This window comes from Netta rufina (assembly GCF_964035555.1).
Source record: "Netta rufina genome assembly, chromosome: 1".
In the NCBI taxonomy this organism is placed as follows: domain Eukaryota; kingdom Metazoa; phylum Chordata; class Aves; order Anseriformes; family Anatidae; genus Netta; species Netta rufina.
Window position 1 is genome coordinate 184,138,844 of NC_140123.1, and position 144,179 is coordinate 184,283,022.

Sequence of the window (144,179 nt, forward strand, 5' to 3'; positions counted from 1 at the left end):
TGACACTTCCAGTATTCCAGTACTCATTAACAAAATGAGTTATACTCCTTGCCTGAATATGTTACTGAGCTGCAGTAAGAAGGGATTAGTGTTGATCTTTCTAGCCCTCCTCAGGGTTCATATTCAACAGTTCATCAATGAAGAAGGCAAAGAGCAAATTACCAAAAATAGTTTGTGTTCTTTCATTTTAAACTATAATATGCTCAAATGCCTTACACTACACTCTTCTTCCTGATTTAGGCAAATGTAGTGTAGATAACTTTTTTCCTTGCTTTTGATAAACTGATCTGATGACACTGTCCTCTTATATCTCACTGAGTTTTGATGCGTATCACTTTGTCAAAAGTATTCAGAGATAAGTTATTTCTCTGATCCAGTATCATTGGGACTTTTTTTTCAGACAGACCAAAATCCCCTAATCAATGAAAGGTTTTTGTTGTTGAACTCAGTTGCTTATATGGCCAAACCAGACTCAGTGACAGTGAATAAATGTTGAAAACTTTGAAGTTGAAATACAAAAAGGAACTCAAATTTAATGATAATATTGGGTATTTCTTGTAATTACTGGTGTGATTCTGTATTTATTGAGGTCCTTTAGGAAAATTTATGATGACTCTTGGGTATAGATTGCTATTCATTTCTAGTTCCACATTTTAAATTATAATACTCTTCCTTTTAACCTCTCTCTTCCTCTGAAGTTTGAATTTTGTTTTAAAAGTTAAGCATCAGATGCTTATATCACATAGTCCAAATAGATTTACTTTTAAGGTTATTCTTGTTTTAAGACATGATTACCAGAAACTTTTCTGTTATTGTTAGCAATTGTTAGCAATAAAAAGACAAGTGATCTATATGGAAAACTAAAGCGTGATTGGTACTTGAATTACTGCTTTTCAGTTCTATTTTATTCAAATGACAGAACGACATACAGAATATCTAACAACATTCATTGTTGGAGACAGATGAAGTCAATACTTTTTTAAAGGTGAATTACTTGGAGAATAGGTTATATTTATATAATCTGAAGTCAGGGGAAAAGAATATCTATTAGTGGTGAATATCCTTGATAGACCACGAGGGTGAAACCACGAGTCGTGTCCATCTGCATCTAATCATTCTGTTTCAGGCTTTCATGTTTAGTGTCATCTCTTTTACCTGTGATCATCTTCACAAGTTTCTGTGCAAGAAGTATTCAAGCAGATAAAAGATCTGTAATCTACAGTACTAGAGGTGAGATGTGAAGACTTTTTTTTTTTTCTTTGCCTAGCTATGAAATTCAAATTCTTTTCAGAAAAAAACTCCTTTTTTAGAGTTTATTCAAGATTTCTGTTCTGCAATTGACAAAAGATGTAGAGAGGCGATAGAAGTCATATGAGTACAGGTTGAACCCTTATGGATTTTTTTATTTTTTATTTTTTTAAATAGTAGCTGGTGTCAGCTTTCAATATAGCTGATTTTCTACAATATCCACCATACTGAAATTCTTTTGATTATGGTATTCTAGAGAATTCATGGAAGTTTTTGCTTGTTTTGCTAGTTGCTTTATATAAAATTATTTTTCCTATTCTTTCCAGTCTTTTTGCTTTCCTTATACAGAAAAATGGCCATGGTTCTTCTCACTTTCTTGGTCTCCAAGTCTGAATATTTCAAATCCTTTGGATTGGAATCATAAGCCCTCAAAACCACAACCTGGTATTCATGTTTTCAAGTCACTCTGCCCTTGTGATACAGATCAGGAACATTACTCTGGTTAGTCACTATTTGAATTGGTTTATTATTTAATATAAATATGAAATTCAAAGGAAATTAAAAGTCATGAACTTTATGAACTCCTAGGCTGTGCTCCATAAATTAAAAAAAAAGAGATGAGAAGCCTTAATAAATATTTCAGAGCTGGTCTGGGAAACCCAATGGAAGAATGAAAGCTCCACCATTTCCAGTCAAGCTTGAAACTTCAAGGAAGGAGTACTTCATAGGCCCAAAAGGTTTTGGAAGCAGTGCTGTCCTTGGGATGGCCCAGATGACCCAGCATTTCTTCTACCACCATGTGCGTTCCAGCCCAAATGGTGGTAGCAGTGGTTATCTTTTTCATTAGCTATGTGTAGTAAAGAAGAGATGACACATTATTATCAAGCATGTGAAATCATTTTCCTCATTTTTTTTTCTTGTCTTCAGTGCATTTCACAGAGATCATTCTTCTGATGGCTCCCAATTTAGCAGTGATTGCATTAGCTAATTAGCAAGAGAGTGAGAAGAGAGAGAGAGAATGGGAAAAGAATTGTACAGTGTGAATTCAGGTTAGAGTAAGAGAAAAGGAGGCATGATAGGCAGTGTGCGTGTGGCAGTTGGTGGTGGGGTCAAGGAGTATGTATGTCTCAGGGTGGCAGAGGCAGTTGAATTACATCAATGTGTTGGCTTTGAACAGCCAGTACAGCTATAAAAAGAAATGAAGAAAGTGAGGGGAAGGGGAACAGGAGTCAAGAAGGCTCAGGAAAAAAACAAAAACAAAAACATCGTCATCAGTGAGGAAGAAGTAATTCTCTGGAGAGAATATGAAGAAAAGAAAGGCAGTTTAAGGAATAAAATGGAGCAGAAGGGCCTTCAGAGGTGTAGAAGCAACCTCAACCCTGGAGAGCATGGAGGAGACAATGTTGTTATCTTCCAGTGCTGTGGTCTTCTTCTCTCCCTCCCTTGTGGCCCTTGAGCTTTTTCTCAAGTTTGAAATGCTAAGATATATTTGATTATAAACACTTAAAACATTATATTTGCTCCATACATTAAGGGTTTTCTTCCTTCCTGTTGCACATAAGGCTACTAAATATGTAGCCCAAGCATACATTAGGATTTATGTCTAACAAAGTGCACTCCAAACCCTCATATGTATGTTGCCTTTCTTTCCTAAAGGTTGTTGTTTTGCCTATACAAGATATTTGGTTTTCTGTTGTGGGCTGTCCTTTCACTAATGCAGCAGCTTAGTAGCTTGATGCTGTCTTTTTTATTTATTTATTTTATTTATTTATTTTTATTTTTTTTTAACAAACTGAAGACCTCAGTTTGTTACTTTCTGCCTGTGATTTTTTGATTTTTTGATTTTTTTTTTTTTTTTTTGGCCAGTTTAGAGTTGCTCCAACTGTAGTTTCATCTGCACAAATCATTTACACATTATTTTTCTTTTCTTCCAGCTTTTTAATGAAGTTATTAGAACAAGAAACAACTTTATACCTTGCAGGAGACCCACTGCCTACCTCCCCACAATTTAGTGCAATCTACCACCCTTTCTCATCAGCCTGTGTTTGTGATCCTTCAACCTGTTTTCAATTTACATGACAGTGCTTATGTCCAAAGCAATTTGAATTCATTTTGGGAGATTTAGTGAGACACTGTATTAAATCCTTTATTAAAATCATGCTGTGTATCTTTCATCCAGGATTTCTGCAGTTCTATCAAAAAAGCAATCACGTTTCCTTGGCACGACATGTTCCTTATGAACCCATGCTGCTTATTGCTTATTGTTCCATTATCCTTTGAATGTTTAGTGAAGTGTTTTTTTGTTTTGTTTTGTTTTCTTTATTTTCTTTTTCCCCTCAGCACTTGTTCTGTTCTTTCGCATAACAGAATATACTTGAAATTAGACTCCTTGTTTAATAAACCACTCTTTCCTTTATTGATGTTTGAGGCTATACTTGCTATGCTATGTAACTTTTTAGAAATAATTTTCAAGGGCTTAGTATTTTCAGTGTGTACTCAGGGGCACCTTTAACCTAGGCTATTTGGCAAGATGTTACTGTTTTCCTTACTTCTGTGCTACTTATAGCATTTTTTATTATTATTACTGATTTTCTATCAAAACTTATGCTTTCAGTAAGGACAAATAATAAGTACAGGTATCTGAGAATTGTGAGTTTTGTTTGCCTCTCTCCTACCAAATCAGCCCTACTTTCAGACTACGTTTGCATTTATTTTATAAGTCTAAAAAAATGTGTAAGAATGTATTTACTTTCCATCACCAAAAACATTTGACTTTGAATGACGAAAAGTATTCCCAATGAATGATTCTTTGGGAATGACTCTTTGGGGATATTTATAGATCCGCGTTCAACATGAGATTTTATGCTTTGCTCATATGAATTCTCTTCTCCAGTTCTTCTTTTCCTGAATACCAGTCTACTCTGTATATTTTCTTTACTTTCTTCTTTATAAGTAAATACTTTGCCTTGGGGAGAAGAGTTATTTAAAACTCTGTGATAGATTTCATACACATTCTCCCTTTTGTGTCACCTTTGTTCAAATTACACACAGATCCAAAGTGTGCTAAAGTCAGAGAGATTATTCTTAAACACTGCAGTGAATTTGGATCAGGCCCTTAGTTGTCAAATCTTTTTTTTTTTTTTTTTTTTTTTTTTAGTTTGGTGTCCTCTTTTCTATTCATTTCTCTCTCTCTCTCTCTTTTTTTTTTTTTTTATTTTTTTTCTTCCTTACTCTCCTGCTTTTATATCCCACTGTAAATTGCTATCTTCTGAAGGTTTACAATTACTACTACAGATCTACTAAGTGCATCTCAGCAGCTGGAATGTTATTTTTAGTGAATTTTCATGTTTTTCCCTTATGAGGGACTATTACCTCTTTCAGATGTAGCTTGATTTTCTGTATTTGCATAATTTTCTGTATTTGTTTTACAGGCTGAAATTCTTGCCTTTTATAGCATTGTTCCAATTTCCCAGCATCTGTTAATGAGGACATAGTACAAAGCTACTTGTAATGTCAGAAGGTCGTTGAGGAGAAGAGGCTGTCAGGGACGCCAGCTCTTCTGTCACTGGTCTTATGAATCACAGATGTTCTGGACCACACAAGGCTTCTGAGAGCATTGGTAAATGCTGCTTGTGCTCATGTTATATTAAGCTGTGCTTTTTTTCTACCTAAATAACATCAGCACTATTTCTGCTTAGGTGGAAACCTCATCCTGCTGCATGGGCTAATATATTCTTCCCTTAAAATTGTCAGTGCTACCCTACTTTAAGCACACACTATCTCTGTCAAATGAAGTATAATCAGAAGGCACCTGTTACCCATGCCCATTAGTAGATTGCAGGATGCTTTTTTACAAGACAGGATATCTTCACATAGAGAGTGCTGTCATTCTCCATACCAGAAATATCTTCACTTAAGTGAATGACCAGTAAAATGGGCCAAATTTTTAACTGTGGCTGTTCTATGCTAATTAAGCCAAAGACACAGGGATGGAGTAAAAGCAATGTGCTTTTTAACTACTTTGATTCTAGAGCTTTTAAATTCAGCTTTTTGATTCAGGGATACTCACACAAGCGTGCTGTGTACTGGTATCTGCAGCCCTCTTTCCTCCTAGGGGGTGTCACACAGCCATCCTAAACAGTGTTTGGCAATCAGCAATTTTCTTAAATCAAGAAAGTCTCACTTGTCTTGTTTTATCTGCTTTTTAATATGTATTTCATGGCATAAAGGGACCAGGAAAACAAGGACAAAGATCTGGTTTGGTGGCTATAAAGAGCATTAGAAATGCATTATTGACCTCCCAAATACTTAATTCCATTGGAGCATGAAGAACAGAGGAAGCTATAGGTCTTCCAGAAGGAACATATATTACTGGCTGGAAGAAATGTTTAAAATTACCTTAAAAATTATAAGTCATAATCCATCAAATAATCTAGAATCCCTTTTATATGTGTACATATATATATATATAACTATGATTCAAAAGAAAGCTAGTAGCATTTATATTTATTTCTAGTTTTACTTGCAGGGTGTAAGTTAGGAATTACTTTAGTTTAATTTATGAAACTAATGTTATCTGTTGATATGCTCATTTTTTGCTCTTAGCAGCCACTGTCAAACTGTATTTCATTTGGGTGCTGGCAAAAAACAAACAAACAAAACAAACAAACAAACAAACAAAAAGGCAAAGGAGAACTAGCTTGCTGCAGAGTCAAACACATACGCATATGCATACATGCATCATATGTCTTCAGCCTGGTTGACTTGTACTTTACTGTGAGTGAAGATTTCTGTCTTGTCCCCTCTGACATTAGAAAAGTAATGGACATCAGGTCAGTGGTTTATGTGAAGAACTTTAAAGATATTTTTAATGAATATTTTAGACTGGCAAGGGCTATGCATTTGTGTTTGAGGATTCTGATGCTTTTTTTTTTTTTTTTTTTTTAATACAGCTTCATAGGTTAGCTCAAGCATTGCTTAACCCATTTGAGCATTGCTTAACCCACTTGAACATTGCTTAAAACAAGGGGTTGCTCTTTCTTAACCACTAGCAGGGAAGGCTTTAGCTGGAGCCAGGAAGCAGAGCACAACCCAAAATGCCAGCTTGTTAGCAGGAGGATCCTGCCTTCATTGAAGGCTTTGTATTAATGACTTCAGACAGACAGATGTGAGACTCTTAGGCATGTTTGGGGGAGAGGGGTTCTCTTTGGAGGGCCCTGGAGTGTTCTTGGTGGCAAGAAGAGTTTTATTCCCTGAAAAATGCAAAGCAGCAACAGAGCAGCTGTGAAGGGAGGCTGGCAAAATGGAAGGAAGAATATAAATATTGCAGATGTCTGTGTGGGGACGTAATGCACCACAGCTACTCTGAGTCCATCCAAAAACGCAGTGCTTTCTTTATGTTCACTGTATAAATTTTGAGCTAAAATGGGTTTCCAACATCTGCATACAGTAATGTTACAATGTATGGTTGTTAATGACAGTGATCCGAGTTTCCCACAAGCCATCACTCCAGGAGAATGGATATCCTTGGGGTAGAAAATTTTATAAAACACCAGATCTGTCACAGCAAATCTATCAAGATTATTTCCTGCACACTAGCTTTCCTGCTATGCTATCAAAAATAAATAATATAAAGTAAAATCTAAACATCTTCATCAAGTACTTATAAATTAGGGGATACCCTCCGGGGCACAAGTCACAGTATGTGCATTTCATAATAAAATATTTACATATTCTGGGACAGCTGTATAGTAGAAGACAGTATGATATTAAACAGCATTAGGAATGTAATTGTGCACATAGAAGAGCAAATATAAATGTTACAGAGTATTTCATAGTGTGGTTATAAAAATATTATGGGAATATAAAAATGCATAACACTAACATCCTGAAATCTAGTTATTGATTTTCTCTTTTACAGATTGCATAGTCCAATTTAATATTCATTTTATTTGTATAATAATATATGTTGTAAATACATGTATGTACACATACTGTTCTGCACAAACACATGCTAAACCATACATTTGCTAAAGTATATTTATCACACTTTTTATTTTGTGTTGTATATTACTATTAAAACCAAGTAAGTAGTCATATTTTCCCTCTAAATTCATAACTCCAGAAATGGATAAATGGGAACAGATGTGATGTAGAAGGAATTTTATTCTGGAAAACTGTCATAACAGTATTAAGCTCTCCAGCTGACTTCATATTCAATGGTAGAAACTTTGAACAGTGGGTGGTGTATGAGCACAGAGGCACACCAGTTTAGAGCTCAGCAAGTAGTTCTTAAATATAGCCAAAGTAAAGCCTAGTGGAAGATTTAGAAATAATAAGCAGCAGCTGATGAAAAAAAAAATAAATAAAATGCTGGCTGGACATAATGTGTCACAATAGCCCATCACATTGAGATAATGTACAGCTGCAATGACGTCAACTGCCCTATGAAGAGTCCTGTGATAGGGTCTTAGAATAATGAAACTGAATAAAAATAATAAAATAGGCTCTGTTAGCATATGCAGCATGGTGATAGGCTAGGATTTTTTAGTATCCTTTCAAGGTAGATGTCCTCTGCCAAGAGCATGGGTCTGCTCACGTTTTGGGGATGAATAACTGCTGATTCATTCAGTTAGCAGTATCTTTCAAAATTTCCCATAGAGCAAGCCCTGCATCTACAAGGCCAGAAAAGACACATCCTGCTTCATCAGCATAATGATGATTTTCCATCCTGTGTATAGTAATGATCTCACTCTCACTAAGAGATTTCGTATTTTAAGCATGAGAAATAGCAAAGAAAGAGAGCCTTGAAAGGTGCCACATCTTAAATTCTCTTACCCTGACACATAATTACCCAGAAAAGCCAGTTATCCACCCACTTTTTTTTAGACAGCTAGAAAAAGATGGTCTTGTGGGTAAGGCCTTGGGAGATACAAGCTCAGTAACTAGTTCCGACAAAACATTTTAGTGTGCCCTTGAGCAAATGCTTCAACTGGCCACTCTTCAGTACCCCTTACTGACAGATCACTGTTTCTGGTCTTCTAATTGGCGTGATATTTCTAGGTTCTTTGGGTTATTAGTTGGCTTCAGCAAAACACCTATAAAGTGTCAAATACTTGATGTTCCAATGTTATTTGGGCCTTTGTGCATTACTAAACTGCACATAACAAACAGTGAGTTAGGCCACTGGAGAACAGCTTTGGAAACACCAGCAATTTCCTCTGGCTACTAAAATGAAATATTATTAGTTAGAACTATTATTTATATTTAAAGTTCCAGCCAAATCAAAGAAATATTAAATTTTTCTAGGGACAACACAGGTGATGTCATCTGAAATTAACTTTGCCTTTAACTTTCATTAGAGTTTTTCATGTTTCTAGAAATTGGCCAATTGGGATTCAGCTTCAGGATGATTTTTTAGGCTGTTTTCTTAGAAAATTTATAGGTAGAGTAAGCAAATAATCTATTGTTTTGATCATTATGAACTGCTGACACCTATTTCTTTTGGAAGCTTTCAAGCAGAAGCTTGAAACACATTGAAGAAAGGCAGGGAAAGAGGAGGTCCCTTTCTATTTTTCCCCCAAGATGCTATTCCACTCAAGCTGTGTTTTATCTCTGTAAGATGCCTGGTGCATATCTTGTTTTCACTGCAGATGCTCCAGCACTCTGAACAAGCTATGAATGTGCCGGCACCGGTATTTGTGCATTGAACCTGAGTGAACACCATCAGAAAAGTTGGGAATGCAGGACTTTTGAAGATAACTAAACTAGAAGTGGAGGAACTGAGTAGAAGGGGACAGGAATGAGGATAAAGTTGAGAACATGACAACTCATGAGTCTGGAGAATGGGGACATGGGGTGGAAGACTGGGATCTGACGGAGAAAAGAGGGGATGTAGAAAAATGGAGGAAGACTGGGAAGAGACTGAGCAGAGGCTCCTAGGGTCTGGAGCAGAGCTCAGAAATCCTGAATCTCAGCAGCCCTTTGCCGTCCAAAATGTTGCCCTCAAACCCCCTTTTAACTGGAAAGCATTATGGGCGATAATGGCTTTCTGCTACTACTTCAAAGCCAGAGAACTGTGCCACAAGCACTATTATCTCCAGTCAAGGGTCTGTCAGGGGAATTCACCTTCCCCTATCTGAGCATTTTAGTCTCAGAAATATTGTGGATAGTATTCAGAGAATGTATAAGTCACATACTTAGAAAATATCTGAATGAAGGCTACTTGCTCACTCTTAACCACCTACAGCCTGTGAATTATTGAGCTGCTTAGTGTATTTACAGAGCAGAGAGTAAAACTAACCTGGTTTATTTTGCCAGCAGCCTTCTGCATTTCTTAAACTCTCGAAGCTATAGACTTGATAAGATTATTTCCAAATTGGGTGCACACCTACATGTAAGACCTAACTACCTAAATGATGACTATCCATCCATGGGTTTACCCAGCCATACATTCCAACAGTCCATTTTCTTATGGTATGTCATTTCTGGAGCTCTGAAGAGGCATCCTGACCTTTCTAAAAGATGTCCCACTTTGGATATGGGGCCAATTTATAGCACTCACATAGTATTGCTATTTGTGAGATTTCTGATCAGGAATTGCTGGGATCATAAGTTTTCAGACTTGCTTAAATCAAACCTGTTCAACTTCAGCTTTCCAGACTCTCTGTGAGACGGAGCATGCACAACAGAAGCCCCAAGGGAGCTTAGAGAGAGTTCTGAGCAATGCAGGTGACAAGCTTGAACAAAAGCCACCTGTCGCAGTTAACAAGAAAAATCATTACAACATACAGGGTATGGTGCAGCTCAAATGCAAAGTGAAGTGGAGAGGTGCACACACCTATGCTGAATGGCAATATGTTCAGGAGGAAGGAATGTTGCTGTAATTCATCACTTGCCACTCACAGACAGGGAAATCATCAGATGACGGCAAAGACGTGGGGCCTAGTTGTCACTTCTCAGTCCCCAGCCACACATTAGAAGGGAGATGGGACACCAGGCATAGAGAAGAAGAAAAAATAGAAAGAAAATTTAAAAATAATAATAATAATAATAAAAAAAGATCTGCTGCAGTCCTATGCAAAACTTATACCAAGCTACAAGGGACAAAGAGGAGCTTCTAAGCCTTAACTCATCCTTGTACCTATGTGGCGACTCTGTATCCTCTATCTCTAGTCAGCTCTATGAATTACACAAGAAAGGCACAATAATTTATGTTAGAAAGGTTCACACAAAACATGCTGCATTTAGAAATACTTCAGTCAGAAATATCATTTGTAGCCCTGCACAAACACAGTATTCCAGATGTGAGTGTCCTCTTATTTTGCATTATTTATCATAGCATCATAGGATGGTTTAGGCTGGGAAGGACCTTAAAGATCACTTCATTCCAACCCCCTGCGCTGGAACCATCAATGTGTCCATGGTGAAAGCCTGGTCCAGGTTTCTACTGCACATCAGGGATGAGAGGATCAGGAAGAGTTCTTGTCCTGAGACCTTTTGAGCTGCTACCATCTGCTGAAAGCAGCAACTCCCCTGCCCCCAGGAAGAGCTGGCTGCTGTCTCAGAATACCAACTAACCCTGAAGGGCCACAGCAGTGCTGAGGGTCCACTCTCATTAGAGCCATGCGTGCGCTGCAAAGGCAGCCTGGGCTCTTCTCTCTTGCTGGCGTAAGGGCCTTGAGGCACTGCAGGCTCCTCCTGGCAGGGCTGCGTTTGGAGTCCTCCCCTTGTGCACACAGACATGCACCCAGACACAGACACACACTGTCTTGGGCAACCTGTCTCTGATGTACCCTGTTGGGAAATTACATTGTATGTCTGCTGGTAGCAACAGCAAAAAACATCCATCATCAAATTTAGGGCAGGACTGTGAAGGCTTGATTAGTGGCTTCCCCCAAAGGACTGGCAGCTCTCTAACCCCGTGCCTGCTGCATACAGCAAATACACACCAAAGTGGCTTGTGAGCCATTGAAATGTGAGATCTTCCTCCTTCTAAGCAAAATGCCCTTCCATCTTGTCAATATACATTGCTAAAGATCTTTTTCTTCTGTGTCTCTGATTGGTATTCACAGGGAGAAAGAGGGGGGAGTGTCAGCATGAAGGAGAAACAGCAGGACCTTGGCAGCAGTGAGAGCTGGTTAAAAATCTGAGTGCTAACATCTCCTGCAGCCCCTCCATGGGGTGATTTGTCGGATAAAATACTGGGGGGCCTGCTGTTATTTTAGACACTAGCCTGTAAAATGAGTGGCCACCTTATCAATCTAATTCATTATTGTGTCTGAGCACCTCTTTTTGATATATTTCCATCCACATGTTCTAGAACGCCTTTTATATCAGACTGACATAGACTAATAGCTTGGTAGATTATCCGAGCAAGCAGACAACAACTGAGAAAATTATTGGTGCCTATTAATGTGAGAATGTTCACTATTATGCTAATTGTATATTCACAAAGGAGCCAGGGGGCAAATGCACTGTTACCTTCACTTTACAAAGAGTTTCAGCTGACGATATTACTGATTCAATTTGAATTCATACTTTTCAAAATACTTGTGCTTGACAGCAAATTTCTAAAAATATATTTGGTGATGCATCTTGGTACCAACTGTTTGTGGTCTGCAGTAATTTGTTATCCTGCAGAGTCACTGTCAAGTTGGATGACCCAGCTCAGTGTGGCAGGACTTTGAGGAATGGTAATGTCATTTCATTAACACGTGCTCTAGTGTTTTATTTTTAAGGACAATGTGTGTGACTACACACAAATACACACACACACACAAATACACACACACACACACACACACACACACAAATATGAATGCTGCATTGCCCCTGTAGAAATATGTCAATCATATTTCTGCAACTGGAACATTTTGTGTCACTCATGGGTGCTGGTACATAGCTCTGTATAACTGAGACACCAAGTTCCTAGTTTTTCTTGCTGCTTTTCCCTGCGGTATATAATCACAAGAAGGAGTGCCCTTTTTTATCTTGTTACTGGGGTATTTCTGTTTCTGATATCTTATCATATAGATAGTAAGATTAGAAAAAAAGTCTCGTCCTAAGTTGCCATGTTGGGATACCAGTGTAGCATCTTCTTCTCTAGAGCAGAGGGCTGGAGAAAGACCTTCAGAAAACTGCTAATTCATTCTCCAGCAATGAGGTGAGATAAATATTTGTTGTGTCCACTAGACACTTGTGTAGCTCATTTCTAAAGTTCTTCAGCAAAGATCCCCAGCCTGTGTGGGAGCAACCTCAGACAACACAGGATTTTTGTTTTATATTAATAAGTCAAAGGAACCTGTGCTGGATAGCTTGAAGATAAAGACCAAGTAAGGAGAGCAGTCCTGAGGCAAAATAATGTGCCTGCTGAAAATTCTTTCTACTTTAAGTGCATTTTTTTCTGAGGCTACAATAAGTTGGAAGGAGATGTGGTCACTCTCTTAACAAGCAACCAAGGGCTGTTGGAAGATGCTCCCACTTGCTGATCATTCTGCTAAATTTTCTACCTCATATGATTAGGTATGGCTGAAAAAAATAAGTAAAATAAAAGTCTGTCGTAAAATGACTATTAAAAAGGGAAAGGGTGGCAACACATTCTTCTCTTTTCCTGGGATCACTACAATTAATTCACAAGAGTTTTATAAATCCCTCAACAGCTTAGTCAGAATAAGAGTGAAATTTTTTAGCCATTTCTGCTGAGGTGTACTTTAAAAAGAGAAATGATGTTTCATGAGATACTTTGGCAGTTCTAAAAAAAATACACTCACCTCATTGTGAGATTGATGAAGTTGGAGTACCATTAGGAATAACCATCTCTGAATAGCATCTAAGGATGTTACTGTTATTATATTGAACACTCAGCAATCCTGCTGTAGCAGCATAAAAATAAACTGATGAGCAGCAACTTAAGTATTTAACAATAAGATATCTAGTGAACTATTCAAATATGTTGCAGTTTAGCAGTTCACAGCTGTAACTAACAGAGAATGCAACAATAAATATGAGAGAGATTAGTGAGAAGCATGCAGTGTGAATGCTGGGGAGGGCATAATAGACGGCAGAAGAACTGAAGCAGCAAAGATAGATAATTACAGAAGAGACAAGAGATTGTAGTAGCTCTGAAGTTGACAGGTAGTAAAGCATTGAATGTCTGGTCCAAAACCATTGAACTTGATGATACTGTATCCATAGCAGCCAATTTTCCTGTTATATTCTAACAGCTAAAGTGCTTGCCCAAAAAGATGACTGTCCTCAGTCCAGTGCATCTTTTTTCTTCCTCCTTGTAGTCAGGAATGTAGGAGTTACAGGCACAAAACAAAGGAAGAAAAGAGCAGCTCCAGAATTGAGAGCTTAGATGCTCAGCTTTTCCTTAACTGGTTAGGGCCAAGTACTTTCCACCAGGAAATAACAACCCTCATACTGTTCCCTCCAGAGTCTCTCAGACATCTATGCCTTATCCTAGGGCAAGGACTCACCTGGGAAGCAAACAGGCACAGACACCTCCTTCTGTGCTCCCCAGGGAATTTTTTCACATTGCGTTGCCCAATCACTAAGAAATAATCCTGAGCAGCCTGTGCTGTAGAAACCTGCTGGGAACTGAGCAGCACTTGAGCAGCTTGCTGCCCATCCATCCTTTAGCAGGATGAAGTGCCTTTTGAGCATAATTTGCAATAGGAATCTTTATGTGGGTGGAAAAGGAAAATTATTTGTGACAGAGCATATGAGATGCTTTAGAAGCTGCACCCCAGAATGTGGAGCTGCAATTCTGGCTTGAGGGCTCTGTTCAAAGATTAAGGTATTTGGTTTTGACTTGAGCTCAGTCCAGTACCTTTTCATTCTAAATGAAAGGAGCCAGAAAACAAACAAACAAGCAAACAACAACAACAACAACAAAACACCAGAAATAAGAAAAGCATCTGACTGATCAGATACTTGATCTGACACTTGTTGTCGATCCTATTTTTCATTGCCTCCAGGCTATTTTCCATGTTTTCACTCAGGGAAATAACTGTGAACAAAATCAAAATCAAGCTGTTCAAATTTAGCCAACAGGATGTTTTTTTGCCATCATATTTAATTACTTGTCCATCTTCTGGAACTCCCAGACTGATGTATGCATATGATTATGTATCATATTGCTTTGACTGACAGGAGGAATAAACAGAACTTCATACCAAGATCAAACAAAAAGGGCCCAGACATATGTATTGGATAGCTTTGAAGCTCCTCAAGCTCCTTTTCTCTTGGTCAGTAAAAATCACAACACAAAAGTAAAATGCAAAAAAAGTTTGTTATAGTGTATTTGTCATAAAAATGAATAAGTTATTGCAATATCGAAGAAAGCATACTATGTCATGAATGGCACATAAATATCACTTTTAAAATGCAAATATTGAACATGAATCTCTTTTATAAGACTAAATCACTTTTTTTTTTTTTTTTTTTTTTTTTAACTTGGGAAAGCCCTTAAATGCAATGCTATATCAAAAATGTTTGTATATAAGTAATCAATAGTTTTAGATGATTAATAACATTAGTTTCCTAGACAAGAGCAAAGGACAGCTATTTTTCTAGCCTGAAGATCCTCTCTGTGTAATAATGAACACAATTCTCATGTTTTTTCTCCAACATCAATGTGTTTGCTATAGACACAAATTGAGCCTAAAAGAGGATTTTGCAGATGATTTATACTGTAGCTGGTTTTCGCAGAAGAATTTGAACAGAAATAAAGTTAGGGAAATGGTTTAGTGGGGACTGTTAGCGTTAGGTCAGAGGTTGGACTCGATGATCTTGAGGTCTCTTCCAACCTAGAAAATTCTGTGATTCTGTGATTCTGTGAAAGTCTATTAACATTCACAAATACAATTGCCCAGGAGAGAAATAAACATTAAGAAGAGGAAGATGCCATTCAAAATGACGACAATCACTGTAAAAATTGTTCCTTCTCTGTTTTCTCTAACAACCATCAGTTGGTATGGAAGTGAATTGTCTTCTTTATTACAATTATTTTGATCTATTTTGTGTCCATGTTGGTTTGTTGAGGTAAATTGGTGGGCTTCTGCCACTTATATTTCCCCTTCAAAAAGGAAAAAAAAAAAAAAATTAAATTACATGAATGTTACAGAGAAAAAAAAAAAAGAGAGAGAGAGAGAACAGGGGAAGCTACCTTTCAGCCCTGCCAATTTCAGCAATGTTTTCCTGATTTGAAATTGCAGAGGTTCTATAAACTTCAGTCATGCTGAACTTTTTGCTTGACCTTTTGTATGAAGAGGCAGGTGAGAGGGAATAATCAGTCCCTATGAAAGTCTTAGACTAATGAACACAATCTTGGGAAGGGAAAGCAAGGGTGTGAAGGATGCTCTAAGAATTTGTTTCCATTCCCTTAACTCCCATCCAGAGGGTGTTCTGTGCTTTTTACGATGTTCAGCCAATGCAATCTATCCTATTGTGGTTTTCAATTTACAGTGCAAATGATTGACTCATGTTGCTAGTTAATGTAGTGAATATGTTTCCACATGTTTCATCTGTGTGGTTTAGGCTGTATTGAAATCCCATCAGCTTGCATTGCTGCTATACAGCATAAATAGAAGCTGCAAATAAATTTGAATTGGAAACTAAATGAAAGGGGGAAGAGATGATTTCAGCTGTCTATATCAATATTAACATGTTTATTTATTTATTTATTTATTTATTTTTAAGCATACGTCTCACATTTTAAGTGCTAGTTTGGGGCTACGTATGGATAAAAGAGGAAGCCATTTTTTGACTCAGATGTTGCTTCTCTGTACAAGCAGACAGACTGATGGAGACAGTCAATGCTCAACCAGCATTGCCCACTTTCTGACCTGCAAAGAAGGCATGTGCTGTCTGCCCTGACCAAAGAGTCATGTGCTACAGGTCCTACAGATGAAGACACTACCAATAACACAGACAACTTCTTCACCACTTTGTGACTCTCCAACTCATAGTTTAAGGGTCCCTAGTACATTCTCCTGTGGGGATTCACTGCTAACAGGACAAAAATCTGGGATGGAAACCTTTAACCAGATGCCAACAAATAGTGATGATTTGGTAGAAGAATTACATTTATTTCATTAACTACATTGCATTTCATCTGTATTGGCAGAAGTTTGTGGCATTACCACTATGCAGACAAATTTATCTATAAACAGTCTGGAAGGCTCAGCTGAATATTCATTCATGTCTCAGTAGATGAAGTAGGGATGTAGAGGCAAAGAGTGGTTGGAATATGCTGTTAGGCTGAAAATTTGCAGGAAAGACCATTTCCTCTGTTCTTATCATCTCAATTTTTCCGTTTTAATCTTGAAGGCAGAAAAAGACACATGTTTCATAAGTATCCCTAGCCTGCCCTGCATAGCTGCACTTGCTGTGTGGTTCTTTTTAGCACACTAAATGCTTTCACACATCCACATCTGAAAACATGTAGGGAATAGCTCCCTCCTCTGCAAAATAGAAGGCATTACTGCAAGCCAGAGAGAACTAAACTACTACCTATTCCTTAAGTGTTAAATGGAAAAACAAAACAAAACAAAAACAAACAAACAAAAAACAGGACCTGTTTAATTGGTCTACAGTGACAAACTGCACTTGCTGATCCATTTGTACTGTATTTCCTATGTTAATGGCATGTAATTATAGTCAGACATCTAGGCTGTAACTTCACTTACAAGTATAGTAGAGTATTTAAGATGTACAATAAAAAGAGCTCATTAAGGAAATTCTTCTCTAAGAAAAAACAAACATTTTGTCTCTTAGACTTCTCTGTTTGGAGGGCTGATATGTTTTTTCAATAAAAAGGAGATAAAATGAATATCTATTTCATAGTCTGCATGTAGAGAGAACAATGGTGTAAGAATACAAAATGTATAAGAACTGCATATGTTGGGTCAGTCCACCTATCATACAATATCTTGTCTCAAGAAGTATTTGATGTTCAGTGCTTCGAGAGCAGTGTAAGACCAGTGTATTCGGAGAGAGATCTTTTCCTAAAAGGCCCACTTCCCTGTAAGATCAGGGCTTGATATTTTAGAATTAATTTTGATGAATTCTAACACTTCAAGTTTTTGGAAGAATACATATGAAGTAATTTAACAGTTTATGCACCCTCTGTAAGAGGTATGTCCTGTGGTGTTTCCTAAGAAGTAAAATAATTAATTCATTCACCAAAGATGAGAAAAAGTATTTTAGAGATTATTTTCTGTTTACATTTGCTCAACCGGTGTTTGGAAATAGCCAAAGATATTGAGACCCCTGCAATACAAATAATAAATACAATGTGAGCATTGACCAAAGTCTCCCTTCCCCCCTAGTGTTAAGATTATAAGTATGAAACTATGAGAAACACTGGAATGTATTTCAAATAAATTAAAATAATAACTACAATAATAAACTCTATTGTTATCTGGCAGACTTATAAAGGTATTTTAATGTTCAGCAAATGGTGCCAAGGCAGGCTAAGACCAACAGCTGAGAGGAGGTTCTTATCAAAGTTATGATCTACATGACCTGGCAGTTCTTTTTTCTGTCCCATAGGTCACAACATATTTCAACATCTGTTCTTTTAAGGTGTATCTGATCTTGGACTGCTGCATATGTTCACAGGCATAGCATTCAGAGCCCATTTCTCCTCCCACAAGTGCTAAGTAGCCCACAGCTAAGTTCAGGTCCTCAGCACTCTGTCTGGGGTGGCCAAGAACAAGCTTGTGAGGTACTAGCAAACCACTTACCTGAAACCATTCTGTTCCAGTTGTTTTCTGCATCCAAGCTTAGTCTCTCATATCAGAGACCTTCCCAGAATTAGGAATTAAACCAGAAGTCTGTAATTTTGAACATACTCCACTGATATCTAGGGAAGTTTTGCCATTAACTTCAAATAATACCAGGATTAGATCCCAAACAACCAGAGCTTTGCTGTAAAAGGGCAGGTCCATCTGTGTGGCAGGCAAATCTGTTCACCTGAGAATCAAAATGCTTCCCTTCTGCTGCAGGGTGGGTAGAATGAGTGAGACACTCAGATTTTAAAACTGAACAAAAAAGTTTATATGTTAGCCTTGGTTAAAATTAAATTATATTAGTTTGCTTGATTCTATGCATTTCACCAGCCCACATTTGTAGAATAGACTATACCTTGTTGTATAGTACATACTAAAGGGTCCATTATTTTTATTCCCATTATGTTTCTTTTGAAATTGACAGTGTGATTGCAAAGGAGCATTTTCTTACCCTTAGAAATTTAAACACTGGTTCTCAATACATCCTCTCTGGAGTTATACAAATGGGAATTGAGTCTGCTTTATTGGAAACAGTTAATAAATGCCAATTTCAGACCCTTTTGCTTGATTTTCCAAAGCGAATCTTCATAATGTTTATACACATCATTCTCAACATATGCTTAATATAAATGAGCAATCCACTAGTACCAAAAAAGTAAATCCAGACATATGCTGTTTTAATAAGAAGCTATTAAATCTGTCTGACAAAAGTGAATGTCAATCATTTTCCAGCATCCGATTTGCAAGATACCAAGGCATGTTTATAGAAAAAGCACACTGCTAAGCTTCTTGGTTTCAACCATGATTTATGGCCCAAGACTAGTAAATCTTCACCCTTGCAATTAGTAAAGTTTATGAATTTCTGAAGAAGTTGGCAGGAAAAAAATGAAAAGAAAAAAAAAAAAAAAAAAAAAAACAGACAACCCAAACTATAAAATGTTGATGATGAACGGGTTTCATCTCTATTATCATTTTCCTGAGAACTGGACATTAGGCAGGGCGCAAGATATAAAGCAGTTTAGGTCTCCATCCGTCACTGCTGGTACATAATATTTGCTGATACTTCTCTTTGCTTCCCAAAGAACTTTTCCAGGTGAAAAAAAAAGCACCAGAAGTTAAGATCTGGCTAAGATCTTAACCATTAACCATCATTACCAAATTGTCACTGCCATAAGAGACGTACCCTTTCCTCTCCAATTCTAATGGCAGAATTAGTAACATGGAATTGTTGATGCACTTTTCTTTCTTCCCTTTTCTTTTTTCATCCAGCGAATATTTTAATTACTTTTTGGTGTCCTTGTACAACTGGTGGGTTGCACATCATATTTATGGAGTCTAACTTGTCAGCCGCAATAAGGGGTGTAGCCTTACTGAGACTGATTATGCTGTCTCAGTTTCTTTCAGATGATGAACTGGCTGAGGGCACAATGTATATGTATAGCTTCCAGTGCTGCATATCTGATTTTTCAGATATACCTCTTTAGCAAAACAAAACAATGAGAACAGTTATTGATACAAGAAGCCAAATCCATTTAATACAAAGGCAGGATTTATTAGGAAGATAGAAAAGATGGATGACCATTTGGGTAATTAATAGATGAATAAATATATTACGGTCTTGTAAAACAATTAGATAATGTCTTAAGAGTATTATCTTCTTTTGCATTATAAGACCCCATAGTAAACTAATGGTATATGTGGAGACATTGTAAGCAATGTGAGCTAAAATAACAGTTTGTTCAGTCATCACAAATTTCAAAGGGAATTTTAAATAGTATTTTCTTTATTTTTTTTTTAAGTCTTCCTCCAGATATAGCTTTGTCTCTTCCATCTGACGAAAGTTGAGGAGTATAAGAAACAGCAGTGATGAAAAATCTCATTTGATGTTCCTTAGTGGTCCTGTGCCAGAGAGTTCATATTTACAATTTGTCAAGAATAGCCTGAAAGTAGAAACTGCTAAGCAAGTTACTGTAGGCATAAATCCCACCAGGAGTGAAGCACAGGCAAACTTTTAGTGAAATCCAACACTGCTTGAAATTAATAGCAAAACATACCTCTTGATTTCAGCAGGTCCAGGATTGTGTTCACTGTATCATTCACCAGTTCATCAACCATTTTTTCCCTGATCTGTTGCTTTTTTTCATCCTGAATGTATCCACTATGAAGCTTGCTTCCCATTTCATGCTAGAAAGAGATGTGAACAGAGGCTGTTTCAATTCAAAAGAGCAAAATGTTAAGAGTTTCATCTGATGGCTTACAACCATGGTTTGATCTGTCTAGTGTTTCCTGTAGTGAAGTGGGGTGATTGCAGTGAGATAACACCAGTCTTGGCTGCAAAGCAACCTTCATTCCTTGTGGCCTTTGGAAATGAAAAATGTCAAAACCAAAAGCAACAGGGTGAACAATACACCTCTGGTGCACTGCTTGATAAATCCTTCTCAGTGACACTGAAAACTGAGGACCCTGTGCTGGGAATAGAAGGACTTGTATCATGACCACATTCAACTAAAAGTCGTATTTTAGTTTTCATTGATGACAACATCCAGAATATCTCTAAATGTTTAAAGGGAAATATGTTATAGATTTGCAGTCTTTACACTAGAAAGAGTTATGTGCAACATTAAACTTAAATTGATTTTTGGTGTTCGAGCACTAGCCTGGATAGTGGGCCTAAGTAGTATCTGCAATTACTTAAATAACAATATTAAATGTTATTCATGGGTTGTAACAGTTCCCATCTTCTTTTAGAATTATGTTTTGTGATGGAAACTCTTCTTGCACTTCTGAGAGATGAAATTACTTGGGAACTGCAAACATCCAAGAAAATTCACTTTTGTTGTTTAAGCTGTGGTAGTTTTGCCTGCATACCCAGCTTAGAAACAAGAGAGGAAAACAGAGGCTGAACCACAGAGAAATCCATTGCTGATAACCACTTCTAATAGGAACCTAAATCCTTGTTCATAAAGAGCTTAAACTTGTCATCATCTTCTGTTAATAAACCTGATCTTTGGTTGCCTTTTCCACTAGCTGTACACAAAACAGCCTGGAAACTAACCTAAACTGAAGCCCATCAGGAAATGCAAATCCACTACAGTCTAAATCACAACACCATTCTCCATCCTTTGTACAGAAAATATTTTGGGACAAAAAATTTGCTCAGAAGAAGCCTGGGAGGGCTATGGAAGAAATTTTCATGCAAGAAAACAGACCCACGTATTAAAACATCAGTCAAACCAGAGAAGAAAGGTGTCTGTCACCCTGGATAGCACTCCCTTGCTATCCTGAGAGTTGTTTGGTTAATACTTATGTTTAGGAAAAAATGTGCTTGGTTATTATATGCTTACTTCCTTTCAGAGTGAGGAAAAATAGACATAACTATGTGTGGCAGACTTCTCACCTAATCCTTCAGCTTCTGAGTACCTCAAATTCCCACTGAAGGCACACAAAACAGGATTAAAATCTCCTCAGACATGCATCTAAGGAAATATTCAGGGGTTGTGTGTTCAACAGAAGCAGCGACAGAATTTGGATAAGGGTGCATCACATTTTCCTTACACTGTTGTGGTAACATTTACTTTCTGAATGAGTCTCATTTAATTTTTTTTTTTTCTTTCCAAAAATCATTATGGATTTATAATAGTAGAAAAGGGTATAATTTCAGCCTCTGTGCTCTGACTGATGTTCCTCTAATTTGCAATCACTTGATTAAGGCCTGACATCGCTCAGCTATTCTTTATGCTTATGGTGGTTGGCCATCTGGGCTTCACTAATAAATAAGCACTTTAATGGCTGAACCACTTAATAAACTTTCAGTGAGAGAAGAGGGAAATTAAGTCAATTCTTTCATTATGAAAATATGCTATGCCATCTAATTGTTCAAAAGCAGATGTCACTCATATTCAATTAAGCTGTTTAATGACCTGGATGCTTATTACTAACTTGACTAAAGGTTTGACACAATTAAAGTAAATACAAATTCTTGGTAAGTGTTTAGTTGTTCATGTTTCTGATTTTTACTATTTCTCCAAACTAGCCGCTTCAATCTGTGGGTTTTTACATGACAAATTTGTAGTTTCTCATCTGAAATCAGGATTTGTGAAAATAGTTAGCAAATATATTTTTCTTATTTTAACTTCCAAATGCATGGTTTTAGTCTCACAAAGAATGTGTCAAATAATTAAAATGTGAGGCAATCAGCAATGCTGCTGGTTAGACAGAGAGAAAATTTCCTCAAGCAAAATATTTGTTTGTTTAGTAATTTAGCTTTTTTCATTAGTGACAGTTTGGAAGAGATATTAAGGCTGCTTTTTTTTTTTTTTTTTTTTTTTTTTTTTTTTTCTAAACAACTTCTTTTAATAGGCCAAGTTTTATAACATGTGAATGAAATCTACTTATATATATAAATTCCTCTTGATTAACTAGGAAAGAAAAAAAAAAAAAAGGAAGAAAAAAAAGACATGCAAGTCATGGAATATGCACTGATCATTAAAATACTATTCATCATACTATTTTTTTTTTTATAATGTGCTTCCCTCTGTCTTGTTCCCCTCATCCTTCTGACTTCTTTAATTAGCTAATTAGTACTTATTGTTTACACAAAATTCAGCATGGATTATCTCAATTATGAACTTAAATCAGAGTTGCAGATTTCATGGACATAAATGCATTGTGAAGTGGCTCTCACAGTGTTTCCTGACAGAAATAATGAAATTGTATTGATTAGCTGTAGGTGATCCTGGCTATGAAGTCGTACAGACTTTATGAATGAAAGAAACTATGAATGCTGTGCCTTCCACAACAATGTGTACATGATAATTACCATTATTCTGCATAACTTAACCTCACAGTATTCAGTGTCTAAATCCTTTTCTCAACCTTGCCACGGGCACTAAGGTCATTTATAGGTAGTCTAAACAAACATTTGTAGGAAAGGTCTAGACATAGTGTCGGCTGGTCCTGCCTGGGGTAGGAGAAGGACTAGGAGGCCTTTTAAAATCTGATTTGCCATTGGATTCAAAGTAGCCATTTATTTATTGTAAGCAAATTAAACTTTTCAGAGGTGCTGAAAATTTCAAAATTGTTACTTACAAAAAAGAAACATTGTATCCCTAATGCAGATGTCATGGGTGGAGGACTTCTTGATAAGGAGTGGGAAGCCAAGTCCTGAGACATTCATCGTCGGTGATCTCTTTATTTCCAGACTCCATGATGGGAAGCAGATAACCTGGGAGCCCTGGAGGCCCAGAGCCACCCACATGGTGATGCAGCCCTAGAGCTTTAAACCCTGAAAGCTCAGGCACTTCAGCATCTGGTACTACAGCCAGCTGGCAAGTCTCCAGCTGAATACTGTCTGTGCTCCAGCAGGCAGCCTTCAATGGCATGAGTTTCTGCAAAATATTTGTGTTTAGATATAATTGGCATTTTCATTTCACTAAGGAATTTTTAGCCTGCCCTTGCCACATCAGAGCCCATTTTTTGTACTGGGTCAACAGTCCACAGCAGCATTTCTTCTGCCCATTTCTCTGTCTCTGTGGGAGTGTGGGGCTGCCTGTAATGTGCTGCTCTAGCCTCTAGTTGTTAGATGTGTCTGTGTGTTTCAGAAATAGCCAAAGGTGCCCTTTGAGTAATGGCTTTGCCATATGGGTTTTTGAAACCACTACACTCATTTTTGGAACCATCTGAACAGTTTAGACTGGAACTTGCCTCACCTGTGCTCTTCCATGTTCAGAAGTCATCCAACTCTGTTAGGAAGTAGGCACATTTATTTTCCTATCCATCAATTAAAAATAAACTTGTAATTGTGAGGACTTAACAGTTCAGACAGGGCTAAAATTTGTGATGTAGAAAATGTTTTAAGTTGCTCTGGAGGAAAATACAGATATATTAATTCAGATACATATATGAAAGGACATAGCCAATCTTAACTCATTGGCTATTTTGGAAGCTGAAGCACAAACAAGTTGTATCCACTTGTAATGTTGTTCTCTTTTCTTCCATCTCCTCTCATTTCTCTATTGTGTACAACTTTCAGTGAGCTTCACTGAGGATTAGTCAATACAATCCTATTGGATTATTCTAGTGCACTTCTTAATGCTTCTTAAGAAAGTTGCTTTTCTTTCCTCCCTCATCAGGGACTCATCTGGGTGAAATCCCACTCTGCCTTCTTCAGCGTACAGTAAGTATAACAAGGGTCTTTTCACAGGGCAAAGGGCTACCCACATCTTTAAAAGGATGAAGCTCTCTGCACTAGGTGCTGAAACTACTCAGCAGAGGAATCAGTCTTTCACTGGGGTTGTTTCATAGGAAAAGGTAAGCTTGTCCTGCTAGCGCTCAATACTGAACATCCATGTTAGTGTGATCAGTACAGTTTAGGGCTTGGTTGGTATGGTGATTCACTGTGCTAACATAGTCCTGAAGCTTTTGTTCCACTCAGAGAATAGGTGGTATACAGCCTGTGAAGCATTGTAAAAAGCTGTTTTTTTAACCTGAAGGGAAGGACTGATATTATCTAAGAATATTATTTTTGAAAACCACTCTGAAATTAACAAAGACAATTTTGAAACTTAAGCAGATCTCCAAACTTCCTCTAATACAACAGATCTGAAGAACTAATCATGAGTTGAAACAGAAAGTACAAATATTTGTGGTACCTTATCCAAGGCTTGCTCTGCCCATTTGGTCTTTCTAGCCATGGCTACCTGTCACTATATGTTCATCAGTGAATCCAGTTTAAGAGGTGACCTCCACCATTTCCACCAGTTATTTATTCCTGTTACTCCTTCTTAGTCCTGGTAAAGCAATGTTTTGTGTGACTGTTCCCACAGCTGCACTTGTGGGAACACAGACTAAAGTGATCACATTTTATTTCTTTTTAAGGAAATTTTGTTTTAAGCTAAGCCTTTTTTATTTTATTTATTTATTTATTTATTTATTTATTTTTGAGAATAATCATGATCAAATCCAGAAGAGACAATTTTTTTGAGAGGGAATGTAGAGGAACACAGCGGGGTACAAACATAACTATGGAAGTGAATTTTCTGCCACAGAAATATCTTTTTGTGTGGAGAGAGGGTCGTTTCCCCCCCACACACATAGCAATCCACTGAAATTTAAAAATTGAAATATCGCACTTAAACTCTCTTTTTATCATTTTTTTCTTTTAATGGGCAAATTCTTAAAAATCAAAAAGAATTTGCAGAACAGGACAGAAAGTTAGAACTGTAGGGCACTTGGCTTCTGGAAGCAAGAAATAATCTACAAAGCTTATTTCTGAGTACATCAGGGAACTGGTCAGCCAGATCATGCAACACTACAGATACCAACATGACGGAGGGCTTGGGAACTTATGACCAAGGACTGATTGTGGTGACAGCATGGACTTCCTTGGGCTTAAATGATTTATGAAATTGCACCTTTAAAAAGAATTGTATCTGTGCAAAGCCTAATGCCTAGGCCTTCCAGGGAGGGTTTAGAGAGAGCATCAACTGCTTTTAGGGTCTAGTGATGACAATTCAGGATATCAGCAGTGATGTGAGCAGTGAGCACAGAAGCAAACTGGGTTCACAGAACCCAGAGGAAATTTGGAGCAGCTACCATCTAACACTAAGCATCAACTAAGCACTGTATGTGTGGGATCCTTGAACCTACTTCACAGACCAGGAAGTCTGCTACACTTCCACAAAATCAGTTCTCAGGGTAGGGCAGCATTTCAGAATGCAGTGAGATAAACAGAGGCAGCTCCACAGAGCTTAGCATCAAACTAGAGTTGTCATCTCCCCTTGCATTCAGGTGCACCAATTCCATCTACGTTCTTTGTTATAGATGAAGCAATTTCAAACAAATTTCGGGAGGAGCATTAAACCTATTAAAAATATATACACAAACACCTTTTTCCCAAAAAGGTAGAATGTAATGGATAGCTTATTTGCTAAGGGTAAAGTCTGGAAGAGGATTTAGAGGAATTCATTCCTGTGTACCAAACCAATGCACAATAAATTTGAGTTCGATATATAAAAATTGCTTTTCCATACTAGAAAGAACTGAGCTCTAGCCTCTTGCCAATTAAACAAGTTTGAAAGGTATTTTGTCTGTACTCACATAATATCCTTACTTGCTTTCCCATGATGGTTTTGGTGACTGTGACACTCTAAAAATATTAATATCATAATCATTCGAGTTTTTCTCTGTGTTCACAAGAAATTTTGTTGCTAAGGCCAAATGTCTAATCAACAATCATCTAGAACGTTCCGAAGCCAACACTAAATCTTCACTATTAAGTGCAATAGTTTTAAGTCTTCATTCTATTATATAGAAAGAGCCATACATGGTGAACTTATTCATGAGTTATATGACCTATCTGTTTCGCTTTGACCTAATTGCTTTGTAATCATCATAATTCTACAGGGGATGAATAAGGTCCATTGAGTTTTAAGAAGCAACAAGAAGTCTGATTTCTGTATTTCCAGAGATAAAATGCTCAAGACAGTGATCATTCATCAGGATTCAAAGAAGGGCTATGTCAATCTCAACTCGAATGCTATGAGTGCTGGCATAAAAACATCTTTATCTTGTTTGAAAATGAAGAACAGCACTGGAAACCTTAGGGAAACTTTCAAAAATTGATTCCTGCTTGACTTGGATGTACACAAAGCACGATCAAAAAGTTGTAAAAATTCAGTTCTTAGTTACTTTTCAAACCTAGAGAGCATTATGCACAATATCAAGGCTCTGGTATATAACCCCAGAACATAAGAGCTCAAGGATCACCTTCAGCTTCTAAGAAAGTCATAAGACTTTGCAGGTAGTGAGTTTATGTTACATTTTCTTATTAGATAATAGGCTAAGGTCTCAGACTAATGTATTCATATGATCATGTCAATGTAAAAGGTGATCACAGATAGCAGCTACACCAATACACTATTCATGATAGTTTGAGTCAGTGTGCTGAATTTGTATGTACCCAAAGCAGGGACTAACTTGTTGGGAAAGGGTTTGATAATGAAATTGGGCATTCAAATAGTAAATTGTTAGGCTGGAATAACAGTATTATTAATGGGGTACCCTCAGACCCTAAGAGCAAAGATATATTTGCCTTTGAGTGGAAAGACCCTGAAATGGGGCAGAAGCAGCAATACAGATGGACAATTTTACCTCAGTGGTTTACAGGGCCACCAATTTATTTGAGCAAGTTCTAGAACAAATTTTGGAGTAATTCCAACCTCCAAAGGGGGTGTTACTATTACAATATGTGGATGATCTTTTATTGTTAGGACAGGATAAAACAGCTGTGAAGGAAGCCACTAACAAGCTATTTGAATTTCTGGGAAAACAGGGCTTGAAATTATTGGAAAATAAATTAAAATTCGTAGACAGAGAAGTCAAATATTTAGGGCATCTAATGTCTGAGGGGGGAATTAAGAATAAATCCAGAGAGGATTCAGGGAACTCTTGAGCTACCCCTACCCAAAGCTAAAAAGAACTTAAAAGTTTTAAGAGAAATTGTTTTTTAAGGAATTAGGAGTCATGTAGTCCACAGGAAAATAGATACTCCCTGATGGGAGAGAAATGCTGAATAAAGTACTAATGAGGCAAATATTAACTGTTTTACATCAAGAGGGTCATTGGGGAATTCAAGCAACGTGTGACGCTGTGCTATGGAAATATGTATGTGTAGGAATATATATACTCATATATATACTCTAGCTGAACAAGTACGCAGGAGTTGTGTAGTATGTCAAAAGGTAAATAGTAAAATTATCATCAGTCAGCCCAAAGGAGCAAAAAAACAGAAATTCAACACTTCCAAAATGTACAGGTAGATTTTTCAGAACTCCTTAGAGTAGGTAGATTTAAATACTTATTAGTCTTAGTCAATCTTTTGTCAGGGTGAGTGGAGTCTTTCCCTTCAGTATCTGCTACTGCAAACATAGTAACTAAAGTAATTCTAGAACAAATAACTCTCAGGAATGGAATTGTTGAAAATATTGACTCTGATCAAAGAAATCACTTTATGCCAGAAATATTGCAAGGGCTAATGTGGACTCTAGAAAGTAAGTGGAAATTTCACACTCCTTGGCATCCTTCCTCTTCTGGAAGGGTGGAGAGGATCAGACAATAAGCAACAATTGACTAAAGTTCTGGAAACTCATCTTCCCCAAACAAAGTGCTTACATTTGGCACTTCTCCAAATTCAAACTGCACCAAGAAAAGATGTGGGAGTTTCACCATATGAAATATTATTTGGATTGCTGTACATGGACAAAGGGAATGAATTACCTCAGTTTGAGACAAAAGATGCTTTTCTTAAGAACTATATACTGAGGCTGTCATCCTCTTTGTCATCTCTCAGGACCCATAGACTGTTAGCTCAAACCCCACCCTTGGAAGTGTTGATCCATCCATTCCGAGAAGGAGATTGGGATCTGATGCAAACATGGAGAGAACTGAAACTACAACCTTAGTGGGACAGACTGTTCCATGTGCTCCTGACTACTGAGACAACAGTAAAAGCATCTGAAAAAAGGTGGACTCATACGTGGGTAAAACCTTCAGTTAACCCTGATACCAGAGAGACTGCATTAACATAGACTTTTAAGGTTAAAACTGTTAAAATTATCTATTGTAAACCTTTAACTTCTCCTTAGAAGAATTCTTAACAAATTAATGAGTAAAAGGGGATTGAATTACACAGAATTGGAGTGTTTCCAGGGAATGCTCTCTGGAAGTGGAAGAAAAAGAAAGGAGGGTATTCAATCCCCACTAGAAGAATCCTTATTTGTTTGTGATTTTTATTGTTTATCTTAATTATTATTTCTTAATTATTAGAGGGGTGTGTATATATACATAGAAATTATGTATTTTAAGTTTATTTTAGTAATACCTATTCTCAATGGATTAGTGATAGGATGGAGGGAAAATCAGCATTTCCAATTAATCCAGAACATCTCTTGAGTTCTATCTCGAAATAATTGTTGGATATGCACCCAGATGCCTAGAAAGACTGAAGAGGCCTGGTCCCCGATTGCTATTTCCAGCAGCATCTGTGTCTGGATTCTCTAGATTTCTAAAAATGATGGATCATACACAGTCCCAGGAAGGAATAGATTTTGAAGTTGAGTTCCCTACACATAATCCTGGCTACAACTTACTGTGTTATCAAAGGTGTCTTTTAAACAACATTGATAGAAAACTCAGGGGGCAATAGTACTGACTCTGGGTGTGGAAATATCCATGAAATAGGGAATAATCTATACTGTACTGAATATGGTAGCCACGGGAATGCTAATATACATAATGCACACCAGATACAACATGAGAATCCTGTAACCAGATGGCCTGTCCTGAATGGCAAGGAGTGGTACTGGCTATGTGGCAATAAATCCAGGAAGGTGTTGCCCCTAGGATGAAAGGGAGCTTGCACCCTGGAGGCAATAATTCCAAATGTAACTATTACTGAAGACCCACAAATCCAAAGCCCCCTTGAGACCACACGCAGAATTAAGTGGACTCCACATAATCCTTTAGTAAAATTCTCTTGCTTTTTAACAGTTTTACAAGGTGATTTTTACCTTGGTTAAGAGTGAGTGAATTAGAAAAAGTTCTTGTAAATATATTGAAGAACTAGAAAATAAGTTTGATAAGTTTGCAAAAATAGAACTCTAGAATCAAATAGTGTTAGATTTATTAACAACCTTATAAGGAGGAGTGTGCACTGTAATTAATACTAGTTGCTGTACATATGTAGATCAAATGGGATGAATTTGACTGATCTAAAAAAAAATATTCTGGAAAAACAAAAAAACAAAACACAAGATCCTACATAGAGTAGCTCAAGATGACACTTCCTGGGGATTTAGAAACATTTGTAAGAAACTAATTTTGTGATAACTTGAATAGAATTGGCTCAAACAACTATTTGTTGGTATTGTAATAATAATGATATTGAATATCTGTCATCCCCCATGACATCCAAAGACAAATATTGCCCTTTAATGTTGGAAAAAATCAAAAATGCGGTATGTGAAGAGCTGCAAAAACAACAATAGGAGTAAGAAAAGAAGAGGAGGCAATTGTGAGAAACAAAGTTGTGTTTTTGCAGTAGAGAACTAATTTTCTGTATTCAAAGGTAGTTGTGTAGTCATAACAAGGAGAAATGTTAAGTAGATAAGTGGACAGTAGAAGGTCTCACTGTTCCAAAATAAGGTAGAAGCTTGAGAAAAACAGGATGAGCAGTGTGAGAACAGTAAAACAAAGACCACAAGATCTCAAAACATAAGAAAGGCTAAATTAAAGTGCTGAAAAAAAATGAAAAAACTTACATATATTGTATAGAGCAGTGTCGAGTAGCTTGTGAACCTGTAGTACTCAGCCAATGAGGAAACAGAGGAGGTGATCAGGCATTGGGTAATAGGGAATAAAAGGTTATGATTTGTTTACTAAAATGCACTCCTGATTGACAGGATGCCCGCCATTGCAATCACGAATAAAATAGGTTCACAGAAGATCCTGTCTAAAGAAAATTATTTGAGATGTTTCTCACAGCCGCTACCTCCAATACACTATTCATGATAGTTTGAGTCAGTGTGCTGAATTTGTTGAACAGTAATATTTTTCCTGAATTTGAACAAATTCTGACAGAAGCACAATGTATCATATTCAGAAATCTGGATCCTTATAGGTATTAAGTGCATATGTATAGTTAATTGAACCCATGAATTGCAGTAACACCGAAGACTCAAGTACATATTCACACACATTTAAACAAACAAGCAGGAAGAAAAAAATAAAAAAAAGCCAGGAGAAAGACCTGCAGTGATTTATCTTCAGAAGCGTAAGTGCTGAGGTTAAACAGATTGTTAACATTTGTATACCACCTGCCATCTTAATAGACTTAGCCCAATAATAGGATGCAAGACTTAGTATAAATTGCTGTTGTATCTGATCCCTTAAAACTCAAATTTGTGTGGCACTCGGACATAAGCAATAAAAGCTTGATTCTTCAAGGTAAACAAAATCAATTTGACTCAGAAAAGAAAGAATATGCTTAACGTCTTTCTTGAACTAGGTCCGATGTCTGACTTTGTTAAATCTGAAGGCAACCACCTTTTGATGGAGTTATATGGAGTTATAAGGAGTTTTAAATCAACACATCTTTTTTATTATGTATTTTAACACTGCATTTTTTACATTGCATTTTTGCATAAGTATTACAGGGTAATTCTCATGCAAAAAGCTACCTAGTGCAAACTTAAAGCAGTATCTAGTAGCTTAACACAATTTGGAAATGTTTTGAAATTAAAAAGTATGTACATATAGTGTTTTTAAAATTATATTTAACATATGTCATAGCCATGAGTTTCTTCTATTTCTCTCAGAAGTGTAAAGTAATGAACATAAATTAGACTTGTTTTTCTCCACACACATGAGCTTTCCTGTTATAGTTTTAACACAACGGAAAGATCTATTTCATATGGTGTGTATGATGTCCCATTGCTTTGAGCCTGTTTTCTTAGAAAAAGGAATAACACAGTAATGCTTTGGAGTGCTGAATGAAAGCTTCAAAAAATTAATGACGCAACACCCTAGCCAGCTTTCCAGAAGACAAGCTGAGCAGCTCTCCAAAAAGTGCTTCAAGAATATAGTTCTTAAGTGGCAGATGAGCAATATTTGAAATCTTGACTATCTACCTTTAGCAAAACTAAGAACAGAAAACAGATCTCTTGCAGTCAGTGGACTTGGAATGCTGCCCCTTCAGGGAAAACGAGCACAGTGAGCTGGCCTGTAGCAATGCAAGTTTGTTAATTACACTGTTATCCTGACGTCCTTTCTTTCACATCCCTCCGTTTCATCTGTTTCATTTATGTGTTGCATCTGATCATAAACACGCACAATCTATGACAAGGATTGTCTCCATATGGCTGTCTGTGAAGGGCATAACACAAAGGATTCACAACTGTGGCTGTGGTCCCTGGCTTGACTGCCTTAAAAAATAATGTGTATTAGATGTTTTCTGTCCATGGTGATCAAATAGCAAATATTTCAGATGCACTTCTAACAAGATAAAATGATTGTTTAGGCTGACGTCTTACTCTTTTAAGTAAATTACAATGAAATATGTACTTATTGTTTAAAGGGGATTTTTATGACCAAGCCTTGATCCCTTACAGCTCGTTGAGTCAGAATTTATTTTTTTATTATTATTCTGTGTGTGATCTTCTCAGCTAAGTCTGAAGTATGAACCTGGTGAATTAAAGTGCTCTTCTATCACTGTGATGCTAGTAAAAACAAACCAAAAACAAACAAACAGCTGTGAATGCCTATTTCAGATATTAGCAATTTCTGCAGATACTGAAAAACAGTATCTGAAATCTGACCACTCATTTCTTTCATCTGTTCTAAACAAATATCTGAATTTACTGATACATCTTGAAGCTAAGCTCACTGGTTCACAAAGCTCTATCTCAAGTGGCTGCAAAAGATAATAACTAAATAAAAAGGACTGGACTGTCCAGATGTTAGACACTGCCTCAAGAAATATAGGTTTTGACTTTGGATTTTACCTCGGTGGACAGATGGTTAACCAAATGAATGAGCCTATGGCAACACTTAAAATATATGTTGTAGTCTTGTTGGATGATTACGCAGAAGAATTCCATGAAGTCTTACTGGTATCTATGTCTCTTCTTTTCACTTGAACTAATTTTCAGTCATCACCCTTCACTGGTGTATCTATTTTTAAAGTATGTTTCCCTTTGAAAACATCTTTATATGACCTGAACAACAAAGGTAAACAAGAAAAGCTTAAATATCCTGCAGATATTTGACAGAGAGATCCCCAGTGCAGAATAAAGGGAAGAGTCGAAGGCTCATGCTAGAGGGTTTGTCATGAAGATCTTACAAGAAAAGCACTTATTACATAATATCTGCAAATAATGATAAAATCCAGGTTAAGATAAAGCTGTGGAGACATTTCTAACGAATTCTTTAGTACATTTATAAAGGAAATATTTTATTTCAGTGAATATGTATACCTTTGGGGCTGTGACAGTTTCAGTACCACTAAAAGAAGAAATGTGATAATCATTTGCTCAATTATTTGAAGCCCTTTCCTTCCACTAGCATGTTGCCTAGTAGTAGATGAGTTAGCAGATAATAGTGCCACTGTGCAAAGTACAGCTGGGTAGAAGTGGCAACAGATTGTCTAATTTCTAAGGGCTTGATTTAGCCTTAAAAATATCACTCTGATTCTGCAGTGTACAAGACAGATGGGTTATTTGCACAATTAGGCCTTAAGTGTTAAGTTCTTCTCTTGATTAAAATGTCCAAGTCCTTCATTGCCAACTACCATTTAAGTTGTATGCATCTATTACAGGGAAGAATAAACTTTTAAGTATATAATAATGTGTTTTTCAGCTGATAAAAAAGAACAGGGTAGAAAATTGCGCATTTCTGTCCCACGTTATTTCTGCTCTTAATTTGAGAAATCAAGCCCTTTATGGATCATGACCAAATATATTTCTGTTTACTGAAACCTCACTTCTCGTTAAGAGTCTGGCTCTGCTCCATCAGTGAACAGACTAGAATTTTTGAATTAACAGCTTTCTAACATTATTTATTACACTGTTAGTTTTCATGCAGTCCTCTTTAACTAAAATCAGAACATCTGAGCCAGCAATAGCAAGATGTCAGTATCTTATCAGCTTGGGAGCCTGGGCTCTGCCTGTATCAAACCCTTTCTACACTGCCAGAGGTACAGAAGGGAACATATGGATGAAAAAGAAAATTACATCCATCAGCCTTTAATACCCTTGGTCACCTGCATCCCTAAGGATGAGTAAATAGGCTTCACAGTCTGCCTGTGAGCTTGCTCCTATGGCTACAGAGTTTAGACAGCATGCTGTGCTGTGTGCGTGTGCCCAGGTGCTGGCAGTGGGCTGCCAGGCTCGTCGGTGAGGATATACCTCCTCTCCTGCATATACCCTGTCCCCCAACTCTAGTCTGCAATGAAATAAAATGGGATACTGAGTATGCTTCTTGAAAGCAATTCTACTATCTTTGATCCCATCCATTACAGCACCTCGTTCTCTACTGTTGTCTAAAAAAATTAGCTTATTTACACTCAAACAGTGCCAGGTGGCAATTGTTTTCCTCTACTCCCTATGCAAAGATCAGAAATATAATTTTTAAATCAAGATATTTTTTTTTTGTTTTTATTTAACTCAGAATAAATTTATTTTACAATCGAATTAATTCCTGGAGCTAAGCACAAATCGTAAAGGAAGAGCTTAGGGGGCTATATTGCCACATTACCACCAGGCATTATGCATATTTGCCAATGCATGTTTTGGAACTGTGCAGAGACTGCTATTGTACACCAAGATTCAATATGCTGCCTTTATTTTGAACTTTTCAAGTGCTCTTTAGATCCTGACCAACAGTTGCATTTTTTTTTTTCTAATATTTCACCTTGATGAATGGATTTAAGGAAAAACAGAGAAGTACTGGTATGTTCTAAGAGCAATGGTGTTTTGCACCAAGGAAGTGCCACTGCTTTCAGGATCTCAGTAAGAAAGGCACCAACACTCAAAGCTGGATAGATGGTTTATTGATATAAGAATGGAAATTACAGAAATGATTACAGCAATCTGAAGTCCCTCCTGAAACTGGCAAGCCCAGAACTACAGAATCAGACAAGCCCCTCCTTGTGGACCATGGCATGCTTCAGAGATCGTGTCCTTGGCGAGGTTCATCAACTGTTCTTCAGTCTTGCTCACAAGATGCAGCTTGCTCTGTTCTTTTCCATAACGAATAGAATGAAATTACCTAAAAACAGTGTTAAAAATAAACCCAGGGCACAGGATGGGAAGTGCAAAGCAGTCCCTGTGGCTGAGGGGCAGCATTTCTCTCTGGCAAGACAAATGACCCAGGGGAGCCAGACCCAGAAAAGGGGCCCTCAGCCCTCCAACCCTCCTCCTTGTCCACGAGGGCATCTTCCAGGCTGCTCCCAACACAGCCACCTTTGGCCATGTGTGTGCCACCCTATCAGAGGCTTGCTGAGGTCACAGTGGCCACCATGGCCCCAGGATAAAACAGGCCCCCTGCAGCTGGCCCACCATTCGCTGAGCATCTAGGCCCTGTGACTGCCAGCTTGTGTGGCAGGAAGAAGACTGGGAGAGCAAGGGGAGAGGCAGGCCTCCTTGGTGTGTGAGGACAGTGATGCAGTCCAGTGAAGTATCAAGAAGGAATGCACATGACCAGAAGGAGATGTTGTGGGTGGAGGGATAGCGCCGGTGGCACAAGAGACACCAATGCCCGAGGGACCTCTGCCGCCCAGCCCACAGACAGATACAGGCAGCACCACTGGCACTGCAATGACGTGGGGAACAGGCTGGCCCCTCAAACACCTAGTAATAGGGGGTCTGGGCCTTACCATAGGAGCAACGGTGATGTGGGGCAAAGGCGGGAGCATCAGGCAGAAAGCTGCAGGGAGCAGAGGTGTGCCTATAGCCTGGGACACAGTGCAGGACCCAGTTATGGCCATAAACCAGATGTCAGCGTCAGACCCATGCATGAAAATCAAACCGACAGTGGCATGGGACCAAGGCATGGAACTGGATGACCCCCTGGTTCAGCACCCTGGCCTGAAAATATTCCTTATGGAAGCCATCCCATTTGGGCAGTCCTGGGCAAAGACCAGTAAAGGCATAGTTCCCAAACAGGTGCATATAGTATTTGAAGTACACAAGGCAATGCACGATACATACATTTATTGGATACCTACTGAGTACATGCAACCTGGTTACTTATGCATTGATAAAGCATACCCTGATTAATACTGTTGCACAGAGCAAGTTGCATGGCATCCATGGTACAGAAGCATACACCAGAGTAATCATGGATCACACTGCTGATAAGCACTCACAGGCTATTCAGGGTGCACCTACATACATGGGAAGGGAGCAAGCATGCATACATGTATCATTAACTCCTTGTACAACAGTCTTCCAACTGCATCACCACAGAGAGGAAAAACTGCATGGAGTAGTTGTTAATGAACATTGGTGGCTTTTCTTATCATCTGATGTGGTCAGAATCCCAAAGCGATCACAGTGTCCAGTTCCTTGCTGATACAGATAGCTAGACTTCAGTTCCTATAAAATAATCAGCTGTCAGCCTTGCTGGATAGACTAAGCTGGAAAATCCGAAGGTTGGTTTGACTGGATTGGGAACCTAAATAAACTGACTGCCAGAAGAAATGCCTGAAGAATGAAACACTCAGGGAAGACAAGTCAATTTTCAATAAGAAAACAGCAATTTCCAGTACAGTCTCTCTTGTGGGCTCTCTAATCTAAGTAGCTTCATTATGCTTTGTCATGGTGAATTTTTATTTATTATTTGGTTTAAGTTTCAGACCAGAATTCTCTACCAAAGCCGAATTACTGAAAGCAGAATATATCAGTGTCACATTTCCCTCTGCTTTAGTTTTCCTTGTGTCAGTTTCAATTGGAATTGATTTCCAATTCTGATTTGCTCTGCTGCATTTGCTCTTGACAGGAGTATTAGGTACAGCTCTATGCTTTCCTGACACATATTAGCCAATGACCTCTATTTAAAATGAGGTTATGAGTAGTTTTGCTGTAGCCACTAAGAAATGAGTTAAGAATTCCCTGCCCTATCACGTCAGATCAGCCACCTCTTTACACAGATTGAAAAGTAGGCCAAAGACATTCCCGTTTTTCCAGGTCTTAAAGAACAGATAAATGAGCTTTGAAAACTATTGCTATTTTTACAATGCTTTGGTAAGCTTGCTGTGACAAGGTACACTTTGTGAGGTATCACTGTGTAATTGCCAGAAAAAATAATCTGATTTGAGCGGGCCCCTGCACTTGGAGAAGTACAAGAATGTATCTAGTTAATAAGGGATATGGTATTTTTGCAAGATTTTTTCTCCCATTCATTTTTTAAAAGAAAAACACACTGATCTCTCCTGGGTCAAATAAAAACAATTTCCAGGAACTGGATCCAGAGGCATTGAACAAGTTTGCAAATAAGACAGTGAAATAGTAGTCTAGTTAATCACTTGCATGCAGATTGGAATAATAATCCAAAAGTTAATCATTACCAAAATCATAAAGCTCATGGCAGGCAACAGCTCTGCATCAAGGTTTTCAAGTTGCAGTATATATATATATATTTTAAGTGCATTATTAGATAATTAATGGACACTCCTTGATCTTAACTGTCCTTCAAGGTTTCACACACAACAGCTGACTTTTCCCACACCTTCAAACAAAACTTTTCAAGATTCCTTATTTATTTTTTTCCCAAGCAAGGGCCCAAGCAGCAGCACAATGCTAATAAATGAATGATCCTAGTGGAAAATCATGCTGCAGCCTTCTCCTTTACTTGTTTATCACTAGTTGGTGGGCAACCTTCTGTTGCCCACCTTGATAAAACACAGCACACAGTGGAAGAGTAATTGAAGCCAAACGCCTTACCTTTAAGACAACTGTAGCTTTATGAGCAGCATGACCTTAAGCACATCACTACACTTATGTGCTAGGGCGCCTGAGCACAGTGAGACCACAGGCAGCATGTCAAGATGATCTTTGACATCTCTTTAAGTTGTGCACTTATGTCAAACTCAATCACTGCAACTCCTCCAACTTTTTATGGGGTTTTGCACCTTTAGCACAGTAAATGTTGACAGAAGTTTCCTTCAAGATGGGGTATCATATTAACGTACAGCTATGCCAGGGTAATAGCACTAGATGCTGCTCCCTGGTGCGCACCCTTTATCCCTCCCTATTAAAAGCAATAACCCCCCCAACTAACACACATCCTGCCTGCGACTAATCAAGTTTGTCATTTGAAACTTTGATTCAGAGGGGCTCTGAGTTGCTTAAGGGGCCATTTGCAGAGAGAAGGAAGAAATAAAGACTGTACGTATGTCTGTTTAATCAGCAGATTTTATTGTTCATTTCTGCTGCTCTTCTAGCCACAAAACTCAAGCAACATTTCTAACCTGCTGTCGTTCAGAGAATTCATTTCAGTGAAGTAACACCATAATTCAGATTCATAACTCCATAATTCAAGTCTACCTGATAGTCTTCAAGCCAGTCTTCAGAAATGTGGACTGCATTGTGAAGATGTAGCTGGCGCCTCACAAAACTGTATTTTAATCAGTGGTAGTTCAGGTGCTATACACACACAGAAGGTATGGAACAGATTTCTGCTCAAAACTTTGCATATCTACTATAACAGTTATGAGATAAAATATCCCCCCCCCCCCCCCAAGTGTCTATTTCCATATTAACCATATTTCCCCCTAGTTTACTATGAAAAATGCAAATTAAAGCAACTACCTACTAGAGATTTCGAGACTTTCACTTTGCTGGGTTTATGCAGACAACTGCAGACAGGGCAGCAGTGTTATGGAATTACTATATATTGAAGTTGTATCAGAAAAAAAGGAAAAATACATTATGTCTTTCTGGGATGCAGGAAGTTCTGTATTCCAATCATGTCTTTGCTGTAGATAGGCTCGTTAATTATAACATAATTCTGCCCTACTTTTATAAAGCACTTAAGACCTGGTAATCCTTCATCAGGTGGATGTTTCCACAAACTGCATTTCTTTCTGGAGATTCCATATGTAAGAAATGATGTGAACAGGGTCTGTAGCAATCAGTCTCATAAAGCCTCCTTACCATTGCTTCTTGCCTTTGCTGCTGTCCTGTGAAACTATTTCCTTTTCTTCCCCATTGCTGCTGAATGTTTCCAATCCTTATATTTCCAATTTACTGTTCAGTACACTAGCAACAATGCTTATTTGAAGAAGATTTCAAGCAAGCATTAATTTCAATGCTCCTCCCATTCTACCTTGACCTAAACTTAAACATATTTTAAAAAATACACTTTTATTTAACTACTCTATGCTCCTTGTTGAAATATCACAGTTCATGCTGGCCTCACGTATTTTAACATGATAAATCTACTGTAATGTAGATTTATCTACATTACACACTGTGGTTCACTGAAGAGCTAAGCACTCATCTCTACTAAAACAAACTCTCTTCCTTCTGTTGCAAACCTAAGGCTCTTAGCTTCGGCTCCACTGCCTTTGTTTGTTGTTTTTTTTTTTTTTTTTCAATCCCACTTCCTGCTGCTCTGTAGCCAAAGGATTAGCATTAAGCAAGGCATTTCAAAGTCTTGTCTGTGAATCTCTGTATCCCATAGCAGCAGAAGCTGAGGAGAAAGTTCAATCACCACTGAGCAGCAGGATCAGTTTACCAGAAATGCCTTCTTCTTTCTGTAACGTATGTTGCTATTGTACATCCTTTTTAGTTGGAGTTTCAAAATTAACTAAATTGATTAAATTGAAGTGACTGGAAAGACTTCCAACCATAAGCGTTTAAACCACCTTAAAACAAGGACTTCAGAAGTCAAGCATATGGGAATCCCTGAAAAAACTGTTCCACGTGCTTTCTTGCTTTTTTTTTTCTCCTGAAATCTCTCTTTAATTGCAATTTTATCATTTCTACACACTTACCTGTGCAATTGGTGGTGGTGAGGGGTGATGAGTTTATGTTTCCTTAGTGTTTTTTTTTTTTTTTTTTTTTTTTTTTAAATTTGCTTCATACTTCCTCCAAAGACATTCTTTGCACTTCCCAGTGGTGATGTATCACATAGTTAAGAAATCGACCATGTGACTTTTACTTCTATTATAAAAGGTTGCTAATAACGGCTAACAGTAGCTGCTCTCTGAAATGCACAGTTTCCAGAAACCTCCCTCTGTTGAGGTCCAGGATACAGCAATCTCAAGATTTTCAACCATCATTCAGCCATTCACAGGTGATGAGAACAAGTAAATCAAAGGTCAGTGTCCCATCTCAATGACTTCCATTGCTCCATATAAAGGCTACCAATGAAACAAAGTATTTTCAACTCCGTGCATGAATTCCTTTTTCTATACAGTATTCCTTTTTCTATACAATGATCTCTAGTATTGTAAAACGCAATGTTTCACTACTAATTAAAATTATTTCTACAAATTATATTTGGAAAGAGAATTAAATGTGCATGTTTCCATCAACAAACTATATAAACACTCATTTGATGAATTTTGTTGGAGGAAGGCTATTCATGATTTAAGTTTTCACTGTCTTATGAACTAGGAATGAGAATTTGAATACAAAAGACACAGTATTTGGAAAAATCTTTAATAAACGTTTTAATACAATATTCAACAGCAGAAAAGTGCCACTTTTCTGACAGGCATCTCAGACAACAGGATGTGATGAAAAGACTTATTTACAATAAAATGTACAATATCAATATCTGTTATCAGTTGTTAAGAAAAACCTAAAAATCAAAATATCTTCAAAAGTTTTCATGCACTATATACAAGTAAAAAATATTGTCTTCAATTTAAATCGTAACTTCTGAAATCACTGGGACCCTGCCAGTGTCTAAAGTTTTATAATATCCTTTATAATTATTTTTTCTTCTTATATGTCTGTTCACAGACTTGGGCAATGTTTGATAAGTCAGTACTGCTCTTTAGTAAACTGCTAGCCCCATTCCAAACTTGAGTTTCTCCCTAGCTTTTAAAGTAAATATGTAATAACCGCCCTTTAATATTTGTTCTCCCCATACACTGATCAATAAAGAACACATTCTCCAGTTTTATGGCACATAAACTCACTATAAACTTTTAGAGTATCAGAAGTATCAGAAAATATGTAGATTAAATTTTAAATTGACAAATTGTATAGTCTAGTAAGCATCCCATAAAAATTAAAAAAGTGTCATCTACTATCAAAATAATAATCTACCTACAAGTATTGCATCTTGCTTCTTAACTCCCTTAAAAAACAGCTGTTGTAAATATTAAGTGATTTTTCTCTGATGGGAAGCATTTGATTTGACAGGGATTTCTACGTTAATTATCACTGGACAAATATGTCCTGAATTTGTCTTATATACTTCTGAATGCAACGTAATACCATCAAGTAATTTTCCTACTGGAGCAGTATTTTCAAGCCATGACATCACTATATTGGTTTGGCTTCTCTAAATTTAGTCATACTATCTGATTATGAAAGACAGAAGCAGATACGGGCAGTGTAATCTGACAGAAAGTTTACCCCACTATGTGAGAGCCTTTGAAAACACAGTCAGGTAATAAACATGATAACATATAAACAATATACATGATACAACAATACAATAAACATGATAACAACTTTGGTCTCCAACAGGGCCAAATAGTAATAATCATTACATGGTCATATTTTTACACCATCAAAACGCTTGCAGAAAATAGTTTTGAAGTTTACTGAACAGCTCCTTTTCCATATCTCTGACAATGCTTATTTTAATATATAAATGCAGCATCATTCTGACTGCATTTTCTAAGTAAAATTCACCAGTTTAAAGTAACCTCATCACTGTCTTTTTGAAGGATAGCAGGATACTAGATTGCTTCCATCAGACACTCAATTGCTTACCACCTCCAACTGTACTCAGATCACAAGGCTGTGTGCCAGGAATGTAGTAAATACATCAAATCAAAATTCCCATTATCTTTAACTCAATACAGAAACTAAAACTTAATGCACACAGACTCAATTCCTAAGAAAGGAACATAGGTTTTATTATATAGTCTCCTTTCCCACCCCCCACCCAAAAAAAGAAAAGAATTCTTACTGAATTACTTTCTACTAGTAACGCATTACTATACAACATCTTCAGCAACTGTAGTGTCAAAAATTTGGTAATAAACTTGCTGTTTATTCCCATCTGTGATGTTATAGGACTTGATGAAGCATTCCAGCCATGGCAAGTCATCTACAAATCAAAACCAAATTATGATTTAATATTCATTTCTAACTTTTATAGAAGTAGAACTTGAGCAGGATCTTAACTAGGATCTAAATATGTAAAATATTTAAAAAGAATAAAAATGAATTACTAATTTGAAATTAAAATTCGTAACTAGTATTCCGGTTTGTATGTTAAAATTTCCTGCACCATCTGACATGGTATTCATTGACAATCAGCCTCCCAGACCAGTCCCACCCCCACACCACTTGGTTGTAGTTGTACAACAGTGTAGCATGAAGACCTCCCAATAATAAAAACTCATCTCAGTGATACTAAGACTAATGAAATTGGTCTCAAATGGAATCTTTTACACCAGGGTTAATTTTTAAAAGTAAAGACTCTGGTATGGTTGTCATCGATATCCATGTACTTTGTGGAATATGCTCCTGTGGTTGGAGCTGTGGCTACCTTGGATGTGTGTGGTTTGGGCATAGATAATTTCTGCCATAGCAGAAATACTGTATGTAACTCTCTTTGAATGAATCTGGACTGAAGCTTTTTTGCTTTATTTCCACGGATGTTTCCTGTAGCATGGGATGCTCTAAATCAGTATGTGCATTCAGAAGAAGAATCTCACCTGCAGCATGAGCTACACACTGAATTCCCTTTCAGTTTACCCTAATGTGCTGTGACATTCAGTACAGTTCTGGCATACTTCTGTATGAATACAATCAACATGTTAGTGCCTACCTAAACACAACTGTACTCACACACCCCTGCATGCCACGTGAAGATTTACTGCATCATTACTTTTCTTTCTCAAAAGGGTCTTCTAGACCCTTTTATATAGAGTTATATAGAAGAAATACATCAAAGCATATTAATTGGAACTCTCCTTACAGACTCCCTGAATTTATTAGTTCTGTGTTTTGCCCATGCATAAGTTCAATTTTAAGACTTCGCATATGTAACAACAGACAAAAAGACCCTTTCCCTTCTCACCCCCCTTTAAAATAACATCAATCTAACCTAGTTTTCTTCCTGGAGGACAAAGTGTATTCATGGTCATCTGCATCTTTTGCTGAAGAAAATTATTACTTAAGATTTCAGAGGCGGGAATTTGGAAGAACTTCTCCTGAAAGAGAACAGAAAGCATAAAGTGTTGGAAGAAGGGTAAGAAACCATTAGCCTGTCCCTTTAAAGAACTTAAATTATCCAGAGAGTTAACAGAAGAAAAATATGATTTTTAACAGGAAGACAACAAACTGTCAGAAAGAACAGTAGCCTGTATTTCAGTATTCCTTAGTATTTAGGGACTACCGCCACCCAACTCTCTATATATTACTAATTCACCTGCATACATAAGTGTGTACATGCAATTGGCAAGTATTTCTCATAAATCTCCATTACGAGACAATGTTAAGGTGAGAGAGGACAGTCAGCCCTTTGAAAACAAGGGGGCACTGCAATTTGGTTTCATACTTTCACACTTTAAAGGGAGTTCAAGTGGAATTCTCTTTGAGTTCCACTTTTTGAAAGCTTAAAAACAATGGAGACGGGCTCATGATGCAGGATGCATTTCTGCATGGAAGAATAAAACACAAATGGAGCAAGGAAATGTTAGATAAACCTCTTTTTTTTTTTTTTTTTTTTTTAAACTATATACAGTAACATCACTGACAAAACTCCCATTTATTCTTTCCAAGCTTGTTACCTAATCTTGTATCTCTCAGGGCTATTCACCTTATAGCTTCCAAAGTGAGTTCAAATTTTTGATGGCAATTGCTCCTTTTAAAAAAAATAAACACAGAATAATCTACCTTTTGTGTATAAGACATTTAACAGAACTGATTGGTAGTTAGCAGGTAATCCTGTAGCAAAACTGACACACACAACTACTTTTTCCTCTCACTCCAAGTTCTTCTGACTATTCACCTTTTAAATATATTCCTTCAATGATTACATAAAGAAAGAAAAGAACTGAGAGCATTCCTATAAAAGTGTGGCTGGAAGCTGGTGTAAAGTAGCTCAGTTCCATCTCAGGTGATGCTAAAGGACCAGAGTTTGGGCTTGGTTGCCTTTGAAGTTACCACTAGCAGGAACGGCAGCTGGCACTTCAGAAAGAACTGTTGTTTCTTTTTCCTGCAGCTGAGCTGCAGTACTGAGCAATATCTGATAAGAATCCAGGCTACTCTGAATTAAAGATTTCTGGAATTCTGAATCAAGAGGTGGTTTAAAATCTTTTTCCCCCATTTTCCTTTTGCAGTTTAATTTCTTTACACAAAAAGACAACAGGCAGTAGAAGGAGAAGACGACTAGTTCAAATAAGGTTTGCAGTCTCTGACATCCTTTGCTGCTAATACACTGTGGTATTTAAGAAAATACATTTTTCCCCATTATTATTTTTACTTAGTCTTGAAATTAGACAAGGAAAATCATTCTTTTCAAAGTCACATTCAACGAAAGGGTTGTGAGGCACTGGAACAGGCTGCCCAGGGAAGTGGTGGAGTCACCATCTCTGGAAGTCTTCAAAAGACGTTTAGATGTAGAGCTTAGGGATATGGTTTAGTGGGGACTGCTAGCGTTAGGTCAGAGGTTGGACTCGATGATCTTGAGGTCTCTTCCAACCTAGAAATTCTGTGATTCTGTGATTGTTTAGTAAAACAATATATAAATATAGTACAATTGATATTTAATAGCATTAATAGTACTATGTATTACAGTGTATTACTGCAGGGAAAAAAATCCCACAAAATTGTTTCTCTGACACATTTTGAAGAAAATTGTAAGTCCTAAGTGCCACTATGCTGACTCATTTCCACTTGGGCAGATGTATTACTCCAGTAGTTTATTCTGAGATCCTAATATTCCCAGCTATGAATTACTGGAATAAGAAAACACACAGATGAACTTATATAAAGACAAAGTTACAATTTAATACCAAGTTCTTCTCACTTTTTTGATTGCTTTCCCCTTTCAAAATGGTCAATCTACCATCTGAAAATCTATGCCAATACCTAAAATGTGTGTGCATGCATATGTTTTAAAAAAAGTATAGAATGACACACATTTTTGTTGCACAGAACAATATATTTGAAGGAGCAAACTCACTAAGGCAGATAGCTAGACTAATATCATCTTCTGCCCTGGACTGGAGATGTAAGAAGCAATGACAATCTCTTTTCAGTCAGAAATCATTCACCTTCAGTTCTACAGAAAATTCTTCCTCAAACCATCTTCGTGCATCAAACTGGTAATCTAATAATAAAGCTTATGAATTAGAGTAAAAAGGAGAGCAACAACAAAAAAAAATCCTGAAGAGTAGTTATTGGCAGTTTACTGTCAAAATATGAGATCATCCGAGGTGGATTATGCAGTAGGCTGTCCTAAATCTGGTGCTTTTGAGGATTTTTCATGTGACATGCTTTATGGAATAACAAATACGTACACTATGTTTACAAGCAAAACAAAGCTGAGGGAACTGCAAGTATACAGGAGGGAAGAATAAAATTATTTTTTCATGAACTGGAAGGGCATTAAGACAGAAACAAACAAAACAACAACAAAAACACTTTCCACTAGATACTTATATAAAATAATGGATTTCAACAAGTCAAATCAACTTTGCACAAAGTCACTTTGCATCACTTTTTGCACAAAGAATGTAAAATAATTTCTTAAAGCTGAGGTTCTGCTCAGAAATTAAGGGATTATACCAAGCATGAATCAGGAAGCAAGAAATTCCATGATCACCATTATAGTTACGGACAGAAGCATTATCTGGCAATAACTTATGCTAGGGTACTGGGTTAGCACTTCAAGGAAAATGTGGGCCAGTTGAAAAGAACCCAGAACAACACTGAGAATGATCAGAGTTTACAAAGAACTCTGATACGGAAAAAAAAGATAAAAACTTTTATACGGTTGTGTTTTATATGTACATAATACTATCATATACGTTTTTTCAGTCTTCAGAAGGAAAACTCATTCAGTGTGTAGTGACAGGAAAAGTATGTGTTCTTCAGTGCCTTTGGTTGCTTCAGAGAAGACGGAAAGATTAATTAGGTTAGCAAAGGTTACCTAAGGTTAGCAGAGCAGTGGAATAAACTGCTTCAGGAATCAAAGACTAATCTGTCTGGCTATAGCTACAGCCTGGGATCAAGGGAAGCAAGGCCTCTTCTACTTCATATGGAAAAACCAACAAACCAGGAATTACTAAATGGACAACTAATATTAGATTCTGCTAGGAGTTAAAAAAAAAAAAAAAAAAAAAAAAAGCAGTCATGAGATTTTGAACTAACTGACAAGCTACCTGTGTAAATCTTTAAACTCATTCACACAGCTTTCAGGCTCCAGAATATAACACTGCCAAAAAAAGTGAAATTACACCATGTATAAAAGTCTATGGAAAGATAAAATTACCTACTAGCTTCAGCTTTGACATTATGCTTTGATATTCCATACTCTGATATTTTATTGAAAAATTACTAAAAGTCACATTCTGTGCATCTTCACTGATGCACAGTACCAATAACATTATAACACTTGTAGTGGTCACCATAAAACAATGCAGGTAACTTAGAACAAATACTTCTACATATACGCATTTGCTATTCTAGTAACAAATAAACTCCAAATGCACAGAATCCATATAGTCTGCCTTTACCAAGGTTTACTTACATAATCAAAAAGGTATGCATTTAGTGCTCCCGTTCCATCAACCAGTGTAAACTTCATAATAAAAACATACTGAAGTGGTTCAATACCTAAAACTGAAGAAAAAAATAGACTTGTTTTATGTAGTGAATACACAAGACCGTAACAACTGAAACTGACACTATCCCTCCTTTACTGGTAACTTACTTTGAATACTGTAATTAAAAGCATAAATCAGGCTCTCTGTTCATACTTTGAGAGCACATTGCAGTTTGCCTGGAAACACTTTAACAAGTGACGCTCTACAAATACAGAGACATTTTAGAATATTCTTACCCCAGTAAAAGAAAAGATAATATTTGCTTAGATCAGGGATACTATCTTTTGGTAGGGTCCTCCTACTCTTATTCTCTTATGGAAGTTAAAGAGACTTGCTCTTAATTCAGTGGTAAAACAGTATTCCACCTGAAAACATATCTTCTGAAGAAAACACTTTTTTTTTTATATGACATAGTAAAAGCTACCAGGTAAACCCTTACTCAGAAGAATTTTACTGGCAGTTCTGAAAATAATCCATTATAAGTGACTATATTCATTATCTCGCTGGTAACAGCAACCATTATCCTGCAAACATCTTAAACTTACAAAGTTACTGCAACTCAGCATCAATCTCTTCTGGGCAGATAATTGGCTAGCCATTTTATATTTTATCTGATATACTTCTTGGTTATCGTTTAATCTGAAAATACAGATGATGAAAGAATAATATACATAAAATAAATGCTGAAAAGCATTTAATTAACAATGCTTTCATTTTGAGGATTACATGTCAGTCATAGCTGCTGCAACACAGTTAGATATGTATTTACATTTACTTAACAGAATGACAATTTCATATAACCACTGTATTGCTCAAATACTTTTTTCTTTTATGAAATCTTTATCAAGCTTAGATATTACTAGACATTCCGACTTAATATATAAGAACATGAATTAATAAGCATGAAAACATGCTTTTATTTTTCCTTCACGTGTTATGAAGTTTTAAGCTCCATTTTCCCTCCACCATTTTTGTGTGTTGACTACATGAAGTAACAGAGGGAAAACACACAGCAAGAACACACAGATTATTGTATATTTCCTCTTATATAGTACTTCTTTCAGACTCTGCAATATGCTTAGCATGATATGGCTTGCAGATGAAAAGTTTAACTTCATTAATCATTAAATAAGACTTGCTTTAGTCAGGTCATAAAAACTGCATGTTCAAAAGGAAAAGCATTACTAATTTCTAATACTGCAAGCATGTACACAGCTCAAAAAAGACATCTGAACTGATGCAAACAAAGATTAATTACAGCAGTACTATGACAAGCTTTACTAGTGACGCCTATGGTAGAATAAACTATTCAACGTATAGGATATTTAATTCATACTAGGAAAAAAAAAGTAAATATTTAATTTCAGTTTGTAAAAGGTGAATAAATTTTACAGCTTTGTACTCAAAGGTAGCCACAATTTACATGCCATCTGTACAAAACTGCAACCTGCAAACCAAGCTATTTTGTATACACACTTAAGAATCAGAACACAAAACACTTTTAGGACAGTATCACATCAGCTGACCTTGTGCTATTTCGGTTGGTTCCCATGATGGTCGTGGTTCTGCTGCCAAGGAACTTAGATTCTTAATAGGCTTTGGAGTTGAACACTGCTTGCACCTAGCATTTAAAACAAGATTGTAAGACCAACCAAACACAGAAAGGTAATACTAGAGGCTTTCTGCACAGAAAATAAATCATTCAAATTTCCTTACTCAATGGGAGCATAAAAGTATTTCTATTGCTGTTTAAACAACTATTTCACTGGACACGCAGACTTTAGACTATAGCAAAATCCTTACTGCTGGTTTTGAGTCATCCCTGAGAAGAAATATCACCACTGAGTTATTCAACAATACAAACATCTTATTTTGTAATAGCAAGAATTAATCAGAACTTACAGCATTTCTAAAAACACAACAGGGTTAGAAGAGAAATTTGGCTTTACCCATGTTTAAACATTAATTGAGCTATTAAAGCTATTAATTCTTTTACTGCTGACATATTTACATATAATTATGAATTTGACACAGTGTGACATAGTACGTAAATGCTGCAAGTGGATGAAAATATTGAAAAATTTCTGAAGTTGTTCTCATTTTCCTCAAGAAGCAAAATAACAGAACAGCTATTTTTTCCAAATTAAGCTTCTGTGCTAGCATATTATAGTTAGTGCATGTTTAATTTGGTTTCTATCTATTTGAGCTACGAGTCAAAAGTCAACAGGCCTAATTCCATCCAAGGGATATGAAGCCAAGCTCAATGAAGTTAATTTTATTTATTTCAGAAAGTTGTGAACAGCCACATTTGGAAAGGTCAAAACAATATACAGTAAATGGCATCTGTATTCATTTTATCAGGCTCTTACGGGAGGGCACTAGGGTTCACATAAAACACGCAGTATTTCTGCATAGATTTTATTTATTTATTAATGCCTACAGGCCTGAAGTAGTGCAACACACTAGAGAGCTCTGCTTGAAGTTATTAGGACTGCCAAGAAGGAGGACTTAGTAGCTTGCATGAGGTAAACTGGTATTTGAGTTTTCTGACCTGCATGCTGCTGTGCAGTACTGGGAAAACATACTGCTGCTAGCACTCATTGAACAGGAAAAAAGTATTCCAAGTCACAGCACTGACAGCAGACCTAGATGAGCGTACCACATTCCACAGCTCTGGGAACTGTGGAATTCAGACACCTGTTGAAGATGTTCCTACAGCTACTGGCATCCAAAACAGGCAAGGTATTTTGCAGTGTTGTGGATCTCAATATACACCAAATGGTGAGAAAAGGTCGTCCAAAATCAGGCTTTCCCAACACTAGGAATTAGAGAGAGAACAAGACTTGGATCGATAGCCTGAATTCATTTTCTGGGGTCTGTGTTATCTATGTGGGAAAAAAAAAAAAAAGCTTACAATTTTAAAGCAACATACGTTTTGATCTTAGTCTACTTAGTAAGACCAGAAAATGGTATTTGACTGTCCAGAAAATAGGAGATTTGGACTCAAAAGGAAGGCATTCTGCAGCCTGAAGAGGCTCATATGCACATTTGTCTATGTAGCCAATGCTGTAAACACACACCAAAGGCAAGACTGAAGCTGGTTTGCTGTGTAATTAAAGGTGTATATTTTATACTGCAAGTGAGCAAGATACCCAACTACAGTTCAGTCAAAAGGATGCTTTTATACATCCTTTGTATCAAAGATTCTTTGGACACATTATTCCTTGATCGCTGTCGTTTGAATTAATGAAGGAAATTATCTCCGTTTAATATTGAAACTCTTTAAATATTAATAAATACCTTTAACCTACCCATAATATTTTACTTTTCCTTGTAAAAGAAAAGGAGCTGAAAGATCTAATAATTCAAGATCATTCTTTGTAGATCTCACAGGAATAACACATTTAAATCTTCTTGTAAGTTTCCAGATTTCTTTTGATGTTCCACCTATTAAAAACAGAAAAATGTTTTCTTAAACTGTAATCAAGCATAAATTGAACAAATTGTGTTTCTTGGCTGACTGGATGTTCATTTCAGGACTTCCACTAAAAACTGAAATCCATTATGGGAAAAAAAGGAAAAAAGGTCCATTACCTTCTCACTACCTCAACATCAAACTCAATTAAAGAAAAATCAAAGATGGAAATTTATTAGAGCAGATGTCTTAATATCTTCCTTAGAGTTATCATGCTAACCATGAAGCTCTATTTAGTTAAAATCACTTCCCTATAATTTCTACTATGATTTTACTAGCAATTGTCTTAAAAAAAAAAAAAAAAAAGAATAAAGAAAGTGTGCAACTTCATCTTAGTAACTGTTTTTCCAGCTTCTAAGTCGCAAAAATCTATTAATTTTCAATCATCAGTTTAAGAAAAAGTACCAATTTAAACACATCACATTTGACAGGAGGCCTGACCAGCACAGAACAGTGACAAACCCTTCCTCTGGCTAGCAATGCCATGCCTGATGCACCCCAGGGTATGGTTGGCCCTTTTGGCTGCCAGGGCATGCTGCTAGCTTACTTGTTGTCAACCAAAAACCCTAGATCTGTATCCGTGGAATCTAAGAAAGGGATCTCTCCAGCCTCTTGTGCCCCAGTCTGTGTTAAGACATTGTCAAGACTCCTCCACCCCAGGTGCAGAATCTAACACTCACTCTTTTTAAACTTAATTTGGTTGGTGACTGCCCAGCCCTCTAGTCTGTCAAGATCTCTTTGCAAGGCCTCTCTACACTTGAGGCAGTCAGCAGTTCCTCCTTATTTATCTGGAAATAGTAGTTCAACAAAAATATATTATCTATTTAACTAGTGAACAACACATAATAAAAAGTAAACAATCAAAATAAATATTTTCTACAACTATTGTTTATCACTAGTTATAATTAAGACCTTTCAAAGATTTCATGACACGCAATTATGGCACTGGGATGTAAAATATTTAATGTATATATTTGTAACTTGTATTGCAGATGTAACTAGAGAAGAAATCAATAAAGGTGTGTATCAATAAAGGTTCACTGGTGATACAAAAATGCACAATAACATGAAACATACTCAGTGAACATCTGATCAAAAAAGTTTAAGGAAAACACACAGATATATTTGAAATAGCTTCTCCAAAGGTCCTCCAAGTCCAGTGATGTAGTTAAAGACGCTCATATGCTGCCTAGCTTTCATCAAAGGAATAAATATACTGAAAAAGGAATAAATATACTGAATTCAAGGTATTTTTAACTATGGCTAAAAGGCCTCTAGACTTTCAACTTTGCTCTAATATGAAGTTGCATCAAGTGAACGTGTTCTGGCTCCTAAGAGACTAGCATAAAACATACAGAATTACCAGGGGTTATGTGAAATCACTGTGATTCATATCATTAGAAATAATGAGAATATGCAAGCAGCAATAATCTATGTGTTAACTAACATTTCACTCTTCAGTTCAACTGATCTGCACCAATGGTTATAGATTTCCCTCACTCCCTATGAAGGCTCACCTAAAAGTTCTGTCCATTATCCAACTATTTCCTCAATTCCAGTGCAATAGGTGCCAAACACAAGGCAAGAAGTTCTTGCTTCAGTATAATGATTGTATGGAAGAATAGAGTCTCATGTTAGACAAGAGAAATTTGTTTGTGTTTAACAAGCAAACAGAAACTTGACCGTGCCTGTCTATTAATTGTCATAATGCATTTGGCCTTGGAGTTTGGTTTATATTTGGAAAAGTATTAGGAAGATTTCTAGGGAGACTTCAAAACCTTAAGCTCCAAAAACTTGTAAGATGAAAGTGAAACTAGCATGTGGCTTGGAAAGGGTTCATGATCAATGTTCTGGGAAAAAAAGGAGCTAAAACACTATGCTCCAACATGAAGCACATATTTCCATATGCACAGATACTTAGTTGCTGGTATTTTAGTATCTGAAAAAGAAGAAGTTATGTTTTAATTATTTTAAAAGAACACATTAGAAATACTTTATTATTTCTTTTTTTCCCCCGCAAAGATACGGTTGGATTACACACACACACAAACCCGGTTTGGAACATGTCAGAGGCATAAGCCTGCTATCAGAACTAGTCAAACATAAAACACAACAGGAAACAGAAGTGGTTTACTATTGACCCCAATGCAAAGGACCACCTGACTCATGTTTACTTATTCACACCAATACTTTGACACAATTAAGGACTTTGTTTTGTACTGAGAATTTATTATTCTTATTCTATCAAAAAATATTCCTTATTTAGATTCTTGCTAAATTACTTTATTTTAACTTTAGTGGATATTTCTCTCCCCGAAGCAGATATGATTTAAAAAAAAGAAACATGCTGCGAGAAGCTCTATTTGTCTGAAACAACACTGACATCCAGAGGCTGACAAAGTTAAATGTAAGCTTGACTCATATGACTTCCAAACCTTTACAATATCAAGACTAAAAATTATTTTTAGAAGGCTCAACCAGACTTCAAATGTGAACCAAAAAACAGTAAGCACAGCTGGAAAAAAGCATAGAAAGATGTTAATTTCAGGAGAACCACCAATAAACTTACTAGTATAGCTTAAGATAGGTAGAAGAAGAACCTGACCAATCTTATGAGCCTTCAAAGATTACATTTTCCTCCATGTCTACAACATTAACAAAGTTCCAGCTGAGTTTTCCTTTTTTAAGGAAATGCCTTTACGATTATTACTATTTACACTGAATGTAAATTGAACATATCTTAACTTTGTTTAATTATTTATATATATATACACCCAGAGTGGACACTGTGCCATAAGAAGTGATATATTTGTATTTTATTTATCTTACCTTCTATCATAAGCAAGGTATCTTCAGGGTATAGAAGCATTTCATCGTGCTTTACAAAATGAATAGTTATTTTCCTTTGTTTCTGGTCTTGTGTAGTCCACGTTACAGATTCATACCAGGACGTACTGTGTAATTCTGGGTTTGAAGGAGTAACTGCACACTCTTGCAAAATTAAGTCAAAGGCATCTCCATTAGGAACTTCTTGCCTAAAACCATTTCCAAAATTAATATGTGAATGCTAAATCTAGCAGCAAGGAAGACAGAACTCTGAATAAATATTAAGTCACAAGACAAAGTTTATAAAGGAAAAAAAAATATATTTTTACATCAATTTAGACATTAGGAGCTATATAGCAAATTATATTAAGAAAAATCAATTCTATTTTAACAAATGTATGGAGTAATGTAAGTTTACCTATGAGCAAAGCCTAGGCAGCCTAGTGGCTTTGTTCACACATGTAAATCCATGGAAAAACAAATAAGAGATTTTAAGAGATTTCAGTTAGGCCTTAAAAAAGCCACACAATTGCATACTGCTTTAAAGGAATTAAAAGACTTTACAAGCTCATACAAATTCCAGTTTTATGCTCCAGCCTATTTTACTTTATGTATTTTGGAGAAAGAAGAAAAAAAAGTGCAAAAGAAGAATTGCTTCACATATGCATTGTAAGAGCAAAATCTGCAACTCTGCATCACAGATTTTTTTTTTTTTTTTTTTTGTATTAGAGCACTGTTCATACATTTCCAGTTGTCACCCACAGGGAAATAATGCAAGGAATTCAAATTTTAACAGCATTGCCAACAGGAAAAGAGACAACAGGTGGTACAGAAAGAAAAAAAAAAAACATTAGGATGTTTTTTCCTAAGCAAGACAGACCTGCCTGGGCAGGGCTTGGGCTATTTCATAAAATATTGGAAGAAAGTTGATAGCAATCTTCAGAGTAGAGTTAAAGAGAATATACCAACAACTCCTGCAGTTTACTTTGATGATTTATCTTTCAAACCCAAGAGCAGCTAGCTTTAACCAGTGAATAGAACTATTCCTGCCTATAAAGCCCAAACTTTGATATTCTTCTGCTATAAAATTGATACACAAAAGTCTTGTTGAACCTGAACTTTCATTTCATGAGCACACTGCTGCTGTTCATGTGAACTCTTTCCATTTGTGTTCCTGGATAACTATTTTAAATGGAAAAGTTAAACTTCTGGCCTCTACAGCCTGTAGATTTCCTGCACAGGCAGGAATGGAACAAATTGGTTTTCAGCAAAATAAAACCTGAGGGTTGTAATCTCTTTAGTGTGGATATACAAATAAAACTATTTCCATTTATATCAATAACAGAGAAAAGCAAATATTACTCCCATCTACAAAAAAGGGCAAGGAGGACATGGGGAACTAAAGGCTGTGCAGCCTCATCTCTGTCCCTGGGAAGAAGATGGAGCAGATAATCCCAGAAACCATTTCCAGCTACATGAAGGGCAAGAAAATCATCATTGGTAGTCAGCAGGGATTCACCAATGGGAAACCATGCTTGACCAACTTTGTAAGTTTCTATGATGAAATGAGCAGTCTGGTAGATGAGGGGAGAGACGCAGACATTGTCCACCTGAACTTTAGTAAGGCTTTTGACAATAGGTCCCATATCTTCAGAGACAAGCTGTTGATGAGTAGGCTGAATGGGCAGACAGTGAAGTGACTTGGAAACAGCTGGGCCCAGAGGATGGTGATTGTGGTGCAAACAGTGCAAAGTGTAACTGGAGGCCAGTAACTAGCCGAGTACCCCAGGGGTCAATTCGGGATCCAGTCCTGTTTAACACCTCCATTAATTATCTGAATGATAAGTGCAGCCCCAGCAAGTTTGCTGATGACTGGAGGGGGTGGAAGATACACCAAAGGGTCATACTGCTGTCCAAGAGAACCTCAACAGGCTAGAGAAATGGTCTGACAGGGAAGTTCACAGGGACCTTGGGGAAGTATAAAGTCTTGCACAGGGGGAAGAATAAACCCATGCACCAGTACATGCTGGGGACTACCCAGCTCAAAAGCAACTCTGCAGAAAAGCATCTGGGGGTCCCGGTGGTCACTAAGCTGAAAATGAGTCAGCAGTGCACCCTCATCACAAAGAGGGCTAATAGCAGCCTAGGCTGCATTAGGCAAAGTATCGCCAGCAGGTCAAGGGAAGTGATCCTTACCGTCTACTCTGTAGTGGTGAGGCCAGAGCTGGAATACCGTGTCCAGTTCTGGGCTCCCCAGTAAATGAGAAAGACTTGTACATAACATAGTCCAACAAAGGACCACAAAAATGATTAAGGGACTGGAGTATCTCTCTTATAAGGAAAGGCTGAGAGAGGTTTTTTTTGTTTGTTGTTTATCCTGGAGAAGAGAAGGCTCAGGGGAGATCTAATCAATGCATATAAGGGGCAGAGGGGACAAAGCCAGACTCTCTTCAGTGGTGTCCAGCAGCAGGACAAGAAGTAAAGCACTCAAACTGAAACACAATAGGTTCTGTCTGAACATCACAAAACACTTTGGTGGCTGAGTGATAGAACAGGTTGCCCAGAAAGGCTGCAGAGTCTCCCTCCCTTTCCTACAGAGTCTCCTTGGAAATATTCACAAGCCACATGGACATAGTCTAGGTGGTCATGCCTGAGCAGGGAGGTTGGACCAGATGACCTCCAGAAGATCCTTCCAATCTCAATCATTCTGAGAACATTTTGCTATTTAGAGGCAATCTTTCGAAGTCTGAAAAAACAAAAACACACCTCTCACAAGGGCTTTATGTGTGAAGAATTATAAGCATCTTACTGCAGAAAGTTAAAGGTTCAAACTCACATTGAACTTTGTTCAGTCAAGCTCTCTAGTATATGCCAAAAACAGGAAACAGGAAACAACTTCTTTGCCACAACAGAATATATAAGAATCACATTTCCTTCTCTGGCCTTTTAACTTATTAACTCAAGCTGCAGTATTACATTTCACTGATTCCTTTCACCTGACACACAATGTTGAGAACAGAGAAGCTAAATTTCTGGAAAATCACTGCAAGTAGTCTCATCACTGCTGCAGGATGGTAGCAGTAGCAGCAGTAAGAAATACTCTAACTGAAGAATCTTTCTGGTTGAAAGTCTGCCCTAATTGTAAGGCAAAAAGATGGCAGCAATACGTGAAACAGCAGGAGACTCGAACAGGAATGGAGAATCTAACAAGTCAAGAATTTATATAAAAGTCGAGAAAAATTGTAGGATAAGGATAAAGCTCAAAAGGAACAAACAAAATCCTACCAATTCTACAGGCTTATACAGAGTTGGCAAGTATATATAAAAAAGTGGCAGAGAGAGTTGGTAATTATGTCCTTTTTATACTTGGTAATAAAGATCAAGTACTTCTATGTTTTGAAGATGATGAAGCACTACTTCTTACATTAGCAACCAAGATAATGTTATAACAACATCTGACAAGAAATATTGTTAAAGGAGCAAGCATATTACTTTGTACCCAAAAGCACCAGGAAAAGCTAGTATGGGCATTTTCTTGTCTCAGTGACTTTCATTTGTAATAAATTTTGATTATACAAAAAAAATCCAAAAGTATAGGAGAATGCTAACGTGCCATCACTTAAAGAAGGCAATAGTTTACACCAGTTTAATATAAAGCTGTTTGCTCAGGACTGACGTGAGGCTAACCTACACACACAAAAAAAAGCGATACAGGATTCGGATGATCATGAATAGCACTAAAATGCATGTCACTTTATATTTTAATTGAAAATAGACTGTGTCAAACAAACTTTCCCCCATTTTGGAGAGATTACAGTAGAAATGTCTGTTTTTAGGTGAGATCATTTAATCAAACATTATTGATACAATGAGAAACCACATTACAAGGGAAATAACCATAAAATTGGTGAGCAAACTGACTCGAGTCAGAAAAAAGACAAAAATAGTGAGATGAATGTTATTTCCCTGGTATTTTTGGATCAAGAAAAGATGCCTCCTCTGGAAGATTCACTTCTTATCCAACGACATAATAATGCTGACCATAATTTAGAGACTATGATTCTATGACTATCACACCCTTTTGCACATCCTATTTTAAATCTGCAAGACAGAACCAAGTACTTAAATACAATGTCAGTGTAAGAAATGCTCACTGTCAAACGAACATAAAGAAAAATTGTTTTGAAAGTGCAAAAAGGATCCTGTAACTGCAATCCATCTGATGATTTCAAATTTTCTTATTACCAGTAAGCTTCAAATCTTTGCTCAAAATGAAATACATTTAAATTCAGCTCATTTTACACAAAAAGAAGATAAAAATACACTGAAAATTTAGACATCCTAAAACACATGGAACAATTTCTAAATTACTTTTACTGCGTAAAGCACTTACAAAGAATTGCATTTGGAACAATGAAGTTTAACAGATTGATAGAGCTTCTGGGGTTTAAAAGTTCTCAGCTTTGCTCTAATGCGATATTGTTGAGGAGCTCTGCTGTTCCGAATAGTTTTCAGTTCTGTGTTACTCAAATCCTGATGATCTGTCAATACTGCAAAACAACAAAAAAAAGGCCACACATACCTATTAAACAACATATTTGGAATATGCAGAACAGCCACTGCAAGTATGCATTTTCTCTTAATTCTCTCCTTCTCTTGCCCCTCAAAGTTGCAGCCTCAGTTTTATTAATACAACATGCTACTGCAGCCTTTAAGGTAAGGCTGTGGGACCACGGTGTAGAAACATAACATTTGGAAATAAGATACCTACATGTTGTATTCCTTTATAAATAAAAACAATTCATAAACTTAGAATCTTATAATAATTCTTACTGTAATATGTAATGGACATTACTTCAACATTTGAGCTGATGTCTCAAAAACAGTTCTTGTTCTTTAGTAGAAATGAATTTTATTTTATCATCAAAATGTTCCTTACCTGTAACAGATAATTGCTGACATCTCTGTGATTCAAGATCTGAAATCAGGAAAAATTTCCTAATTATTTTCCTTCCTTTTCTTTTTTACCATGTGGACATACAAAACCAGATAGACAGACAAAAACACAACAAAAAGTTGAACACAGGAAAATGGAAATCCTAATAACCTATGAAAACAATATAACAAAAACAAAGAAAAGCAAATGGGAGACAAATATTAGATGTCAAAACCTAGCATATTTGAGCAGAAATTAGCGTATATATTAAATAGCAATGCTCATTAAAATGAACTTTCTGATTTTTCATAGTGTATAACATGAATGACAACTGCTCATATAAACTGTATTTATCCCTCTGCAATCTTTCTGGACAAGAATCCAGACATTATTCTTAAAAAATGTATGGACTGCCTGGTCCCTCCTCTGAACAGCCTCTACTACACATACACAGTGCAGTAAATCTGTTCAAAATTCTTTCTAAGTATTGTACTGATGGCTAAGTAATGGAGGATTTTAAAAGCCAGAAGCAAAGATGCAGACTGTGTCCAACCAGCTTTAGAGATTAATTTAGTTATTTTTATTCTAAGATAAAAAAAACATTAAAAGAATTAACATAGAATCTGGAGAACATAAGATACTACTTTTCCATGGCACCATACTTTACAACTCTCCCACTAACACAACTTTTCCGCACAATGGATTTGAAAAGTCTCCTCAGCAAGCAGCTGTGTAGTGGCATTTCCAGTGTCTGTCTTTAACAAACCTTCCATTAGAGAGAGGGATTTATTATGACACTCAACTTTATGACCTAACATAGTATGAGTATGACCTAACACAATCTGCATTTAATAATTTATTCACTACCTTCTATGAAAATATTTTTCAATGTATGTGAAAAGCTTCTACTTTGAGATAGGACAGCGTAAGGTCAATTTTCAGTCTAATAAATCAAAAGAATTCTCTAACACTTTGTATGTGAAAGTAATATCACACATTTAGAGAAGCAATAACTGTAACCTTATCTTGATCACATATATATATTAGAAGAAGGAAATCAGTTTTCAATTATTCTTACCTGCAATACTGTTATAAGTGCTATCTAATTCCAGCGAAGACATGCTATCCATACTCTGACTGTCTGCCAGTTCCACAGATTCTAAGAATCTAAAAATAGATGGCTACATATATTATAATCTAATAGTTTTTCATGTGTATATATATATTGATATAGATAGAGATATACGAATGAGAGACTATATATATGAAATTTACTATTTATCAATACACAGGTATAATGTTCAGACATAAGTTCTCCAACAGAGATATAAAACTCAATTGAATCATAAATTGCAGGACTGCATATTAATGACGCAAGTGACACTCTTTTCCAAAGCACTTCTGGAACTTTAAACACAACATAGTGCCAAAAGAAATTCTATATTCCTGATAAAGCAACAGAGACTTAGCTTTTCCTTGTGTATAAACTTGGTTCAGAAAAGTTTTATATTACATGCTTCATTTTAAACATATTTTAAGACTCACTATTTGCAACTAACATATATGTATATGCTTAGCGTACTAAAGCCAGTTGCTTAACCGTGGCTTTTATCTCTAAAAAAATGTCACTATAAAACAGAGTAAGTATGTTAGAGTTACTGATTCATTACAGGACTATAAAATAGAAATCTTAATATTCCAGTTGAAAAAAAAAATTACCTTTCATTTACTTATCCTCCCAAATACCTATTCTTCAGGTATATGTGGATTATATTCACATATACCTGAATATAATATTATATATTCAGGAAAAATATAATATAATAATGTATTAATATTATATATTCAGGAATATGCCTTTAGCAGTGCTAAAGGCATATTCTGTTCCCGAGTTTCTGGTTCTTACATCCATTTACAATTCTAAACTGGTACAGTTGGAATGCCGTTTTCCAGAATCATCTAGGAAAAAAAAAGTAGAACTTACGTTTTTAGTTCTTTAACATCTGGGTGACTTTCTGGCAACACTCCTATTCCTCGACCGTAACAGGTGCCACCATGAAGATGGAATTCTACATGTGAAACATCTTCATTTTTATCACTTGCTTGTTTTGTATGAATACTGTAAATTCTCAGAAAACTTCCAATCTTTAAGAAAAAAAAAAAAAAAGATTTTGTAACACAAAGTTAGCTATTTACTTGGAAAAATTTAGGCCTCATAAAGCTCGCTTCCTGTTTTTAGAGAATCACAGAATAGCTATAAGCTCGGCAGGGACCTCTGGACATCGTCTCACCAGCCACCCTGCTCAAAGCAAAGCAGATTGCTCAGGGTCTTGCCCAGCTGAGTTTTGAATATTTTCAAAGATGGATACTTCAAAACCTCTTGAAGTGACCGGTGTGTTTTCCTTTAACAGCAAAGGCTACATTCAGAACAAGCATAAGTCTTCTTACAAAATCTGATTCTCAAGCAGTCTTAAGAATACAGATCAAGGGAGCCAACGTATTCCTTTCCCGAGGGCACAGTTTGTCTTCTATATTCTCTATGCAACCCTCAAGAGACTAACGTGCTGCAACTTTGCCATGTATGATCATCCTCAGCAATTCACATCATGTCCATCATGTCCAGCATGACATGTTATCTCTTTATGTATACAAATACATCTGCTTACACAGACTTCTCTGTATCTGTAACTGTATCTCTGTAACTGTATCTCACTTATACATTAGGTAACATTTTTTCTATACCAGAACAAAAGGAAATGCATTAGAAATTCAAAGATTTTGAGACATGGATTCCAAAGTCTCACAGATTTCCAGGGAGTACATGGAGTGTGTACTTCCTGTTTTGCTTATTTTGTGTTCTCTGAAGGTTTGGTCAAGTTACACAAACGGACTTACACAAGTCCCTATTCAGAAAGAAGTTAAAGAGTGGTGACCACTGAACATATATTTACAACCTTGTTTTTATTTCTGAATTTCACTCCCTTTATCCCTCTCTATCACCAACTCTGTCCAAAAAACCCCAAACCAGTGTTCTAGAGGTAGATAATCTGGAGACTTCATTATATTGTTAATTTCCCTATGATGTGTCTTAAAAGCCTTTGAATCAAATTTACTAGCACCTAAATAATTTTTTTAAAGTCTAACCTAAGATTCAGTTGATAGATGGTATGCTACATATATTCAATAACCTGGATTTATATTCACCGTAAGTATCTTTTAAATAGCACTATATAAATGATAAATTATTTTAAATGGAATTCCATTAACATTAATATTACAGCAGCCAGTCTGTTAAGACTTATTTCAGCTTTAGCTCTAATTTTAGATATACTAATAGCCAGTGACAGAATAACTTTAAACTGTAGAAACCCAAAAAATCACAGAATCACTTCTGTTGGAAGGGACCTTAGACCATCTAGATCTAATCCCCCTGCCATAAAAGCAAGGACACCTCCCAGTGTACCAGGTTGCTCAAAGCCCCATCTAACCTGGCCTTGAACACCTCCAGGGATGGGGCATCCACAGCTTCTCTGGGCAACCTGTGCCAGTGCCTCACCACCCTCTGAGTGAAGAATTTCCTCCTAATATCTAATCTACATCTCCTATCTTTTAGTTTAAAACCTTTCTCCTTTGTCCTTATCTGTATCTGCCCGTGTAAAGAAAGTGTACGTAGTAGACTGGATTGGCCAGGTCTTAAGACTATATGTAGATAAACACCTGGATGCACAAAAGGACACAGAGCAGCATGGAATCCTTCTGGAATCTGTATCAAGGAACAGCCTATGACTATATAATGCTGGTATCAAACTGCTTCTTTAAAAAACAATAATGTATGAAAAAGGCAGCATATTTTCAAATTCAGGCACTTGGGACATAAAGTTGCACTTCAGCCAGCACCTATTTTGCTTCTGCCATAGAGCTCCTACCAGAGTTTTAATTATCTGTATGTTAGGGGTCTGCTCATTTTGTCCATTGAAAGCATCTCACTCATTTTACACAACTTACCATACGTGGTTACTGGCAGTATCTTGTATCATCACTCTATATTTGCACAACCACTGAAATTACTTCTGATGGACTGTCAGTCACTAGCAGGCTAGAAATGAGGTGCTTCTGAAGGCCTCATGTTATCTCCCACTCGACAGACAAAAACAGCTAACATTCAGATTATAAAGCACGCAGCACAACATCAGTTTGCTGCACTTTTTTCATATGTTTCCTCTAAATGCTTCAAAAACATTACACCTAGGTTACATCGGTCTTCCCATCTTTACCTTCTATAAGAGATCGTTCACTTTTTAGATCTGGAAGGAGATAACCCCCCTTAAGGAGATCCACTCATCTGCTCTAAATCCATTTAAGAACCTTAAGTCCATAAGCATTCTGCAGCAAATAAAGTACTGGACATAACGTATATATGATACTGGATAATATGTATATATCATAGTATCACCACTTGCATTAACTGAATCCATATCTAACCATAAATTCACAGCAACAAAGTGCTTTCTGGAATATGATTCAGTTATGATAATGAACATCCTTTGCAGCTTTTTTTCCCCCCACCCCCAGAAGAGAAGCATTCCTTACAGCTTTATCAATACAGTAACGTACAGCATCTCTGTCTATATTCCAAAATGGAACTTTAGGAAAAATTCCTTGAATTTTTTGGGTCCTCCTTTCCTTTCTATTGCCCATCTCCAACAAAGCATGCAAGAAGGCCCACTGATATCAACAGGCCAACTTGCACGTTCAGATGGTGGTTAAGAGGCTAAACTGTAGCATTTTTATTTATGTATTTATTTATTCTCTTTTCAGATGCTAAATTTCAATTAAGTATGTTGAATAAACAAAAATGCAAGGGACAGACATTATAAAACTAAATATAACTATGACAAATGCTTTTGGACAAACAGCCTTTTAAGTTCTTAACTATGTTCTGCCTATCCAATAACCTTATGTCAACCTACTTTTTTTTTTTTCTCAAGAGCAATGAGCAGGAAAAATTCTATTAGAATTTAAGTGTTTTTTTTTTCTTTCAAAAACAGTGTGAAAAAAATAAGTATTTAATGTTGCTAACATGTGGTAGAGAAGAGCCAAGAAGGCAAGAATGTAAAATGTTGATTTTGCCTTCTAAAATTGTGTGCTGAAATTCATGCAAAAAGTCCAATGCATTACATGTTTTAGTGCAACACTCAACTTCCCCAAATTTATGATCACTACAAAAACATTGCTTTCTCCATATGCGTTTTCTTAGATCACTTCTGAAAATGTTATTATTTTTATGTATTTTAATATCACTCATAACTGTAATACAGAGATGCATTATAATCAGCATTGCCATATACTGAAAACGTCAGGAAGGTATACATGTCAACATAACAGATCTGACTGTGCAAGACAGACTTGCAATTTCCATAAATTCCTTTGGGAGGCAGCATTGCTTACTCTTTACAATGCTGAACAACTGCTGTGGGTGTTAAGGCTAAATATGCTACTGTATTTCTGCTGTTTACTGAATGCCTGCAGATCAAGTATATACATTATATACTTGACTGAGACAAAATTATAATCTACATTAAAGCAAAAAAAACCAACATGATTTACAGAGCCATTATTCAAATTTAGTACAAAAGCAACTCTTGACAGAATTTTATTTATGAACTAAGTACCTGCCTCATTCAAAGCAAATTTATTTAAAATGAAATTAAAACAATAACAACACATTTCTGGCAACACCTTAAAATACACTAACATCCTAATTGCAGTACAATTCAAATACGCCTATTTTAAAAACAGATAACAAAAACAAAGAAAATTTTAAGATGTCACAGTTTCCTGTAATTAGACAACTTCAAAATAAAACAACAACACCTTTTAGTATAGCAAATTCTTATAATTACTTCAAAACATAGAGGGTTGCATTCATATTTAATACACTGTCAAGGTAGTTAAATATTTATGTTTGGACACAAAGACAAGAGCTTGCCTTTATCTACAGGAATCACTTAACCAAACCAATCTATGTTGACTTTTATGCCTATTTTATGTCTGATGTTCAAAGTGATTTATTTGTGGTTATTTTCATATCAGCACTCAAATTTTACTAAGTAAATTCTGCACAACTTTTTGCAAATGACAAAAAGCATTTACACAGTATTTAGGTATGGTCCCAAGGACCTCGGGCTGCACAAGAAATAAAAAAAAGTGCAACGTAAATCCATTTAACAGGTTGGGGGATTTTTGGAGAGTTTGTTTTTTGTTCTTTTTAATTAATACAAGTGAAGAAAATATACACAGGTCAAAGGAATCCTGCATCTCAGCCTGAAAAGTATGAAACTAGATAATACAGCCAAGCAACTTGAAGTTACAGGTTAGAAACATGACTCAGACAGACACTAGTGCTATCAAAAAAAGACTTGAGATTGTGTACAGCTGAAGAACAGGAAATATTCAAATTTTGCACCTGAAGAAATATAACTATAGTAAACGTTGAGACACTAAAGACTAGGACCTTGAGCATGCTCAGGGTTAACTATTTTGATTATACTAACTAGAAAATACACAGTAAAAAAAACACATTATATTAACCCATGAGAGGAACGCACAGTACCACATACCCACTGAATAACTGTACATGAAGGAAATCTCTGACCAGATGTGGGCAGCTGGACTCCTACTGTACACTGATGGACCTGTGATGCTCATTGTGGCATTCAGCATCTAGCAAAATACCCCAGATGAATAAATCCATGTCACAAACCTTTTTATTTATTATGTATTTATTTTTTTGAGTTGTATGGCAAGGTTTGAATGAATCCTGAGAACCTCTGGGAAATCTAGAAGAAAGTCTGAATAACAACAAACTGCAACCTACAGGGAGCAACTGTACTCTGGAGAGCTAGCTGCAGGCTGGGGTTCCTACAAAAACAGGAAAGCCTCATGCACCAAGGGTAGTGACAGAAAGAGGGAAATTCTGCAAAAATGAAGTGAACACCATTGTCTGCTTAGTTGTACTTCTGTTTATGTTTTTATGCCTCAGGAAATAATCTATTTCAGAGATGAGATTTCTGAAAATTCTGTTTTCTGCTAAGGCAGCAAATGCTGAAAAGCCACAGTTTTTACCAGGGGAAGAAGGCCAGCAAATATAGGTTGCAAAAAGTCTACTTACAGTTATCAGCTGCAGCATACCTTTGAAATTACTAAGTTCTCTTCATAGAGATTTGTAAATATTATTTGACTGGTGAAAAGGGATAAAATGCTCGCATCTTCAATATTCTCTGGACATACAACACAAACAAGGAGCTTTTAACAAATGCCTGCAGCACAGGCTAGGATTTGCTATCAATTGACTGTAATAAGTCACCCAGTTTCTCTACACTGTGTAGTGGTTACTCAGAGCTTCCCTGTGTGACCATTTACCTATGGATAAATAAATAAAAAAAAACACAAAAAACACATTTTTAAAATAAGATTTAAGTCTGCCTTTCTTGGTATCAAGGCTGCATAAAGCAGATTGTTCCTACATAAAATATCATTTCAGAGTTGCAACTGTCACTGCAGATAATACATGACAACGTGGGAGTGTAACCTAACAGCTCCTCAACAATTTACAATAAAAAGGCAATTCCAAGCTCCTTTCAAATGTAGAAGAGATGGCTCAAAACCAGCGTGCTTTTATTGTTTCTGAAACCATAAACTGGCAGATCATTTAGTACACAGTTTGTCCACATTCTCCTGGTGTTTACGCTCAGGAAGGTGCACATGCATACACACTCAATTCCCTCCAGTTTAATACTTCCACATAAATGTTTTTTTTTTTTTTTTTAATATTTGCATAACAAGACCCTGTATGAAATAATAAAAATATGCAGATTAATAAGCAGTATTTTAATTAATTCTTAGTGTGATGTGACCTCCACTAGTATTTAAAAATAAACCTTTTATTAAAGCTTCAATTTTATAAGGAGTCCTAAAAATCTAATTATCTTTAGATTTTTCTGTGAAACAAAATTAATTGCACAAAATGCAATGTAAACTCAATAAATCTTTCTGAAGTCTAATTGGTAGGGTATCAGTATTTTTTCTTCAATAACTCTAAGACAATTCACTAAAAAAAGAGAGAGAAAAAAATAAAACTTCTACTGTTTACATGGCTGAAAGTATCACAACTTTGAACATAGCCAGAAGGAGAAAAACACAGCCTGTGATGCTTGGTAGGTCAAGACAGGTTTCTAAACAGTTTCCTTTGACATTAGAACCTCTGCTATGCAACACAGTATCCAACAAATGCACAGATGCTTTACAGTAAGTAAGAAAGGGCATACAGGAAGGAAAGAAATGGAAAGAACTGATGAAGACATCCCATGTAGCACATATTCAACAGGAATTCCTGAATATATATGGGATTCATGATTTTTTTAATTTCATCAATTTTAATGAATATTCATCATTTCCCTCCCTTAATTTTCAAAACATTAATGCTTCATTGGAACATCAGCATTTATGCTTATTGATAGATGAGACCAATTAGCAAAAGAAAAATTCTGGAAGATAACCTGTAAGTAATGAAATAATCCTGTAAGTTTTGTTATGAATTCTTACTTGAAGGAAAGTTACTTTGCTTTCTGTCATTTACTTATGACTGGGCACTATGCATTAAATTGATGTCATATCTGCTGATAGCTCCAGACAACAAATGTCTACCATTTGCATTTATTTTCTGGTAAGCACTACCTTAAAAACAATGCTTGGATACAGAAGACATAAGATGAAAGATGTAATTTTTGCTAATTTACTGTATTTAGAAGCAAGATGGCAGTATTGCTGAAGATCAAATGTTTAATTACGTTGTTTTCTCTACGCATAATCAACATTACTGACCCACTAAATGAAGATAGCATTGCAAATTGCAGAAGTTTATAGAACAGATAAAATCCTTTATTGACTTCAGAATTACAGGCCTTTAATGGGACTACAAGTTTAACCCCACTTTATATCATTTAAAAAATACTTCTGAAGCACAGAATACATTTTCTGAATGCATTATGTCCACAGGATAATATATGATACTACAATGTCCGTAAAGAACTGCTTAATTGGGAGATTTTTTTTCATGGAAATTTTAGGGTAATGAGGCTATTTTACACACGAAGGAATTTTGCATTCAAATCAAAGGTATGGGAAATACACTGAAAGATAAAGAATAATATTTGAAACTAATTTAGAGCAGAACAGAATTGATACATCCTCTGAAGTGAGTTTAAGAAGAAAATAGGCCACAAAATGACAGCTAGAAACACCAAACTACATTACCTTGAGTGATTTTGCCAGTTGTACGTGGTTGTCATAAGCTAGAATATCCACTGTTAGATTTCGCAGCCGATGAAGAAGAATTTTTTCTCCTTCCAGGTCTCTTGCTTCTACAGGTATCCTCCATGTTGGGTATGGACATTTTGTGCCATCCCATACCTGCAATGAAAGTCAACCATTTCAATATGCTCAAAAGACTTTAGATTGAGCATTTAAAATAATGTTTTACTTTTTTTTTTTCCTCTGTTGTCTGAATAAAAAGAGTCTAACAATATGAAATCTTAACTCGCGTGTATGTTCTAAAGTTCTTAAATGACTGAAATTAAATTTATAGGGACTTATTTTTTCCTTTACAAAGTATAAAATAACCTCCACACAGAACACAAATGTTAAAAACCTGGTTTTCGTAAAATTAAAAAAAAAAAGTGTTAGCAAAACCTCAACTGTTTATCCAGCAGATACAACCATTAGAATTTCCTGCATGCATAACTGCCTATATTTAATATTTTAATCATTGCTGGTTTTTTTTGAACACTCCAGCTCCAGAATGTGAAACCTCAGTACACAGCACATGCTCCATTAATTACTAATGATTTCCTACATCAGTCTACACTGCTAGTTATGCAGAACAGATCAAAAAAGCATCAGTATTTAACATATACTTAATAACTAGGATTCTAAAAATTGGTGCCCTAAAGCTATGTTTATGACAAACACTTAAGTAGTGAAGTATCAATACAATTATATTTGATCTACCAAAATTATGAAAAAGAAAGATTACCAACAAACAGGTAATAACAGACTTAGCACCTCGCAACCATTATCTTACTACCTAACATTAAACTTTGGGTGCTGGCTCCTTACAATATATTCTGTAAGCTATAGTTTACCAAGTTGGGAATTCCTAAAGATACACTCTTTAAGAATACAAAGATACAAAGGCAACAACAGAAATAATGTTCTGAAATATTAGTACAGAAAAAAAAATCTAGAAGCATTTGAGATTGAGAGACCAAAATGCATTTTGTAGGAACTCATGCATATTGGTCCAACAGAAGCTAATTTTAAGATAGTTCATGATACCACCTCTTTGGTATCATGAAAAAAGCACTGTGGGGGAGGAGGGGTAAAGTGAATACACCAAAGGTTAATTTTTAAAGGGTTTCTACCCCTTTCTGAATGCTTAACTTCTGTGGATCAAAGGACCCAAAGGAAAAGATCTAAGCAGCAGCAAAGCCATATGTAAACGCACTGAGAATAACTCATGGCTGAAACACTCATCCCAAATCAAGAGATAAAAGGAAAAACTGTTTACAGCAAAAATGACCCAGAACATCAAATTAACATTCTGAAATAAGAGTGTATTCTGAAGGACCCTGATAATGAGGTGGTACATGCTGCCGCAGATTTAAAAGGGAGGAAAAAAAAAAAAGCCTATTATTTTCTGATCCTGTACCATGAAATATTTAAAACCACCTTTGAATGAGATGCTACCCGTTGCTTGAATTAGGCAAGCTTTCCTAGAGCTGAGCTATAGAAATACAGATTTAGTGTTTATGAAATTTGGTATTTATATTTTGTATTTATGAAAATAATCACTTTGACAGAATGAAGAACTTTAAGTTTGTCAAATTTCCTATTATTTTTCATCTGGCTTTGACTTATTTGTCCTTCTACACTTAACAGATGGGATCTTACAAAATGATTGAAATAACTTCAATGCGCCTTGTCAAGTCCAAGGTCGACTTATTTAGTTTTAGTCCTTTGCAAGAGGAACTAATGCGGCTGGTGTCAGGGCATTTTTTGGAAGAATTTCTAAGCCTGTAGACTCTCTTGACAAAAAAAGTCCTTAGATAGGTATGTGGTTTTGTCTTTTTAATTACACAAATAAGAACACAGATACGTCAGGAGCTTACCAGCTTCACTCTACTTAAATTGTGGATGAAAATACAGTAGCTATGACTTCCTGTTAATTTCTCTGTATCTGCTAATGCCACAGTTATGAACAGCTATCCCTGTGCCTTCATTCTTTCCAACAATAATCAAATGAACTCTGGATAAGAAACAGCACATAGTTCCATTACTAGCCATTAACAGACTAGTATTACAGAATAGTTAGTGATGACCTCTGATCACCATACAAGATGCTGAAATAGGAGACACATAATGAAGCCTGCTGTCCTGATTCATTAAGTTTCCTCAGCAGAATATGCTAATTGTGTGACTTAGCTTAACACAGACAACTGGTAGACAGAAGGAAAGAATAATAGTAAAGCTCTTAAAAAAAATGTATAAATGACAGCAGCATTTCCAGAACGAGGTCTCCATTGGTTTGAAAACAAAATTCTCAGAAAGAGGTAAGCAACTCCTTCCTACCTTTGTAAATTAAGTTATTCAGTCTTCATGCTTCGTAAGACTGAGGTGATGTACTATGTCACTTACCAAGTGGAATATTAAAGGTTATGCTATGGGTGATGCACAAAATCACAGGAAGTCATTTTAGTTACGTTTGAAACAATACAACACTACTTACTACTTCGATGATTAAAATCCTCATTACGCTTCACTGTATTACCAACCACTAAAATAAGTGATAGACTTGGAATGATGTTGCAAATTTAAATCAGTTATAAAATCTAAGAACAGAAATTTAATAGTAAATAATATTTAATGATCAATCCACTTGAGCCAGTGGTGTTTTGTTTCTTTGTTTAGTGAATCAACAAAATAACCAGACTTCTGTCTACAAGTTTTATGAAAGGCTTCTCTTACATCGTGACCAACATTTGATATATAAGGAAAGGACTCTGGCCTGCTTGAAGGGAAGGGAGCAATAGCATATCAATGTTCATCTACTTCCGTTTTTGTAATGCACTTTAATGCAGATTTAAGTATTTAACATTTTCATGTGCTAAATAAAAACACACTGACAAGGAATCAGTATGAGAGAAATTGAACTAGTGCTATTGGATTTCATTAAGCTTTTACTGTCCTGTCTAGACAATCCCCAGCTCCCAAGTTATTCTCATTACTATACAAAATTGACAAAATAGACTTTAGAGCTTACAACACACAAAAGAGGGTAAATAAATATTAATAAGTTAAGAAAGCACTTGCCTCTATCCTTGCAAAGGGTCCTTCATTGCTGAATATATACTTATTAATGAATGACAATGAGTTCACAAAGTTCTGAAATTTTACTGAGTGTCATGACAACCATTTCATAAGAGACAGTTAAATGGAAATACTTTTAACAGCTGCAAAACATGTTATAGGATGACACAAGATTTCTTTCTTTGTAGTGATTTCATTGCTCTGCATGAGAAAAAACTTTCCTGCTTTGGTAAAAGAAAAATGCAATGCGCTGTTTCTAAAAATATTGTAGCAACATTTAATGCAGCAGTACCAAAAAATAATGTTATTTTCCATTTTATGACTTTGTAACAGGCTGTTCATCACTCACATTTTAACAATCAACTTAAAATACTGAGAAGAAATACAGAGGTGTTTCAGAATAACATCAGGCTGATGCATAGGGAGCTAAACCAGGAAAAATATGGAGATCTAGTTTATATTTAGCTGATGTTAAGGATCACTCCATGGAAGGTACTTTCTGGTTGTGTGGCATTTCAACATTTTGTACTTTCATTAGGCTCTGATCCCCAAAGCGCTTATACATAACTAAAAGAAGTTACCTAGAGCTCTAGAGAATGCTACATACTACATTAATTATATCCTGTAGACCTAGAAAAACAAACAATAATTGCTACTGAATAGAAACAGATTAAAAACTAACAATATTATTAAACTTTAAGAAATCCTGCAATATTTACTTACATGTTTGTGGAAACTACCATACATATTAATGCATCTTAAAACACTGTCTAAAGAAATAAATTTTATGAGCAACTTTAAAATGAACTGGGATTTCTGTTTTGTTTTTATAGAAATAGAAAAGTAAAGGATCATATATTTTTTTAGCCTCTACATATTTATCCACATAACATTATAACAAATTCAGGAAAATAAATTTACCTTTAGAAGAAAAGAAGATCCATCCACTTTTGCCTTCCCCACCAGCTGGCAAGTGAGATCAAAGAACAGCATTGGTCGAACACCAGACAGTTTTGCTGCTGGTCCAGAGATGGAAAGATTACTGGCTGCCCAAATACGTAATTCTTCTACTGTTTTTTCTTCTTCATCCATGAAAGTGTACGCTTTACTAGAGGTTCGAGGAACTACTGGTGTTCCTACAGTTCCATCAAATGTCAAGGATGCAAATCCTGAACTGGTAATTCCCTGCATCTGTCCATTGTATTCTCTGATCTAGAACAAAACAAAGAAAAAAAGGGTCATAATTCACTGCAATATTCTTATGTAACATTCTTATTCACATTTTATCATGTGTATAAAGATTAGTGATCATTTTTGTTCCTGATGCCAGTAAGAAGTTAAAATAAAAACAAAAAAGCAAATGAATACTAACAAGAAAACAGCGTATAAACCAAAAATAAAATCTAACAGTAATAATTCTTTAAGAGACAGACTAATACCTCTACCTGTAAATATAAAGCATCAGTGCAAAGTGTTTTATTCATAAATCTCAAAATCTGTGTGTAAGGAAAACATTAGTATTATTTTTACAGTCAGGGAAACTGAGGCATGAGAAAAAAATAATTTTTAAAGGCCTCATAGCAGAGCAATGGCAGAACAAAGGTGTTACAGATTCCTGTTTTCTGCCTCTCACAATAGATCCAGTTTCCTGATACTAAAAAATAGGCATATTTTTCCCAGTTCCAGAAGCTTTTTTTTTTTTTTAACGAAGTAAGCAGAGACCAGTTTTCATCCCTTTAATTACGGGTATAGCTTTCACAATTGCTCTGATGTATACTGCTTTGCACATGGCAGGTCTCTTGTATCCTGTTGATTTAGCTGTGTATCTGCTGCCATATAAAACACACCATTCAAAGTCTGAAGCATTTCTTTAAGGATCTAATCCAGTATTATTGTTCCCTGCACTTAAAAAAATATAAATATCTATTAAAAAATCTACATATCACAGCACTGCATGATTTAGTATTAAGAAATCTCAAACCATGATTTTCAACCAGCTGTTTTAACCCACCCTTTTTTAATTAAAATTAGCTGACAAAAAAAAAAGAATAAAAAACAGCAAGTTTTTTTTTTTAAATGTAGCTTTTATGAAACAAGCTACTTTGTCTCTACCACTCAATTTTCAAATGCTTGAAAAATCCTACAGATTTAAAAATGCAGAATGTGAAAGGTAACGAAAGTTCTAAATGCTGCCAATGATTTAAGACTAAATTTTATAACACACTGAGATTTAAAAAACATGCAAAGAAAACAAATATTGGGAATCCATAAGGAAAGAAGTTCAAGCTTGATAACAGGAACTCTAATCTCTGCTGCTTTGACCTAAACTCTGTCTAGAGGCATAAATGCATTAAGAATCTCAGGCCTGACCAATGGAGCACATCAATTCATAGCTTCTCCTTAACTGTAACTTTGTAAAGATTAGTCTTTTAACCTTTAGGCTTAAATACTGAAAATACAAGAAAGATCAGGAATTAGGACAGAAGTCAGGACAAATTAGGAAAGTACACAGTTTCATAACCAGTTCCTTTCAAGGAATTACCCAAGATCTGGAAAAAAAAAGTTCCACTATAACACAAAGACATTATCTGTGGCAAATTCATAGATCTACTTTAGTTGCAGCCACTGGCATTATATTCCATAGCTTCTCAAAATAGGTAATATCCAGAGGGGAAGAAAACTCTCTTTCATCAATTTTACTCATTCATCCGTTATCAAACAATACTTCAAGCATATCATTAAGTATCTTGTCTGACATGTCAAATGTTTCTCAAAGTGTTTTTATTTGCAATTTACCTACTTCATTAATTTATTTAATTTCATCATTAATTCATTTCAGTCATCATAAAAATATCTTGACTTTTTTTCTTTGAAAAAATTCTGCCCTGGACCACTAGCCTATACATTTATGAAGGTTCTCAACCTTCCAGGAAAACAGCTCAAGAAACTACTTTGTCTCCCTTGGCTTCCATACTACTTTACATACACTGTTTTCCCCATTTTCCAAATCTTTTAGCTCATATTTTAAGCATTGCTGGGGCTGTGTTTGCACATATCGTACTTCTGGTATCTCCCAGTGCCTTCATTTAATGGCTTTGATATCAGCTGTAATGTTAAGGAAGTTATAAAACAAGAAAGGAAATAAAATATTTAAGAAGGCAAACGTGAAGTGCCACAATGAGAAAATTACCAATGATTTAAAGCAAAACCAAATGTACTTAGGTATGTGTACATGGAGAAGCCACTGAGTGGCCTCAAAGATAAAGAGCATTCAACAACATTACTTAGTGAACAACAGAAAAAACAAAAAAGTAAACGTCAAATGTGTTAGAAAGTACTTCAAAGCTAGCACGTTGTCAGACCCATAGAACAGTTGATTGTCAACAGAAATTCTCTGAACTTGTCCTTTAAAAATTAATCATTGTGAAAGTGAGGAGAAATCACTGGAGTGCAGATGAACAAAATTCATAGACAAAGATTGATTCATTATGGCACCCCAAGTAAATTTCAGATTAAGTTAAGCAGTGATACTGTTAATAAGTTATATTTTCCACACACAATTTTCAAGCAAATTTAACTTAGGGAACAGAAATAATCTGAGACTTTTGTATAAAATGACAACCTCCCCCTCACCCCCAGTAGGTACTGTGTCATTTCTAGAGGCCTTTAGAATTTGTTTTATTTTTTCAAAGATGGGATGGAGCAGAAAGATATCACTCAAAAAATTCCATGAGATTGATGGCAGCAATAAATAAAGTTTGCTAATCAAAAGTGTCTTCTGAGACAGTAACAGAGCTGATACAGGTTATAAACATCCCTGTCAAATACATATCTCCTCTCAGCTGCACAATCAGTTTATATGAGATCCTAGTGAAAGTGAGCAACGTCACCTATGCATAATATACCTGCAAGAATTACATTGCTGTGGTGAGCAACTTATTGCCCTCAGTTAAACACATGTTTATACGCACATGCCATTCTGTGATGCAAGCAGGAGCCTGCTGACGTATAAGGAAGATAACTTACACAAGTAAGTGCTGACAAGAGAAAATATGACACCTTCTCAGAGTCAAATCACAAATCTTCAGCAGCAAAAGCTTTATGAAGGTCTAGACAGGACTACAGGTGGCTGTACTAAAAAGACCACAGATACTGTGCAAGTACACTCCAGTCACAGAAACAGAAATTTTGGTTGGAAAGGACCTCAGGAGGTCAAGTCCCACCTTTTTCCCAGGTCAAGACCATTGTCAGCACTGTGTTGAGTCAGGATTTGGCTAATTGAGTCTTGAAAAATTTCAGGTATGGAGATTCCACAGCCTCCCTAGGACACCTAGACCTCCCTAGATCACTCTTTTAGTCAGCAATCATCTGTCAAAACACTCCCTTTGCCATCCTAGGACTTGACAAGTCAAGATCTGTAAAGTTTCCTAGTATGGATTATGATATATTTTGACTGTATTGAATGTTAAAAAAAGATCTGTAGGAATTTGGGAAAAAACACCTGCACATGAATTACATTTCAAGTGAAACTCCACACAAAAAAAAAGAAAGATGGGACCTTGACATATGTACACAAGGAGAACCACAAAGTCACGATTTGCTCTTAATAAATGATGGCTATGAAAAAGGATTTGTTGCTAGACATGGATACAAATTTTACCTTATGCCAGGTACTGAAGGTGCCAAGCCCCAAATGGATGACACACTTCAATTCTCCCCATCCACTCAACACTTTATATAAAGTTTGAGATCACTGCACTGAAACTCGAAAAATGGTTTAGAATAGCTGGAACAGAGACTTGATGGAAAAGCAAACAAGAAAAATATATAGCTTCCATTGTGTCACAACAAAAAAGTTATTCCACTTACGTATTTAGCCTATTTATAGAATTATAGAATAACTCAGGTTGGAAAAGATCATCCAATGCAGCCTTTAACCCAGTACTGAAGTGTACCACTAAACCATGCTACTAACTTTCAAATTTACACCTTTCTTGAAGGCCTCCAGGGATGGTGACTCAACCACTTCCCTGGGAAGCCTACTCCAATGCTGCATAACCCTTTCAGTGAAGAAATTTCTCCCAATTCCCAACCTAAACCTCTCCTGATGTAACTTGAGGCCATTTGCCCTCATCTTATCACTTGGTGCTTGGGAGAAAAGCCCAAGACCTGTTTGAATTCAACTACAGAGTTCACCCAATGAGTACTGCTTCCTGGGTGACCAGTGATGGGTTATAAACAAAGGTTGCTTTCTCCTGTTAAATGTTATTATCTTACCTGTAGTACTAAATCCCAAAAGAATTTTCTTAAAGTCTTTTAGGGTATGAAAAGCCTCAACAATTTAATTCCAAAATTGGCTTTCTATTAAATCTATTAAAACTGGGAGTTACTCCCTTGTACTATAGACTTCTTAGACAAAAATCAAAGTCTTATATCTATGATGATCTGTCAGTCTCAGGACTGTTACCACAGAGTACAGGACATCATATGTCCAGCATCACCTACAAGGATATTGATAACTAATCCCATCACTTTGTTCCTGTTCTAAAACTTATGAAATTTTTGAGCTTTATTAGGAATTGCAAAGGGCAAGAAGAGTCTAAAAATTTAGCATATGACCTTTGGACATGTTCCCAAGTCTGAAGTAGGCTAGTGAGAAACATCAGAATGACTTCAGTCCTACAATTTTTAAAACTAATCTGTAAACTTAAGCTTAAAGCATGGAAGCATGAAACATCTGCTTTCCATTCTGAGACTCATACAGTGCATAACAATGGGATGGGATGGAGTAGGAAGAACAAGAGCACACCCATGGAAGACATACTTCCAAGCTCCAATAAAGTTGCTGATCGAGCATTTGAATGATATATAAATCCCACACTGGAACATGCAAATAGGCATGTACTACAAAACCAAAAAAATAACAATTCCTTAAACTTGTTACTAATTTAATAAACTTATTACTCAAGACTATACTAGACAACTGAACCTGCATCTTAACACCAAATCAGATCCAGACATTAATTTCTTCATAAAAATTTTCAAGTTGTTACTGATTCCATTTATACGAAAAACCGTGTCCTGTCAGAGAGGCACCCAAGTGAATTTTGAGTATTTCCTTAAAGTTTGTAATGGTTTTCTCACATTAAGCGTAGTCATCACAGTCTAAACAAGTTTGGATAATATGGTGTGTTGATTACATTTTCTCATATTTTAATAACGTAACTCTAGTACACATGTACCTCCAGTTGTATTGAGAGAGAGGTAGCAATAGAACAGAAACAATTTGAAATAACTCAATAAATAATCTGTATGCTCATTTAAATTAAACCAGCTTGAACATGTTTAAATATAACAACAAGAAAATGAGTTACAAAAACTGCAGGCACCATTCTATGAGAAGTAAGGGAAGTCCTAAGGAAGCAAAATAAATTTTAATGAAGATACATAATTATAATCCTAATCTCCTAATTATATAAATATAATTATCTTCTCCCGTTCCAGAGAACTCATGTGCTCAAAATATGATTATCAGAAATTTCTGCAGTAACGAAACACAAATTAAAGAAAACAATTAACAATACTTTGTGTTTCATTTACCGTTTCACACGTACACATAATAATTTTTGTGAACAAAAATTGTATACACAAATAATAAATTAAATATTTAAACTAGCTGAAATATTTTCTGTTTTGATAATCACTTTAAAAAACAGCAGGCATTGTGATACTGCTTTAGAAATATTCCTCAGAGAAGGTGGCACAGCATATTTGAGAAAACTCTGGTAAAGCAATAAATTAATGTATTTTGGAAATTTTCCAACATACTTAATATATGATTAGGTAACTTGAAAAAATTTTAGAAAACATGCAAAATTCTAAGACAGCTAATTGTTGAAGAACTCTATCACTGTCTACAGTTAATACTTCTTGATGTTACTTACTATAGGACAAATACTTGTTTTTTAATTTAACCTTCAACAAAACTTCAAAGTGAATTGAATGCATTACATAATTTTTGAAACGAAGCCAAAAGCAAGAATAATACTGATATTTCCAAGAAAATGTTCATTTTCCAGCATTAAAAATGAATTCACAATCGCTTACTAAAAATTTAAATTATTTCCACTCCTCAGAGCAAGAATTTGATACCTGGATGTCAATGTCTCAAGCAATATGTTCTTTAACACATCCATTTTAGCAAAAAGTCTCATTTGTCAAAATTGCTGTATTTGAACAGTATTTCCTCAGAAGGCATTAAGAGTCTGGCAGCAAAATTCTCCCTAAGTTTCACATAGTTTCAGATTTTCCCCTCTATCACTACACTTATCAACCTGGCAGCTATGGCCAGAGCCATCTAGGAACAAGGAGCAAACCGTGCCCCTCTGTCAGTGCTTTCCATATTGTACCAGACAGCAAGAGAAAGAACCAACTTTAATGGGGCAAACGCAATTAAACTAAAGGAAGGAGTGCTTTGAGACATGGAAACCTCTAGCTCAGCGCAGAGGTAAGACTGCTCCTGGAAATAATGGCAGACTGGTTTAAAAAACAGGGCAAATAACAGAGACAGGACAGAACCAGTAGGGGTGATGATACCACATTCTGTTAGCCTATTTTTTTATAGAACATTTTCCTATGCAGTGCATGACTTGATAGGTACAGTGGTGACGAATTAGTGCTGTGTAATGAAGAAGCTGCCATCCTTAAGAATCCTGCTTCGTTTGTTGCAGCAACTGGAGCCTAAGTACAAAACAAGCCAAGGAATTAAAGTAAAGGAAGATAGTAGTAGTAATATTATGACAAAAAGTGGAGAATAGAGACTTTGTTCCTTGTCATTGCATTATGCTAAGGAAGTCACATAAGCAAAGTTTATAATGAAAGGTCACTTGTTTGGTGTTCATCTTCCAAGCTTTCAACTTGAATCACACAGACTCTGAGTAGTAGAAGCACTGTGCACTGATTGCTGAATTAGATGTCAATGAATATAATATTTTGAAAACGTGAAGTGCTCGACAATGGTCTGTATTCTGGAAAGAGTCAGCAGAACACATCCCAGACAGCAACTCCGTAGGACAACTGAAGCACAGCAAACTGAACAAGATGAACACCTAAACGAGAGTGTGCTTCATTTCAATCTCACTTTTGTCCAATCCACAAACATTAAATTAGAAGTAAAGTATCAATTCACTTCACTCGGAGTGTGGAAATAAATTCTTATTTGAGAATCACTCAGAGGTAATAAACAATACTAGAGAACAGTCAAAGAGGAAATGAACACTTCTATCATCATGGCAGGGTTTGTCTAACACAGAGAAGGCAGAACACAAGCCAAAACTGCAAGTCAAGTGAAGATAAATAAAATATTGCAGATTTTGTCAGTTAACAGCTGGATGCCTCTTCCCTCTAACAACTTAAGTATTAGGTATTAAGTCTAAAATATTAAAAGCATCCATAGTGAACCAGAAAAAAAAAAAAGAAAGAAATCCACTTGAGACAATTCCTTCCTTGCCAAAAATTAAAGAGGAACTAGACAATTAGTTCACAGGCTTCAGTTTTATGGTAGATGGCAAAAGAAATCCCCAGACTGTCATCTCTGCAGAGCATTGACTGTGGTTGAAGGCCGGCCCAAATACAGTACTGTAATTCAGTAAGTATTACAATTCACGAGACATCATCGTAAGAGGTCTTAAAAATGCATTTCAAGAAATATTAACAGAAATGTAATTAAAACTGGAGAATTAATCCTGTTACCAAGACACTTTAAAATTTTCATTGTATGGAACAAATACCGAGCAAATAAAATGACTCTAACCACTCTTACCACAATAATCCTAACAGAATATTCTCCTTTAAGTTATTATTAGCTCTGAACCATAGGACCTTGCCAACACCTGCGTTACTATGAAAAGAAGTTATTCATTAGCAGCTGAGAGTGTAGCAGGGAGCAGTCATTTATAAAACGTGTTTGCTATCCATGTCAACTGCTTGGGAGTCTCTCAAAGCATATCTGGGACACGGAAATGAGAATACACACTGTAAGGACTATATATATATATATATATATATATATATATATATATATATGTATATATTTCTTATATATATGTGTGTGTGTATATATTATATGTATATCTGTCCTCACTGGTAAGCACAGTTCTGACAGGCTATGGCCTCTGGTACCCCCGATTGCTTTTCTTTCAGCAAACTAAGAGAGGGTGATAAGGCTTGAAGACAAATGGAGAAGAGAGTGAATGAGGAATTGCAGACATTGTACTTAGAGGTCTAATTAGAGTTAATTTTTTTTTTTTAATTGAAAACTGTGTTGCACAGTAATCACACATCCAGTTACATTAACCTCTTCCACTTCACTCCCAACACCAGGCACCAAGCTTCTGCACCAGCTTTTTATCTGCTCAGATCAGGTAACAGAACTTGCAAAGTAACTCTTTGTTAGGCTGGTGTAGTCAACCCCCTCCAGAAAAAGACACCTATTTAAACTAAGTGACTGTTGATTAAGATCATTTTAAGTTAGAAAGTAGTCAGACAATCTGTTAGCTTACACATCTGAGGGGATATAGATTGTAGGCAGCTGGAAGTGTTAGGGCTGGAAATCACTTAAACATCTCAGCTACAATGGAAAAGAAATGCAGGGGGAACATTAACTGACCTTGGAACATATCTTTAAATACTAAAACAGTCTTGAACAATGATGAAGTACAAGTTTAGAAGCATTTTAGAATGATCCTCAAAAATTTGCTCCTGAATCAGGTAAACAGTGAAGCTCTCTCTTACGTCTGCTTTATCAATAGCTTGTATTAGCAAGTTTACATGAAAGATAAATAGCGGAACTGAGACACTATTAGCCTTCCATGACAGAGATGCATTCATAACTTCCCTGAAGGTGGAAGTTTTTAACCTATAGTCCCCACATCTCAAAAATAATCCATTATTAACCTACCACAGAGGTGCAACTTTTCAATTATTTTAAGCAGCCTCCTTTCTACTTTCTCCTTTTTTCCATATGTATAAATATATATACATATATAAATATATATATATGTGTGTCTTGACTTCAGAAGCAAGAAACGTACTGGTGGAGGTAGAAACGTCTTTGTAATGCTCATCCTATGAGATTCAGAAAGAATTTGAAATTAACTGTAACACTTTTCTGTCTGAAGTCAAAATCAATGAACTTCCAAGACTGGCAACATACCTCAAGTACTGGATAAGCAACACAAGATTCAAAATCTAAATATAGCTTAATTCCACTCTAATTATATACAAACATGACTTTAAGGAAGATTAATACTAAGCCAGAAGGGGTTAGCTAGTTTCTCTCTCAATTTTAAGTATTTATGATATACATTAAATAACGAAGTCTCAAAATTGAAGACTGTTTCTGAAACTTAGCAAGGTCTTTCTAATAATCTCAATGGCACAGATCTCCATCACTGGATAAACCTTGCCACTTTTTAAGTTTATTGCTTTTTTTTTTTTTCCTTTGGTCTGCTACAGCACATCAAAACTCACATACAGGTACTAGTGATCTTTATCCCTTTCATCACAATTTTGTACAGTCCTAAATTGCCTCTAGAGTGTTTGAATATGTTTTGTTTGTTTGTTTGTTGTAAAAAAGATCTTTTTAAGGACATTTACTCCTTTCTGATAGATTTATTTTAAGTACAACAAAAAAGATAATTACGTATGGTTATCTTGTACTTTAGTATGTAACATGATAAAATCCGCTATCTTTGCAAAAAAAACTCTTAATTTTTTTACTACATATGGTCCAGCATTACAAGATTAGCAGTCACTGTCTCTGTACTGCAGTTCCTCTTTATAGACATAAGAAAAATATCCATCAGAAGCAGTATAAGGGCTATTGACACAGTTTTCTTCAGGGACATTGATACAGTTAAATACTAGGTAAAGCACACAAACAAAGGAGCAGCTGGAAACGGGACACTACATCCCACTCACTTATATTACACTTAACTCTGCAGCTGATCTAAAAACTGTTCCATGACAGAAGCTCTGAAGTAATCTCTCAAATAATTCCATAATTTGAAGAGAAGTGAATTGTACATATGTTTATGTCAGTTAAATTCTGTCCATCTCTAAGTACTGGAGCTAAACTAGCTAAACAAATATTCAAACAAAAAGATTATTATTTTGGAGTTGACATAACCACACAGTCACCTCTAGCGCATTTATTTTTATTTTTTTAAAGAGGGATACCAGATTAGTGCTTCTTTGTCGCTGCTGTTGTTCTAAAATTTGACAGTTGATTTCCAGTTTTGGTCCCTACCACAACCACAGCTCAGTTTTTACCATTTGACTGTTTCATCCAGTATCTCCATATGTGAATATCAGTATATGAAGAACTAAAATATCCCTGGAGCCCCATAACTACCAAAAAACAAGCACATTAGAAACAAAACAAAACAAAATAGTACCTACCTTTATTCTATGAAATCGAACAATATCTCCGATTTTGTAGATTTTTGGTAGAGAATCCAGATTTCCACTAAAAAGAGTGCACGTTAACTTCACTTGTGATTGGTCCACAAGCGTTACCACTGAGCAATAATCTGTAAAATATAGATGTGTTTGAATGAGTAACAGACATGATGGAAGTTATTAGTACACTCATGTTAAAGTTGGGATGAGCAAACATATGGACAATATTTTTTCTGCTATAATCTGTGTAACTGTTCTGAAGTCAATACAGTTAAAGCCGTGTAACAACTGAAGTGTGGACCATCTTGCAAATAATTAGCTCAAATATCTGAAAATAAAATGGGTGATTAAGGACAGGAGACAGGAAGACATAAAGCTTTTTCTCTGTCTTCAAAAAACATGCTATTTTTTCAGATTTCAATTTCTTTATAAAAAGGAGGACGTGCTACGCCTACTTGTCCAATCCTTTCTAAAGATTTTTATACACGTTGTCTTCTGAAGAGGCAATGAGTTCTACAAGTTCTAAGAGCAAATTAAAGTGTAAGTTACTCATCTTTCACTTCATCCAAAATACACAAACAAGGTATATTCTCCAAGGATACAGTCACACAGTGATTGTTAGGAAGTACAGTAAGAAACTGAAATGTGTCCTTTAAAATGTAAACTTTTGTAACAGAATTTAACTTTTATTAATGATCTAAAAAATCAAATTCAAAACAAGGTATGACAAAATATATCGGAGCAAAACTGCCCAGAATAGGTCAGAATTTGCAGGTGTCATAAAACAAAACTCCATTTCAGGTTACAGAAGCATGTGTGTTTTGATATTTCACAAATGTAAAATGAAGTGAGAGTGCAATTGATTTTTCATGGTACAGTAGCTGGTTAATCTTCCTGAGAACTTTTTGAACAACCAATATCAACTCAGGTGTATGTTCAGAACCCCAAACATCTATAAATCTGGTCATAGTTAATCAAGACAACAAAGTGTTTTTTTTTGGATACTTATTATACTAGCATTTACTGAAAGTTAACAGTTCAGGGCTAAAACACAACTTTTTAAGCAGATAAATAGAGTAATGACATCATAGCCTATTATTTTTAACTTGATATCAACTATTTACAACTACACATTTAGGTACACATAATTTTGGCTTGAAGAAAGTTAGCACAGATACTCAAGTAAAAATCACAATTTTTAGGCATTAAATTAACACTACTCAGTCATTTACAAAAACTTCTACAGTTTGAAATCTAAATTTTGAGATGAAAGGGGAGTGGAGAAAAGGAAGGGAAAAGGAAATGTGTCTGGAGTGGAATTGAGCCTGGGAAAGGTGTTTATGGAAAGATGTTTTCCATAAACATTTAAACGCTTGTCTTCTTTCTTCTTCAACACCTGAATTAGTAATTAAATGTTTATGTTCATTGCTAATGAATTAAATTCCCCAAGTGAAGTTTGTTTTGCCCACAACTCTAAAACAGGGGGAAAAAAAGGCAAACAAACAAACTCCCCTTATCTATAATACCACAAGGCAGTTAGCAATTATGACACCAGAAGTTGCTTGTTCAGGAACTGAACAAAGATGTTGTAACACTAAAAGAAAGTTGATAAAATCTCAATTTTTCATTTTATACAAACACAGAAACATAAATAATTGCTACTAGACAGCTTTGAGAAAGAGAATACTATCACTCTACTAAAACTGACAGATTTGTATCATCTAAAAAGTATAGCAAGGCAAAGTTGTCATACGTAAACTCACAGTGAAAGATTCCCCAAAGCTGAAGATGATGGATGTGTTAGACTAGATTAGAATACATGCTTGTATGTACACTGACTACACCTTTAAAAGAAATACTGCTGTTTCCAGCAAATATATCACTAAATCTTACTACCATTTAAAATTAAAAGCTTAAATTCTCTAATGATTTGAATGGCAGAAGTGTTCAAAAAAAAAAAAAAAAAAGAAATACAGCGAAGGGTTACTAAGAAAATACAAAATATTTTTCCGACAGAAATAAAAACTGCAATATTTCCAAAAAAATGTTTCTTCCTCTGAAATATTTTTACACAGTTGATAAATTCTAATCTCTTGCATTTCAAAGATGCTAAACATCATTCTTTTTCACACTACCACAGAAGACACAAGGTCAGTTTCATGTATCACCTAATCTGACATTCTGTGCTAGGATAAGCAGATATGAATAAAGTATAGTCAACAGCTGACATGAAACTGCAAGCATATACTACTGCAATCCAAAGAGGGATTGTTTTATTTCTCTGGGTAATAACTGTTCAGATACACAGTGATAGGGGCAAAATAAAGAAGAAAAACACATCATTCACAGATTTACAACTCCGCCATTACAACTCAATACACATTACAGTGCATTGACATAATCCAACATAGAAATTTGGAGTAACCTAAAACCACATTAAAATCGTTGTTGCTCTTTGCTGCTGTGATTATATAACCTAGTCAGCTTCATACATGTGCAGCTGCCAATTTAAGGGGGAAAAAAATCAACACACTTGTATTTTCTGTGCAATTCGCATACTCAAACACCAATATTCCTCCTACCCAAAGTATTATAAAATATTATACTTCACACCTTCTACAAAGTACAGGCTCTCTACTTCTGCGATTACACAATTCCATTCTTAACTATGACCTCAAAACATCACTTCTACAATAAACCTTATTAAAATAAAGGTCTTCAAAAACAAAGCATAGGACAGATTTTCTTTTAAGGAAATCCTCATCCAGCAAGTCCTTTTTGAAGGTGAAAAAATAAAAAGTCACCTGTCTTTCCTTTTCCAGCAGGAAGGTGAAAATTACTTTCTGCTTTCCAAAGCAGAATTATAGTTCAGTGATTGAATTCACTTTTCTGCACAAATGGTAAGTCAAACTCGAAACAGAACTGCTGAATTTAAATCACGTCCCAGTGTCAGAGGAAACAATATAAGAAATGTCATTCTTTAAACTTTTTTTTTTTCTCGTTACAATATACCTTCTAACGAAGAAAAATCCCTCAGTTACCAAACTACAAAAAAAATGTTAATGGAAGTTTACATAGTGGGGACAATTTTCTTTTATTAGACAAATGTACTCTACTGATAATTTCTCTTAAGAGGGAAATTATCCATCAGAATCTTTTATTCATAATAATTTGGTTTAAAAGCATGACACTTAAGGAAGGTGAAAAGCAAAGAGCATGGCAACATCCTCCAGCCACTCAGGCTGGATCATCCTGTCCAAATGCTGGGGCCCAGCCCAGCCACAGAGACTACTTTCCCCTTTGAGGGTCTGGCCTGTAGCAAAACTGAGCATCTATCCCAGAGGCACACAGACACAGGACACTGACATGACCATCCACGCTTTAACACCACCTCCACACAGGACTCACGTAAAACAGACGTAGACAGCAGAGACCCCTTCCTTCCCTCCAGCTGGTAAAGACAGAAGCTCACTAGTGAAGGTTCACACACAGCACTCTGCAGCTTCACAACCACACGCACATTTGCAGATTCCTGAGTACTGGTACAGACCCTTTTATACCAGCCCTTTTCTACCTACCCACACACCTCTTTATTCCTTCTGCCCTCCTTTTCCTTTTTTTCCCCCATGGCTTTGCAGAGCTCTGAAGTTTCTGCACCCTTCCAGTCCAGGGCTCCTTGGTTCACAATCTTACCAGCTACAAGGTTCATCCTTCCTGGAAGGATGTAGTTTGTAAGCCCGCCATTTCTGTGACTGGGATGTTTGTTTCCTGTGGTTTTGTCCAAGCTTAGAAATCCTCAATCAGAATATAGTATAAATATAAATAAATATTCCTGTATTCTCACATACTTTCATAAATTAATGTGACTGACCAAACTTCACTACCTCCTTTCCTTATTATCCCTTCCTGCTTTGCAAAAAGGCCCTAGACATGATATCTTTAAAGAAGCAGACACTCCTTATATATACCCTTACAGACACAATAGATGTAAAGTTCAGCACATTTATCTACTATAAAGGGAAGTTTTTACACTTTAAAATGCTTTATCTTGCTTGATTAAACACTTCCCTATCTGGAGATATTTAAAAGCCATCCGGAGATGGTCCTGGGCCATCAGCTTTAGGTAGTCCTGCTTGAGCACAAGTGTTGGACAAGATAAACTCCAGACGTCCCTTTCCACCCCTGCCGTTCTGGGGTTCTCTTAAGCACGAAAAGGAATATTGAACGATTCAGTTAATTTATTTAGTATGATTAAGTGCTAACTAGCTTGGAGTTTCATGATAAAAGCAAAACATTACGGTATTTCTGACTGAAGTCGTTAATGAAAAAAAGCCACAGATACCTAAGATCAGATACATTAACTTTAGATATGATTAAACATAAATGCTTTCTCTCTACAATTATAAGAATCATTGAAAAGCCAAAATCTCCTCAACTGTAATGACAACTCAGGGTCGCTCTTCAGATTCTAGTTTTCTTTTTAGAAAGTGCCTTAGCATTTGCACTCTCCTCTGGACTGCTACATTAGTCGTGAGAATACTCAGAAAGTCACCACCTCTGGACAGAGTATACATATCAGAAAAAAATGAAGTTTCACTTGCAGTTTTTTCAGTCATCATAAGAAAACCAGAATTGCTGCAAAAGCTTTGCAGATTAATAGCTACTTACATGATAGGAAGGCATTCAGTACTTATTGATTAAATACTCTTATTTTGGTTTTATTTAGGACATCAGCAGTTCACAACAAATATGCTTGTAGAAACAATTTTTAACATAGAAAGCACTGACTAAATTATAAATCCCATCTTGGGCAACTGCATGTGCATTCACTATCTTTTAAGTTAAAAAAAGCCACTATCCTGGATCAATAACTTCCTCCCACAAAGAGATAAAAAAAAAAAATTGTTGGCAAGGAAGGACTTCAGAGATTGCCTTCTGCTTCTTACATTGCAATACTTAAAGATTTTAGTAGCAAACTACTCTCTTCAAAAGTACACCAATCATTAATACTGTTTTCAAGTATTACTGAGGCCAATCAATACACAAGTCTTTTTACTAAAACTAAGTAGCTGAACCAGCTAATTTACCAAATATGTTCAACAAAACACAAGGAGGAAAGTAACACACACCTGGGTTCGTGTAGGTACATATGTGTGTACAATGTGTACATATACACACACACAGATATTACAGAAGTCCAAACAAACTCTAAATAATCAAATTGAAGATATTCTAATGCAGCTTGTTATTTCTAACATGGCAATGCACTTAAGAGTTATTCACAAACATTTAGCAACTATGAGATACATCTGGCTAAGCAGATGCTTTAATGACAGAATTTGCAAATTGTAGATCAAAGTAACTACCTTGAGATTTCTATTAACTATTTTTCAACTGTTTAGTTTTTCACTTCATTTTTACCACTATTTTTTTTTAACTTTTACTTTTAATTTCAGATGATAAGAAATAGTGATTATTAAAAAAGAAATGCTTACAAAATGATGTGAACAGAAAGGAAAAGGCTATTACTCTCAATTTGGACTCCAAAAGTGAAACTAATTTATCTTTACAACAGTTTTCATTCTGTTCTGAAAAAAATGTACACATCCTGAAAATATTGATTTGGAAAACAAACAAACAAAAACAAACACCACAATACTTTAAATAACAAAATTATTGCAGATTTAACTCTGAATCTCCTTCCCCACAAATTGACCATCAGATACCTCAACAGTCTCTAATTCGTTTGCAATAACAGCAATCAATATGACAAACATTTAATTACAGTCATATAAAATGACAAGAACAAAAAGCAAAGCTTCAGCCTTAGGCTTTAATACATGTAAAAAGATATATCTCATATCTAGGGGAATATCTATGTAGTGAATAAAGATCCATATGAATAAAGCACAGTGGCTCCACTACCCATACTTGCAGCCAGGACCAGCTTAAAGCTATATAATTCCATTAACACTGTGTCAAAAATAGAAGGTACTAGTGCAGGACTGTGCCAGATCTAATGCAACTAGAGAATTTTCTGATGAGAGCCATTTCATGCCCTGGCAACTCAGAGTAATCATCAAGCATTCTGCACCCTCTCAAGTAGGCACAACCCTGGACGGTGTAAAAAATAAAAAAAAAAGAAAACGAAAAAAAGAAAAAAAAAAGAAATACTTAGCTGAGTAGTGAATATGTTTACACTTAAACTGTTTTAGAGATTTTCATGATAAAGTAGCATATGAATCACAACTACAAAGACAGTAAGAAAAGCTGTTTACAAAAAAAAAAAAAAAAAAGCTGTTCCCTAGTGTAAAAGCTGTTTACACTAGGGAAGAACGTTGAAGACAGAAGTTCATTAAAAATTTGTGTTGATGAATGAAAAAAATTCACCAGCACTCTAAGCTACCTGGCAATGCATATAAAATATCTGCTATTATAACTCACTGAGAACCAAAGTCAACGCCAAGCAGAAGCCCTGAGTTGTTCCTCCTGTTCATGGCACACTGGCAGCTACTGCTATTATTAGACCTACTCCACTCAGTCGTAGTTGTAACTATTGGTGAGATGTGTGCAATGCCATTCCCCTCTCCTCCTAGCTTTTACTGCCCAGTAACACCCATTCCCAGATGGTATGGAATTTAAGTTTCTACACTTTATGAGGATGTGAAAGTATTCCAGAAAGATTATGAAAAATTCATAATTTTATATAGCAGCCTCTCTATATATCAGCTATTTTTTTTCATGGTAGTTCTCTATCTTGGTTTCTGGAAGTTTAGCAACAGCAAAGTATGTTTTATCCCTTGAATCTAACCTATCACTAAATCATATTTAAAAACCCTGTATCAGCGCTTCAAAAACACCCACACCTTCCAGGTGGTCTGATGGAACAATTCCTCAGAGGAATCTTTCTATTGTCAAACAAATCACTAAGCATAGTTAAAGGTTCACTGGAAAAAGACAGTCATGTACTTTCCAGTGATAACTGAACTAAGTTTTCCTCTTGACAAAACAGGCAATGTAATTGCTCTCTGTTCCATAAAGGAAGACTGACGGTCTTGTTTTAATTCTCCCAACTACCAGTAGCTGATGGGATCTCTCCGACAGCAGGGTGGAACGCTTCAACTGTTTTTTACCTTGAATATGGAGTAACTTAAAAGGTGAAGATTTCTCATGGACTACAAGAGGAACCAGCACCTCACGGGCAAGCTGGAACACACTGCTCCTAGACAAAGGACTTCCCCCAACAGCACACATGCTTTTCCCCTTTTGGTTCACGTATACTTGGAAAATCAGTTTGGGTTTTAATGCTTCAAGTATGTTCCTCCTGCCCTGATAATTTGTCTCAAATTGAAGTATACATATAAAACAAATTCAGTAATGTGAGATCCTTTGTGTGGGAAGATAGCAGCCTGAATTCATTATTTTAAGTTATTTTATTTCATTCGCCTTAGAGAGCTATGCTTTCAAAGAACAGCATAATGTCCTACAAAGTCCCTGTAAAACAATATTTCAGCTCTTTTTTTAAGTAAATCTACTGTGCTCATTTTCCAGAGGCACTGCTTTACAATAATTTTGTTCAGCAACCATTAAGAGATACTACAAAAAAAAAAAAAAAAGCTGGCCTTTCAGTTGGTTTGCTGAGCTGAACAATTACTTTGATGTAGACATTAGAAAAGAAAAATTAGAAGGTTTAAGAGAAGAGGGGAGGGAACCTGCCACAGATGATACCATAAATAAAACATAATTATGAAAAAAATCCAAAATGTACATAACACTTTCTCAAACAGTGCAAGCACATAGCTCACAGCTCAAACAGCTGAATTTAATCAGACTGGGGGGCAAGGAGGAAAGTCTATTTTGTAAGGTTAGGCTGCACCCATCTACCACTCAGCAAATGAGAACTACCCACATATGGGTCATAAATGTGAAAAAGTAACCATTGAATTAAAATGAACATTAAGATGTTTAAACGTAGTTTAGATTGAACAGAGATTCCTGTTTTCTAGATATATAATATAAAAAAATTATACAGATCTGCATTAATACTCCTTAATGTTGTGCAAACCACAATTGAGAGATTAGTCTCCAAATGCTTTCCTCCTTCCCTGCTACATACCACTCTCTCCCTCCTCCCCCCCTCACTATATTCTTGAAATAGAAAGAGTCATCGGAAGACATGGTAGAATTTTTTTTCTCACAGGCACTACAAGGGATGATTTTAAAATTGATAAAATAGCAAAACATGAAAGCATTTGCTTCTTCCTGTACAAATCAAAATTCAACTTTCATCTGAAAGATTTGCAATGCATTGCTTAATATACTAACTTTAGTGTATCAATGACTATGTATAATATGATAATCTTCATTTTTATTCAGTCTCAAGAGGAAAAAATTACATGCAGTATATTTGCTATAAAACAGATGGACCATTTCTTGTTCAGTTCCCAACTTAATGACTACATCTATTTTTAAATGTTAATGTTTAAATTAGATTGTCCTATGTTCTTTGGATTTATTTTTTGTGTGTTTCACAGTTATTTTGGGAAATACTAGTACCTTCTTAACATTTAGTAAGAATGCCGAGTAGAGCTGTTTTCTAGGAGTAAATCTTGTCATCTGCTGTAACAAGCAATGGGAATACATTTCAAAAAATAAATGTATCCGAAGCAAAGCATTGCCCTTATGCAGATACCAGAGCATTGAGACAAATGCTACAAATGTTATTGCTTCTCCTGACATGGTCAATGGAATGTAAAAATGCAGCTCCATTCCCAAATGCTATTCATTAGCTTGTAAACCATGACAATCCAGCATATTCTCAAACAAAAAAAAAAAAAAAAAAAAGAAAAACTGTGTTACTCTGCATAACTTAATTATGACTGCTGACTGGTTCAGTGGCTGCCTTTAATACAGCCGACACTCTGTAAGATAGCCCAAAGAGCAGTACACACATCTCCTATCCATTCTATGGGCAAGCATTAGGCTTCAGCTACAAGCACACTGGGCGTGCAAATTTCCTGTCAATAGGGTCATTCATACCACTATATGTTTACTTAGAAGAATACTAAATGCACCACATGGAAATAATTAAGCAAGTCCACAATACAGACTATCAGTGTAGATAAATTGAACATACTGAGAACAGCAGATACACTGGCACAGATCTCCCAGTTATTACTCCCACTGATACACTGAAAAACAAACCAAACAAAGGCTGCAAATTATTTAGCTCCAAAAAGTGTGGTTGTTAGTTGAACCTCAGCTGGACTTGGACCTGTTTTTTTGTTGTTTTTTTTTTTAGGTGTGTGACCATGCTTGCATAGCCTTCAGTAATTACACCTACGTTTCAAGCGACCTAACTGTAAGCAAACCTCATTCTGGAAGCCATGGTACTGCTGGTATAGCATTGTAATCCCAAAAAGGGATTTAGTGCCTTAGCTTGAGTGCTGCTGGCAGTTATTGAGCAAGGAAGATCACACTCTTTGCAAAAGGTTTTGCAGACAGGCCACCAACTCTTGTTTACAATTTTCTGCTTACTTCTTAGATTTCTGTATTTAGGAGCCAAATTCAAGGCTATTGACATGATTCAAGAAATTTTGCATGCAAAATTAAGACAATGAAAATCAACAGTCATGATCATAAACAGCTCTTTTTTGTTCAATTAGAAATATTTAGAAGAAAAAGAATCTTTAAAGTGCATAGTAAAATTTTAATAAGCAGAAAACAATTGGATCCATTCTGAATCAATTAACAAATTCCATTGCTTAATCAAATTCAACAACAATATCACCTAGCTCTGTATTTACTGAGCACCTAGCAAAATGGTACAATCTACTAGCACCATCAGTTAAGTGTTCACCTCACAAAGAGGAATAATGATTCATTTGTTGCACAGCCTCTACAAGTAACAAATATGTTGTCAACATATTTATAGCATATCATAACTATCAAAATCTAGAGGAAAAATTGTACAGTTACACAACAATCCTTTGGCACAAAAAGAGGTACGAGGCTTTTGTATTTTCAGGTCCTTTTCACCGTTTTGTACTGTTACAATGAGCTTGATTAGTATTTTCTTCATTTGCTATCCGCACCAGTCTGCCTAAACTGACCCTTACCTAATTGTTATTCCATTCCCTCAATGTCAGCTGAGAACCCTGATTAAAGGATCACCAGAATATGTTGTTCCAGTTCAATTTTAACAGAAAAAACTACTGTATGAGAAAACAGTTCTGTTTAAAGGAAGAGATTTTATATCTTTTGAATGTAGTACATACCTGTTCCTTTGCTTACATATGGAGGCTTGAAGAATTTCACAATACCATACAAATTCACTATAGTTCCATCTTTAAGATGATTCAGAGGAGTATACACATATTTTGGTGCAACAGACTAGAAAGGCATGATAAAATTAAGGGACAGAAGAAAAAACATTATTCAAACATTCACCCAGAATTCTGTCTTCTAACACCATCCAGCCTTAGGTATGTTTTTAACTTGTCTTAATAAATAAAGTTTTTTTTCTACCTTACTCACTTTAGACCTTCTAAATTTTATTTATTCATTCCCAGGCAATGAAGCATACAAGACCTATATTTCCATTTCTTTTGCGATTGCATCTTTCTCACAGTAAACTAGCCAGTCAGTCAGTTCAAGTAAGCTCCAACATATGAAATAAGTGAATAGGTAAATGAAAGTCATTACAATAAAGAACTTTGGAAAACAATTTTTATTGATTGATCTTAACGCATCCATCCAAAGGACATTTTCAAGCATGCACATAAATCTCTTTTTAATTTTTAGTAGCAGTGTCTCTGCACAGAATTACTGATTTGGGGATCTCATCTCTCACAGCAATTGCGTGAGTTTCTATTGTAACAGCCCATTTCTTGGAGGATTACAGAAATTAAGGACTACTTTTTAGTATTTAACTCTCCTCTCATTTTAAGATTACAGAATACAATGATTAGCCTCATTTAAAAAACAAATTCTCCCAAACTGACTGAAAACTGTGTTTTTCATTCATTGTATTGTGGAAAAAAATTCTCAGACAATTAAGACAAAGCCAAGCTGTGTTATCTTCAGCACTAAATCTTTAACCTTATGGTAAAGGACAATTGGATTTCACATACCAAAATTCATGCCTTTAATTTACTACTTTTTGAAGAATTTTAATTTAGATAGGCAAAGACTTGTTCCGAATAGTAATAAAAATAAGTGCTAAAAACACAAAGTGTGATTTTAAAGCAAAGGAAGATACTTAAAAAAAAAAAAAAAAGGGAAAAAAAAAAGCAGCATACAAACTGCTTTGGAAAGGAAGGTACCTTTTTAACTCATATTTACTAAGCCAACATGCAGCCTATTTTTAGATCTAGATAGAAACTATACCACAGACTACTTTATCATATTTGATCTCTTTTTCCAGGCATAATATTTGCAAAATTAATGCTAAACAAATGACTGATGGGACAGTAGTATGGATGCCAAATAAACAGGAAAGAAAAATAATTCTACACATTCTTATCCACATGCAGTTTGTCTTATGTGGGTTAAAAAAATCCCAAATATAAACTCACCACAGATGCAGTTTCTGAAGCAGTAGTTGTGCTTGGCTGAGCATAAATCTGAGGAGAAAAAATGGCAAACTCGCTGATTACAGAAGTGAAGAGAGCACAAATATTTTAACAAGATTTGATATTGCTATAGTAAAGACTTAGAAAACAATACTAAAACTGCTTTTCCTATTGGAATCACTTCTGAAACTAGCAAATTTTGATCCTACAAAAAAAAAAATAAATCTGTTCTTATTACACTTAGACAACACCTACTTTAAATAATGCACACAGTTTCTCAAGTAGAAACCATTCTTGCACTCTTTAACCTGTGTGCATCATTGAATTGTATGAATGGCAAGAATGGTTTAAACAGCTCTAAGAAGGACAAATTTCTGCACTCAGAAAGTAGTATTTTACCTCAGAGGCCAGAGATAATTTGGGTCTGGCACCACACTGGATCACTTCAGCATCATATTTTGACAGAGTGCACTTCGCAGACATACTCTGTAATCTCAGTGTTATCTACTGCAAAGCATTCTTCTCTACTGCAGGCTGTTCTGCAGAGTATTATCAGGAGGGACACTACTTTCATCAAGGCCTTTCAGAATCTTGGGCAGAAAGGAGAACACTCATCCCCACACATCAGTGAGATAAATACAGATGTTTTTTTCAGCTACACCACTTTCACAAAATGGGTGGAGTCAGGTATTATAAAATTGTGCACACATGAATGTGTCCTGACTGGTGCCTGATGGACATACTACAATAATCTGCAGTACTTCAAATTCTAATAGTACCTCAAATTCTCTATTGTAAACCAAAATTTTAATGAAGCTATTTATTAAAAAATAAAAAAAAAATGGGCATCCACGTACATAAATGGCTGAACCAGCTTCTTCTGACACCTCCAGGTGGCAACCATGTCTACCATCTTCTCTTGCTGTAGGTGATTTTGCCAACTTAAATCCAGCAACTATACAGGTGTCCTATGGAGACAGGGTGATTAACAGATGTTAAGTGCTGTACATCCTCTTTTAAACGAGGATGTGATATATAATTTTACTCTAAAGTCTCAAGACTTACAATAATAAGCTTTAAACAAATTCCAAACACTGCCTTTACGTTTCTCTGTTAAGTTCTTCTGTTCTTCTACCCATGAAATTCATATTTCTAACCAACCTCAGCCAGCTTTTTTTTTTTTTTTTTAATTCTGCTAAAATGTTTGAATTGTTCATGCTACTATTACTGGCAAAAGCTAGAGGGGAAGTCACATTGAGTAAAGCAAGAAAATGGGTACCCTTTAAACATACTGAAGTCTGACTCCTTGTACAAAATTAACTAAACTAAAAAAGTAGTCACATTTCTGACTAATACTGGTAAGGCATTCCTTTCTTGATTGTTGTTACTGCATTACAGCTACACTTTAAAGAGATTATCCTTAAAAATAATTTCAATTTGGTTGAATTGACAGCTTCCAATTTACTTCTTAAGGGTCAACTAAGCAAGTAAATCACTAGATTTCTGGTAAGGAAAAGAGACGCAAACCGCTCTGGTGTCACTCTTGAGCTTCTAGCACAAGCAGTAGTTCCATTTGTTGCTGCTTGGGTATAAAATAACTTAGATACCACTAAGCGAAGAAGAACAAGGAGGATTTAAGCACCTGTAGCAGACCACCTTTAGTAGTAATTACACTCCAAAAAATAAAAGGGAGAAGGAGGATGAAGGAAAACACATTTAGGAAGTAGACGTGCTAAGAAAGGTATTTAAGCAAGCAAAAATACAGTGCTGGGAACTCTTACACAATGTAAAGCTCTTTTAAAGTCAGCTGCTTATGTACCAAAACAGGATGGAAGGGTTGCTGTTATGTGATCCATTCCCATAAATCCTTCCATGCTCGTGCAAACACACCTGAGAACAATCATATTAGACCTGAAGCCCTTTTCCTATTTGACCTTCTACCAAAAGCACTTTCAGCAGTTTTTTAATGATTGACTTTTGCGTGTTTATTTGATTATAACAAATAAAAGAGTTTTCTGATTAAAGCTGACAGTTTTTGCCAAATACTGCACTACGATGTCTCTTTTTGGTATTTCAGCAATCTGATAATGCTACTCTGAACAATTTAAGATCCAAAGCATTAATATTTTGTGCAAGAAAAATAAAAGCTGCTTGTTTAAGTGATACTAATATATTTAGTTATTAAAGGATTTGGAAAAAAATGTAAGAAAAATAAGCTTGAACAGAGCTAATTTGCTAATATATAGCAAAACTACATAGGGCATGGTGATTTTTTGGTAGTGTCATAAATGGGAACAGAATGTATATTTTGACTACAAGATAATACACAAGTCACCTAACTGTAAGGTGTACTCATAGCTTAGAATCATAGAATCATTAAGTTTGGAAGAGACTTTCAAGATCACCTGGTCCAACCATCACCCTACTACCAATGTCACCCACTAAACCATGTCCCTAAGCACCAGGTCCAACTAAATGGGTCAAAACAATTAGATGACTTAATATTCCCTGCACCTGAAACATACCACCCTGCAAACATACATTAAAGTTGTTTCATTCTTTTCAGATACAGATAAAAACATAGAATCACAACCTTCAACTCAGCTACTTTGCAGAAAACAGGTGCAGTACATGTCTTTCCCCTCTCTACTGCTGATGCTATTCATGGTGTTCCTTTAACAGTAGAATCAACCTTCAAATAAAAAGCTATGCATTATTCCTGCTTCAGCATTTTATTAGATTACAGGCTGCATCAGATTTGGGAACTTAGGTGCTGAGTCAGGACTGAAGAGCTGACTTTACTTGTCTTGTACTTCTCAGAAGGAACTTTAGAATTACACAGACTCAAGTGTTTACACAGGTTGATAATAGATTATTTTTTTGTGAATAACAAATTACTGGTGATGGCAACTCTTACATAACATGCAATGCAAAACATGACATTCAATAAATACCTATGAAAGGTCTGTAAAACTGAAAGAAGTAGTAAGACAGCACCATCCTCAAAATCTGGTTTTAAAGATAAAAAGAACAGATGTATTCTCAGATTTATCATTAATTCTTGGTCAGCTTTGACAGGTTGTGAGCTGCAGTTTCTAAACATGAACAAAATTTACATAAGCTTTGAAAATGTTTTGAAATTTAGGACTGTATGCAGTGCGAAGGTTCGGGTTATTGGGGAAGAACACCGATTTTAGTGCTGGCTTTCTAAGGGTTGCTGCCTGTAGGTTGTGGTTTCCCATTCAGCTCTCTGGGACTGATCTAATCGTTACTCAAGGCTTTACTCATGATTTGTATGTTAATCAGGACAATAAAAATCATTAGTTCTTTATATTTAAAATCATTCTGCAGATTGTATATTTAACAAATTAATTCAAGAACTTCCCATCTATGAATCACAGCCAAAATTCTGTGGAATCCAGAAACTAGTATAAAGACTGATGCTTCTTATTTCATACATATCCGAGATTTGTAAAAGGACTTTCTGTCTCAAACCAATTGAACTGATTGTGCTGATATTCAAGGCACATTTCTCTCTTCTGCATGGCATATGACAAACAGTAAAACAAGGCTTTGATTCACAGCAGAATCTGATTTAGAATTGAACGCTCTCTGACCTGCACACATTACCCAAGCCCCTCGGTGTTGTTTCCTCAAACTCACACAAGTCTGAAATTGGCCATGCATCAATCTCAAGGTCAAATTAATAGCACAATATCTGTACAGGTTCCACTAAAAGAATCTAGGTAATTTTTATTCCTTACTGTTAAATTCATTTGAAAGAATTCTATTTGTGAAATCTCTCATTCATGACCATGACCACTGTGTTCCTGACTTTTCCTTCATATAACCTAACTGGAGAGATACTAGCTGCAAACAGAGGAAGATGTCCTGCAGATGTATTTATTTTTTGCTTTTCTCCAGACTTTCTATTTAATAGATTACAAAGCACAGATGACATGTACTTCCCAAGACCTACCACTATGCTATCTGTCAGAACAAGCACCTTTTGGTGGAAAACTTTTCTTAGACTCAGCAATTTCTTAAAAACAAAGTTTTATCCCATTCAGTTCATGACAAGATCAATTACCTGCTGATGGAAACCACATGGTAAATTATGCCAGAAAAAAATCCTTGAAGTGCAAGGAATTGCATTGTTGATTAAAACTTCTGAAGAATTTTACAGATTCATTAAAAATACAATAAGCATTTTTGAATATTTTAACTCACACATTATGTGACTGAAAACATGACAAGGTCAGAATGACAGAGAAAAAGAAGGATCGACAAATATGTATGCCAGCATCTTTAATTTCCATGGGAACATTTCACCTATATTTCACAACTACTTACTAAACATTCATAATACCAGTATTTTTGGGGGCCAGCCAGAGAGACTGTCAGTCTCTCTTATACTTAGTGACTTCAGCTCATTTATCACAAGTTTAAAAAGTCTCAAAAAGACTCTTTTGAAAAAAAGAGCGATATTAAATCTTTTCTTGGGTAAGGTACTTTTGTGTTTGTTTGTTTGTTGTTTTTTTTTTTAATATTTGAAAAAGTAGTCAATGTATAACCGCCTATATTTGAGGGTCATCTAAGCGAAAACTAAATGCTTAGTTCCTTTTCTCTGAAATATATTTATTTATAGGAAAACAACTAAAAAAATCCTTATTATTATTAAGCTATATTAATTTAGTAAGATTAACACAGCTGAAAAAACAAGGATTCAGAAGTTTTCACTGTCTGAAAGTATGTAAGCATCTAATCATAGAAATAAAAACATACTATAGATCACTACATAGTATATAAACGCATCAGCTCTAATTATAGGTGTAGTTCGTGAAATTTGCACCATCAGTCCCATATGTCTCCAGAGCTGACACATGCATCTTTGAAGCCAATACAATTCAGAATGCAAGCTACTATCCAGAAACAGCAATATCACTCCCAAGGAATACAAATCGATCTTCCCTTCTCAAAAAAAGAAAAGAAAAAAGAAAAGAGCTGAGAAACAAGCAAAAATCATTATTTATCTTTGGGTAGAATTACATGAAAAGAGCAGGCTTTCCTCTGAACTGAAATTAAAATATCCAATAAATTCAAAGCAATTTGGACTTTCAATAATATTTTGATGTATGTACCTAACATCTGAATGTTTTATGTTTCGGCATACAGATCGACAGAGTTCAGGTATACTTGACTGGGTATTAGGAAAAAAGCTCTGCACAGAGAGGGTGGTCAGGCACTAGAACAGGCTGCCCAGGGAAGTGGTCTTGACACCAGGTATGCCATTTGAGCAGCATCTGGACAACACTCTCAGACATACAGTCTGATTTTTGAGTGATTCTGCATGAAGTCAGGAGTTGGACTCAATGGTCCTTGTGGGTCCCTTCCAACTCAGGATATCATCATTCTATGATCCGAAAAGCCTAAACAGATATTTTAACTAAGCCATTTCTATTTCCACGTTTGAGAAGGTCTTTAAATTTTGCTCATAAAAAATATTTCTAAAAATCTGAAAAGAAAGCTCAATTTTCTTCACTAAATAATTCTCAATTTTCAGTGTGAATTTGTATCACAAACAATAAAGCACTAACATGAGTTTATAATGTACTGTATACTTTAAGTCGATATCTGGCTAATATTGAAATGTCAGCAAACTGACAGGCAATCTAATCAAAATTATTAACTTGAGGTAATTGTTTTCAGCTTGTTTTCCCTCTTTAGTTGCAGCACTTTCTCACTGAAACTCAGAGGCTGACTTGCCAATGTCCTTTACCCTGGAGCTATCAAACCAAGATGCATCTCTAATGAAGCAAGATGCCAGCACACAGACAATAAAGACTATGCTGTTTTGAGTTACTGAAAAAAACCCAAACAATTACACTAAAAGTTATGTGTTAAATCAATATAATTTTAAGGTCTACCTTATCAAATTGCCATAGACTTTTAACTTATGAACATAAAAAGATAGCTTTTCTATCATCAACATTCATGATCCTTTACCTGTTAAGTAAAGGAAACAACACTGAAAAAACAAAAAGAACTGCTTTATTTCAATGTTATTGTCCAAAGGAATTTACAGAACCAAATACTTTTTTCTAGTTTGTATTTATAGATTTGAACTGACTAAACAAACTATTTCTAATTTTGGTGATAGCTATACAAAGAGAAAATAAGAAAGCAACATAGATCTGTGGAAAACAACCCTTAAAATAAGAAAAAATAAATACATTTTACCCCATTACGTATAACTTTTGCACAATCATCTGCCATTTTTCCATATATTAGAATATTGATACTGTCGATCCTTGCACATGAGTTATCTATAGGGAAAAAAAAGGAAAAAAATCCAATTACCATAAATTCTTCAAAGCAAAACTGTAACAAGAAGATGTTTCCAAAATAAATTCATCTTCAGAGCCTAACACTCCATTCCAATTTATTTACAAGCAGAAAATCATTTAAAATAGCTGTTAAACTGTTTTTGTGTGCTAACTCTAGGTAAATCAGTAAAATATTCTTTATTAGATGACTATTTTATATGGGTACATATTCTGCATCAGTGTACATTAAGCAGAAATGACACAAATTTCCACTTGAACAATTCAGTACATAATATTAGAAAGGAAATATTAACTAGTCACATTTGATTTTTTTGCATTAACACAGAACTATAGAACTAGATTAAATAGAGATGATTCTGCAGGACATATGCATATCAAGTAAGTAGTCTTCCAGGAGGACCAAAGCAGAAATCAAGTTGTTATTTTAGAAGATTTTCCTAGCTGTTATTGTTACAGAATTGACACTAATGATTTAGATGTGCAAATTTATCTTTTTGATGCTCTGGAGAACATGCAGAAGCTCTCAGCCTTCTTGAACAGTCATTTGAAATTAACAAGACTCATAAAATTTTCCTTCTATCCTTGGGAACTCTGAAGCAGGGAAAATGCTTCCAGTCCCATCAACTTCATTCACCTCTGGTGACACTAATCACAAGCAGCACCACCAGGTAGGATCTGCGCCCCATAACCTACACTTTGGTCATAATCACAGAATTTGTAGAATCAGGAAGGTTCAAAAGCAACAAGTGATAATTCCCTAACAAGTGTAAGGAAGGAGCTGAAAAGGAAGTTAAAAGAAATGGGAAGTCCAGCATTAATTTGGACTCCTGACTAATGACATCCTTCTGTTTCCTGATAGGAAGGAAAGATAAGCTTTGGACTTAAGGAGAGTTTTTTTTTAAACTACTATTTATTATATGATGAACAACTTAAGTCCTCCAACACTTGGAGGACTGAATGTGTCTACTGATATTTGAGTAATGAGCAGAAAATCTTTCTTTGAACCGCTTAGTTTAAAATACAATACATATATCTTACTGCTAACCGACATACAGATCTATATTAAGTGTACGCTGACATTGTATATGTTTCCTAGTCCTTCTTTATGATAAGCAGCTTAAAAATACTCTATTAAAGCTGTACACATAGTTAATGAATTTCCAAAACAGTATTTTAAAAGATTCTGCAACAAGAAGTCTACTGAAAAATACAGAGACTATATTGCTCACAGATAAGGTATAATTTTAAAATAATCCACTTGTGAGGGGAATTAACATTTCTAGACATTATTTCAAGTCTAAACATTTTCTGAACACAAAGCAGGTACTAGTGGTGTGATAGCATGATGTCAAAAAAAGTGTCGAGAAGGTCAGGAAAAAAAAAAGGCAAACAAGTACCTTGAAGAACAATCTTGAGAAAGTCTGTCCCATCTCCAAGTTTTGTTTGTGGGTAGGAAAGAATAACAACTCCCTAAAAAATAAAAATAAATGTATATACACAGATATATATGAACTAGGACTATATACCTATATGTTACTGAAACACTGATAACAGCTGAAATCTCTATGAGCTAAAAGAAGAAAAGGTAGAAATAAAATAAGAGCAAAATGGTAGCTAAAAGAAGAAAAGGTAGAAATAAAATAAGAGCAAAATGGTAGCTAAAAGAAGAAAAGGTAGAAATAAAATAAGAGCATCTGAATTCTTACAAAAATAAATAAAACTTGGGGTATAAAGGAAATTCCATGCATTACATAGTATACGTCAAAACTACTTGCTACAAACTAGGTGGTAAGCTTAGACTGCACAATGAAATAATAGATATGGAGGTACCTTTTACTACTTACACTAACACAACAAAGGCTAAAATGGGTAGGGCAATCAAAATCTTAAAAGATAAAGCAATTCCTCAAAAATTACTGGCCAAAACTTACAACATAAATATAAAAACATAGTCGAGAGATAAAAGACACATATGAAGATAAATAATCTGTGGAAATAAAAAATGTACAGCTGGGATTATAAAACAGCATTACAAAGCCTGGAAACTGCAGCAATATAAAAATTCATCAATAGCATGCTCTAAAAGAGTCTAAGTTTCTATTAAACACATAAAATATCTTTTATTATACGTATGATACATATTAGTGTATTATTATAATAAAGTTCCAAGTTACACTGAAAGAAAATCACTGCAATTTTACGTAGGTTGACATCTCCTTGGAACAATTTTTGTTTATTTGCTTGTTTTCAGAAATGTGGCATCTCATCAGTAAAGCTTCTTCAATGTTAACAAAAATGTTAGTCTAATGTATTCCTACCTAGTAAGGCAGGTAAAAAACTGTCATTTTCATGGATAAAAACATAGAAGTTGGTTCAATAAACACAGGAATTTGAAAACTGAGTCTATGAGCCACTTAAGAGGAGAACTATAAAACAGTGCAGTAAAAATAAATAAATAAATAAATGGGCTCTTCTAAAGACACAGCAGGGGCAATCATCTATAAATGCACAAAAGCAACATTAAGAGGACAGTCGGGTAAATCACCGTGATGTTATAACACACACGTTCTTTAGGAAACTTGATTTAAATGTTAGTAAACACCTTTTAAACCAAATTAGGATAAAATATACAGCACTGAACTGCTATAGTAGATGTTTTTCAGAGCAAAATTAGTCCTACAACAACATATTAACAGAGAAGGAATACAAATAAAATTGAACAATTTATTTTATTTTTTTTATAAAGAATTACTTAACATCCATAAATTCTCCTTTTCCAACCTGAAGCATAATTTAATTTTATTACACCAAAAAACTTTTTTTTTTGTTTGTTTTTTTTTTACTTTCAAGAAAACAGCAAAACTTCATTTAGACTAAAACAAAGGTCAAAAATCTATGACTACATGAATACAGTCCAAAGCATAACGAAATAACAGGAGGTGGCATCAGGTTCTGTCATGGCACAGCCTGACTGAGGATGTATGGACTTTTGTTGTGCTGTGTTCGCACAATTAATGGGGAACATAAATTTAAATTAAACTTTATATTCTTCAGAGGGATGCTAGAAAAAAAAGAGCTTTCAGAAGAACGAAAGGAAAACACTTCATAAAATCATCCTCTGCCCTGTCTTCTTTCTCAACACATGGCCTGACTTTTGGCAGCTCTGGAGTAACAGCATGCCACTACTAAGATAACCTAACATCAGTGCAGTCTAACATTTCCTTCAAGCACGGTTTGTGGAACTGGATTCTCCAACATATTTAATGGTGCATTAGCCTAAGCTTTATCAGCTCTCCAGTTGTACTGGTTTTATGCCAAGCTGGTTTAGTCACCTACTAATCCATGTTGGCGGGAGCATGAAGTTTTCTTAATATAAGGCAAAATTCTGAGAAAGATTCTGTACACTTTATTTTTCAGCAATTAGCTATAAAATCACATGTATGCCATGTATGCTTTAAATCATAGTATGTTAATAATCATCCTGCTTTCCTACTGGAAACATTTGCTCTGGCAGAAACCTTTTCTAATTCAGAATCTGCTTCCGTTTGCTTCAGCATTTCCTTTGTGAACAAGAATCCCTGTTCTTCAGTGTCAGAGGGTACTTGCAGAAATAGCTCTTTAAAAGCAGAAAAGCCTATATGCCCTGCAGGTGCATGGGGACAGAAAGCTACACCCTGAGGAATAAAAACCCTGCTTATAAGCACCACTGGATTTTGATAATTCCATTTGTTCATTTACAAGACCTAAGGGGTCATTCTCCCTCATTTATGTCATCAAATCACCTCCTATCACACTCTAGCAGTCTACTTCCAAAAAGGGCAGATTTGCTCCTTTCTGCTTTACTTCTGGCATCTCCTTGACACCAGAACGAACCAGTCCAGAGAAGAAGAGCAGCTGAAAACTACCCTGGTAATACGGATAGTTTCCTGCCAGTTTATTTCTCTCAACTGAGTCATCACAGAGTTAGATAAGCACTAACACTGGAACTGGGAATATACAGGTGGGGAAGCAAAATGTTCTTTTTGGATGCAGAAATCACTTCTGTTCATACTTTTAAAACATTTGCATCATTTTTTAAGGATGCAAACCACCTGAGGTTTTCTCCAGAATTTCTTTTATTTTTAATAGTCAGAAAACAAGCCTGGGATGATGCCGATTTCTAGCCTCTTAAATGTGAGGGATGGTAAACAGGATTTTCAGCACCACGCATACAAAAAATTAAACAGGTTAAAAAAGAAAACCCTCAAGAATTGGCACTGTATTTTACAGAGCATATGTGGTTTAGGAATGAAAAAATATATTGCTGCATTACACTAGTACACTAGGACTGTACTTTGAATATATACTGAAATATATTTGGAAGTCCTGGAGAATATATAATGTGCAGTTGATAATGATTTAAAAAAATGAACATATCTTGATGCATGTAGTTGCCAGAGATCTCTTTCCATAAAACTGGCTACTGAATTGCTTCATGCAAGAAAAAAAAAAAACTGTTTCAAAATACATCACTGAGAAATCTGATCTTTAACAGGATGGTGATGCTTGTTACTATTTAAAAAATAAACAACCTTCCTCAAACCTTTAATTTTCAGCACAGTCTTCTGCATAAAGTATTTTTATATGGGTACATAAAAAATGAAAAATATATTTTTATATATATATTTCTTTGATATATGAAAACCTCTTATAAAATTTAAACCTGCCCGTGCAAGAGGAAGGGGCAGAACTGCAGACCAATGGACTCAATACCAACAATGCAACTAACTCCAATAGTGTCATAATTCCACGTTACTTAAAGCTATGCAACAAATGTACATAAACGTATCGCACCAGTAAGTCACAAACTGAGTCAAAATACTTTGACCCCTTGTCAATAAAGCAGGAATTATTTCAAAGCAAAATTTGTTTGTCAGTAAGTTACCTGGAAGTATTTGTTGGTATAATCCAAGCCTGCGTGCAAATGTTTTAAATCCTCCCTCTGCAAGTGGCTTGGTAATGGAGGCTCAGATTTTCCTTTAATGATCTTCAGCAGCTGAACAGGCATGGTTGCTTTATCTAAACAAAAATGAAAAACAGACTCCTGAAGCTACTCAGCTTATTCAAACTACGAATTACTAGAAGATGCAATTTATTCTGAATTGGAAAATCTATTTCATAACACAAGAGTTTTATTGTACAAGACTAAAAATCTTCAGAGGGATTGGCCCCATCTCTCAGTACAATGAACATCAGGAAGAAAGAACATAACATTTGCTTGGTGGTAGACCTCCACTGTAACTTTTTTATTTGGAAAACATTTCATTGTGCTGGAAATGGCAACAAAATAATACTTTATACATGATTAAAAACTGGTGAATGTAAAAGATAAACAGAATGAATGCTTTATGCACAGAAATACACATTAGAAAACAAAGATGGAGTTTGAATGGCAATGCCAAAGCAGAATCTTGTTGCCAAGTGAAAAGCAGAAGTGCAACTACAGCTGGATCAGCAACAGTACATCAGCAATTTGGAGAAGAAGATGCACAGGAGACGCATTATGTTTGCATGACTGATTTTCAAAGCAGTTTGTGCAACTGGCAAGATTTCCTTGTCCCTCAACCCCCTCCCAAAATTAAAACAAACAAATGAACAAACACCCCAGAAGATTTAAGATCAGAAAATAGTCAGTCATCACACGTTAACTGACTATGCTTACCAAGCTCTTTATTGTAAGCACAGAAGACCACCAAAATAAATAAAAGGTCCTTATAAAAATGGGGAGCTGTTCATGACAGCCACACACACAGCAGATCCCTCAGCTGATGGCTCCTATCTATGTTGCTGCCTAAATCACAGATAGGCTGCCTCAACAGCTATTACCTATGCTGACTCCAACACGTGGAGCAATGATCAGTGGCATTAATTGTATCAGCCTCCTCAGGTCTCCAAAATCACATCTGGTGCTCTTGGAAGGCACCAGCAACACGTGGGATAACACTTCCTAAGGGAAGAATATAGTCAAAGCAGTCATGTAAGCCAACTTCCATACCTTCTGAAATAAGACTTACATTAAAAACTTCTACCTTGTATGTGGCTTATCATATATTAATCTTCATTATAAAGAGACCCTTTCCACAGCACAGGTTGTAGCTAAACAGTCACTACATTCTGTATAATACACGTTGACTGCTTCAAAATGAGGTATCTGTTCAACCTAAGGTAAATGTAATATGCTTATGTAGACTTTACTTGATACATTGAACAACATTTTCTAAAGAAAAAAATAGTAAGAAAATAAGATCGGCCTCTACAAATGCTAAACACTGCACCGCTAAAAAAAAAAGCTGGGAAATGTATGACTTCAGCTTCTATTGTTTGTCCTCACTGTGCCTTAAGTCGATGAAACAAATTATTGGTGATGTTATTGTTATGATAATAAGAACGGGAGAGAGGGAGAAGAGTCTATTGTAGCAAAGTTACACATAAAAAAAATTACAAACATGATATAGCAGTAAGTAGTTTTTGCTACTTTTTATTGCTCATTATTTGGTCATCTCATTCTTTTTGACTTAGTGTATTTGTTGGTTTTGTTGTTGTTGTTTTTTTCCTGTTGTAAATTTTCTGTTTAAAGTGTTATCTGCAGAAAAGTCACAGCACTTTCAATCTTCAATTTTCAGTAAGTTTTAATAAGCTACGTAACAATACTTTCTATTTCTAAAAAAAACATTTGGCAAGATTATAGTCATAGTCCTTATTTCAGACAGTTTTAGCAATCTCTATATGACAGTGAAAAACACACAAAAAAATATTAAGTATTTCCAACTCTGGAAGGAACACAAAACCTGGTGTGCTACTAAATAAAAGTTTAAAATACGTTCTCATTTCAGTTCAGAAGTGCTTATTCAATGCTAAGCAGACTGAATTCTTACAGAGTGCTCCCTTACAATGAAATGGAAATGGGAAGCCATTGCCCAAACCATTCCTAACATTTCCTGAGGGGAAAGACCAGTAGGTGATAAATTATAAACATAAGCCCATGAAAATAGGAGCAGACACTCAGAAATACTACAGATATTTTTTAAAACAAACAAACAAAAAACAGGTTCTTCACCTTACTGTCACGCCAGTACCCAAAGCCATCCTATTCCATGTACTATTTCTCTATTACTGAACAGCTCCTTCTTCTTCCTGCGGAAACTCTCTAGCAGCCTTATTCTTGTCTAACAGACAATTTGTAAAACAGCAGTTAACCCTCCACTAGCAACATTAGCTTTTCTGCTAACATTTAAGAAAGCAATAATAACAAAACAGCCTCTGGTTTCTTCTGCTTTCCTATTGCATCTAGGAAACTAAGTATGCATTTAAACACAAAACACATCGTAGAGAGTCTGGTAACTATGGTATCTCATGGGAAAAACACTAGTGCCTGACTTCAGTGTCTAATCTAAATTTGTAGCTTAGACTTTGAAAACCAATCCCACATCTACTTCAGATAACTAAGCATCCACTTGAAATCAGGAGACTCAGTAACAGGAGAGTAACAAGGCCACAGGGCCATGCATCTCCCTGGCACACAATATATATTCCCCTACTTTGCAACAAATGTCAGCCAGCAACTTCTTCCTCTGTAGCTTCCTCCCCAGTGCCCACGAAACAAGAAGGCTTTGTATCACTCAGAAGATGACAACAGGAGCTCATTCCAAGGCTGCCAGGTACAGCACCAGATTCAGGTTTCAGTTCCTACTTGAGCTAAAGGAGGGGCAAAACCCAGGTGCAAAGATGCATATGCTCTGCCCTCTCTGTAGACTGCTTTAACTACGGAGCTACGAGGGTTTACGTGTCCTGTGCAACATCTCTGATGCCTTTATCTGTGTTTTCAAACACGAACCAAGACAATGTCATCATTACCTGGCTAGGATTTCAAGCCTCTAGTGAAAACAGCAACTAAAACTCTTAAAAAGCTTTCCAGTCAAAAGTATCTACTTCACACTACGTTCTAGCAGCCTGAGAGGCCAATCCATTTCATCTGAAAACAGTCAACTTCAAAGTTAATCAGCGATGTTGCTCTTCATCAAGCAACATCAGAATGAGCTAGGGAGACGTACAACATAACAAATTAACACTTCTTAAATTTCTCTCTGTTACGGTACTTGAACAATTACATAGATGTTTCTGTGTTGTTGCTGTTGTTGTTTTCCCAGAGACATATAAAAGCCAAGATGTATTTTGTTATAATTCAAAGACCGCTGTTAAATCAAAATAAATGAAGGTATTCAGGTTTAAAAACTTGACTCTTTCTGATGGCTACCCTTAAATTCTACGGCCCCCTTACTTTCCTTTAAAAAAAAAATCCTTTACCATTTATTTCAATTGAATGAATATTCTGCACGTGTCTTCAAAATTACAAAGGAAAATTTCTGAAAAGGAGACGTATGCAAGTTGATGCAGTGGTACATGCCCGTATTATTTACACTACTTAACAAATTACCTAATTGTGGGAGTATATATGTAAATAACATCCAAGTAGAAAACAAGTTGTGTGGTTTTTTCTTTTTTGTTTTGTTTTTTTTTTTTTCCTTTTTCTAGATCTTGAATTTCTATACATATAAAAATAAGGTCATGTATTTTAACAGCTAAACACCGAAGTTCCCAGATTTTTGTTCTCTGCAATTAAAACACGAAGGCGTGGGTGCATATGTACACACACACTGCAGCTCCAAGAGCTACAAAAGCAAGTTTTCAAAACAGAAGTGATGCAAGCCCTGGCTTCCAAAATCTAGGTGCAAATATCTTTAGTGCTGTCCTTGGCACTCAGAGCTGTTGTGAATAGCAGCTAAGTGAAGATAAGTCTGTCGAGTATCTCTGTTGCTCTGAAAAGGCTGTCTGCGTAACACTGACAGGAATCACTCCAATTTGAATCTGCTGCTCAAGAATCCTGTAAGTGGCATAAACAGAGCTTCTCATAAGGAAGGGGGCGAGGAAGCTGTAAGAAAGGTAGACAGCATCACAGGACACTCTGAACAGCAGAAAAACGGGATGGCTGCAAAACATACTCACACAGGAAAGTAGGCAGTGAACTTGTGAGAAACACTCCGTAGCCAATAACTTAGGCTCAGGCAAGGCTCTCAGTGAAGTAGTAATTTCTGATTGCAGTGGTGGGTGCCCTGCAAGCAAGAGAGCGCGCCCACTAATTCCAAAACATAGTTTATATACTTTTTGATGACAGGACCCTCCCCTGTTTCCCCATTGAGTGGGTAATCCAGGTTCACAATCTACCTGATGCTTCACAGACAATGCACGGCCGGCCTGTAAAATTTCAAATTTCATTTGACATTTTTACTGTTTAAAGTGGTAATGTTTCTTCACTTATCTGACTTGACACCGTGATTTTCACCTAATTGCTTTAAGTAGTCTGGTTGTCTGCATTTTACAAGGTCACCTGCTAAACTTTCTTATCACTGTAAGCATATCTCAATACCACATTCCTTTCCTCTAAACAAGGTAACTCTGCAAAAACAACATTTCTGTTCCCACAAACTGAAAACACCTATTGCCTTCCGATAGCTAAAAATGACAAAAATACAGAGATAGAGCAACCGAAAAGCTTAATAATTTTAATAATCAGAGAGCTATACAAAAGCTTACACCTTGTAAACAAACCCAGAAAAAGTGCTATCTATCATTTTTTAAGCAAGTGGAAAGTAACTGAAGATAGCTATGGGTTCAACATTCACGTGCTGCTCTGCTCTATAATTTATTTTCTACCTACTAATTTTCTAGACTTTATATTTCTGACAGGGGAGCAGTCTACTCTGCTACTACAGCCCACTAGTTCCATCTTAATCATCTAGGGAACATTAACATGCATTCCAAAAGCATAGAAAAAATAACATGGTACACCAGAAAACAATTGCCTGATAGAAGCAGCTTTGAACAAAGGTTAACCTTCAACAAAAATAAACAGTTATTCTAGAAATTTGTTCTTCTGGAATGAGGGCATATTCCACCAACATACTGCAAGCACAGCACGCCTTTATGTTGAGGTCCAGAAAGAAGAGAAAGAGATTCTTATATTTTAATGTGATTAATAATAATGTCAAGAAGGACTTTAACTCATTCTTCTCACTTGCAACCTAAGACTGTAAAGATCTAAAACCTGAATTATGGAGCTAAAAAATTGGTGTACAACAAAAGCTGTCAGGTTCAGTAAGAAATCAGTAAGAAATTAATTAGTTTTTCCTTTTAGTTGCAGCACACCCCAAAAACAAGCTTAAAATTAAAAAAAAATATATAAAAATTACTGGATCTTCATTGAATCCTAGGGACTCTCCTTGCTCAAAAAGAATTGTACAAAAGAATTCAGCAACAGAACTGAAAACTCTCAAATTATCTGTATCACTGCTTAATGCGCGTTGAAAATCATTAAAACACCACAAGCTGCAGCTACAATTGTAGTTTATACCATACAACCACCAACAATACGAAACTGCTGACCTGAACGCCAGCACAACATGAGTGAGACACAGAAACAACAGAAAATTAAGAATTTTTTTTTTTCTAAGAAAGGCACATAAGAACTGCAAATTGTTCTTACAATCAAGTTAATTCATCACTGTTTCTCCCCTTCTTTCACACCTCTTTAAGCAACATGAAATAGCAAATTTTAGACCGTAATTAGGATAATAAAGGGGTAGAAAGTTGCTACAAGTTTTCAGCACAAAAAGCTGTAGGTCACAAGCTTAGTACACAAAAATGTTCTCATCCCCTGTCAATGTTAAATTAAAGGTACCAACATGCCTTAATAGTTGAAAGCCCCAGGGAACATTCTACCGCTGCAAAACATCTTATTAGCAGTGACAGACAGGTCAAGTCAACCTGTTACAAGCAGGAATCACTCCACGTACATTCTGGATATACAAGCTGCTTAATTCTTTTGTACAATTATTTTTGAGCAAGGAGAATCCTTAGGATTCAATGAAGATCAACTAAATTTTCACAGATGATAGCAAGTCAGAAATAACAGTTCACTAGTAATGGAATGATGACCCACTGACCTCATATCTCTAAGTAAATACAAGGAACACAAGTAATATAAAGAAAACAGCACAGTCACAGTTAATGTCCTGTTTTCTTCACCCCAGATCAAGAGAAACAAGCATTTCCTGGAAGAGAAGACAAAGTGATCACAAAACAAGACTTCTTCCCATTGCATTTATTTGCTCAATTGGTCCAACATACTTGTCTTTCATGTCTAGTTCTCTGAAATATCACAATTCTGTTATTCCCTCCAAAAAGGGAATCAGAACACATACTTAAACAAACAGAGAAACTAAGCCCCTAATAGGATCCTAAATTGTAAATAATATGATTTTTAGCCAATCGTTATCACTTTTTCTTCATACTGACAAGTCATAAACCATAGAATATGTTGAGCTGGAAGGGACCTCCAAGGATCATTGAGTCCAACTCCTGACTCCACACAGGACCACCCAAAAGTCAGGTCTGAGAGCACTGTCTGAACGCTCCTCGAACTCCAGCAGCTCGGTGCTGTGCCCACTGCCCTGGGGAGCCTGTCCCAGTGCCCGACCACCCTCTGGGTGCCGAACCTTTCCCTAACCCCCAGCCTGACCCTCCCCTGTCCCAGCTCCATGCCGTTCCCTCGGGTCCTGTCGCTGTCCCCAGAGAGCAGAGCTCAGCGCCTGCCCCTCCGCTTCCCTCGTGAGGGAGCTGCAGGCCGCCATGAGGCCTCCCCTCAGCCTGCTCTGCTCTGGGCTGAGCAAACCAAGGGACCTCAGCTGCTCCTCATATATCTTACCCTCTAGGCCTCTCACCATCTTCATAGCCCTCCTTTGGAGGCTATCCAATAGTTTTATGTCCTTCTTATACTGTGGCACCCAAACCATATACATAGTGCTGGAGGTGAGGCCACACAGTGCAGAGCAGAGCAGGACAATCCCTTCCCTCGCCCGGCTGGCAGTGCTGGGCCTGATGTGCCCCAGGGTATGTCTGTTCCTCCTGGCTGCCAGGGCACACTCATGGATCAATTTCAACTTTGGAGTCAACAGCTCCTCCCAATTTAGTATCACCTGCAAACTTACTTAGTGTACTTTCAAGTACCTCCAGTACAAAATTCAGAATATAAATGCCATACCAGAGACAATACAACTACACCCTGAACACTACAAGTCTGAAGAATTAAATTGTCATTAATCCTGAAAAGAACAAGATTGAAAATTAAATACATTAATATTCTCCATCTTGACTCCAGAATTAACTTCCTGAGGGAGGAAATTGAAGTTGGATCTGTTTTACCATACCTAATAGTATATCAATCCAGTGCAGCGGATAGAACACAATTACTATTTTTCCTGGATTACACAGATACACCCAATATTTAACCTTTGTTCAAGCCAAACATATGCACTACTGGCTCCTAACTTTGGCTATCGCTACAACTTAGGGATTGTTCCTGTGTACCCTCCTCAAGTACACAATTTTTCTTTCAGAACTAGTAAGAGATCAGTCCTGGAGCAGAAAAAAAGAAATCCCAAGAAGCAAGAGGTGACTTAGAAAGATTATTTCTTTCTCTATAACCAAGAAATATTCCACTGACATATGAAAATGCCATAAAGAGAATTAATGTTTTGGGATAAGGAAGCTGCAGCAAATGCATGATGAGATTTGTTATTTATTAAAGCAGATGCTACTTGCAGTGAGCTACTGGAAGTCATTCCCCAAATCAGAGAATAAACACATGGTTGTGCAGATCTGTGGAGGAAATCTCACCAAAAAGTCATAAAGAATGAAGGAACAACCATGAACACCAGGATCTAATTGATGTGGTCAGTTAAAATGCCGCTGTAAGCACTCAAGAAGACAAAAATATGTAGCTTGGACATTTTTTAACACAGTCTAGTAACTTGTAATGTCATTGAGCATTCCTTGAGGGAAAAAATACAACAGCTAACTAAAACAAAAGGAAAAACAAGTCAGAAGTGTGACACACTTTATCCCCTTGACCATCAGACTTCAGCTTGATGCTGGTACAGGTTTTCAGGTGCAAGTCTCTGGAAATAAGTCCTAGGCCATTTTTACTCAAACAGAGCTGGTATTTGCCATCACTAGCACACAACTAGAGTTCTTAAAAATAAATAAACACCAACTCCTTTACTTTATTCACTTCAGATTACAAAGTACCAATCAGATTGTTTAAAAATAGTAATGAACAAATTCAACCTGAGGAAAATGGATTGTTATGCTGCCTTTTACCTAAAAACACTGCAGCTCTAGAAAGCAGCCACCAGCTGCAATATGAACAGAGCTCAAGACAACAGGGCAGCAGGTCCTTTCCTTATGTGACCTGTAACTATTTCAGAGGCCATCCAGCAAGTGCAAGAAGCCAGGATGTTTAAAAGCAAGAACTTAGTGTTAGATTAGATGTGTTATGAAGTGAAACTTTGTTTTCTATGTACTTTGTGTGTAAGAAGTTTAAGTAGAACTAGGAGAAGATAGAATATATTTACTGTATATAGGGCATATATATAACAGTGTATATATATATACACTGTTAATACTGTTAATACTGTTTTTATTGTATATATGTATACACAGTACATGTGTGTGTGTATATATATATATATATATATATATATATACACACACACACACATATATATATATATACACACACTGTGAAGCCCTAAAGCATTAGGTTTGCCAAAGCGGGGGCTGAATTCCCGCAGGAGAGACAGGGAGCGGGTATGTAGGGAGGGAAGCTGCGCACGGTGCCGGCCGGTGCCGCACCGGGCAGCGGAGCCCCCGCGGAGCCCTCCTGGCGCCGCCCGCCGCCCTCCCCTTGCTCCCGCGGAGCCCCGCTCCGCGCCCCTCCCGTACCTGCTCGCTGGCGCGGCGCGCCACCGTCCGCCGCTAACAACACTTCCGCCCGGCTTTCTCGACTGCTGGCACTGAGCGCATGCCTAGAGCATCGCGCATGCGCGCTGGTAGCGCTGAGTGGAAGTGCGAGCATGCGCTGTGTGCAGGAGTGAAGGCGTTGCCCTCAGCTGGTGCCCGCGAGGGGGCGGGTAGGGCGGGAAGGTTGGCGGGGGGTTTGATCTTTCTCCATGGTAAGGGAGCTGAGTTGGCTCCTCCCTTCTGCCTCCTCACCGGGCGGGCCTGCGCGTCCACCCATTGTCCTTCGGTTGTTTCTCCTCACGCAGTGACTCAGGAAGCCCCGCAATAAACCATTTTATCCTCTCCATACGTTTGAATCTTTTCCTCCACAACATCCTCACCTTTTGGATCTGCTTTAGTCAAGTCACCTGAAGCATTACAGTTACACTTTAAAAGATGATTCAAAAATTGGAGCTTAAGTCCATCCATATTCAATAATTTCTGCAGGGGGATTCACTAATGTTTATGTTTCATACTAATTTTTATTGCTGACAACCTTTCCTGAAACATTTTTCCTTTAGGTCATCACTGTTCTCCATAAATTTTAATCCTATACCTTCCACTGGACATTAATATAACGTGCTTGGTTATAAGCAAAAATACTATTTGGACCTTGCCATTACAGGATTGTTTATTTTCATTGATTATTTTTGCTATGTGGAAAAAAATAGTGAATAGTGTGCTTAATGGTGCTAAGTCTTTCCTGGCTACTTATAGTCCTCTGATTTTATCCAGTTACTTCTAAAATGAAAACACTTCCAATATGGCATATTGGAGCTGACCGAATGAAGAATTTCCTTAATAACTTTTGATGTGCCAATTCACTTATGGACAGCCAAAAACTCCCAACTTTCTTATATGTGTTTTGGTGCAAAGCAAACAAAATAGGTTTTCCATCTCTTTGTCTGGTGAACTAAACTGGTACCTTGCAAACAGTGGGGAAAGCAATCAGAGCTAAGATGGATCCAGAAATTTAAGCATGACTGATTGCCTGGAGGATAAATGATCTGGCTATCTGAAAAGCCAGTCGCAGCAGAGTTGATAGGCTGAAATGAGTGTTACTTTCCCAAGTCTTGTTTCTATCAAAAGTTTTGGAGAAATCAACTCTGTTCTTTAGACTATTAAGTTCTGTCAAGCAAGCATTTCTGGTGGAATACTTTATGTTTTATAATGTTTATTTTGAAATCTACATATTCAAAACAACACTTTTGATCATAATTAAGAATGCATTAACAAAAAAAAAAAAAAAAAACAAACACACAACTTGCTAAAGCACTGAAGGATACAATCAAGAATAGAACATTTTTAAAGCTCCTTATTGGTAAGACAGAAAACATCTAGAAACAGAAAATGCAAAGTGAGGGAATTCTGTTTTAACCTGCTGTTGTGCTTCTCATTGCTGTTGTGTTTCTGTTTTCATGTCTGTTAAAGATCTGCTTAGCAATTACAATCATTGTGAAGTGAAAGAGTGGAAAGTGTATATATTATAGATAAACTAAAATAATTTGAAAGCATTGAGTTGTATTCCTGAGTCATTTAAATCATTATTTATCTTCCTATTTTAATTCTTTCATCTTTTACTGCTTCTGTTCCTAGCTACCTTTTCTTCATTTGCTATTACTTTTTTAATTATGTCACCTCAAACCTGAAGAATCTGAGTTTTGTGTGTGCTGTCCTGCACACAATCAAAGGAGAAAAATGAAGGAGAAGCTGTACATAACCAGAATTTTGATGAAATAAGTTAGATCCCAACAGTATGTGTCAACAAAATAGTTTCTGGGTCTGTCATAGGGTTATCCTGAAATGTGATTTCTGATACTGTTTTGTCAGTGATAAGCATCTTACTCTTCAGTTACTCATTTGTCTTCAAGAAATTATCCAGTTTCTGCAGTAGAATATTACAGTCAATTGAGAAGCTAGATGAACACTATATTTAATTACATTAAATCGGAATGTGATTTTAATGTTCTAGTAAGTATATACAGTATGTTCTTGTGTTACTTGAGGTAATCATGAAATGTGCTGCAATTTATGTGTATCATAGTAGCAAATAATACCTCTGCAGAGGAAAAAGTAAAGAAAGAATTCTGCTCATGGTATGACTTTCAGTAAATCATGTACAGAGCTTTCACTATTAAATGAAAATTCATAAATAACAGCATGGCAGCCTTATCATTCTTGATCTCGTGTATTGAAAGGTAGGATTGCTAAGAGTCTACAGATAACTGGTGCCCATGCTCATAACAAGTTCAGGAATTCTTGAAAGCCCCCAAAACAACTGAAATGCTAATCCAACCACAAATAACGAAAACTTTCCATTCAATTCAGAAAGATCAGAACTTCACCTTTCCTTTAGGAAACTGGCCTCAAGCTTTTTTATTATTTTTTTTTTATTTTTTTTTTTCTTCCAAATTTTTGGAGCCAGTTGAAAATGATGGGCAATGTTTTCAAATGTGTTTTTAAACATGTGTGTTGCAATGACAGTTAAGTCTACAGGCAATATTGAAAATGCTACCTGTCCAACTTTACTTTGTTGCGATGTCTTGTAATACAATAGAGGGAAGATTGTGCTACAATCAGGCTCTCGCAATTGTAGAAGTGGTTTCTATATGTTTGTGAAGTTAAGCATGAGACATTTCATAGGCTGCTGATACAATGTTAAATGTGAAGTATATACTCAGATTATAAATAATACAGCTCTCAAAAAGGGTTACCTTTCATTTTGTTTGAGATCTACTGTAAAAGAGCAGAATAATCAAAACTGTTTCTGTATGCTTCCATAGCTAAATAGAGCCCATTTTTGCTCCTTTTACTCTTGCTTTTGACAGCAGCACTTGATTTTGCAGTAGATTTTTATGGACATAAGCCAAATTCTGACAGTTATGGACCACAGATCATTTGTAGTACATCTGAAATTATATGTTAAAAGTTAGAGTTAATAGGCTAATAGAGGTTAAAAATTCGGATTTATTAAAATGACTAAGCTGATGACTGTATAAGTATTTAATAATTTCTAGTGATTTCCAAGAAAGCATTTTGACTAATCGCGTCTTTATATACATTGTTCATGTGCAATGAATCAATAAGGAATCATGATTCTCATTACAAAGTGCTGTGTTTTAATGATTTTCCTTGTCTAAAGGCCAGTCAGATCCATGAGTTTTTATTATCACTGCTGGCAAGCCTGAAATGCAAAGGCCAGAATTAGAGAGTGTGTTGAAATAAGTATATGAGAAGTATTAAAATAAGTAATTCTTCATTCTTTGTATTATATTACTGTTCTGTATAATTTAAGCTCACATTGTAGTTTATGTGGAAACAATAATAATAATAATAAGCATATGTTTAACGGGTATTTAATGGTTATGTTATGGTAATCTAAGAAATAAGATTTGAAGAGAAAGGATAGTTGCTTTTATTAAACCAAATGCTATAGGGTAGGGATTGATATGTCATTAGATAGCAATGAAACACTTTCAGATATTACAGCTGGTATTTCAGCAGCTGTCTCACAGTGCAGAATCACGACTGACTCGAAGAAGCCAGCTTCAAATATCTCATTGATGAAGTAGTGGGTGAAGAAACTCATTCTGGGCAGGAGATAGTTTTCTCCTATATTGAAAGGGTAGGAGAAAGAAATGGGAGATGGTCCAGAAAACAGCAAGAGACTGAATGTGAGCAGGGGTGTGAGGAAGACTTCCGTTATTGTGATTCTGGAGACATCTCTGCTTGTGGCAATTCCATGGTTCAGCAATTCTAAAAAACTCTGAAAATCTCCAAATTTTCCTGTAAAGAAGGTTGATATGATATATAATATATGGACTCTCTCAGAAAGGAATGGTTCTTGTGCCTCCTGGCTACTTCAAAACTTAAGGAGGTTTTGAGCATTAAGAAGACAGACGGTAATAGCATATGAAGAGTTATTGTAGTTGGTGTAAATTTTGGAACCTGACCCAAAGCTGTTTGAAGTTAATGTTAGTCTTTCTATTGATTTCAAAGTTTTTCTATCCATTGAATCATTAGAGATACTGCAAATTAGACTTTTGTTTGCCAGTATTAAATCTGCTTCTTGACTTGAAATTACGCATTTTTCTTTTCTAAATTTAATACACTCATTAAGTATGTTTGCACTGTGGCTGTGTTCTTAGCTAATTTGCTTAGCAATAGGATTTTATTTTCTAATGAGGCAACTTTCTGTAGAAATGAACAGTAATGGATATTTGTTATCTCTTTGCATAGTAGTTGTTCTATATTTTAAATTAAATGTTCCCTAGCCCAAAGAATGTTGGAATTTTGTTGGTTTTTTATTTTTTTTTTGTTTTAACATCTCACCTGTCTGACTAGCTCTAGAGGTTTGTGCGTTCTTCACTGATGCTTAAAGGTTTATGCTGGCTAAGAAGGCTACTGCAAAAGTAATTTAACTTATATATTTTCCTACTGAGTTGATGTATTAGTGTAACACATATCCTTGGACTGAGATAACAAAAGGAAACCCCAACATTTTAGAAGCATGGGATCTTTTTTATTACAAATGCAGGAATAAAGATAGGAATATCTGTATAACAGAATAAAACCAAAAAAATGCAATGTTCGTACATACAAGGTAATGAGAATGAAGATGGCATAACTGAAGTGTTAAAAATTTTTACATGCTTGTGCTTAATATCACAGCATTTTTTCTATGTACGTTTATTGTGTGTGAATTTTGTTAAGTGTGCTTCAGATATAGACAACAGCAGATGGGAACCTAGGCATATATTTTCAAGAAAGTCATTAAAAGAGCTTATTAAAAGGTGCAGTTGTGTGAGCACAGATAAATAGAATTATTTCTACAAGAGCTATTTAAGTATTGCCTGTAAAATAGTAAAGTGTTTCTTGCTCTGTTATTTTCATTAACTGATGCAATTGCTTTCCTATGATATACACTAAACCCTGAGAATTATTTTTTGAAGTAGAAGTCTTTATGAACTATTTTTTTTTTTTTAATCCAAGTTCTTCAGTTTCAGGAATGAATGTCTAACTATGGTTATTATGCAGGCATCATTGTCTTCACTGTGAAAATCTGTGAAGTAGAATACTTTCGTGTTTAGCAATGCAACAGAGAACAAAAAAGCCAGTCTCCACCTCAATACGTTTACCGTCAAAATAAAATGAGACCATTAGAACTGGAGTTAATTTATAATGTATTGAGATACTTATTTTAAAATGAAATTATACAACAGGAAGGAAGAGGAGACAGCAAGAGATGTTGCTGGGAAGCCTATTGCTATTAAGTAGATTAGCTTTCACAGGTGTGATGCTGGTGCTGATTTTCTAGACATAACTGCATTCTCCAGCCTAGAAAAAAAAAAAAAATATATATATATATATATAAAATCTTGAATATAAATGAATTGTCATTTAAGAAAACCCATATATATCAAATAATCCAAAATTCCAAAAAGATACCTTTTCTTCAAAAATCTTTAGCTCTGGGGGCTCAATTCTGATTCTTCTAACTTCATGGATTATACTGGGATTATTCAAAATATATATCCCATTTTTTTCCTACTTTTTTCATGTTTAATTCTTACTTTGACTTTGCATACATGTTTTTAAAAAAATTGGTTTTTTTGGCTTTAAGTAAGAAAAATAATAAAAGTAAAAGTAAAATCAAAATGAAGTAAATAAAGGAGAACAAAGATTTGTAGTTTAAACAGAATGAATATCTGTTTAATCTGTTTAATAATTTAGAATATCACTAGTCACGTTTACTTCCTTTGCTCAGGTATACTTTCTAAGATATCCTTAATTAAGTGGACAACATAACTCAAACAGCCTTAAGTGGTTATGGGTAGCCTTAAACTAGAGCATCCAGTGTTCGTAACCTTTTTATTTTCAGTGTTCTGTGGAAAACTGAAGTTGTTCTATGATGAATGACGGCCCTTATTCTAATTTTTTTGTAACTTTAAAGATGTTGTCTTATCTCTCAAATTATATTATTTTCTTAGGCTAATTTTTGAAGCTTCTGTGTTACTGAAAAACAGAAACAGCATTTTCCAAAACATGGTAAAGACATTTTTTATTTATTTATTTTTTTAATATATTATGAAATAGCCAAAGTATTCAAACTGAGGCCTTTTGGTCTTTGTGGTCTTTGACTTTCATTGAAATGAAAAAAATGCTCCTCAACAATGGAATAAAGAAGTACAGGAAGGACTTCTGACCTCTATGATAACATAGACATAATATAGCAGTTTAGGGATAATCTTGCACTCATCTGTACTTCCAGAGTTTGCTTAATTTAGGAGTGTTTGTGATTTCATCCATTACAGGCTACATTTTTTTTAAGTAAGCCTGTGTGGTCCTCAGTGTTTACTATGCACTTAGTAAGATTTAAATCTACCTGGAATTTTGTGGAAATAAGTATTCTTCAGTTGTCAAGATCTTATTTACCAGACTACTGAAGGTTGAGAGGTACTGCGTCAGCTCAATTTCCATAACAGTGTCAGACAGATATTCAGGATGTCTAGAATTATGAGAACACACTGGTATGTTCTGACAGGATTGGCAATAGAGTTGTTGCTGTGGTCTCCAAAATACAACACACCTGAGAAGCATGGTAAGCTGAAGAAAGACTCACAAATAATATCATATCTTGAGGGTGTTGATTCCTTGTTGTAGTACAAAAGCATTTTGTCAAATTGAAGAAAATGATTTGAAAAAATAAGATGCAGTCAACAGAGGCAAATGAAAGATAGTGCACTTAAGCAAAAATAGTCAACTGCATAAACACATGTGGGTAAACAGCCAGCTAAGTGGCAGCTCTTTAGAGGAAAAAAAAAAAAGAATGAATCAGAAGCTGAGAGTGAGTCAGCCATGTCATTCTGTTCTGAAAAATAACAAATGACATAAACAACCTGTAAGAGACATAAAGTAACCTTTCTGTTCCAGACCTCTGATAAGCTGAAGTAATGTGTTCAATTTCTGTCATAAAACTTCAAGAAAAACATAGGTCAGTTGGAGAAAGTTTAGAGGACCCCAGCGAGAATGATGAAAGGCTTAGAAAACATGACCTCCAAAGATGGATGGAAAGACCTGGGGTTATTTAGCTTAGTCAAGGGAACGTTTTTTTCTCATGTGCAGTTATGTGGTATATAAAAAATAGAAACAGAAGAAATAATTGTTTCTGTGGGTCCATGGTACATAGGAGAGGAAGTAATTAGCTTAGATTCCAAAAAGAATGATCTATATTAAATAGTCAGGTAGACTTTCTGACAAAAAAAAAAAAAAAAAAAAAAAAAAAAAAAAAGTGATGAGGCATGGAATAATTTTCCCAAAATCTGCATTAATGATGGATTTTTTTGGACCAGGTTAATAAAATATTTAGTTTAAATAGCTGATCTGTCTCAGAGTAGATGTATGGATAAGATATTTTCTTAAGGTCACTTCAACTCTACTTTTTTATGGTTCTCTAAGATGTGATATGAAACTTTTGAAATTTATTCACTTTTTAAATCCGTATTTTTCTCAGATAGCTTTGTTCTAAGATGTTTGCGTGAACCCAAAGAAGAAAAGGTCAGAACTCTTTCCAGTGCAGACTGTGAAATAAATATTTAGAATTAGTTGCCTGTTGAGGCTTAGTATGTGTTCATTGCATTTGTTTGGATGTGGTTAATAAATGTTTAAAAGCTGTCATTTAGCTTTATTTAACACAATCTTGCATGATTGTTCATTGCCACATTTTCATGCCACATTGGTTCTTCGTTCTTTTTTGTATATTGACAGTGTCATTCAGTTTCACAGCTTGTGTGTTTTAATGTTATTGGTTTAATTGTTGTCTTTTTGTATTCCATAAAAATCTAGGAAGAAATGCTAAGTGGTTTCAAAAATAAATTTTCAAATTTATTTGATAATTGAATTTGTAGCAAAAAGAAATAGCTATTGTAAACATTGTTTTCTGATATATCATAATTACACCTGTGTTCATCTGAATTGACTAAAACTAGGTGCTCAACCAAGCATCTAATTATTTTGAAAAATTACAGTTGGATGTTGCATTTGCACTGAATATGGACAAGTGTTCGTGATACTGATTTCTACATCTTTAAGGAAGCAGTCAAGCCTGAAGGAGCATAATAGTACACTAAATTTGGGGCTTGCAACCCTTGCCAACATAAATACTTTTTTCCTAGAGGAAAAGGTTTTATTTTATTTGCATATTATTATTAATGTTGATATAATTTATAGCTCTAGAGATTATGTTCAGGGTGATCTAGACATATTTTAAGAGATATTTCTTCAGGAACACCCATTAGGAAGAGTCATGTAGGTCACATTTGTCTCAACTGTGGTGAATATGAGGTTTTATTTGCTTTTTCCATGTGAATATTTTCTGTGATTCTGTTCACAGGACAACATTACAATTGATCAAACACTACATGTCTAAATATGTCTTATCAAATGCTAAGCTATTTCTAAAATACCTAGAACAGTGAGTATTGTGGGAGTTTCGGCTACTCAGAGACTTTGGTGGATTCTTCAAAACAAAGTTAATTTCTTCTTAAGAGCAGGTACTGCTGAAGATGTCAGCAACATTACCAAAAAAGATAATTACCAAAAAAGACTGTGGTGAGTTCGTACAGCTGGCAGCCAAGCAACTGCCCATCCATTCACTCACTCTCCCCACCCTCAGCCTGAAAGGTGGAGAAAATGGAAAGAACAGGAGCAAGACAGCTCGTGGGTCAAGATAAAGATAGGGAGATAGATCATGTACCGATTACTGTGCTGGGCAACACAGGTTTGACTTGCAGAAATTAATTTATTGCAAGTTAATATAAATATTTAGTTACTGTTTCAGGTATTGTGAAACAAAGTCAAACCAAGAAGCATGCATTTAAACACTTAGGGAGAACACACCCTTAGGGGTGTGTTCTTAGGGGTTTGACTTCACAGCAGAGACCTCTCTTTCCCCCTGGTTGTTGCTGCAGGTTATGCACAGTATATCCACTGAGGCAATGAAAGGTACAGGAAGGATTGCAGTCAATGTATAGTGGTTTGTGTTGTTCCTTCCTTCTTGCTCTTCTCCTGTGCTCTAGTATGGGTCTCCATCCCTTCAGAAATAAATTTTCTCTAGGGAACCTGATTTGGCAGTGGGGTTGGACTCGATGATCTCTCGAGGTCTCTTCCAACCCCTCCAATTCTGTTTCTAATATCTGCATCACCAGGATCACCTCCTGCTCCTCTGACCTTGGCATTCTAGTCCTGCTCCCCTTTGATTCCTCCTCCTCTCTCTCCTCCCTCATTCTCTCCTCATCTCTCTCTCATGTTCTGCACTTTCTTAAATATCTTTTCACAGAGGTACCACCAACTTCACTGATGGGCTCAGCTTTGACCTCTGTGGCTTTTAATTTAAATAAATAATATATTAAATGTTTATTATATTAGTCTGATTTACCTGATATTCAACAGACCTTGCTATGCATTAACAAAGATAATTTATCATTTGTATTGACAACCAGCTCTAAATCTCTCTCTGTGTGGGCAAATTTTATTATTATTTATTATGTTTATTACTGTAGCAAATAAGAACTAAAATCACATTGTGCTGAAGAGAACAACAGCTAGTGACAGTGAGTGCTTTCAAACTGTAGAAGACAAGAAAAGAACATGGGCAGAAGAAGGTTAGTGATGTAAAATGATCAACCTGATGAGATGTGATTTTAAAACAGCAGCAAATAAAGCATTGCCAAGGTAGCTGGTCCAATTTCTTTGTGAGTTATCTGTCCATTTTCCTGTTGGTCTGACAAAAGCCAGTCTCCACACCTGAGAAAAATTCAGGAGGTGAAAAAAAAAAAAAACAAAAACCAAAAAACGGAAGGTATGAACTGTGGTAGACAAGACTGAAAAAGAGAAAAAAAAAAGGTGTAGGTCATTAACTTCATTGGAGAAATGTCCAGTAACCATTCTAGAGGATTTAAATTCCCTGCAGATAGTGTATTTGGCTAAATGATATTGGAAATCACAAAATGAGATTGTTTCAGGGGAAAAAAAAAAAAAAAAAAAAGAATGCAGTAGTGATTAAAGATAATTACTCTGTAAATGTCTTCAGGCTCTGAAAATGCCAACCCTGCCTATTAACTCTTCCTTTTAACTCACCTAGCTCTCTTTATAGTAGTTTCAAGAAATTCTTGGGATCAGAAGAAAAAATACTCTGAGACAAGGGATTCTGTATGCTGTGGGTCAGTGCCATGGCCACAATGGAGAGGGCTTTCTGCATTTTGTCACATCTCAGGAGGGGAAGACACAGAGATGAGAATCATGAAGATCATGGGCATGATGATAGTCAGACATTGATGAATTGGTAGTCTGTTTTCTACCACAATTGTACTCTAAACATAATAATCACTGGAATATAGAGTGATTTTACACATGATGTGCTTGCAAAACAAAGTATCACTCACTGTTCAGAATATTAAAATTCTTCCTTTCATATAGATGTCAGAAATCATATTGTTTTGGAAATGTTTATTTTATCAGTACCACCTAAGATGATGACCTATGGCAGAGCACAGCTTCCACTGATGCTGCAGTGTTGAGCATAAGCATCTGAGAACAGGTTTAGGCCCTCTATATAAAGTGACATTCCAGAAATGAATGGATATTTATGGAAAGTCATGAACAGTCCTTATATGAATTACTTAACTGCCATATGCAAGTCTACATAGAAATCCAGGCAAAGGTAATACGAAGAAGTTAAATGGAAAATGATATGAACAATGAATGGGGGGAAAAAAAGGCTATGAGAAACAGTAAAAGAGACATTTAACATTTTACTCTCCCTAAGGGCATAAACTAAGATGATTAAGAACATGAAGAAAGGGGAGACTAACAATTAGGTCTTAAGTTTATTGATTACTTAAGCAGAAGTGTCCCCCAGTAGATGTTAATATTTTATAAGGCTCACATAAAAGCCAAAGTATGTCATCTATTGGTGGGTCTTGTGAGACATCAGAGTTCGTGTAGTGAGGCTATGAATCTAACATAATGTTTTTCCTTTAAATCAATGGAAAAATAATGATATTCTTTTTAATGCTGCTGAAAACTGTTCATGATTTTCCTTCAGGATTTTAAAGTGCATAGATGTAACATGTGGGAAAGCTTACCAAGTCTGCATATGCTGGTCTGAACCTAACATTTTTTTTTTTTTTCCCCAAGCAGACATGGAAAGGAAAGAAAGGTGAAATTTGTCTCAGCGGTTTTAAACTGTGTGTGCTTAAGGAGATTTATAATTATGTTGAGCAATACTTAACTGTTCTTATTTGTTTCCAGGAAGACTTGGAGGCTGTAAGCACTTTTAGGTTTGAACTTGAATTATATAGACTTGAGTTATGAATTTAGATGTTGACCTCAGTTCTTTTACTCCTGCCATGCTGAAATATCAGCTGAGTTGGTTTATTGGCTGAGCTAGTAAGTTGGCTGAAGTATTTCCTGGGAAATTTCCTGGAAAATGAAGCCCTGGTGACATATATCTGGTGTAGATTGAGTGTAGATTGAGTGATCAATCCCTCTGAATAAAAATGGCCACTGAAAGAGAGGCCCAACTGGGAAAGCTAAAGCCCACTTGCAGTTGAACCTGGCAAGATTCTTGTGGGGCAACAAGAAAGATTTCTATGGATATGTGAGCAGCAAAAGTAAGACTAAGGAAAATGCAGGCCTGTTGCTGAATGGGACAGGGGTGACAAAAGACACAGAAATTGCTAAGGTACACAGTGTCTCCTTTACCTGTCTTTATTGTTGAGAACTACCTTTAGGAATTCCAGGTCCTTAGACCAGTGAGATCAGAAAGTCTGGAGCAAGGAAGACTTGCCCTTAGGGGAAGAGGACTGCTGGCCATGTGCTCCATGAGTCTGGTGGGATGCACCTATGAGTGCTGAGGTAGGATGGAGATCCTACCAAATCCTGCTGGAAAACATTTCCATACAGGTAAAGGACAAAAGGGTCATTGAGAATAGTCAGCATGGATTTCCAAAGGGGGAAATTGCACTTAACCAGCCTGATAACTTGCTGTGGATGACCTGCTTGCTTGCTGAATGAGTGGAGAGAAGTTTATCTTGACTTTAGTAGAGCTATCACCTCTATTTCTCATAACATTTTCCGAGACAATAGATTGAGTACAGGCTAGGTAAGTGGACTAAAGAACAGCTGAGTACCTGAGTACAATAAAAAGATTGGTATCTTACAAAGTCCTGCTGGAGTACAGTTGTTAGCAGTGTACCCCAGGAATTGATAGTGGGTGCAGTACAGTGTAACACCTTCATTAATAGCTTGGACAACAACACAGAGTGCACCCTCAGTAAGTTTGAATATCCTACAAAAACTGGGAGGAGTGGCTGTGTGTTGCCTATCCTTCTCAGAGACCTTCACAGGTTAGAGAAATGGGCCAACAAGAACCCAAGAGACAAGCAAGTGAACTCATGAAAAGAGCTTCACCTGTGATCTCTGAACTAGTCCATGAGAGAGCCTGTCCCTTACCACTGGATGTGAAAGAAGCCTACATAGTTCAGGCTCTTATGCCTGAAGTACAACTTCAGGCATAAGAATGTGCATCTTTTAAGTGGTCAGCTTGTAGAGTCCTAGCACATAAAATCAATCTGACAGGAAGGATGATTTCTTGAGTTGATCCTATGACAACTGGTTCTCAAGAAATGGAAAACAACTGAAATGACATGTTTCCTCACCATTGTCGCTGTTTCTTTTCTGTGTAGCACTACCCAGTGCTTGTCCAACCAATGTCCTGACAGCTTGTCAAATGTCTCCTTGGAAATAGCTTTCACATGATTTACTTCATCAAACAATCTGTCTTTATGTTCCAGTTCAAGCTTGACAAATCTGTCAGTTTCTCCCATCTTTTCACAGTTCATAAAGTCAACATTTCTGTGAAGCAACCAATTCTGAGAGACCTTCAAGGAAACCCCTGGTGATTGCTTCAAGTGTGACTAATTTAGAAATAGTGCAAGTTATTTTTAAGCCTTAACAAAAGAAAGGAGCTTGGAAGGTAGCAGGAGGGCTTCATTAATAATTATCTAACAACAGTTACCATGCAGCAAAGATTTATTTCAGAAAATCTCACTGGTCTAGGAAAAGTGAGTCAGGAAGCTTTCCTTGAGGACGTGTTTGGTCCATGTTTGTAAGCTCTTAGCATGTGTGTTAGAAAAATTAAGAGAATACAATCTTTAACTTTAAACACTTGGACATGCAAGAACAAAACAAAACAAACAACAACAAAATACACACCAACACTTGTTTTGCTGACTAGATAAACAATTTGAGTCCTGCATTACACAAGTATTGTTATCCTTTTGCAGATGTGTGTGAAAAAAAATTTTCAACTTCATAGCTTTCATTATATTTTTTCCCTACAGCAGAAAACAGGATATTAAACTGTTGCAATACACACAGCAGTGAGACAAGAAAAGGTAGGTTAGATCTTAAAAGTTCTCTCTCCAGCTTTATATTCATATGTGATTTCCGTTATTTTAGTCAAATTGATTTTTGCAATGTTTTAACTGTTGCCAAATTATAAGAAGAAAACTACCTAAATTACTAGGCAAAAAGAAGAGGAAAAATAAAAACGGAAACACATAAAACAATTCTGATTGTATTTTGGAGTTCCAAAGTGGAATTAAATTTCATTGACATCATTAAGTTTTATCAAATGATATAGCCTATTAACAGTAGCACTGCATGATGAGATGTAGAAATTTAGAGGGATTCCTTTTTCTTTTTTTTTTTTTTTCTTTCTGTTTTCTGTATGAATTTAATCTCTTGCATGAAGTGGAGAGATTAGTTTAGCTTTTTGAAAATTGCATTGGCTTTTTTTTTTTTTTTTTGAATAACAATAACAGACTGAACAAAGACAAAGCAGATTTGTTGCTTAGCAGAGCAACATATATGGTATCCCTTCAGAGAACAAGAAGTGGTCTTTCAGTGCTGGCCAAAGCAGCAGGACTCTTTCAGTTGTTGGCAGAAGTATGAGCTTTAGATTACTTGGACATGTGGGCAGGAATGTGTAATTGATATTCACAAAGTCACAAAAGTCCTTGAAGGATTTATGGAACAAACAGGACTAGAAATGTGACTTTCAATCTTTTATAGAATTGCTTCTGCATCACAGCCTAGGCTCTAACCAGCATGCTTGGCTCTGTTGTGGCAGTTATATGTCAGAGAGCCCAGGGTAATAACAAAATCCTTTTGTTCTTGCTACATGCATGCAAACATTACTGCAGGTAGTTTGATTTGTGCTACCACACCTGACATTTTCTCTGTCAGCAGAGAGAGCTACCAAATTTGACAAATCGAACCACTCTTGATCAAAACACTTTTCTGGAAATCATTTTGACTGTTTCACCTGGCAGGCTTGTAAATTCCCAAAGCCTGATGTTCTTTGAGATGAAAAATGCTGCAAAATGTGAGGATGATTTTTGACTTTCTTTGGGTCCTAGATACTTGTTCCAGCTTGCAATTTGTGAAGCAGTTTGTTCACAAAGCCGTCAATGATTTCTTGTACCTTGAGACAAAGTTCACTCTGTTAATCACCTGAAAAATACTACAGGAAATAATCATTGCCAGTTTTAGCCAACAAGAGTCATGCCATTCTCCTTCTCTATTTTCTGTTACCAAGAAAGATCCAATTTACTTTTTCTTTTTCTGTTTTAGTACCACCGGGTTATAAGAGATCAGAGGGAGTTTTACTGAGATCAAGTAAAAACTAAGGGAAAAGGAAGATGAGATACCTGACAATTATGCTAGTAAATTGCATTTGCTGAGAATATTCCTGGTTCCTGAGTCCAGCTGGCACAGAAAAGCCTGCTCCTAACCAGTGGTATCCTGGGAAATAGGCTAGCTGCATGCAAACTACCTATTGGCAGCCCTCACTGGAACTTCCTAATTCCAGAAACATACCCAGAAAGTCTTCAGTAAGTTACAGATGGCACATGACAAAATCATGTGAAAAACACCCTAAAAGCTTGCTAGCATAGGTAGTTGTGTTCCACCACTGAGAAAAAGCACTACATGTTGCATGAAGAGTTAGCAGGGTCTGTAATATCAGGATTGCATGAAATATACATTTATAAATATAGAAATATATTTTAAAATGTATATAATACTATATATAAATAAAACATATAAAATAAATAAACATATGAAAAAGAAATACTGTAATGGCCATATAAGACGGCAACAGCTCTTGTGGCTTCCTGTGTACAAAACGCAATTTATGGACTTCCATGCTGTAAAATTGTGATTTTCCTCAAGGAAAAACATCACAATTTTATTAAGGAGCTGCAGTAAATTATTATAAGCCCTTCTGGCTAGCTTTTTTTTTTTTTTTTTTTTTTTTTTTTTTTTCCTAAACCAGATCTCCTGCCCAAAAAAGTAATTGGCAGGTGTTCATCATAAAGATGGATCCAGCTCAAAACATTCAGAGTGACAACTAGCTATTGAAATGGAAGAAGCTATTCTTTTTCATCGGGATTTTACTGTTTTTTTTTTTTTGTTGTTTGTTTGTTTGTTTGTTTGTTTAAAAAAAACCTCCATATAGCTATATTAAAAAATAGACACTACACTAAGATCAATGAGTAGCTATATGAACCCAAACAGCTTCCCTTTAGTTCTGGCAAACGATGCTCAAAGACAAATTTATGTTTCTATGACCCTCAAAAGCCAGGAGCCAGTTCAGCTTCTCTTATGAGTAAGAGTAGCTTGAGGTTATCCAAATTTACACAGCAAATCCATTACTCCAGCACTCAACCTGTTTTGCCAATAATATGATTGCTCTTGGGACCTTGCTTCACTGTTGGTGGTACCATTGTAGCTGTGGTATTGTAAAGGTAAATGACATATAATACAAATTCAGAGTAGCAATGGTTGTCTGATTGAAATAACTGGTAGAGTTGGAGGAAAGAGGATTATTTTACATGTTAATCTGTTATTGGGCAGCTCAGGAAACTAGAATTTCTTTAGGCTATGGCCTTTGAGCTTTTCCAAATTCTCCGATCAAATTCCTTTCACAAAGCCTAATAAAATAGGGCTAATAGGGCTGCTACTAAGATGGTGAAGGGCCTGGAGGGGAAGATGTATGAGGAGCGGCTGAGGTCACTTGGTCTGTTCCTCCTGGAAAAGAGGAGGCTGAGGGGAGACCTCATCACAGTCTACAGCTTCCTCATGAGGGGGAGTGGAGGGGCAGGCGCTGATCTATTCTCTTTAGTCACCATTGATAGGACCCAAGGGAATGGTGTCAAGCTATGACACGGGAGGTTCAGGCTGGTATCAGGAAGAGGCTTTTCACTGAGAGGGTTGTCACACACTGGAACGGCCTCCCCAGGGATGTAGTCATGGCACCAAGCCTGTCGGAGTTTAAGAAGTGTTTGGACTGTGCTTGGTCATATGGTGTGAATTTTTGGGTAGACCTGTGTGGTGCCAGGATTTGGACTCGATGATCCTTATGGCTCCCTTCCAACTCAGGATATTCTATGATTCTATGATTAGCATATTTCTGCCACAGACTGGAGAAAAGTTGGGGGAAGGCAGAGAGAAGGAAGCAGAACAGATAAACAGAAAAATCTCACTACGTAGCTTGCACTGTCATGAATTTTTGTCAGCTGAGCTCTACTACAGCTATTTGCAACACTTCAGTGCTATATGGATATCAAGTGAAGCTGTTAATCCTGATCAGGCCATTTATTTAGCTTGTTTAACACCATTCAGAGTGGCTCAATGATGTTTCTGAGAACACTGCAATGATCCAATCTCAGCCCCATGGGATGTGACACTGTTTACTTACAGTGACAGAACATTACAGTTGTGTAATGTTCTTTCATTCTCCATTCATGGATTCAGTGAAGAATAAGTATCTATCATTTATTTATTTATTTATATTGCATAACTTGTTACTGCCAGCAATAAAATTAATCATTTTCTTTTAAAATCCAGCAGGTACATTTGATTCTAAGACCTGACAATTGCACATCCCGAACACAGGATATGCAAAAAATAGCCTGGAGTTGTCTTCAAAACAGACAAGGAAACATACAGACAAAAAAAGGACACGGTGATAACAAAACCACCAATTACTTCAAATGCCAAGCTTCATCATTTATGGATTGGATTATAGAACAGAAAGCAAGGGGCTAGAATCAGTAAGCAAAAAGATCTCTTTTAGTTACACTTCTAGGTTTTTATGCTTTCTAAATTTAACTAACACTAATCATGAGTGAAACAGGCAGGTTCAGCAGTGGTGGTGTATCAGAAGGGAAACACTAAATGTATGGTTTGTGTACTTCATATCTTCCAGGAACTGGTTGGCATTGTAATCCAAGTACTATATTTTACAATACCAGGATCAATACTGAAAATGGGAGAAGTAATAAGCAGCTTCCCATAAAGTCAGAACACCATCTACCAAATAATAAATAGGCTCAACCAGTGCTGTGTTTTCTGGAATGCTACTAATCCACAAGGACCTATTTAATTATTTCTTTGGTTTTATGGGTCTATCTACAGTCATTTACTTTTCCTTCACAGTCAGTTACCCAAAGTAATTCTAACTCTAATGAGACTGAGATGTTTTGCTAAAGAAGTAGGAGGACAACTTAGAGGCCCTGCTGAGAGTGTTTTCCTCTTGCTAGCAGTGAAAATCTTTTCTGCTGAGGCTCCTGAACTCCTTTGTGAAATAGCTGCCAGGGCCCAGAGGGCACTTTTGAGGCCTTATTGCCCTGACAGTCCTCACCTGGGTCTCCCACCCACCCATCCTGTCCATGGCCCCACTTCACCTCAGGCCCAGGCCCTAGTTCTCACCCCTGCTGGACTATTCATTCCTGTTCACTGCTGTTCCTGAGCTGTTGATTAGATTTCCTGGACTGATGTTATGCCTTTGTCTGGTCCAATGGACTGTGGGTGGGACTTCTTTCAATGTGCCTGTCTGCTCTGCTCACCATGCTCAGACACTGTGGGTCTGTGCCCTGATGGTGGGGACACTGTGATGCCTCACTGTGGTTAACCTCAGATGTGGATTGCCCTCCTTATGCACCAGCCTGCCACTTGCTGCTCCCCGGCAGCAGTTTTGGCAACGAATTAGTTAGTCTTAGTCTTGGAGACCTTTGATAATCCAGTGGCTGTTCCAGTCACGTAAATCTAAACTTAATAGGTTGCATGGCCTGGAAGCATCCTGGAAGGTCTGCTCATATCCCCAGAGCACCTGGGCTCCCAGTGCACAGTTCAGCCGTGTCATCAGGGTTTAGGGATCTGGACTGGAACAGTTCTCAAATCCCACTTCTGTCATTTCATTTTAAGATGAAAACCCTGCTGAATTCTAAGATGAAAACCCTGGTGAATTCTATTCCATTGGCCTATTAATCCCATGATTTACCATTCCAAGATGATTTATCCTAATTATCAAATACCTCAAAAAAGCATCTAGAGGAAGTTAGCACCCACTAATATCAGTGACAAATCCCTGTGGTTTCAACAGGAACATAGGCTGATTTTTAATGCTTTTGGAGCAGTCATGTAATCTGTTAGTTTAAATGATTAACCAAATGGCAGCGGAAGCAGAGAGCTTTCTGAATAATCTGCCCTGGTTCTGCAGGAGAACCTTAATTTGGTAGGAATTAGTGTGAGGGTGAATGTGCACACGTATTCTTTAACCATACTCTCTATGTGCAACAATATATATAGCATGAAGGAAAAAAAAAAAAAAAAAAAAAAGAGTTCAGCATGAAAGCTAAGCATGGAGTCGTCCTTCAACAAAGCTATTTTTTAAAGATAAAATCAAACAGGCAAAGCTAATGAAAGGAGTAAACAGACTTTAAGACAGGTGTTTTATTGCATTTCTTTGTTGAAAGGCAAGAACAAATATGTAAATTTTGCATGTTGTCCTTTTGCTTTGGTTCTATTTTTGTATTTCTGCCCTTTCTGTTTAAGTACTTAAGCATCACTTCCCTCACAGCATCAGTCTCATTTGCTATTAGCTTAAACATTGTCCTTTGAGACAATAAGCTGAAAAGTTCTATAGAAAATCAGTGATCCTATCCAGATTGTATAGGATAATGATTAATCATAAATAATAATTTAATTTTGAGAGTAGTTCTCCTCAGACTAGGGGCTGGAATTGTTACTTGATGCTAATGTTCTTCAATTGTTTTTTTTTCTTAATTACCTCTGAAAAAATAGGCAAATCTTTCTTGCTGTCAGGAAACTCTGTTGTCATAAGTATATTGCACATAGGGGCCCACTTCACACAAAGCATGAGAATGCAAAATTAGCATTTTAAAATCCCTGCTTTAACCATTTTATTATAGACTCTATCTATTATACCTTAAAATATTGCAGCCTTTCTTTGGAAATATAGCACATAGAAAGAAAATATGTAAAAGCTTCCATCACCTGGCTTATGAGGGCTAGCTAAAGTTTTAAATGTTATTTAAACAGAGATTTTTATTACTTCATTTGATTTTTATTGTTATATTTTAGAACATTACCAATAATGCTATCATTCATTTTAATAGAATTAAATGCATAGGTGTTCTTGTTTGTTTGTTTGTTTGTTTGCCTTTGGCTTTGGCTTTATTTTGCTTTATTTTGTTCCTGATTCATTTATATTAGTTTGAACAATCAGCCTAAAATTTTCAGTCCAATTTTTCATGTGGATCATGTTAAAAGAAGGTTCTGTTATATTTTTATTAATTATTTAATTAATTTATTTATTTTGGGAAGCAATAAAAGCTCTGACTCAGAACCTTATAGCATTGACTGAAAGCATCCTGAAAAATCAAATCACTGAAGTCCATTTCTTTATTTTTGGTTGTTGCAAACAAAAGAATAAACAAAACAGATGCACAAGAATTTCACAGTCTGAGGAGACAAAGCAAATATTTAAACAAGGAGAGCACAGGGAACATCTCACCTTTGCCTTAACCCTATTAACAAACCTCGGTTTCCTTGTTTCTGTTGTTCTTTAAATGTACTTCCCTTTCCGCCCCATCTTGGCTCTATAGAATTGAGGAAAGCCAGTGAGAAGTAATAAATTGTTTAAATTCTTATTGTTGTATGTCAGCATAGGCTTTATTTTATTCCCCACCCCTTAGCCTACTCCTACAGTCCAGTGATCACCAGAGAACTCCATAGTTACAAGACATGCTTGAGGTCAAGACAGAAGCCCAAGTCAACAAGGCCAGGATCAACAAGGTACAAGGCCATCCAAAGCATACCTGTGTTATAGTTCAGTCAAGGATGAAAAGCAATGGCCTGTGGGTAAGTAAATGTAGCTTGTGAGCCAATGTGCATAGGGTGTTAGAAAAGCCAGGTCAAGCTTCTTACTGCTCTTTCTCATTACAATCTTTCTCACAAGATTCTGTGTTGTCTTCACAGAACTCTGAACCAGGGTCTCAAAGCTATGCCATATGATAGCCAACTTTGAAAAAGGCAGCAGATCCTTTGCAAAGAAGTTACAGAGAATAACGGAGTGGTCAGGGAAATTAAAGCCAACTAGTGCATTTAATTGCCACTAGGAGGAGGTGGTTGGACTAGAAGACTTCCAAAAATCCTTTCAAACATGAATTATGATTTCATGATTTGTGAGTCAAGTCATCTTTCTTCTTCAAATAGATATAATGTTTGTTCAAGTAAGTACATTCACAGCCTGTGTTTGCTGAGGACAGTTTAATTGCTGGGAAATTAGAAGATGCTGTGGCTTAACCTGGCAGACAGCTAAGCACCACGCAGATGTTCATTCACCCCACCTATACCCAGTGGGATGGGGGAGAAAATCGGGTAAAAAAAAAAAGTGAAAGCTCTTTGAGATAGAAACAGTTTAATAGGACAGAAAAGGAGGGGAAATAATGATGATGATGATAGAATGTACAAAGCAAGTGATGCACAATGCAGTTGCTCACCACCCACAGACCAATACCTAATTCGTCCTTGAGCAGCAGTCCTCTCTACCCTGGACAGCACCTGATATTAACTGTTGAGCATGACACCTTCTGATATGGAATATCTCTTTGGCTGGTCTGGGCCAGCTGTCCTGGCTGTGTCCCCTTCCAGCTCCTTGTGCACTCCCAGCCTCCTTGCTGGCAGGACAGCATGAGAAGCTTGGTTCTGTGTAAGAAATGCTCTGCAAGAACTGAAATACTGAGTTATCAGTATTCTCATCCTAAATCCCAAACACAGCAACATACCAGCTACTAGGAAGAAAATTAATTCTGTCACAGCCAAAGCCAAGGCACACTTTAATATTTTTCATATATCCAAAAAGACATAGATCAAATTTTCTTTACATTCATATATTTCACAACATTATTCAGTCCTAATACTTCTCTACAGAATGTAAATAGGCTGTCCTTGGAAGATGAAACAGTGCTTCACTTTAAATCCCTTTGCCCTGCTGTTAGAAACATCTAGATAATTAGTGAAACCCGTCTCTTTATTGAACAAAGAGGCATGTTTTGAAATGATAGACAGGTTTTCTGTTCACACTTCTACTGCCGTCATTGCAGTTCCAAAATGAAGTAGTTTTTAATCAATAGCTTGCAGAATAGTTGCTGGTGGTTTGCCAGCTTGCTGCCCTTCTCACTGGTTTTGTCAATACCTTTCCTACCAAGTCTGTTAACAACCAACGGTCTCTAAACAGCACAAAGTCAGAGGGGTTGATGTTCTCTCTTGCATTTAGTAACAACATGCACCTTATCATCTAATACAAGTGAAAGGCATACAAACATAACTATAACACATGGGCTATCAATAAAATACTATCATCTTATACTAGCTACTGTTTGTAAGATCCCAAGTTCTTGAAAACTCACTCTGCATAGAGATTTTTTTTTCAAATATAATATCATTTCTATTTTTTTAATTTAGTCCTCTTCAGTAACTACTGTATTTCATCACTTAACTCAGAAATTGGATGCCTTAGGGCTCGACTTTATCATGCACTAATAAAATGAAGAGAAACAGACCTTTAAAAATAATTGCCAAAATAGAATCTGTCAGCAAGCATTAGATTCAGCTGTGGCACTGGCTTGAAAAGGTTATTTTGCTTTAGAATACATTAAGCATTTATTAGATTCACCTCAGGTAAACATTCAGTTGTTTACATATCTGCAAATTTGTATAGACACACTTGTAAATGAATTTAGAAATGAACATCACATTCAAAAATGCATACCTTCCTTATCTCTGGTTTGGAAAATAAATAATCAAAGAATTGCATTAGCAATTGGCCAGGGGTAAAAAGCTAAGGTATTTGGAGAACAGGACCCATTTTCTTAATCTGTCTTTGACTTTTATAATAAAATGTGCTACTACTCATTTGATTTGTTTTGTCTTCTTTCTGCCTGAAACACTTTTCCTCCACAAGCAGTGCAGATTGGCTTAGGGGAACATTTTATGGAAGTAAAATAAATCCTTCCTTCGTACTTACCAGTAAGAGAAGATGACCTAAACCCATAAGAAATGTTGGTGTTATCACCAAAAGAGATTTGTGAAAGTGAAGGTCCTGAAAAATTATATTTTTTAAAAATCTTGCTGAGGCTTAGTAAGATTCAGATTATTTTCTTTGGCAACCAAAAACCTTGTTTTCTGATGGAATGTAGATATGTCTCTGGAACATGTGACATAAAACTTATCCCCTAGGACTAGTCACTTAACTTGGTGTCGTTGTTTTGACCTCAGTCTCCCGTTTATGCATAACAGCACTCCAGCCTGGGAAAAAAAAGTGTCTAGCTCATAGCTGGAGCCCCTGGATTAACCAGTGAACAGAAAGGCTCAGAGCACAGCAAATCCACAGAAAAAGTGAGTAAGACAGAAATGAACACTCAAATGCTGTATAAGAAGCCCAGATTCCAGCCTGAGTTCTCAGGACTATTTCAATCTTCTGCATAATGAAAATAAATAGTCATAGGATTTGAGACAGTCTCCATATTTAAAGCAGATTCTAGACCTTGATACAAATTCCTCAATGCTGTTTTCCAGTGCTTGACTCAGACAGTTTTATCTGCTCTATCACTTCTCCCTGTAGCATTATTTACTTAGTGTTTCCTCAGCACTTTTATTTCTAGCCATCTTTAATAATAGATATCTTTCAGAAACTGTTTTATTATTCTTTTCTGTCCACCACATATAAAATATATAGCTTTTATGTCCTATGGCAGTAATTCAGATTCTCCTGTTTTGTTCCTTGGAACAGTGCACAAGCTTTCTGAGCTTTTTACTGCCCACACCAAATTTTCTGAATAGATTAGGTTTCCTTCTATCAATGATTGTGTTCCTACATGGTGCCTTTTTTCCTATAAATCTTACAATTTTCCTCCTCTTGTGGTCCTTCTCTTCATCATGTCTTCGATTGCCTGTTTTTCCTTTTCCTTTGTACTGAAATGAGAAAGGGACCCTACATGATTTTTTACTAATTTCTTCAGTAATTCAGTAATTGAAAGCTTGCCTTACCCTTGTATTTTCCCAGCTACTTGCATAGAATTCATCAGCTGAGAGGATTAATCTTAAAAAAAAAATCTCCCAATGCTAATCCATCCCCAGCCTTTCACATGATTGAACCATCTTTTCATTTGTGTTATCCTGTCCTTACTTCTCTAGTAAAAAAAAAACAAAAAACAAAAAACTCCTTGGCCTGCACATCCATAACCATCTTCTGCAGATTTCTGTAATCCTCCATGCACTCTTCCAGTGGGATACTAGCAATCATTCACGGTAGTGTAAAGGGAAGTCAGGATAGCTTCTGTGGTTACCTTCCCAGCCACTCATCTACATCTCATTTCCTCAGTCATGGCAGGCAAGAAACAATTTTAGAAACATTGCAATGACAAGCTGATCAGTTATTTCTGAGTATGAAATTTCACTCACAGAGATATGCTTCTGTGATGTGTCAGTGTTCCTCCTGATCTTCTGTCCAGATTTCTTTCTGGCTACCTTTCTTTCTGACCACCCAGCTGTAAATACTTTCAATTTGTGTATCTTATTGGGTGATTTCTTTTAACCTGTTTTTTTATTTTACCTTTTCAATAGATTACTAACATCATCATTTAGGATTGTGCTCATAGAAATTTCTTGAAACGAAATAAAAATCTATTTTTAATATATTTTTTAACACATAACAGTTTTAACATTAAAGCACAGAATGAAAATGTCTCAGTCTTCCCCAGAGGCAGTAGCTTTATCCTTTGTTTAGGTTCCATTATAATGATCAGCTTCTTTTTTAGACACAGAAGACTGGAGTGTACATCACGTTATAAATATATGTGATCTAATACAGTGATAAAAATCTTTTATATTCAGATGCTCATGTCTAGAAGACTAAAGCTTATTCATGCAAACACTGTGAAAAAGTAAGCTTCTGTCCTTTAAATTATAGTCTGTATGATATGAAACTCCCTGGTGCCTGCATCAAATTGTTGCAAATAAACAATGCAATAATGTAAAAAATAGTAGTGCCAGAACATTTTAATAAGTAGAGTCCTCTCTGATAAAGCAGTTAGAAATGGTGTCTTTCTTCTAAATGGAAGACCTTTTAGCCATTACAAAGAATCATTAACTCTGTTCATCCTCTTCTGACTGTTAGAGAGGACTGCCATTGGGGTGTCTTTCTATTTGTTTGTAGATGGGTATGTGATATCAGTAGGAACAATATTAAGACCTCTCATTACTCAGCAGGTATAACCTGAAGTTGTCATCTCTTTGCTTGTGTTAACAGTATTCCTTTTAAAACTGTTGTGAATCTGACCTATGATCAGATTTTAAGTCAAACTCTTTGGGATTTCAGTTCGTTAAAATGATTTACTCTTTGCACAGATAATTTTGGTAAATTAATATTTTTGGATATATTTTTAAACCAAAATCTATTAGTATAAGCATTTGTACATTCTTTGTTGTGGTATGTGTGCTCCTTGCATAAAGAGCAGGACATAAAAGGAAAAGGAAATGACTGATCAAAGAAGCTGCTTTCAGCTTAGTGTGTAGGCTGTTTGTCTTTAAGCTGTCTAGTTTGCTCACACTATCCCAAGTCAACACAGAAGCATTTACTTTTTTTTTTTTTTTTCTTTTTTCCATGAAATGGAAGAATAAATGAAAAATGGTACAAGCCAGTTTCACTGTATATAGTATTATACTGCTTTGACTCACCTCAGGTGAACTGAACAGAAATTGCACTACTGTAGCTTAGGGCAGATTTCAGAAGATAGGAAGCACCTCTTGACAGCACTGGGCTTGAAATATGCATGACCACTTTTTTGAGAGTCTTCAGGCTTCTCAAATGAACATCATGAGTATTTTTGCAGGTACATCAGGTTCAAAGAGTAAGAAAAGGTTTTCAGCCCTTGTTGTAGCCTATTACAGTAGCAGGTCTCTTACATGTAGTGTGCATGTAGGCACAGAAGGGGCAATAACACTTTAACCAGTGCTTTTTGCAGTTTCAAAACATTTCCTTTTTAAAACAAAACAAAAAATAAAACAAACAAACAAACAAAAACCACCACCTTATTTTTGTAAAATATCATCCTAGGCTTTTCAAAGCCCCAGTTGTTGGTCTTCTCCCTCAGTGTTGTCAGAGCCAGGCTGTGATGCAGTAAAAGCTAAACTGGATTTCCAGACTCATGATCATGAATCAGTACAATTTCATCCTAACTTCTGCTGTAACAAGTCTAAATACTATGTAGATCAGGCACAGAAAGCAATATCCAGCACACATTGCCCATGGGGTAACAAGAAAACATAACAGAAAAAGAAATTATTCATAGCCCATGTCATCATCATTGCTGAGTTGTGTTGACTGGTGCATTCATGTCAATAACATAACAAGCATTTCACATTTCATAGGTAAAGGGCTAGGTTTGTGATGTGGTTGGCACATTTAAAAAAAAAAAAAAAGAAAAAAAAAAAAAGTACTGTATTCTGCTGCCTTCCCTTTTGGCAGCAAATCTTAGTGACAACACAAATGATTTGACAGAGGAACTGGCATAAAAATAGCATCATGATGTCTCTGGGATGGTTTTGGAAAACACTGAGATAATTTCAAATATTCTTTTGGCTTATAAACTCCATCTTTAAGCTCACAGGATAAATGTAGTTAGTCCCATTTAAGAGGATATTCTGTATAAAACCAGGTTAGAGAAAATGTAAGAAGCTTGTTCTGTATTTGGCAGTGAGAACAAAGTACCTTTAACTACCGCTCCACACTGCTTGCATACAGAAATACGTGACACTTGAAAAAGATGTCTCTCAATTTTCTTACCAGCTAGAAATTACTGCATGTTACTTTGAGGATTTAGTGGCAGAATAAAGTAGATTAATGTGCAGCCAACAGATTGGTGTTCCACTTTGAACTTCTGCAAATATTAAGGTGAACTAAAGGCAGAATTAAAAGTTTAATTTGCCTGGATTACATTTCTAAAAGCAAGTATTTTAGTCTTTGTTGATAATACCTGCACAAAAGGACAGACAATAAGGTAATTAAGGTCTACTTTTAACAACAAAATATGTCACCTACTCTCCTTCAAGGATCCAGATGTTGTTCAGTAGCATTCCTTACTACATGTTACATTTGATATAAACACGAAACAATGGATGGTGTTCATGGAGGGCCCTGCAATTTCAAAAATGGATGGGTTGATATTTCCTTGACAAGTATTGAAAAAATAAATTGAAAACATGTTATTTTTTCTATCACAGATTTGTGCATTTGAATTTTGTGGATAAGTATTTGCTGTTAGAATGGAAAATGGTATGAAGCAAACTTCATTGATACTTTAATAGGATATGTCTCATCTATCTTTACTTATCTGAAAATTATATGTCTAGCCTAAGGTGTTTGTCTAGATGGCTTTCCAGTCAGTGGACATATTTTCAGAGTGTGGGACACTGCAGCCAGAAATAGACTTTTAATACAGAATGAGATTAATTTATCTCTAGCTGTGCTCATTTCTCTCGACAGGTTAGAGAACAATGACAAGCCCAGACTAGACACATAGTTAAGTGAAATAAATCCTGCTATCAAATGAGTGAAACTCACATTTGGTCAAACTAAAGGTAAAGATGAAATTTTTGCTTAATTAACTGACCTACCAAAATGACTTTGAATATATATATATTGTCCTGAGATACTTGTTCACCACAACCACTTATCGAAATTATTTCATGAATATGTGCTTAATGACCACTGAAAATGAAATTCAGTTTTTCTGTTGAATAGAAAGCAGGATCCATAAGACTGAAAATGCTTAACAATGAAGGGCTGCAAAACTTCTGCACTAGCACATGTTGAGTAGCATGCTTCCACTTACAACAACCACATGATGAGATCCAGTCCCATTAACTTCAAAGCAGATAACATTTTAACCATGGAGACCATGCCATTATCCCCACTTTCCACCACTGAAGAAAAAAGCCTGTCAAAATGTCCCTGAATGATGTCAAATTATACTCAGTCCTTTCTCAGTGAGAAGCAACATATGAAAGAGCATCAGTCCTTTGAAATAGATGAGAACTGAGAAGAAATCATGAATCCTTGGTTTCAGGTCTCTTGAACCTTTTATCCAGAAGGAGATAAAGATGGACGACTGAAGGATCTTTTTTCCTCTCCTCTAAACAGCATTGTTTAATCATGGGACTGAAGTAACCTGTTCTAGTTGGTAATAGACAGTTAACTAGACAGGAATTGTGTTATTGTTGTAGCTTTCCAACATCTTTACACATAAAGCAGGTAGCCTGCAAAGTAAGTAGGAAATGGCTTTATATTTGTGTATCTGCATGATACTGAGAAAAAAGAATGAAGAATATGGCCTTTTGTATCCACATTTTTTACATCTTCCTATAAACTGAAATACTTTAAATGCATTTACAATACACATTTGCTCTGTAAGTTTTTGTTTTTGTTTTTTATTTTTTCAAAATAACAACATGGAGTAGGATTGGCTAATCCCACTTGATATACCACAGAATATTAAGAGTTACTGAGGTAATAAGGGATGGTCTTTTTTAGTCTTTTTATCCTGTTACAAATGTTTTTTATCCTATTACAAATGTCATATTCAGTCGGGCAGTTTCCTTTTCCTGTAACTAAAAACAGATAGACCTCACCAGGTGGAGGAAAGGATAAAACAAAAGAGGCTGCAAGAAGTTGTTTAATCCCTATTAGCACCTCAAATCCAAAGGAAAAGTGCTCGGTGGATGTGCCCTTGGTTGCACAAGGAAACGGTGCAGATATTTTTTCTGTTGTACTCTAAATCTTTGTTTTAGCATTATGACAAAAATGAAGTAACTTTGCATGTAGAAAAACTCTTTCTGAAATTAATAAATCTAGGATATGATGCTCAGAGTTTACTGATTGCAATAGAGTTCATGAAGATGAGCCACTTGGAGGCACAGAACTATTTGCATATATAGAATCAGTTCTGCTGCATTGCTCCAATTCTCTTTGTTTGTTTGTTTGTTTTTATTTTATTTTGTTTTGTTTTACTTGCTTATTTGTTTGTTTTCTCTCACTGGACCAGTATTTTGCAGCCTCCTCTGGCTCTGCCTGATGTGTCAAAATGCAGACACTATGTACTAATTGCTCTGATTATGACATAAAAAATCAAACTGCTGACTCCTCAGCTGCAGAGGGGTCAACTCAGCAATCTCTAGTGGGTGAAGGATACAAAAAAGGGATGAATATGGTGTTATATTTATTCCATAAGTGTCACAGTCTTTCCTCATAATTAAATCCATTGGGCATTCCTTTGTAAAAAATTACTTACAGTTAATTTTTATTACACACTTTTGGAACAAAAAGCAACATCGGTTGATTTCCTCTGAGTGACAGAGGAGGAACTTTAAAAATAAAATATGGTGTTAATGCCTCCCCTTCCCTTCCTTCCTAATCTTTTAAGTGTAATAACTTGATATTTGTTACAACACTGTCCCACAGAGATGTTGCTGTTTGCATGTAATAATGAGTGCAAGTTATCTATTTACTGTAGATAAATGTCAGAATGGAAAGAAAATAGGACATAAATGTAAAAGAGCAAACACTAAAAAAGTGCAAGATAACATAGCAGGCTGTTTTTGCTGCTGTTTTAAAACAATGCATTGGACTGATCTGAACACTGGACTGTGTCTTTCTTCACCTGACCCACTTTCTTTTATTTGTAACATAACAGAGAAAAGGAAGGGCCCAAGCTGGCTTCTAGTAGGGCTGTTATCATGGACTTCAGTAGGCACTGGGGACAATGTAATGGGATGGAAAACGAGAGTGTTTTCTCAAACATTTCCAGACAAACATTAAGCATGTATCTGCCAAAGAGAGATCCTCTGCTCAGTGGTTTCATTTTGTCCAGCAGTATGCTGGAATTTTGTGGCAGCACCTTTATTTTTTGACGTCAAAGTCAGTGATCATGAGGGTTCCTTTGGGTAGCAGAGCAGCATTTGACTTCTTATTGTGATGCCTCTGGCTATCAGCTCTGGGGTCTGGCTAATAACTGTCCTAGCAAACTAATCTGTGGATGGCTATGTGGAAATCTGTTCTCCTCTACCCTGCTTCATATTCCAGTGTGGGGTTGGAGGGTGGGGTGGAAGGCATGTACTGTTTGTATTGCTGAAATGACAGGCATGGAATGGAATTATGTAAGTAGCTATAATGCAGTCATTTTCTTCTAGTTTTCTTACTATAATTGAAATATATGTCTACATATATACATGTATTTTGTACTGAGGAGAGTCAGAAAGGACATAGAGAAAGGACAGTATAATTCAACCCCAGTAGGCTAATTTTAAGAAGAAAATAGATGTGAGCAAATGTGCACATACACTGCTGAATTTCATCCTCTTCTGAATATGGCTATGTGGTTGCACAGTATAAGCTGACCTCTATATTCCTCCTTCCCACAGCAAATCCACCATTGATAGGGCACCCACACTCAGAAATATACAGAAAGATCATCTTAATCTTCTGTTTCATTTACACAAATCCACAAGTTCTCTGTCAGCTATGTTAACCCCTTACCAACTGGTTATACGAGGATAAGAAAAAAGGAAAGGTGGTGAGGAGGTGGGAAGGTTCTGGGAATGTGCCACTGGCACTATGTGGCTATATGGGTCTGTATACACTGCATCACTGCCTTAAAGCCCTGCACCTGACTGCTTATCTAAAGCACTTTTGGAAAATGGCCCTTGGTAGCTAATGAGATTGGTAGGTTTACTAAGGAGATTTTGCCAATGAAAGAAATCCCTTGTCCTCAATCTCTTTATCTAATTGTTTTATCTGATTTATCCAATAAAGTGAGTTCAGTAAATAAATTCTATCAATTGTAGAATAGCATACTGTATGATGTATCGACGACTATATAAATACCGTAATATACGAATACTATATAAATACTGTAGCATGATATATTTCCATGGATATATGTAGCATGGTATATTTCTGTATCAGAGAAAAAAACTGAAGAATGTCTCAGGATTAGAAATGGGAATAGGATTATTAAGGTGAAAGGAATCTCACTTTGGTAAAATAAATGTGATTTAAATCATGATTGTGCTTGCAGCTAGCATCT

The 144,179-nt window shown here is 36.1% G+C and overlaps 1 protein-coding gene across 2 annotated transcripts; it reads right to left on the reverse strand.

Moving 5' to 3' along the window:
- Positions 1-41,773: 41,773 nt before the first annotated feature.
- POT1 (protection of telomeres 1) lies at positions 41,774-113,584 on the reverse strand. Of its 2 annotated transcripts, XM_084306580.1 has the most exons (20): positions 113,548-113,584; positions 104,594-104,727; positions 101,067-101,139; positions 99,563-99,648; positions 94,180-94,290; positions 93,326-93,373; positions 92,027-92,141; positions 81,750-81,880; positions 71,211-71,501; positions 67,179-67,334; positions 59,848-60,008; positions 58,942-59,030; positions 57,867-57,905; positions 57,321-57,477; positions 52,931-53,136; positions 49,938-50,073; positions 48,153-48,247; positions 46,551-46,642; positions 42,900-43,005; positions 41,774-41,894 (listed from the first exon to the last, which is right to left on the reverse strand). In XM_084306580.1, exons 2-20 carry the CDS (start codon positions 104,714-104,716, stop codon positions 41,782-41,784), a joined length of 2,328 nt encoding a protein of 775 aa, XP_084162706.1. In that variant the 5' UTR covers positions 104,717-104,727; positions 113,548-113,584; the 3' UTR covers positions 41,774-41,781. The 2 variants fall into 2 exon arrangements, with proteins under 2 accessions (XP_084162706.1, XP_084162707.1); XM_084306581.1 differs by lacking the exons at positions 41,774-41,894; positions 42,900-43,005; positions 46,551-46,642 and adding an exon at positions 47,191-47,265.
- Between the last annotated feature and the right edge of the window lie 30,595 nt (positions 113,585-144,179).

Coding starts and splice junctions, on each gene's coding strand:
- POT1 (XM_084306580.1), bottom strand. CDS start 104,716: ATGCCTGTTCAGCTGCTGAAGATCATTAAAGGAAAATCTGAGCCTCCA. Junction 59,031..59,847: donor GATGTTAAAGAACTAAAAAC/GTAAGTTCTACT, acceptor ATCTATTTTTAG/ATTCTTAGAATCTGTGGAAC. Junction 43,006..46,550: donor ATGCATACCTTTTTGATTAT/GTAAGTAAACCT, acceptor GTTCTCTTTCAG/GAGAAGTTCTTCCAAATTCC.